The following is a 144,179-nucleotide window of genomic DNA, read 5'->3' on the forward strand; positions in this document are numbered from 1 at the left end:
AATATTATTCCGCCATAAAAAAAGAATGAAATAATGCCATTTGCAGCAACATGGATAGACCTAGAGATGATCATACTAAGTGAAGTAAGTCAGCCAGAGAAATACAAATATCACGTGGTATTGCTTATATGTGGAATCTAAAATATGATACAAAAGAACATATTTACAAAACAGAAACAGACTCACAGACATAGAAAACAAACTTACGGTTGCCAAAGAGGAAAAGGGGTAGGGATAAATTAGGAGTTTAGGATTAAAATATACACACTACTTTATATAAAATAGGTAACCAACAAGGACCTATTGTATAGCACAGGGAACTATACTCAATACTCTTTAATGACCTCTATGGGAAAATAATCTAAAAAAGAGTGGATATACGTATATGTATAACTGATTCACTTTGCTGTACAGCGGAAACTAACACAACATTGTAAATCAACTATACTCCAATAAAAATTTTTAAGAAAAGATAAAATGTTGTAAGAAGCAACTCTGTACCATATCCTTCATAGGTAATAATTTTCTGTTGTTTCTGTGTGTGTGTGTGTCTATGTGTGTAAAATATCAGTATATATCCAGCCCTATTAGTGATTTCCTTTTGCTAGTGTTTGCTGCTTCTATGCATTACTTCTGGACCTCACAGTCTAATTGATATCTTTGAAAACAGCCTATTTCTTTTTGCAGTAGGCCAGCTACAGTCTTCCATTCTCTACGTGTCCAGTTAGGTTATGAAGGTATCTTTCTTTTTTTTGAATAATATTTTTTATTGAAGTATAGTTGATTTACAATATCATGTTAGTTTCAGGTATACAGCACAGTGATTCAGTTACACCTATGTGTGTGTGTGTATGTGTGTGTATATATATGTATTCTTTTTCAGATTCTTTTCCCTTATAGGTTACTACAAAATATCAAATATAGTTCCCTGTACTATACTGTAAATCCTTGCTGGTTATCTACTTTATATATTCTAGAGTGTATATATTAGTCCCAATCTCCTAATTTATCCCTCCCTCCCCTGCTATCCCATTTGGTAACAATAAGTTTGTTTTCTATGTATGTGAGTCTCTTTCTGTTTTGTAAATAATTTCATTTGTATCTTTGTCAGAATGTCCATCCTCAAAAAGTCTACAAATAATAAAATCTGGAGAGGGTGTGGAGAAAAGGAAACCCACATATGATGTTGGTGGGAATGTAAATTGGTACATCCACTATGGAGAACAGTATGGAGGTTCCTCAAAAAACTAAAAATAGAGTTGTCATATTATCCTGCAATCCCATTCCTGGGCATGTATCCAGAGAAAACTCCAATTCAAAAAGATACAGGCACCCCAATGTTCACAGCAGCACTATTTACAATAGCCGAGACATGGAAGCAACCTAAGTGTCCATCAACAGATGAATGGGTAAAGAAGATGTGGTATATACATATACAACAGAATACTACTCAGCCATAAAAAAGAATGAAATAGTGCCATTTGCAGCAACATGGATGGACCTAGAGATTCTCATACTAAGTGAAGTAAACAAGACAGAGAAAGACAAATACCATATGACATCACTTATATGTAGGATGTAAAAAATGACTTTATCTACAAAACAGAAACAGGCTCACAGACATAGAGAACAGACTGGTGGTTGCCAAGGGAGAAGGGGTGTGGGAGGAATGGAGTGGGAGTTTGGGATTAGCAGATGCAAACTATTATATACAGAATGGATAAACAACAAGGTCCCACTATATAGCAGAGGGAGCTATATTTAATATCCTGTGATAAACCATAAAGGAAAAGAATATGTAAAAGAATATATATATATATATGTGTAGCTGAATCACTTTGCTGTACACTGGAAACTAACACAACATTGTAAATCAATTATACTTTAATAAAATAAACTTTTTTTAAATCGTTTTAATACCAAATTGTGGTGTTGACAGTTGGTTTGAGCTTGGATTTATTTGAACACAATCTACAAAATACCTACTACCCATTAGTTACTGTTCCAGCAATAGGGTTTCATTTTCTATGAATGTGTATCTATCTCTAAGCTTTCTGGTGGTCCAGCGGTTAAGACTTTGCCTTCCAATGCAGGGGATGCGGGTTTGACCCCTGGTCGGGGAGCTAAGATCCCACATGCCTCACAGCCAAAAAACCAAAACATAAAGCAGAAGCAATATTGTAACAAATTCAATAAAGACTTTATAAATGGTCCACATCAGCTTTATCTCTGAAGGTCACTTATTCAGCTGGCTGTTGATTCTTCCCACATTGGGATGCCAGACTTAGAAAGACAAAAACATTGGGTGCCCAGATAAACAATAAGGTCCTACTGTACAGCACCAGGAACTATATTAAATATCCTGTGATAAACTATAATGGAAAATATATATATGTATAACTTAATCACTTTGCTGTAGAGCAGAAATTAACACAACATTATAAATCAACTATACTTCAATAAAATTAAAATATGAAAAAAACTGGGTGCTCAATTAAATCTGATGTTCTGATAGATATCTAGTAATGTTCTGGTATAAGTATGTCTCAAATATTGCAAGAGAAATACTTTATTTAAAAAAATTATTCATTATTCATCAGAATTTCAAATTCGAGTGGGCAATCTTGTATCCGGAAATCCTATGCCACATGAACTGTGTTCCACTAACCCTACGAGAACACACATTATAACCCTTTTGGCAGAGTGGCTTCCTTTAGGGACACCAGACTGAAAAATAGATTTTCCCAGCAGGATGAACCATGAGGCATGATCTTTCCCACGAAATACCATTAAACATGCCACCTGGCTGCAGTGGTTCATTTGTAAAACTTTGAACATTTTCACAACTATTGGTTTTCGCGTGAGGTTTGTTGTAAGGGAGCCATACAGAAGGTACATGGAAGTCTACACCAAAGACCCCCAGCTCAGCTTGTGGCTCTTGAAAGACTTCTTGGGGCAAGTCATGCTGAAACATTGATTTCCATTTCCTTCCTAGTTCCCCTGACTACCACGAAAGGTGGTGTTTCTTAACCTTGTTTTTGTGTTGGAATCATTTGAGGAATTTCACAAATCTCAATATCCAGGTTATATCTCAGACCAATTATGACATAATCTCTAGGAATGGGTCTGCAGCACTTTTAAAGCTCCCTGGGTCATTGCCATATGCAGCCAAGGTTGAGCAATGGCGCTCTACCAACCCAACAAACTGCATTCCATACATTTACAAAAAATGAGGGTAGCTCTTGCTTCAATGGCCCCCTCCCCAGTTAGCGATTCACTGTACTTTCTTCAACTCTTGTTTATTTCTTCCCAACCTGCTTCTTCTATAACTTTGTTCTCTTCGGATTCTTGACTTTATTCTTTATTTTTAAAATTGGCATTTGAATGTGATTGCTCCAGGTTTTGACTTCCTGGAGTCAAAACGATCAAAGGCTTGGCTCAAGTTTACCCCTAAGGCTTTCTCTCTCCGAATACTTTGATGTTCCCTCCTAGTCAACCCATCAAGACCCCTCTGCTAGTAGGTAGCTAGGATCATGCCACCACATAAGCAGCCTACCCAGGCTCTGCGCACAAAGGGATTTTTTCATTTCTATTCTACAGGTTGGTAATATCCATTCTGTGATTGCTTCCCGAGCACTGATAAATATTCTTTCTGACTAATTGCAGGGAAGATTTAAGCCCTATGCATCCCTCTAAGGACTCCAGATCCAAGAATTCCCGGTTCGGGGGTACTCAAATTGAGCAATTAAAGCTACAAATTAAGTCAAATTTTTCATATATTATTTCTAGAAGAGAAAATTATGTTGAAAGAGATAAGTTATTGCTGTAAACAGCTTTCAGGTGGATGACAAAAGAAAAAAGAGAGAGAGAGAGAACAAAAGAAAGAGTAAAATTTCAGGCAGGTTGTCTTTTTAACACTTGATTTTGGATAACTCATAAAACACATGTCTCTCTTAAATGAATTTTACTGTATATGGATTTTTAAATGCAGTGACTAATGCTTACATTTCTGAGAATTATTCTTGGCACTGAAGCTATTTAGATACCCCCTTTAAGTCAAGAGAAACACTTACCATCATAGGCCTTCCTAAATATTGTACACAAAAACACTAAAAGGCATATCATGGTTTTTCACATAAATGCTATCTTGTTTTAAAAATCTAAAAGATCTCTTATGAATTACATTGAAATTTATTTCTCCATGGCTTTACATAAAAAAAGTTTCTCCATAGTTAAAAAATAATAATCCTTTTCTCCTGTAGGTCACTGTTTCTCCAAAGAAACTACACAAATTTAAAAAGTCCACTGCCAGTCACTTTACACACATGTATGAAAAGAAAGCAGAATGAATACAAGCTAGAAGCATGTCTATATCCTGAAATGCCATTAATCTAAGAATGGAGTGATTTTTGACTATTTATTTTCACCTGTATGGCTAAGAAAAGGTAATATTATATGTATGTTTAAACAAAACTTTCTCTATGGTGGACCGTACACACATATATATTCAAGGTTTAATTCAAGGTGTTGACATCATCCTTTACACCACTCGATACTGTCTGGATCGTGGTTTCCTCAGAGATTGTTTCAGCAACAACTAGCAAGATAACTTGGCTCGGGGCACTTATCAAGGCATAAGTATTTTAAATTCGGTTCCAACAGGGGCACTTACGCTTAAGACAAGTTATCAGTTTCCTGATCTTATTTTCTCAAAGGGATGTCCTACCCCAAGTAAAGTATAGAACCTGTCTGCTAGTTTGTGCCCTTAACTGAAGATCCATCCCTTACTACTTACTGTGCAATATGTCAGAGGTCCACCTGGGACAATGTCAAAGAGGCAAATATGAGTCTGCCCATCCAGCCAAGTCAACAGAATCAACTTTGGAAATAAAGAGACTTCCGACCTTGGCTTATCACCTGCACGCTCATTCTTTCATCCCACAAGAATTGACTGAACATCTACAGTATGTTAGTACCTGTACCATGGGCTGGGGACACTCCTCTGCCATTCTAAGCCTTACAGGTTAGCATCCTGCTGTGTCAATGTTCACTAAGTGATGAATCAAAGGTTGGTTTTTAAAATCTCAGATATCCATATACTTTGTTTAAAAGAACAAACATAATGTCAGTTACCAAGAAGCTCCCTAATACCTTAGTATATATACACTTAAAAAATTTTTAGAAACATATAAGTTTAATTAAAGACTGCAGGTAGTTAAATGGTCCCTGAAGAAACTGATTCTCTTACAAGAAAAATGAGCACCTACTGGGACTATAAAATGCAACACACATTCTACACTTTCCCACTGGAGAGGGAAAAAAAATTAACTAATGGACATTCTCAAACAAATATGGCTGGATTGATAGGAAATGGTGGCTTCAGTCAAACCCCACCCCACATAGCAGTGTGACCACTGCTTAGCTGGTCACAAACGATAGAAACCAGCTCTGGCTGCAAGGATCTTCAGTCGAATTTTGGGAATTGGCACATGAAAGAGTCTAGAGTGTTAGGGTGATGGCATTATTTGAGGAGAGCGAGAATTTGATCCTTCTTCAGAAAGTGACCTTCAGTTTAAGTGGGTTACACCCAATTCCTCTTAAAAGATAAATCTGCATATGTTTGATTAGAATGCATAGAGATTTCAAAATGTCCTGGATTGGGAAGAAGGAATTCTGGATAATGCTTACTCTTCAGACAGGCCTCACACAAGCAGAAACTTAGTAGATAATCAGGGAAATGTCAGCCAGTATTGGTTTTGAACACTGGATCATTGTCAGTCTGACCAGAAAGGATTTTCCATACTGATGCTGCCATAGTGTCCAGTCTGAGTGAATATCTCTCTTAAAATTCAAAGCTTATTTGGATGAGGTAACACTATCTTGGCAAAATGGAAATGGCAAATAGCACCACCATATTTTTCCTGGAGTAAAAGAAGTAGGTGACCCCGAACAGGGGAGACTGTCGAGAATGGCAGAACAAATGGAAACTACCAGGGGAGAAGACACAGGAAAGACAAAGATTCTGAAGACAAATCATGCAAATCGACAACTGTGTCTAGGGCTGGGGAAGAACTTCACTTGGCATCTTTCTCGGGAATTGAAAGTCATCCCAAGGTGATACGGGGTGTTATCCTGAGTTAAATTGGTTTTTCTTTTCTTGAAAATTAAATTCAGTAAATACTGTCAGTATTGAAAATTAAATTCAGTAAATACCATGCTGTCTCTTTTAATCATTTACTCCATGGCTTGAGCCAAAGATTAAGTCCCACTTAACCATTGTTCGTAACTTTAAAAAGAGCGGCATTTGTTTTTAAAACCAAAAGGTCAAGAGCTAAGCAGAGAGTTCTGAGGTGACACTCTCAAGGTGACAAGAAGTACCTCAGGCAAGCCCTGGAGTTTACTCCTAGGGGTTCCTTCTTTGTTTGAGTTTCTCACATTGCAGTTACCTAGCTATCACCAGCCATTTTTTTCTCATCGTGAAATGCCTCTGCCCCTTTAAAATTGGTATCTAAAATTGAACCAAGAAATTTCTTAGGACTGCAAGAATGCCTGGCATTTTCAAAACTATCTTTATTAAATAAGAGCATAGAAAAAGGAGAAGAAAACTGTGGAAGATTTCCTGAGTACCAACTCTGAATCGTACAGTAACTGTCCTTCATTTCCAAACGGATGATACAGTTTCCCTAGATACATACCATCTTTAGAAGCTTCTGGACCTTGCATCGCCTGCTCTCTCCATCAGACAAAAGCCATCTTCTCTCCTTCTTCAAACAACCTGCTCTGGCCTCAAGCAATTCCCAAATTCATAATATTTGACTGTAAGACACAGGCGTGATCCTACGGGGAATATTACAGGCTATGCAAGTGCCCATGTGAACTTCTGGAATCTACCTGAATGGCTTCCTCAAAAGCTATATTTAAGGAGGCTGAGCATCTAGTGTTCATGAGGGGGAAGGGAGGGGCTGTATTCCTTGGAATCCCTTCAGATAAAGACAGATATTTATACGTTGCCCTGGCTTTGCTGCTGAGGTCACAGCCCAAGCAATTTTTCATCTTTTCTGGGTTTCCTGCTGTAGAATAGACAATTAGCACAAAGGGATTGGATCCCTTATTACAATCTGAATCAGTAAAAATAAACAAGCTGGCTATATTTAGGCTTTGAATTTAAATAAGAATTAAATCCTTTATTATTTCATAATACTATTAATAACTGCTCAATAACTACCTTTTGTTCAGAAAAAAACCCTGATTATAGATGCTTCCATAGCACCTGAAGTGTCTAAAACCAATTCCACCAATTTAACAATAGAAAAAAAAAACATGTTTTCATCGACTCCAAAGGCAATTTACTTTGAAAAAAAGTTTACAGAAATAGGTTTTTTTTTTAATAGAAAACTAAAAATGGCTAAAAACAGATTTACAACCATTAGCAAAGGGAATCCCTGTTGGCCAGTGATGTCACACTTCAACACACAACAGTATATACAGTTAAGTAATCATATGCCATCATGTTTCCTGTTTCAGTCACTAGCGTTACATGAGGATATGGGAACAGTCTGCATTTCCTTTCATTATTTGCTTTATGTTCTGTGAACTTCCCCTCTTATTGTAGTATTTGCAGGGGGAAACAATGGTGTACATGAAAGCTTAGCATATTCTGCTCTTTTGCCTTATTCATCGCCTTTACACAACACAATCCTTTTGCAGATTAAATTTCAAGAGTTGGTCTCAGTCCAAAGGGAAATTGCCTTGGAGAAGTGGAAGAAAATATAACAAGATGTATTTGATTTAGATGATTTTTTAAAAACCCATTGTCGATTTAAAAACAATCTAAACATAAATACTCTGGGACATTAGTAATTTAGGAATGAGTACATGTATTTTCATCAAATTATGAGAATTATAATTTAAATAGTGTCAAGACAAGAAAAAATGTTTCCAAATTTTGTGATTTTTCAACTGTAAGCAAAACAAAAAGAGTTACCTTTTCCCTAGGTAGCACTCTGTTCTTTCAGAGTCTATGAAAGGAAATTAAAGAACAAAATTACGTTAAGAAGATCTAATGGGGTTTTCTTTTATAAACGGTAGGTAGGTTAATATGTATCATGTATTTTAATAGTAATGATTTTATCAATCATTGGTTAATTTTAGAAGCAAAGATAAAGAAAATTTTGGAAAAACTATGATAAAATAATACCAAAAAAACTATGATAATACTGTGATAAAATAAAACTACGATAAATGTAAAAGAAGTACAAAAGATTGAATGACAAAACAGATTGACAGTTTACACTGACCAATAGTACAACACCCATATGGACAGCCAGGTTGGCAGGCAGTGACATTATTTAAAAGAATACATTTTCTCTTATTGAATTTAGAAGAGCAAAAATTGAAACTTTCTCCCCCACAAAGTCTGTTTTTCTACATACTCCTCTTTATTCAAAAAAAAAAAAAAAAAAAAAAAGGCCAGATAGTGCCTGCTCAAAAGAAAACATGAATGGGAAACTCATATTCTGAATTCTTATTTTAATAAAATGTATATTAGAGACTAGTTGGTTCATGCAAGAGATGTTACTAAGCCTGTCCTTAGACTAATTTGTGCTCCTTTTATAAATGAAGCTGATTATCTGGAAAAGTTGTTAATTTTATATTTCCCCTCTTATTAGAGTGTTTTCAGGAAAACACAGTGGTATACCTGAAAGCACATCATATCACACTCTGCTTTTTACACTTATTCATAACTTTTCCACAAAAAGCTGTCTTTTAGATTAACTTTCTAGGCTTGATTTCAACCCAAAGCTAAATTATTGCAGAGAAGCAACATTCTTTCCAAGCTCAATTGCTCACTTTAGCAGGTGGATAAGGACAAAGAGGTTTCAGCGCCTATTATGCATCTTCCAACCAGCCTCTTGGATTAGATTTAAGCCTCAATGAGTTGAGGGCTGAATGCCAACAGCTTCAGGGGCCATTTTCAGGAGATAGTGGGGTCTCATGGACCAAACAGTCCTGCTCTGAAAAATGAAGTGTAGCACTAAGTTGGTAAGAAGACCCATCACCTTATTTCTGTGTAAAACTCTTGGGCATTAACTGATTCTGACAAGTTGGGATAGATTACATTGTGTTGTGATAACAACCCCAAACAACACCCATCCCCAAATAACCCCAAAAGGTTTTTGTGGTTGCTGCTTATTTGTTTGACTGGCTGTTGGTCAATAAGGCAAAAAAATATAGCCATCCCCTTAATGAGGTAATACGTTTTTTTTTAAACAATAATACAGCCTGCCACATGGATATTGCTGAAATAAACAATGGTGAGAATCTTTCCAATGGTATCAAAGGGAACACAAAGTACTACTCTTAGACCCAGATAAGTAGACCCCTACTCCAAAATTTAGAGATCCCTAATCTGGGATCCTTCCTGGTGAGACAAAGAATTAAGAGGGCTAAAGAGAAAATTAATAAATCTGAATGTTGTTTCAATAAAAAGGTTTTAAAAATTGAGACACTGTCAGCAAGATTGAAGAAGAAGAAAGAGAGGAAGCATGAATAACAATATCAGAATACAAGGGGAAAATGATGACAGATCCTATAGACACTAAAATGATAATATGGGAACACTATGACTAACTTTATGCCATTAAATGTGTAACTTAGATATAAAGGACAGATTCCTTGAAAGACAGAACTTATCACAATTGACAAATGAAGAAACAGAGCATCTAAATAAATGGAGAAATACACTATGTTCATGGGTTGAAGACTCAGTATTAATAAATGTCAACTCTCCCCAAATAAATACGTAGAGTCAATGTAATTCCAATCAAAATGCCAACTGTTTTTTTTTAAGAAAAAAATAAGTTTACTATAAAATATAAGGGAAGGCAAGAGATCTATATTAGCCCAAACAAATCTTGACTTAGAAGAACAAAATTGGAAGACTCACAAATAAGATTGATTCTAAGACTTACCATAAAGCTACAGTAATCAAGAGTATGGTATTTTTGCATGGATAGAGAAATAGATCAATGGAACAGAATAGATGCAAAACAGAACATATATGAAAATATGTTCAATTGATTTTCATCAAAGGCACCAAGGGTATTCAACAAGGAAAAGTTATTTTTCTAGAACAACTGGATGGATATATTTTTGTTTGTTTTGGATAGATGTATGTTAACAAATGGGTCTCAGCTCCTACCTAGCAACAATACAAATAATAATTTGAAATAGGTCATTGACTTAAATGTAAAAACTAAATGTATGATGCTTCATGAAGAAAACATAGTAAATTATGTGCATATCTTTTGGGGTAGGCACTATTTTCTTGAAGACACAAAACATATTTTAAATGTTTTTATGTTTATGTATGGTTTTTATGTTTAAATGTTGTTATGCTTTTAAACATGACAAAAAATATTGATACATTGGACATCATCAAAATAAAGAAAACATCTCTGTTTATAAATAGAAGACATTAGGAAAATGTAAAAACAAGCCACAGAGACACAGAAAATATCTTTAATATATACATATATACACATATCTGACAGAGGATTTGCATCCAAAATAGAAAAAGAACTACAAATCAATAGCAAAAGATAAGTAACTCAATAAACAATTGGCAAAAGACTTGAATAGTTACTTTAAAAAAGAAGATACATGTCCAAAAAAGCACATAAAGTGCTCAAGTCACCAGGGAAATACATATTAAATCCACAATAAGATATCATTTCTCACCTACTAGAATTGCTAAAACAAAATAGAAAAACACATGAACACATTAAAGTTGTGAGGATATGGAGCTAATGGCACTCTCATACAATTCCTTGTGGGAACATAAAATAGTACAATGACTTCAGAAGAATGTTTGGCAGTGCCTTATGAAACTAAAGATACAGCTACACTCTGATTCAGCAAGTTCTCTTCTTTACATTTATCCAAGAGAAATAAAAATTGGTGTATATGAAAGATGTGTACAAGTATGTTTATGTCAGCTCTAGTCATAAAAGCAAACACTAAAAACTAACAAGAGAATGGACAAATTGTGGTATGTTCATACAATGAAAACTTCTTAACAATAAAAAGAAATAAAATCGTGATTCACACACCAATATGGATGAATCTCAAAAACATTAGGTTAAGTAGAAAAAAAGGCCAGACACATAAGAGTTCATACATTATGAGTTCATGTACTTAATGCATATAAACAAGCAAAACTAAAATATGGTAGTAGAAATCAGAGTGATAGTTACCTGTCAATGGTACATTTGTCCCAGAAGAAAGCACAAGGAAACTTTCAAAGTTGATGATATATCTTGATTTAGGTGATGGTTACTCAAGTGTACACAGTTATCAAAATTTATTGAATAATATACTTGAAATCTGTACACTTCATCATTTCATTATATAAAAATTTGTCTCAAATCATATACATATCAGCTCAAGTGCACATGAAATATTCTCCAGGATAGACTTTGTGCTAAACCATATAAAAACCTCCAGAAATTTAAAAGGGTTGAAGTCATACAAAGTACATTCTCTGAACACAATGGAATGAGATTAGAAATCAATATAGAAAGAAAATTGGAAAGTTTACAAATGTTGAAATCAACATAGGTCAAAGAGCAAATCTAAAGAGAAAATTAGAAAATACTTTGAGATGAACAAAAATGAAGACCCAACATATCAAAATTTTTAGGATACAGCTGAAGTAGTATGCAGAGGAAACTTTAAGTTGTAAACATCTATGTTGCAAATCAATAATGTAAACTTGACCCTGAAAAAAGAATTGTGCACTAAGCCTAAACCAAGCAGAAGCAGAAAGCAGGAAATAATAATGACTGGAGCAGAAATTAATGAAATAGAATAAAGAAAATCAAAGAAACAAAAAGTTTTTTCTTAAACATCAAAATATTTGACAAACCTTTAGCTAGAATGAGAGAGAAAGAGAGAGAGGGAGAGAACCCAAATTACTAAAATCAAGAATGAAAGAGGGCTTCCCTGGTGGCTAAGTGGTTGAGAATCTGCCTGCCAATGCAGGGGACATGGGTTCGAGCCCTGGTCTGGGAAGATCCCACATGCCACGGAGCAACTAGGCCCATGAGCCACAACTACTGAGCCTGCGCATCTGGAGCCTGTGCTCCGCAACAAGAGAGGCCTCAATAGTGAGAGGCCCACGCACTGCGATGAAGAGTGGCTCCCGCTTGCCGCAACTAGAGAAAGCCCTCGCACAGAAACAAAGACCCAACACAGCCAAAAATAAATAAACAAATAAATTAAAAAAAAAAAAAAGAATGAAAGAGAATCGTGGCCAAGTGGAATTTATCTCAGAAAAACAAGGTTGGTATAATATGTGAAAAGCAATTAACCTCATACTCCTTATCAATAAAATAATGGACAAAAACCACCAGGTCATCTTACTAGAGGCAGAAAAAGCATTCGACAAAATCCAGTGCCCTTTCATAATAGAAACACTCCACAAACTAGGAATAGAAGGCAACTTTGTCAACCAGATAAAGGGTGTGTATGAACACAGCTAACATCATACTTAATGGTGAAAGGCTGAATCAGGAACAAGACATGGATGGTTGCCCTTACCATCCTTGCCCATACCATACTGCTATTCAACATTGTCCTGGAAATTCTAGCCTGAGAAATTAGGCCAGAAAATAAAATAAAAGCATCCAGACTGGAAAGGAAGTAGTAAAACTATCCTTATTTACAGATGACATGATCTTGCATACAGAAAGTCTTAACGAATTTATTAAAAAAAATTTAGAACTAATAAACAACGTCAGCAAGGCTGCAGGGTGTATGATCCATATGCAAGAATCAATTTTATTTCTATACGCTAGCAATGAACCACCTGAAACAAAATTAAGAAAACAATTCCATTGACAATAGCATCCAGTAGAATAAAATACTTAGGAAAAAATGTTAACAGGGCTTCCCTGGTGGCGCAGTGGTTGAGAATCTGCCTGCCAATGCAGGGGACACGGGTTCGAGCCCTGGTCTGGGAGGATCCCACATGCCGCGGAGCCACTAGGCCCGTGAGCCACAACTACTGAGCCTGCGCGTCTGAAGCCTGTGCTCCGCAACAAGAGAGGCCACGACAGTGAGAGGCCCGTGCACCGCGATGAAGAGTGGCCCCCACTCGCCGCAACTAGAGAAAGCCCACGCACAGAAACAAAGACCCAACACAGCCAAAAATAAATAAAGTGTAAAATTAAAAAAAAAAAATGTTAGCAAAAGAAGTACAAAATCTATACTCTCAAAATTACAAAACATTGTTGAAAGAAATTAAAGAAAACCTAAATAAATGGAAAGAAATCTAGCGTTTATGGATCAGAAGACTTACCATTGTTAAAAAGACAAAACTCCCCAAATTGACCTATAGGTTAAACACAACCCTTATCAAATACCAGCTCAAATTTTTACAGAAATTGACAAGCTGATCCTGCAATTAATATGGAAATGCAAAGTCCCCAGGATAGTCAAAACTATTTTGAAAAAGAATAAGGTCAGAGAACTCACACTTCCCAATTTCAAAACTTACTACAAAGCTACAGTAATCAAGACAGTGTTGTACTGGCATAAGGATAGACATATATATGGAGAGAGAATATAGAATATAATTCAGAATCCAGAGTAAACCATTACCTTTGCGGTCAATTGATTTTCCACAAGGGTGCCAATAAAATTCAATGTGAAAAGAATAGTCTTTTCAATAAATGACACTGGGACAACTGGAGAGTCTCATGCAAAAGAATGAATTTGGACCCCTTTTTCACAGAATATGGAAAAAATTAACTCAAAGTAAATCATGGGCAGAGATGTAAGAGCTAAAATAATAAATTCTTACAAGAAAATATGAGTAAATCTTCATGGTCTTGAATAAGACAAACCTTAAAAATGACACCAAAAGCACTAGTAACAAAAGGAAATGGAGGTAAATTGACTTCACCAAACCTGAAACCTTTTAGATTCAAAGGACACCAGAAAGTGAAAAGATAACCTACAGAAGGGGAGAAAATATTTGTAAATCTTATATCTGATAAGGGACTTGTATCTTGAATATATACATTTCAACTAATAATAAAAAGACAAATAACTCATTTAAAATGTGGGCAAAAATAAAAACCTGAACAGATATTTCTCCAGAAAAGATATACAAATGATCATTATCATTAGTAATTAGGGAGATGCAAATCAAAACCACACTAAGATACCACTTCCTATCCACTGCTGTTGGCTCTCAAATTGGCCCCATACATGGAGGGCAAGGATAGACCAAATAAAGAGGTAGATGACTCCAGATTGGTAGGTGGCAATTTCAATTACAAGGTAACTTACTTAAGAAGCTTATCTTGGGTGACAGCAAGAGGAGCAGATCTCTGCACCCACCCACCAGAATCATAAAAGTTTATATAGAGGCCTGAATGGAGTTTAGCAGTGTGTTCAGTCCAGACGGTTTCAATAACATCTTACTCTCTCAAGGCTGCGATTTTGAAACAACTCTTAGTGTGAGAACAATGGCTGAAATGTACATTCCAAGGACAGGGGAGTGGGTGAGGAGCATGGGATTCCCCAGGTCCACTTCTTGGGACCATATCCTCTTGATGACCTCCTCCAACAAGTACACTGGCTGTAATCAAATGGACAGATAATAACAAGTGTTGGTGAGGATGTGGAAAAACGGAAACCCTCCTCCATTACTGGCAGCAATGAAACATGGTGCAGTTCCTTTGGAGAACAGTCTGGCAGTTCTTCAGAATGTTAAACAGAGTTGGAGCCAGCAATTCTGCTTCTAGGTATATGTTACCCAAGAGTAATGAAGATCTATGTCCAAATAGAAGCATGTACATGAGTTTTTATATAAGCATTATTCATAGTAGCCAAAAGGTGGAAAAAACACAAGTGGCTAGCAAGTAATGTGAGGATAATTAACATGTGGCATAGTCATAGGATGAAATATTATTCAGCAATGAAAAGGAATGAAGTACAAATACATATCATAACACAGATGAACCTTGAAAACATCATGCTAAGTGAAAGAAGCCACTCACAAAAGACTAAATATTATATCATTCCATTTATATGAAAAGTCCAGCGTAAACACTAATATACAGACAGAAAGTAGATTAGTTGTCACCCAGGGCTGCAGAGGAGGAGGAGAATGGAGAATAGTTGGTATGTGTATAGGGTTTCTTTGAGGGATGATAAAAATACACTGAAATTAATGCACACCATTAGTGAATATACTAGAAAACATTGAAGGGTAGGCTTAAAATTGGTGAATTGTATGTAGTGTGAATTACATCTCAGTAAGAGAGTTTTACACACACGCATGCACATACATATGCACACACAAAGAGCAGAAGCAAAATTACTATTCCAAACTCAGTTAAATACAAGTTCCTTAACTGGGAGTGAAAATTTTCTCAGATAGGAGCATTTTGTAGATGTGAGTTATTCACTGTGTTACCATCTAGCACAGAAAAATCAGTTGGAAGAAAGACAATGAAGGAAAACACAACAGTGTCAGGAGGTTTGGTTTGCATTTGTGTTGAGCAATCAGTTCCACTTGGGCAAGTTGTCTAACATCTCTGGACTTCCACGACCTCACATGGAATGTGGGGTGTTCGGGCCAGAAAACTTCTGAGGTTCCCTTTCTCCAAAATTCTATGCACTTTTCATTGAATAGCTGGATTTACAGTTTCATTACCAGAATAATATCTCTCTGTTCAGCATGTCTCCTACAATATTTTTCTGTTTAATACCAAACTATCTGAAGCCTTTTTCCTGAACTGATATAGATGTGGTCTTGCTTCTAAATCTGGACAAACAGCAATCTGTTATTTGAATGCCCGTTGTGGTTATTTGCTACCTGCCAATTTTCTTGAGATGGAGAGTCTAGTTAGAAGGAAAACACCGAGGAGATAAAGTGTACAAGAAGGCTTCATTTTACAGCCACAGAGGTGTTAATTTTGGATTTAACTCTGTTTTTGAGAAATCAGTCCCAATGCTTATGACATTTGCTCAGATTTTAGAGTGTCAGAATACCAGTTGGCCAATAGCACAGATATTTGTTATTCACACTCTTCTTGACACATAATGCATTTCCAAACATAAAATAGCAACTTCCAACCATGCAGAATTAAGTGGTGGTTTCTATGCATTACTAAGAAATTGAATACTGTGTCGGTGGAAAAGAGAATGGACTTCAGATAGAGGATACTAATATTGAGTCTGAGGGAGGGATGGGGCAAACTGTTTAAAACCTTCTCACTCCAGCAAAGGTCAGTGCCTCCATAAAGTGGTAGAAGATGTACTTCAAACACTTGATTACTCATAAATGAGTCCATTATGATGTGAGTTATTGATGCTTATGGTGGAAAGTCTGGAAACTGAATTCTGAGTTTCGCATACAACCACAAAAACTTACACCAAACATTCTTGCATATTGGTTTAAAACAAGTTTATTTTAGAATTATGTCTAAACTCTTCACATTTCTTTTCTTTTCCAATTATTGAATAACAACAAGAATAGCTCATAGCATAAGAATCCTTCTTTGCCCAGATACAAGTTTCACAGTGATTATGTTTGTTTGACCTGCTAAGCATGTATTACTTCTGAAGTACAGTTCCTTTCTGAACTATCTGAATCTATGACCTGCAAGGGAGAGGTCAGGCTGTCATAAACCCTCAGAGACAGAAATACTCTGAAGTTCTCTAGGGGGGTGACAATAAAGAAGTCCTTACTAGGGAATGTGTTGGCTTTTGGGAGCCCAGGACGCTTGAAGACATCATGCTATGGGTTCTTTCTGACCCATCCTCCACTCTGAGTAAGTACACACAAATCAAACCAAGTCACAACATAAGCCCACAGAAGGCCTGGGTGGGGAAATGGCACAAGAAGGAGTCTGACGATTTAAGCAAGAAAAATAGGAGGACAGACCCACATTCTTCTTTAGACAATGTTTACGAGCTGATTGCAAAAGGCTTTCCTTCTCCACCAGGAAAAGTGCTTGGCTGAAATTTTCTCTCTCTCCCTTCTTCCCTCCCTCCCTCCCTCCCTCTCTCTCCCCTCCCTCCCTCCCACCCTGCCTCCCTCCAACCCTCCCTCTCTCCATCCCTCCCTCCCTCCCTGACTTCCTTCCTTCCTGCCTTCTTTCCTCTCTCTCATTTCTACCTTTTGTACCAACATGCAGAAAAGTCAACTTCCTCCTAAAGAACATTACAAATATTTGAAGACAAACATCGCATTTATTATGGATTGAATTGTGTCCCCACAAAATTTATATGTTAAAGTCCTAAAACCCAGTGCCTCAGAATGTGACCTTTTTGGAAATAGTGTGTTTCCAGACGTAACTAGTTGAGGTTATACTGAGGTAAGGCAGATCCCTAATCCAACATACTGGTGTATTTATGAAAAGAATGCCATGTGATGAGAAAGCTACATGTACTGGGGGAAGGTGATGTGAAAGCACAGGAAGCACATCTACAAGGAATCCCAAAGATGGCCAGCAAACCACCAGAAGAAGGTATGGGAGAGGAGGCATGGAACAGCTTCTCCTTCACAGCCCTCCGAAGGAAGCTATCCTGCTGACACCTTGATCTTGACCTCTGGCCTCCAGAATCATGAGGCACTAAGTTTCTGTTGTGTAAGCCACCCAGTCTGTGGTGGGTGACTTACAATATCCATTGTAAGTTTCTCCACTAAGAACAGTTATTAGCGGGAATACACCTTGATATGTGACTGCCCCTTGATCTTGGAAGCATTTCAAAACCACTCTTTAAGTCAGTGGAAACTAAACTCTCAAAGGTCATAAACGACAGCTAATTTTCTAAATGTGGTCCTTGCCTCATTCTGCAACTTTTACAGCACTGTGGACCTTCTCTTGATTGTTAAAAATTCAATAAATCTCCATCCGCTTTTTCACTTTGGGCTTCCTTTTCTTATTCAACAAAATGATTTTACGCTCATTTTTAAAAGCCCCATTTATTCTAATTTTAGGACTCTAACATCTTAGTGTGATGGAGTGATTCAAACTGCTTCCCTCTCAAACCCTAAACCAACCAGCAGATATTTCAGGATCTTTCTCTCAGGGCTGTCACGATCATCATCAGCAGTACCAGAACCTTCCTGAGCGTTTACTCTATGAAACATACCACAGATGCAGCACGGTTCGCTGCTTTTACGTGCATATTATTATCCTGCCTCTGTGAGAGTCTATTTTGTGCATCAACCTGACTGCTTTATGGGGTCCCCAGACATCTGTCAAACATGATTCTCCATGTGTCTGTGAGGGTGTTTCTGGATGAGATGAACATTGGAATCAGTAGACTAAGGCAGATTGCCCTCTTTGATGTGAGTGGTCCTCAGCCAATCAGGTGAACACTGAATAGAAAAAAAAGGCTAACCCCCGCCTGATAAAAGGGAATTTCCTACTGCCTGACCATCTTGAAATGGGATATTGGTCCCTTCCTGCTTTCAGACTTGAACTGAAACCTTAGCTTTTCTTGGGTCATAAGCTTGATGGCTTTTGGACTGGCACTTACACCATCAGGTTTCCAAGATTTCAGGCCTTTGGATTCAGATTGGAAGTAGACATGTGTGTGAGTGAGTGCGTGTGTGTGTGTGTGTGTGTGTGTGTGTGTGTGTACACATACATATATAGTAATAGGTCTCCTATAGTGTTATGTTATATACATTATATATATACATCCTTTTGGTTCTATTTCTCTGGAGAACCCTGACTAATACAATCTCATAACACTATGGGAGACATACTATTCTATTTACATTCTTCAGGTGAAAAAATTGAATTGGTCCAGTAACCTGTCCAAGGATGACTTAGAAAGAGGCTGAACCAAGATTCAAATGCAGGTCTGTGTGACACTATATCTTTACCCTTATATAGCCTTTTTTCCTTTCCCTGAACACACCTAAAACATGATTGCTCTTTCTGTTAGGAGTAGCATGGACTTTCCTCATAAATAGGCTCCAGTCCCTAGAAAGACCTTTATCTCCTCTATCTCTCTAACATAAATGCATCTTCCAATTCATTCATGTGTCTCCCTTCACCTGAAGAGTTTCTGGATTCATCATGGTTGCAAAAAGCAGGCAAATTGCATTGTGCGCTTTATTCTTTTTTATCCTTCCACTGGGGGTTATCAGCTTGTCTAAGGAGCACATTGGTTGCATCATTCCACAGCTCAAAGGTCCTAAAGGGACCCCCACTGCCTTACCCAGGGCTGGGGCAGGGCTCATTTTCTGATTTGCCCCCCTCTGATGGGTCAGGGCACATCCCTTACCAGCGCTTAAGTATTTTAAGTATCACTGGAGTGCGTCAACATCCATCTTCGGGAGCTTTTTCAAACTAAACTTATATACTCCAGCTAAAATTCTCATGCAGCCATTGGGCAACTGTCTTCTGAAAATGATTCCCTGGTACATTTTCTCTACTGTAATTTGCTGATCGAGGGCATGATTTCAAGATGCTGATGTAGTCACCATCTCAGCTCTGGTCTACTCTTCCAACCTTTCTGCTCTCTATTTTGCTACAGAAATTCTCCCCTCCAGTCAGACCAGCCTCCACTCTCTGAGCACACTCTGATTTCCACTCTCCATACATTTCCAGGTGCCAAACACGCAACTGGAGGGGCCTCTGGGGATATATTTATCAAAATCCAATCCATTCTCAATGTCCAGCTCAAAGCCGACTTCCTCAAAGAATCTTACTAGACGATTGGTACTGAATGCTATCCTTCTCCTCAACTCTAATTGTTCCACTGCTCGTGGGGTGGTCCGGCTGTGCCCTGGGGTAGAATTCCACATGGATGAGGCCAAGGTTGAAAGGCAGGTAAATGCCACATAGGGAAGAGACCAGGACAGGATTGGAGATGGCTGGGAAGAGACATCTGCACCAGGATCAAGTGACTGGTGCAGAGTTTATTTTTATTTTTTATAAATTTATTTATTTATTTATTTATTGGCTGCATTGGGTCTTCGTTGCTGCGCACGGGCTTTCTCTAATTGCGTTGAGCGAGGGCTACTCTTCACTGCGGTGCATGGGCTTCTCATTGTGGTGGCTTCTCTTGTTGCAGAGCACGGGCTCTAGGCGGGTGGGCTTCAGTAGTTGTGGCATGTGGGCTCAGTAGTTGTGGCTCACGGGCTTCTTTGCTCCGCAGCATGTGGGATCTTCCCGGACCAGGGCTTAAGCCCATGTCCCCTGCATTGGCAGACAGATTCTTAACCACTGCGCCACCAGGGAAGTCCCGGTGCAGAGTTTGTTTTCAGCCCTTTGCACACTGTGTTGCTCGCCCAGGGCCAGGCCCTCTAATCCACTCCACAGAAGCCCACACCACCCACTTCCTGCTGTGGTGGAAGGACCCCGTCCCTCTCCTCGTGGGATCTGACACACAGCAAGCTGGGGACGTGTCTAAGGGCCGTGGACACCTGCACTTCAGCAGAACACAGGAGAACAGAGCAGAGAAAGATATTCCCTTGCGAGGCCATCAGCCCAGCCCAGACTGAGAGGGCTCTTTAGCTCTTGGTGAAGAAGTGTTCCAGGCCACCTTATGCGGCTGAGTGAGGGTCACCTTCCCCAGTGCTCAGAGCACGTATGGTCCTTATTGTCTGAACTGGACACGTACGCTCTCTGTTCTTTAGAGCTGTTGTTCATGCACCTATGTCTTTCCTTTCTTTTTTTATTTGAAGTATACTTGATTTATAATGTGTTAGTTTCAGGTGTACAGCAAAGTGATTCGTTTATACATATCCATATTCTTTTTCAGATTCTTTTCCATTATAGGTTATTACACGATATTGAATATGTTTCCCTGTGCTATACAGTAGGTCCTTGCTGTTTATCTATTTTATTTATTTTTTTAATTAATTAATTAATTAATTAATTTATGGCTGTGTTGGGTCTTCGTTTCTGTGCGAGGGCTTTCTCTAGTTGCGGCAAGCGGGGGCCACTCTTCATCGCAGTGCGCGGGTCTTTCACTATAGCGGCCTCTCTTGTTGCGGAGCACAGGCTCCAGACGCTCTGGCTCAGTAGTTGTGGCTCACGGGCCCAGTTGCTCCGCGGCATGTGGGATCCTCCTAGACCAGGGCTCGAACCCGTGTCCCCTGCATTGGCAGGCAGATTCTCAACCACTGCACCACCAGGGAAGCCCCTATCTATTTTATATATAGTAGTGTGTACCTGTTAATCCCAATCTCCTAATTTGTCCCTCCCCCTTTCCCCTTTGGTAACCATAAATTAGCTTTGTATGTCTGTGGGTCTATTTCTGTTTTGTAAATAAGTTCATTTGTATCATTCCTATGTCTTTTCACCTCAACTACCCTGCACACCACCTGCGTAATGTAACATGACCTAGTAACCTTTATGTTTCTCAAGTGACCTTGTATATGGAGATATTCAATACATGTTTATCAATAAAAGTGCTGAGGACAGTTATTCAAGTTAAGAAAGCTAGTGCAGCCCGTAAGCTTGCTCAAGGCCTCGAGGTAAGAGGGAGATGGGCCCTTACATTTGGACATTTGATGCTACTTCAGTATTTTCACAACTATGAGCATCTGTCCCATGCTTCCTCCTCTGCCAGTGGCAGAGGTTCTAGAATCCTCTCTGCATCTAGAAACTACAGAAATGTTTTGCTTTCTTTCCCCATTAAAAAATAAATGACACAAATTTCCCTTTGCAGTTGCATAATATACTTACCCCAAATCATACAGATCACTTAATCCAATGTCTGAGTTCATCTTGTTTTTCATGAGAAACATCTCATGAAGTAATTTGACAGTTTATGACTAGGTACAAACATTTAATGTCACTTTTTGCCAGATTTTGAATGCCAAGTTGAAATTTCAAACTTAATGACAGACTTTAATTAGAACAATCTAGGGTTCACATAGTTTAAATTAAAGTGAAGTAGAAGAAGCATACCAGCTAAATTATTTTTGCTATTTCACATAGAAAATATTTTCCTAAAATCATTTTCTTATGCAGACATTTAGATTGCCTGCCTTTAAAACGTTTCAAGATTGTGTTTCTTGTAACCCAGTTTTCTAGTAACAAATCACCTTTATCAATGGTTTGCAAGGAGTTCAGGGCCTTGAGATTTAGCACTTTTATGCTCAGGAGCTGTTTTTTCTGGAACTCTCAGCCCTCCAGGGCTTAAGGCAGCATTGACCTGTTCTGACTCATTTTCACTCCGGTCTCTCCTGAATCTCGCTTGCCAACCCCCAGACTGTGCCAAACCTCAGTGAGTCTTGGGCCGAAGCATAAACTTCATCCCTTTTATGCTGAAACCACCATCTTCCCACGTGATACCTGCTTAGATGGAAAAAATTAGGGTTCACCTTACAAACCCCGATTGCAGGCTCCAATGACCTGTGACCAGAAATTACAAGATAATTTTACCCAGCACCCCTCTGAAAAGTCCCATTGAGGGGAGAACGACTGAGAATGATTTCCCAGTTTTGTTCATGCAAAAGAACCATTTAATGGAGCACCGTGGAGCTATGCGCCGGTGCTCAAGCTAGCAATGGACCGAAGGAAAACAAACTACTGAATTAAGCCTGGGTTTGAAAAGCTGTTTAGGAAAGAATTTTCTTGGCAACAGTCTTTTAATTCCGTTACGATGCACAAGTCCAACAGAAAAAGCTAGATTTCCCCCTTAGTATCTTCCTCAGTCTTGGTTGCCTTTCAGGGACCTTCCACCTAGCTGTGATCATCACTGCAGAGCTTGAGTCTTTTTGTCTCCCGTGTAACTGCTGCACTGTGCTGCCTGAAGCCTGGCGCCCAGAAAATGTTGGCAGATCTTTCAGTGATGTCTTTATAAAATAAATAAGCATTTATTGGAACAGTCTATTCATGGCAAACATTATATCGCTGGTGTAAAGAGACAATACTAGTTTCCAAATCTTTGATGATCACATACTTTGTGAACTGTTTGTTTTTTGTTTGTCACCAGCATTTAAAAAATAAAATCCAGAAGCTCTTTCCTCCATGTATCTAGCAATAAACATATTCACAAATGTCTACCACCCAAAAGAAAGCCATGGACTCATAAGTCCTCATGAGAGAACTGGGAAAAGTTTTATAAATGGGTAGAAATAACAGTCATGGAGTGTATCCTCTTTGAAAGTGGAGAAATAGAGTCCTTTATGTCCTCAGGAAGGAGCTGTTGACTTAAAATTGTGGGTAAAACTAACACTACTTGCTTTAAAACTTAAATTTGAGAGCCATTTGAGAGCCCATTTAATTATCTGGTACGTACTGGAAAAGTCTGGAAATATAATGTCACTGAGACAGCATTAGACAGTAAGTATTAGTCCCAAGGAGAGAACAAGAGGAGGGAGAGGAAGAGGGAGAGGGAGGAGGAGAAGAGGAAGAGGAGAAAATGAGGAGGAGGAGGGAGGGGAGGAGGAGAAGAAGGAGGAGACGAACAGTCTAAAATTACAGCATCATTGGCCATTTTGTGTAGGAGCAAAGAGCTTCACCAATTCATACCAGCATTGGAAGAGTATGATAAAATACTTGATGTTTATAAAGTAACCTTAGTCTATCAAAATATGTATCACAGTATCAAGTCAGTGAAATAAATAATCCATTTAGGAAGATGACAATCAATTTTCTTACATAGGTTTTGACACTTCAGGGGAGATCACTTGGCAATAATATCTTCGAATTAAGAAAACGAAATTGATGATACTGCATAATTGAGATCTCATTTACCATCGCCGTGATTCAATAAAACGCTACTACTATTTTCTCACAGATCAAGTCACTCTTTAGAACTCTCATCCATGCTGCTCCAGTCGAGAGTGGTAACAGAAGACATCTGAAATCTCCATATTTTAACATATATTCATATCGATAATAGAAACATGCATGTAATGTGTATTTGCCACTGTTCAAAGCACTTTTCTTACATGAACTCATTTAACCTTTAAAATAACCTCATGCATTAGGTCCTATCGTTTGCCTCATTTTAAAATGAGAAAAGAATGCACAGAGAGATTAAATAATTTTTCCAAAGTCACACAGCTGACCCTATAATACAGTGCTTTGAAGTTTCTGAAAATTCTCTCGCCTTCAATGGAAATTCAGTACCAGGTTTTTTGCTTTAAACCCTATGCGAATTTAAATCTAAATGTTTATAATGTGTGGCTTAGTTGGCGACTGCCTCTTGAATTGTTTAAATATGTGTTTGTTTTCTCTGAAGACAGAAATTATTCTACTCATCGATTTGTTGTATCTTTCAAGGGAGAGTGGTAAAAAATAAGACCTATCAGAAAAGAACAATAAATTAGGACATAGTAAACAATTTTTGCAAGTGATTGTTGTGCACCTACTGTGTACTGCACTTGAATTTCTTCTATCGTATCCCCACCTGGTGGTCACCTACCCACTGCGAACTTGCATTGGGTCTACATTCCAACAAAATGCCTGTATCCATCTTGATTTCTTGAAGAGTCCTAATTTACCAAAATTTCAAATGCAAATGTCTCTTACTTGAGGAACACTGGTCCTATAGATTTAAAAGTGCCAGTGTGCACTTCCAAGCTCAAGACATCAAACTTACTTAGAAATGGCCAGCGTCTTGCTAAATTCCCCTTTATTAACATGTCGTCCATGCCCAGTAAGTTTACTTGTCATTGAACAAACAAAAAAATTATTTGTTTCAGGAGCAGTTACATTCAATAGTTTGCCAAAGCCTGTATCCAAATTTGTTATTCCAGCAAATGGTGGGATGAATCTGCATTCATAAGCAAGAATGGATATTTCAGAGCTTCATGAACTGCTCTCTCCCATTGTCTAAAATGACTGTTGCCAAGTGAAAGGATATTCTCTGGCAGAGCTGTATAGAAAGCAGCCACAACATCTAGCAATGTGACTAGTATGCACAGGTGCGTGCACACACACACACACAAACACACACATATACACATGTATTTATCATAGATGTACAGTCTGGAGAGATTGCCATTGTTTAAAACCTGTCTAAAGCCCTTTTTAAATAGGGTTGTCTTCTATGTCTGTGTTATGTTTACCAAAGGGGAGAGAGGGAGGAGGGAAAAATTAGGAGTTTAGGATTAACCTATACACACTACTATATACAAAATAGATAATGAACAAAGGCCTACTGTATAGCACAGGGACCTATACTCAGTATCTTGTAGTAAGCTATAAGAGTAAGTAATTTGAAAAAATAGATATATACGTATGTATAACTGAATCACTTTGCTGTACTCCTGAAACTAACACAACATTGTAAATCAACTATACTCCAATAAAAATAAATAAATAGATAAATAAATAAATAAAAATAAGGTTGTCTATGTAGTGACGAAATTGTATAATTTCTTCAAAACAATGTCTACCTTAAAAATTTTAAAACTTGAAAAAACAAAACCAGTTGACATTAAAGAATAAAAATCTTGGGTGCAATAGGTCTGCTTGACAGAGGTTGACTTTGCCTCAGACTCCACTGCAAATTATTTCCTTAAGAAATAGCTTAAAATGTTTAAATTAAACTATTTCAGTAAGAATACCTATCACATGAGTTCTATCTCTAGAATTAGAAAACCTAATTTACAGATTAAATGATTCATAGTTTATAATAATCCAATGTATAGTCTACAGATAGAATGGTGCCTCCAGTTTTTAATAGATAGATGTACAAGAGTTTTAAACCACTTTGAAAAATAGGCTTTTGATACTCTATCTTTAAATAACTCTAAAAAAGGGGAAGTGACTGCTCTTAAGCCAGGTCCAACTGGGCAGCGTGTGAAATGCAATGAACAATCCATAATTATCCTGTGGAATTAAGACGTGGAACTGGGCAGTCAAGGTAATTCAAACCCTAGTCATCTGCATGTTACTCAACCAACTGGTTCATTGAAAGAGGAATTATGATGGGCAAAAGGAGATAAAACAGCGACTCTCAGTTTCATGAGGGGATGGGAAAGCAGGGGTTAGAAGCATACGCACAGTGTTTTTTCTCCTGGATGTGCAAAAACACAAGTCAACCTTCAGCCTGTATCTGTGAGAAACCTTCTGCCTCCAGGAAAAACAAAAGTAAATATGGGTGTGGATAACAAGATATTTCAGGAATACATTGTTCAAACCTGTCTGTTCACGGGCTGTGAGGCCACTGGTTATCTTCTAGATGTGCTTGATAACGCTTATGTCAATAATGCTTTGACCGAGAGAAAAAAATATCTTACTACTGATTTACGAGAACTGCCTTCACAAAATTATTAGGCCTTCTCAGTTCCTTAGGCTGAGAGTCAATCTTCTAATTGTATTTATAAAGGAAGGCAATGAGATCAGGCCATGAGGGGGTGGGAGATTGGATATGAAGACCTCAGGGAAGGAAGGAGAAGGGTGACATTTGATGCTGCAGACGTGTACACCATGTGTCACCCCCCTTGTTTAAGCTCTTATAGTTCATAATGCATCTACTGATTTGTTCAACTAATACATTTTGGTGCCTTCTATAGCTAGGGGACAGATGTGATAAGATACAGTTTCTGCTTGATCAGTTCCAGAATATAGAATCTCAGGACTAGAAAGCACATTCTTGCCCAATTATCCAGCTAAGATGAAGCTCTTCTACAAAATCTTTGCCAAAGTTTAGATCTTTGCCAAAATCTTTGCCACCCCAGAGTTAGCATTCATAGCTAAGATGTATTTGGTTTTGACAAATACTGCTTCTAAACCACATTTTTTCCTTGTCCTATGTATGCAGTAGATTTTATTTGTTTGTATAAAATTAAGTGCACTATCTTGCATCTATCCACATTAAGTACCAACTTGAAAAATATTGTTCCATTGCTCTAGCTTATTAAGAACTTTCTGGAGCCAGGGTATTCATTAACTCTCCCAACATTGGGTTGTTTGCACATATGACAAGCAGGTCTGCCATAATTTCACCTACCTTGTCATAAAAATGTTGACCAAAGCAGAGTCATATTCCTGAAACACAAGCTTGCCTGCCAGGGTGAACCTCTGATATCAGCCTCTGGAGTTGAGTGAGCAAGTTTCACCACCAGGTTTTTAATCGCATGCTATTTTAGTAATTGATTCATCGCCAATCAAATTGTAAATAAAGGACAGTAAGAACCCCCGCCAATTAAATTATGTTAACTTTTACAGAAAAGTAACTGTTTTGTTCCTCCCAAAATATACACCGGTCTAAATAGAGATTAATTATACTTGCTGACCTACCAAGGAGTCCCAGTTCACACCTGGGACCCTGATCACTCTGGAAGCATCCTGGTACGGACGGTAAACTCTATGTTCATGGCCCCTGAGTTATGAGCAATGGAACCAAATCTCTACAACCATGCCCTGTCTGTCCACAGTAAAATTCCTTGGTCACCTCTCAAGCTGGTTTAGGAAGGCAGTTTTCTCCCCTTCTTGTAATAACATCTGCTGAGTCCTTAGGCACCTTTGCCATCACAGAACGATACATAGGTGAAGGGCACGATCAGTCATTACTTTATTCCTAGCAGCTCACCGGGTGCCTGAAACTTATAGGCACTCAATACATATTAATCGAGTGAAAACTGAGTTAATATTTCTGTTCATCAGTGACCTAATCTGTCCAGTGTGGTTCTGTGACTTTATGAACATATTCTTAGGACGGTGAGGACATGTGGATATAAATGTGAATTCTTGCCTGTCTGGACTTTATTTGTCTCTTGGGGCATCTTATTTTGAGGGTTTTATTTGCTCTGCCCTTTCACGCTTTCAGCCTGCCACCTTGGCTTTCTAGGTAACAAACAGCATCTTACCTCTTAGCATGAGGCCTCTTTAGACTTTAATTAACTGATAGATCCCCTTGCAAATATCCTGGACATCTGCAACTGATCAGAAATGTGACTTCTGCCCCTCACAGCTGCTCTGCCCACATAAATGACTAAAGCACTCAGATTCAATGACGAGATCTATGGATGAGATTTTAGGTCAGAGACCATGGTCCTCTGTTTCTATTCACTCTTATTTGTCTGCTCAGATTTGGATAATCATTTAGCATCTCATTTTGTTTGTTTCCCATGACATTAATAAAAAAATAATCTGTACAAAAAGGGAAAAAAAAGTGTAAGTACAACTTATTCTATGAAAAATCCTATATTTGGTCTCTTTAATTATGGTCTGTGTTCAGAGGCAGTACTCAAATGTTCATCTCATGCCTTTCAAGACATTTTGTTTAATTTAATTAAAAACTCATTATTGATTTCCCTACTGTGTGTATCACATATATTTCCCTATACCTTCTGAACAATAGGAAAAGTGAAATATTCAGATGGCATAGCATTTTTCTCTGAAAGGGAAAGCCTTCTAAGATGAAATCTTGGTGCCTTGGCTAGCAGATGCCAGGAATACAACTTATTTTTAGAATAATTTTAGGCTCAGTACAGAAAACAGTTGAGTGCAATTTCATGAAGTCCTCCGGTTTCCATGGCAAATGGGGCCATTATTTCTTCTGAAACGGAAGGCTTTTACTTACACTTTCCAAATGCTTTTCATATTGTGCCAAAAACTCAAGTCACTCCAGAAACAAGTACACTAGTGGCTTATTGTTAAAAGCAGTTCTTAAGTAAAAATGTGCAGCAGGTCAAAGTGACCTTCTATTCAGGCCCGTGGAGAACACTGAATAACACACTACAGTCAAAAGGCATGCGTGCATGCAGACAGTGGGGCATATGAAGAGTTTTAATGATCCAAAGCCCTTCATTGTGTTGAGAGAGAAAAACAATAAGTTAGACATTCTCCATGAAAGCTATAATGGTTATGTCTTAAGGTACAAGATGCAAGCTCTAAACATCACTTATATGCAAATCCCTTTAATACCTAATATGCATTATGCATATTAAAACATAAAAACTATGTGATTTTGTAAAAGCTCTGCTTAATTTCATGATAGGCGATGATATTTCTTCCTTAGAGGATCCTGGAATTTTTAATATTGAATATTAAATGGATGTAGGAAACGCAGCTAATTAGACTAATAAATATCAACATGATACTTACATGGCTTACTGGGTGTTTTGCTTGTTAAAAAAAAAATGACATATTGCTCTGGGAAATCAGTTACAAATTAAGACCTCTGGATAAAAACTGGAGTTGAATTACCTTTTCCTTTCAGCACAGAATTTAGTCTACAGTGTCAATTTTATTTATTTTTTATTTTTTATATTTTTAAATTAATTTTTATTGGAGTATAGTTGATTTACAATGTGGTGTTAGTTTCTGCTGTGCAGCAAAGTGAATCAGTTATCCATATACATATATCCACTCTTTTTTAGATTCTAGTCCCATATAGGTTATTACAGAGTATTGAGTAGAGCTCCCTGTGCTATACAGTAGGTTCTCATTAGTTATCTATTTTATATATAGTAGTGTGTATATATCAATCCCAATCTCCCAATTTATCCCTCCCACCCCCCCTTCTCGCCCTTGGTAACCTAAGTTTGTTTTCTACATCTGTGACTCTATTTCTGTTTTGTAAATAGGTTCATTTGTGCCATTTTTTTAGATTCCACATATAAACGATATCATATGATATTTATCTTTCTCTGACTTACTTCACTCAGTATGACAATCTCTAGGTCCATCCATGTGGCTGCAGACGGCATTATTTCATTCTTTTTTATGGCTGAGTACTATTCCATTGTGTATATACATATATATATATGCCCACACCCATTTTCTTTTCACGAGACCATGCTGCCTCAGACGGCCACACATACCAAAAAATATTACATGTGTATAGAATTTGACTGACTAAGCTCTTTCACACACAGTAACTCAGGCAGAGTTTGCTGACTCCATGCCAGGCAACCCCACCTTGAACATGATGGACCCACTGTGAGAACAGCTCCTTTGGAAGTCTGAATTTCTCTCCCCTCACCTCACTTCTTCCTACCCCGTACTCCCCCCACTTTTTTCCAACTTTTGTGTGTGTCTGTGTGATAACATAAAATTTACTATTGTAGCCATTTTTTTTGTCATTTTGTAATTTGATTTATTAAGTTTTGCAAAGGAATTTTATTGCTTTTTTATGGATATTTAATCTTGATCTTCATATCTAGAATCCATTATAATTTTTAATACCTTTAAAATTATTAATATTAGTTTACTCAGTCCCTTACTTTATTTCCTTCTGTTTTGCTGCTTGGACATTTCGGACTTTTAAATTATTTTAGATAGTTCTTCTTCTCACTCCCAGGGGAAAACTATCTGCTCTTGTAATAATCCTCTGGCATTATTCTGATTTCTTTTAACTCAATAAGGGGTCTATTCAAAGGAAATTGAAGTTCTGCCATTGAATTCCAGAATAATTCTCCTTTTGTCATTTTATCCAATTCTTTTTTTTTAATTTAATTTTATTTATTTTTTTATACAGCAGGTCCATATTAGTAATCAATTTTATACACATCATTGTATACATGTCAATCCCAATCATCCAATTCATCACACCACCACCACCACCCCCCCGCCGCTTTCCCCCCTTGGTGTCCATACGTTTGTTCTCTACATCAGTGTCTCTATTTCTGCCCTGCAAACCAGTTCATCTGTACCATTTTTCTAGGTTCCGCATATATGCATTAATATACGATATTTGTTTTTCTCTTTCTGACTTACTTCACTCTGTATGACAGTCTCTAGATCCATCCACGTCTCTACAAATAACCCAATTTTGTTCCTTTTTTCCATTGTATATATGTGCCACATCTTCTTTATCCATTCGTCTGTCAGTGGGCATTTAGGTTGCTTCCATGACCTGGCTATTGTAAATAGTGTTGCAATGAACATTGGGGTGCATGTGTCTTTTTGAATTATGGTTTTCTCTGGGTATATGCCCAGTAGTGGGATTGCTGGATCATATGGTAATTCTATTTTTAGTTTTTTGAGGAACCTCCATACTGTTCTCCATAGTGGCTGTATCAATTTACATTCCCACCAACAGTGCAAGAGGGTTCCCTTTTCTCCACACCCTCTCCAGCATTTGTTGTTTGTAGATTTTCTGATGATGCCCATTCTAACTGGTGTGAGGTGATACCTCATTGTAGTTTTGATTTGCATTTCTCTAATAATTAGTGTTATTGAGCAGCTTTTCATGTGCTTCTTGGCCATCTGTATGTCTTCTTTGGAGAAATGTCTATTTAGGTCTTCTGCCCATTTTTGGATTGGGTTGTTTGTTTTTTTAATATTGAGCTGCATGAGCTGTTTATATATTTCAGAGATTAATCCTTTGTCTGTTGATTCATTTCCAAATATTTTCTCCCATTCTGAGGGTGGTCTTTTCATCTTGTTTATGTATTCCTTTGCTGTGCAAAAGCTTTGAAGTTTCATTAGATCCCATTTCTTTATTTTTGTTTTTATTTCCATTACTCTAGGAGGTGAATCAAAAAATATCTTGCTGTGATTTATGTCAAAGAGTGTTCTTCCTATGTTTTCCTCTAAGAGTTTTAAAGTGTCCAGTCTTACATTTAGGTCTCTAATCCATTTTGAGTTTATTTTTGTGTATGGTGTTAGGGAGTGTTCTAATTTCATTCTTTTACATGTAGCTGTCCAGTTTTCCCAGCACCACTTATTGAAGAGACTGTCTTTTCTCCATTGTATATCCTTGCCTCCTTTGTCATAGATTAGTTGACCATAGGTGCGTGGGTTTATCTCTGAGCTTTCTATCCTGTTCCACTGATTTCTGTTTCTGTTTTTGTGCCAGTACCATATTGTCTTGATTACTGTAGCTTTGTAGTATAGTCTGAAGTCAGGGAGTCTGATTCCTCCAGCTCCATTTTCTTCCCTCAAGACTGCTTTGGCTATTCGGGGTCTTTTGTGTCTCCATACAACTTTTAAGACTTTTTGTTCTACTTCTGTAAAAAATGCCATTGTTAATTTGACAGAGATTGCATTGAATCTGTAGATTGCTTTGGGTAGTATAGTCATTTTCACAATATTGATTCTTCCAATCCAAGAACATGGTATATCTCTCCATCTGTTGGTATCATCTTTAATTTCTTTCATCAGTGTCTTATAGTTTTCTGCATACAGGTCTTTTGTCTCCCTAGGTAGGTTTATTCCTAGGTATTTTATTCTTTTTGTTGCAATGGTAAATGGGAGTGTTTCCTTAATTACTCTTTCAGATTTTTCATCATTAGTGTATAGGAATGCAAGTGATTTCTGTGCATTAATTTTGTATCCTGCAACTTTACCAGATTCATTGATTAGCTCTAGTAGTTTTCTGGTGGCATCTTTAGGATTCTCTATGTATAGTATCATGTCATCTCCAAACAGTGACAGTTTTACTTCTTCTTTTCCAATTTGTGTTCCTTTTATTTCTTTTTCTTCTCTGATTGCCGTGGCTAGGACTTCCAAAACTATATTGAATAATAGTGGTGAGAGTGGACATCCTTGTATTGTTCCTGATTCTAGAGGAAATGGTTTCAGTTTTTCACCATTGAGAATGATGTTTGCTGTGGGTTTGTCTTATACAGCCTTTATTATGTTGAGGTAGGTTCCCTCTATGCCCACTTTCTGGAGAGTTTTTGTCATAAATTGGTGTTGAATTTTGTCAAAAGCTTTTTCTGCATCTATTGAGATGATCATATGGTTTTTTTTCTTCAATTTGTTAATATGGTGTATCACATTGATTGATTCACGTATATTGAAGAATCCTTGCATCACTGGGATAAATCTCACTTGATCATGGTGTATGATCCTTTTAATGTGTTGTTGGATTCTGTTTGCTAGTATTTTGTTGAGGATTTTTGCATCTCTATTCATCAGTGATATTGGTCTGTAATTTTCTTTTTTTGTAGTATCTTTGTCTGGTTTTGGTATCAGGGTGATGGTGGCCGCATAGAATGAGTTTGGGAGTGTTCCTTCCTCTGCAATTTTTTGGAAGAGTTTGAGAAGGCTGGGTGTTAGCTCTTCTCTAAATGTTTGATAGAATTCACCTGTGAAGCCATCTGGTCCTGGACTTTTGTTTGTTGGAAGATTTTTAATCACAGTTGCAATTTCATTACTTGTGATTGGTCTGTTCATATTTTCTATTTCTTCCTGGTTCAGTCTTGGAAGGTTATACCTTTCTAAGAATTTGTCCATTTCTTCCAGGTTGTCCATTTTATTGGCATAGAGTTCCTTGTAGTGGTCTCTTAGGATGCTTGGTATTTCTGCGGTGTCTTTTGTAACTTCTCCTTTTTCAGTTCTAATTTTATTGATTTAAGTCCTCTCCCTCTTTTTCTTGATGAGTCTGGCTAATGGTTTATCAATTTTGTTTATCTTCTCAAAGAACCAGCTTTTAGTTTTATTGATCTTTGCTATTGTTTTCTTTGTTTCTATTTCATTTATTTTTGCTCTGATCTTTATGATTTCTTTCCATCTGCTAACTTTGGGCTTTGTTTGTTCTTCTTTCTCTAATTCCTTTAGGTGTAAGGTTAGATTGTTTATTTGAGATTTTTCTTGCTTCTTGAGGTAGGCTTGCATAGCTATAAACTTCCCTCTTAGAACTGCTTTTGCTGCATCCCATAGGTTTTGGATCATCGTGTTTTCATTGTCATTTGTCTCTAGGTATTTTTTGATTTCCTCTTTGATTTCTTCAGTGATCTCTTGGTTATTTAGTAATGTATTGTTTAGCCACCATGTGTTTGTGTTTTTTACGTTTTTTTCCCTGTAATTCATTTCTAATCTCACAGTGTTGTGGTCAGAAAAGATGCTTGATATGATTTCCATTTTCTTAAATTTACTGAGGCTTGGTTTGTTACCTAAGATGTGATCTACCCTGGAGAATGTTCCATGTGTACTTGAGAAGAAAGTGTAATCTGCTGTTTTTGGATGGAATGTCCTATAAATATCAATTAAATCTATCTGGTCTATTGTGTATTTTAAAGCTTCTGTCTCCTTATTTATTTTCATTTTGGATGATCTGTCCATTGGTGTAAGTGAGGTGTTAAGGTCCCCCACTATTATTGTGTTACTGTCGATTTCCTCTTTTGTAGCTGTTAGCAGTTGCCTTATGTATTGAGGTGCTCCTATGTTGGGTGCATATATATTTATAATTGTTATATCTTCTTCTTGGATTGATCTCTTGATCATTACATAGTGTCCTTCCTTGTCTCTTGTAACATTCTTTATTTTAAAGTCTATTTTGTCTGATATGAGTATTGCTACTCCAGCTTTCTTTTGATTTCCATTTGCATGGAATATCTTTTCCCATCCCCTCACTTTCAGTCTGTATGTGCCCCTAGGTCTGAAGTGGGTATCTTGTAGACAGCATATAGATGGGTCTTGTTTTTGAATCCATTCAGCAAGCCTGTGTCTTTTGGTTGGAGCATTTAATCCATTCACGCTTAAGGTAATTATCATTATGTATGTTCCTATTACCATTTTCTTAATTGTTTTGGGTTTGTTTTTGTAGGTCCTTTTCTTCTCTTGTGTTTCCCACTTAGAGAAGTTCCTTTAGCATTTGTTGTAGAGCTGGTTTGGTGGTGCTGAATTCTCTTAGCTTTTGCTTGTCTGTAAAGCTTTTGATTTGTCCATCGAATCTGAATGAGATCCTTGCTGGGTAGAGTAATCTTGGTTGTAGGTTCTTCCCTTTCATCACTTTAAGTATATCATGCCACTCCCTTCTGGCTTGTAGAGTTTCTGCTGAGAAATCAGCTGTTCACCTTATGGGAGTTCCCTTGTATGTTATTTGTCATTTTTCCCTTGCGGCTTTCAATAATTTTTCTTTGTCTTTAATTTTTGCCAGTTTGATTACTATGTGTCTCGGTGTGTTTCCCTTTGGGTTTATCCTGTATGGGACTCTCTGTGCTTCCTGGACTTGGGTGGCTATTTCCTTTCTCATGTTAGGGAAGTTTTCAACTATAATCTCTTCAAATATTTTCTCAGGTTCTTTCTCTCTCTCTTCTCCTTCTGGGACCCCTATAATGCGAATGTTGTTGTGGTTAATATTGTCCCAGAGGTCTCTCAGGCTGTCTTCATTTCATTTCATTCTTTTTTATTCTGTTCTGCAGCAGTGAATACCACCATTCTGTCTTCCAGGTCACTTATCTGTTCTTCTGCCTCAGTTATTCTGCTATTGATTCCCTCTAGTGTAGTTTTCATTTCAGTTATTGTATTGTTCATCTCTGTTTGTTTGTTTTTTAATTCTTCTAGGTCTTTGTTAAACATTTCTTGCATTTTCTCGATCTTTGCCTCCATTCTTTTTCCGAGGTCCTGGATCATCTTCACTATCATTATTCTGAATTCTTTTTCTGGAAGGTTGCTATCTCCACTTCATTTAATTGTTTTTCTGGGGTTTTATCTTGTTCCTTCATCTGGTACATAGCCCTCTGCCTTTTCATCTTGTCTATCTTTCTGTGAATGTGTTTTTTGTTCCACAGGCTGCAGGATTGTAGTTCTTCTTGCTTCTGCTGTCTGCCCTCTGGTGGATGAGGCTATCTAAGAGGCTTGTGCAAGTTTCCTGATGGGAGGGACTGGTGGTGGATAAAGCTGGGTGTTGCTCTGGTGGGCAGAGCTCAGTAAAACTTTAATCCACTTTATTGTTGATGGGTGGGGCTGGGTTCCCTCCCTGTTGGTTGTTTGGCCTGAGGCAAGCCAACACTGGAGCCTACCTGGGCTCTTTGGTGGGGCTAATGGTGGACTCTGGGAGGGCTCATGCCAAGGAGTACTTCCCAGAACTTCTGCTGCCAATGTTCTTGTCCCCATGGTGAGCCACAGCCACCGCCCGCCTCTGCAGGAGCCCCTCCAACACTAGCAGGTAGGTCTGGTTCAGTTTCCCCTGGAGTCACTGCTCCTTCCCCTGGGTCCCGATGCGCACACTACTTTGTGTGTGCCCTCCAAGAGTGGAGTCTCTGTTTCCCCCAGTCCTGTCCAAGTCCTGCAATCAAATCCCACTAGCCTTCAAAGTCTGATTCTCTAGGGATTCCTCCTCCTGTTGCCGGACCCCCATGTTGGGAACCTGACATGGGGCTCAGAACCTTCACTCCAGTGGGTGGACTTCTGTGGTATAAGTGTTCTCCAGTCTGTGAATCATCCACCCAGCAGTTATGGGATTTGCTTTTACTGTGATTGCGCCCCTCCTACCATCTCACTGTGGCTTCTCCTTTGTCTTTGGATTGGGGTGTCTTTTTTGGTGAGTTCCAGTGTCTTGCTGTTGATGATTGTCCAGCAGCTAGTTGTGATTCTGATGTTCTCACAAGAGGGAGTGAGAGCACGTTCTTCTACTATGCCACCTTGGTTCCTAATCTACAATGTCAATTTTAAACTTAATGGAGCGAAATCTAAAATAATGTTAATACTAAATCATACTTTTTCACTTAATATCAATGTTTTTTAGTCATCTTTCTAACTGCCTATTTAACTATGCTGACTGCAGTATCTCCCTATGGGAAATATACAACAACTAACAGAGGACTAATATTTATATGTAACTACTATATAACTACTCAAGGAGGGACTATTCAAATATAAAGTCTTTCTTCAATATGTGGCTGGATGAACTCATTGGCACAAGCAAGAAGAGCAAGCTCTCCTGTCTGCTGACCACTGACATACAGAACCTAGATTTCAATACAGGTTGTTAGCAGTAGTTCAACCAGCTGTCAGTCCTTACCCTATATCCTAAGATTTGAAACCAACTTCCTACCTCTCCTTCAGGCTCCTATCTCTAGATCAGCGTAAGCAGCCTTATTTTCATTCTTTCAAGATTGAAAATCACATTTGTTGATAAAGTGGCCCTAAGCTTGCCTTGATCGTTTTCATTTTTGCATCAGTAGAATTATTTGGGATGTGTTTTTAAACCATGGCCCATCCAATATGGATGTGCTAGCATAGCTGGTGCTCTATGTTACAGAATATACACGAATTATAAAGAATTGGCAGTTCACTTCAAAAGCGTGATTCAGACACATACGCTGTCTACTATGGCACCCAAGATGAGCCAATAACACGAGAAGTAATGTGATTGCAATACGTAAGAAGCATATGAGCGTCAGCATCATGAAATGGTTTTACTTTTCTGATGAATGTTCTCCTCTGTGCTACACTTAACACCTCTTTCGCAAAATAATGCCATTGGGCCAAAGTACGTACTTTTAGTCACTTTGAGTAATTTGAGCAGTTTTATTTAAGAATTTAACACTTATTTTTTTAATTGGATGGTCTTGTATTTGGCTCAAAGCATTTTTCCTTACTTTCCCCAAACAAGTAACAGTAATATCTGCAGGACCTGCAAAGTTGCGCAGGATGACCTGGGCTTTGTTCCCTACCTCTAACTGGTTTAGGTCTTCCAGCCACAGAGTGGGGAGGAGAGAGACAAAGTTCTCCTTCATTTCCTTGCCTCTCTCCTTTTCTACTTCTTTAACATTCATCACTGTCTGTAATATGGTACATAGACACAATGGAATATAATTCAGCTGTAAAAAAGAATGAAATAATGTCATTTGCAGCAACATGGATGGACCTAGAGATGATCATACTAAGTGAAGTAAGTCAGACAGAGAAATAAAAATATCATATGATATTGTTTATATGTGGAATCTAAAAAAAAAAAAGACACAAATGAACTTATTTAAAAAACAGAAATAGACCCACAGACATAGAAAACAAACTTATGGTTACTGGGGGGCGGGGAATAAATTAGGAGTTTGGGATTAACAGATACATGCTACTATATATAAAATAGATAACCAATAAGGGCCTACTGTATAGCACAGGGAACTATAATCAATATCTTGTAATAACCTATAATGGAAAAGAATCTGAAAAAGAATCTATATATATATATATATATATATATATATATATATATATATATATATCTGAATCATTTTGCTGTACACCTGAAACTAACACAACATTGTAAATCAACTATACTTCAATTAAAAACAAAAAAATGCTGCCCATCTCCTTGGAGCTCAGATGTGTTTCTGCAGGTTCCTATGGGAACCTCTATGCTGCACATTTTCTTAAAATGGGAGATCTGTCTCTTGCTACCTCTTTCACCTTTTCCTTAGATCCTACCAAGAACTAAGGAGAATCAACCTGAAGTCTTTTGCTTTCTTTTGGGGGGCATACCCAATATGAATCTAGCCCAGCCTTCTCCAGCAGTGTCTTTGGGGTGCTGACTTCTTCACTGACACCTCTCTCAACAAATTTATACTAAGATGTGTGTGACTGATAACATCTTAAAAACGTACTGTTCTTCATCCTCACGAGACTATGCAAGCCAAAGGAAGACATCTTTATCTTTATTTTTTAAATTTTTTTCAGTTTTAATATTTTTTAATTGAAGTATAATTGATTTACAATGTTGTGTTAACTTCTGCCGAGTGATTCAGTTATATATATATATATATATATATATATATATATATATACACATATACTTTTTAAAATATTCTTTTCCATTATCGTTTATCATAGGATATTGAATATGGTTCCCTATGCTATATAGTAAGACCTGGTGCTTATCCCTTCTATATATAAAAGCTTACATCTGCTCACCCCAGCCTCCCACTCCATCCCTCCCTCAAACCCCTCCCCCTTGGCAACCACCAGTCTATTCTCTACGTCTGTGATTCTGAAGACATCTTTAAAAATGACACTTCGGCTGGTTGGTTCGAGGAGCTCGGTGGAGAGGGAACAGGCTTCCTGGCATCCGTGACAATGATTTCAGCCTTGCATGAGGCAAGCTTCTCCTCCCTTCCTATGTACCTGTGTCTCTAGGAGGGTTTCATCAAAACCTTTCCAACGAGCAAGACAAAAATGATAGTATGACCTGATTTATTCCACAATTTTCCTCCAGTTTCTTTTAACAACATTCTCAGTTTAGAAAAAAAATAATAATTCAGAACAGCTAGGCAAGGAAGTGTTTGATTTAGGATGCTGATTAGATAAGCATCGCATTAGGGGCACAAAATCATGAGGGTAAGAGTTTGGCTGGAAAGAAAAATAGGAAAGATTGGGATTTATGAACTGCTCTGATGGTAAAGATCCAGGGCTGGAAAGCATGACAACATATCACAATGTGCAGAAGGAGGGAGACAGTCCTATTTAGCATTTCCAAATTTCTACCTAGAAGGCACTTAGGGGAAGAAATAAATTCAAAGTGGAAAGAGGAGAGGGGCAGTTTGGTGACTTTTCTTGAAACTCATGACCTTAGCAAACTCAGTGTTTTTACCAAGATCACATGTTTATTTGGGGTGCTTGAGTAAACTAAAGGAAATTCCAAGAGGGCCAAAATTTCTATCCAACCACTCCTCAGAAACAAAGCAAAAAAAAAGTGCAACTCTCAGTCACCACAGATCAGGTAAGCATATCGAGACGTGAAGATGATGGGGCACCAGAGCTCACCTCGAAAGAAAAGGCTTAGAACAGGCAGAGCGGACAGAACTGCATAAAGCAAGCACAGTGCTCTAGAAAGTGAAGATGAATCAGATACATTGACATCCAAGAGGTGTGTAAAGGATGTCCATGAGTGGCCTAGAAGGTTCACCCATGGGGGAAGAGGCAGCAGATTGAAGATGGCCTGGAATTCTGACACTAAAAAGGGAAAAAATGATATTGGATCATTCTATGCAATGCCCTTCTAATTTAATAAATACTCTCTATATTGCAGTTTTCCCAATTTGAGAAACAAGACTGATTTTTAAAACCCTGATGGCTTTTTAAAAATCAGAATACATAGGTTTGAATATATGGAATATGTATAGAGAATTTCTAGAAGAATACATAGAAAACACATTGCCATTCACCTTAAAGATGAAATTTGGGCTGTGTGGATAACACAAGAGTATATCTTGAGTTAATGAAATGGTCAATGGGGGGACATTCCATTTTCATAAGTGATAATGCTGTTATTTGGATAAAATGAAGTTTGTAGCATTCGTTTGAAAGCCAACTTTTAATAAACCCTTGCTGACGCTGATGTTTCCTGCTTTTAGTCCTCATTCACTTCTTGCAGTTTATCCACTTGGAGCAGCTCATTAAACTTGCCAAGTTCTTTGCATTGAGACACCAGGAGAGTCCTCAAAAAACACAAGGTGCTTGCAACACTTCAGAGAGGAGGTATCATAAGACACACACATCTTGGCAAAAATGATGGACAATTTCATACCACACAGCCCAAGTATCAGCGAGTCAATCAGATGGGGGAGAAAAGTAGGAATAAAAGCCCAAATTATTTAATGACTCTACTTCAGTGGAAGAGAAGTATTAAAATCAACCAAGCAATTCACAGTCGATTCAAGATGCCATTCAGAGAGATGCCATTCAGAGAGAAGACAAACAAATTACAAAGAACTAGGGCTGCCCTAATCTTATCTCTGCTTGCTGATCTGATCACATGGAGAGTACTACTTCCTAATCAAAGAAGGCAATTAATACAGCTTCCATAGAAAGATAGAAGTATGTTCACAGCTCATGGGGTAATAAGTCACCAATAGATGATAAGCCCATATTTGCCTTCAACATTTTTAAGAAAAACTCTTACTTTAAGATCTTTTGGTTTAGCTGGAAGCAATCAGAGAAATCTTAGCCTAGGTTTCCCTTCCTCAGTTTCCTGATAGTAGCAGGAAATTTCCTCTAAATATCTTCTTTGCTTTAAAAACCCATATATATATATATATATATATATATATATATATATATATATATATATATATATATGATATCTGATTTACTAACAAATTATACTCCTTTATTCCTCATGCAGAGAAGACGTAAGAAGCACACTTGTTTTCCTAACACTCAATACTTAGAAAAATAATACTGCATATACAACTTTTCATGTGTACAAAATATAAGAAAACTTTTTTTTTAATCAGAGAGGAAATTTTGCCTAATTCTTAAGGGTCATTTGAATCCACACACCCCAATCAACAGTGAAAGGCAGGCTAGATGGCTATCCCACTGTATTTCACTCTTCCCAAAGAGAGAAAAAAAAAAACACCTCAAGTCTTAAAAGTATTGAAATAACATTAAACAGGACATATGTTGATTTTAAATTTAAGAATAAAAAAACTTACAAAGCAAAAAGAAGCAATTTCCAATTTCCAAATAGATCCTTCAGTATGTTACAATACAAACATACTAGCAATCACATATTAAAGGAAATCTACATGAAAGGGGCGTGCATACTTTTGTTAACTATCCTTGATGTTTATACCATCCTCCTCTTAAATTAAAATGGTTTGAATAATTAAAAGAATATTTCCAAAAGAGACAATATAAGATAGAATTTTAGAATTTTTTTAGAATTTCTGCTCTGTAACTTACTAACTCTGCTCTCCTGCAAATTATTTAACAAACTCTCTATGCTTCAGTTAGTTATCAATAAAATTAAGATAATAATACCTATTGTACAAGGATTTTATAAGGATTTCATAAAAAAATATGTCTGAAAACTGCTTAGCAGAGCTTCTGGTGCCTGATAAATGATGGCTAATTATTATTTTTAGTAAAATAAAAATTGGATTATTAAACATATATATTCGTAGTGCTAGCTGATTTAGCTTTGTTCAAGTTCTTATAGAGCTCAAGTGATAACATTTGATTTGGAATGCCCTGGAAGAAAGAATACTTTGGATGTTCATTGAGAGCAGAACACATTCAGAAATTAGTACAGACCCTGAATGAAGAGATTTGCAAATAGTAAAAAGCATTGGGGCTATTTTTTAGTGCCTCAGATAAATGATGTTCATAAACGAGGACATAAACTAGGATTGCCAACTGTAAGTGATCCGTGAGTGGAGTCATTAAGAAAATTGAAGAAAATATTTTTAGGAAGTATTGAAACAGAATGATTAAGGGTATAAGGTTCTTACTATTTGCATATATGAAAAAATATATGTAAACATACATACATATAAACAGATAATTTGATGATTCAAATATATATGATGGTGGATACATTTTGAAAGGAATTTATTTACTCTTTCCTTTCTCAGTGTCATAAATAAAAGTACCATCATCTTACCCCATTATTCCCAACATGAGATTAATTACACTTTTATGTTGCCAGACACAAGATGTATTACTGCTTTTGAAAACTATCAAAGATCTGAAAACTAGATTGTTCAGTGTGTTGCAAACTGCACAGAATATTTTGGATAAAACAGTTTTCTGCTATTTTTTTCATTATTTTATTAATACATTATGATTTGTTGAATATCTATTATCAATGGCATTGAACTTCTTAGAAAAAAATTCTGCCTGGACATGTACACAATCGTTATGTAATGAACACTTATTTTCATTTAACTTTTCACTTAAAATTTGACCAATAATTTTATTAAAAAGCACTGAAGTTTTCATAGCTTCTATAAGCAACCAAACTGGCAGATAATGACCTCATTGCTTTTTCTATGTTCTTTTTCTCTCCCCTTCTCTCTTTGGCCTGTGCCTGCACACACACACAAACACATCTACAAGTGTAAACACATACACACAGCTGCGTGACACTCATTGGCCGAAGAATGAAGGAATGTTGTAACCCATTACCAATCCCTTCCTGGGATTGCCTTAATATGCCTAAAATTAGAGAAAGCCAAACCAAATTCGGAACAGCCTTCTCAAAGCAAAGGTAGTCAATGACCACAGCTGGTGACTTAAGGGGGGAACAACAAATCCTGAAGCATCTCTGGGCTCCACCATAGAAGCCAGTCTGAACAGAGGCAATCTGTGGCCACCCAGGGTCATCGACTCGACCGTCGGCTCCAGTAACTGACATTGGTCAATGTCTTTTAAGCATCGCCCTTCCAGGGGCAGAAAAGCCCTGGTTATACACCCCTATCTTTTTTTTTTTTTTTTCCCTAGCTTCTCTGAAGTACAAAGACCACAAACTCATTCTCTAGGAATAATTTCATCATTCTTTTTGGGGGGAATTTTTTATAGGCAAGTATTGCTTAACTCACTTGCCTCCTGGGGTTCTGATGGACAAATTTACATGCTGTGTGAATGAATTCCCTTGCAGGGCTACAAAGAGTGAATTTGGCTCCGACAACAGCTGAGTGCTTCTATTGTCCAAAATATCTAAGCGGTGGAGGAGTCTGGAAGGCACCCACTTGGCAATATTGTTTTGAGTCGCAGGTCTCTAGGGCACCTTCCAAATATCTGGCTGGAAAAAGTGACACTGTGTATCCAAATGTCTTTCAGATGATAAACTCATTTTTCAAAGCTCTACAAAGATAAACATAGGCCACTCTGCTTAAGAGATGAACTTTAGCATTGCACATGTCCCAGGAAATTTTTGCAGACCAGTGATAATGGATATAATAGGTTGATGTATTTTTACATTAGCCAAATAATCATGTCATATCAGGAGTAGGCTGTTTCATCTTCACCTGAGTCTCATACCTGTGCTAAACTTTCACAGCCGATTGGTGATGTTTACACACCAGAAGCCATGGAAGCTACTAGTTCAGTTGAGGATGACACAGCTCCTGCTACATGGGGTCGAACAGCAAGAGAGAAGGAGGACTCACCGTCCAAAGAACACTGGGAATCAGAAAATCTGAGTTCTAGAATCTGGGACTTGCTATGTGTAACTTTAAGCCAGTTACATTTCAAGATTTCAGTTCTCCATCTTTTAAACAAGTGTGATCAATCCTGTTCTACCTACCTTACAGCATTGTTGTAAAAACTAAAGGAGATATTTGATGTGAAACCACACTGAAAATTACAAATAATCACAGAAACACCATTTAGGATAATTCACGCATGCTTGCAAAGTGAAGGCACTCATGGATTTGGCAACATTTCATTAGAGAGCCTGTCATGTCCTGGGCTGCATGTAGACTGTTGGATGGGTCTCCAGTTAGGCGATGCCAAGTTCAAAACCTCTTTGAGTGAACCCCAAATCTGCTCAGAGGCCATGTCTCAGGGCAGAAAACTGTGCCTTTTAAATATTTCCTCAAGTCTGCCACCCAACAGGAAAGCTCCATGTAATACATTTTTCATATGGTTTCATAACTTTCTTTCTGCTGTAGAAAAATACATATGTGGGATGGATAATACCCACAAGCTTGTTAGGTCGTGAGCGAATAGGATAATGGGTTAGAGAAAGGAAGGGAAAGATCAAGAAATTCCTAATATTCTTGAGGCACTAAATAAACATAAGCCATCAGAGCACTAAATATTCAAGACACTCTAAATGTGGATGAGACATGACACCCCAAATATAAAGGAAGCCTTAAATATGCAGGACACGCTACATATACATGAGCACTCAGGATTCATGAGGTCTCGACTCAGTCTTTCTTTGGTGACACTCATTCTATCCCCAGAGTCTACTGCCCCAGAAATACCGGTAAATCACATGGCGGGCTGATTGACAATCCACAGCCATTGTCCTGGCTTACTTGTCCCTGTGTCTGTCCAAGAGATCACGTGTGTGTCACTGACCCAAGGCACCTTGCTCAAACATTCAACCCCCTTATCGGCAGGAAAGTCGGCAGTGGAGCGAGAAAAGGAGCGTGTGGACGTGGCACACCCCAGGATTTAGGGGGCCCGGTCCTTCTGAAATCCTGTTTTGCACTCTGTCCTGGTAAGTGACTCCATCTCTCCCCTTCCTTCTAGCTGTATGTTTGAAACTGATGAATAAGCCATGGTCCATAAGCATTTTAAGTTCTATGGGTATTTCTGTTTTGTGACCGTTCGGATCCATTTCCTAGGGCTGTACTTAAAGGCTACCGATGCACGGAGGTCATTTCCTACACGACCCCTCTTTTCTAAAGCAGCTGCAGAGTTGGACTCTTCGGAGGAACCCTGATGGTCAGATTCCCCCTCATATATCTGTTGTCTGGCTACTGCTGCAGTGTCTCCTTGGTACTGCTTCTTCATTGACCGCATCTCTTAAACCACATCAAATCTTTGCTAACCCGAACACCTTATGTTAATTGAGCTCTATTCCACCCCCTTTATATCTGTGATTTCATTAAATTCTCATGAAAAACCTACGAGGTTGATAGTATAATTATGCTCCTCATTTTTCAGATGAGGGAGCTGAGACTCAGAGAGATGAAGTCATTTGCCCAAGGTCACACAGCTAGCAGGTGGTGAAGCTGAAATCCAATCCGAGTAGTCTTGCCCCAGATCCTTGCTTTAACCATCCTGATGAAAGCTGTCTACAGACTGCATGCCTGGCCTTTGGGTTTCACAGTCCTTTCATGCTCTTTGCCCCCTTGAACTTGTCAATGGAGCTCACATTTTTGGATTCCCTGCTCCTCAGCATATATTGGTTATAGTGTGAAAAATGAGGTTATTCCAAAAGAGAGGGTAGAGGGAAGGTGACATGCCTGCATCTAGGAGGAATGGGGTGTGGCTTTACATCAAGTTCTGAGAGATGCAGAGCAGCTAAGCTCTGGAGGAAGGTAAGGGTGGACGCAGAGTGTCCTTGGCAAGCCACTCTTTCCTCTGCCATCCTTCACGATCTGGAAGAGCCTCAGAGTGGTTCAAATGGAAACTAAACTGTAATATGCAAAGGAATCAGAGGCTTCAGGAGACATTGCTAATCCTTTCCTGCTCTTTCTAATACGGCTCCACGAGGCTCTTCCTGGCACTTAGCACACATGATCACGTTTAATCCGCGCCCTATCCTGCGAAGAAGCAATGGCTCTATTTTAGAGATTTGGAAATGGAGGCTGAGGAACACACTGTCATAGCCGCGGATCGCAAAGCTCATAAATCGTAAAAGTTGATCATGGACTTGGGTCTTGATGACAGCACAACACATGTTCTTCTCATTATATTTCATCGCTGGGAAGCCTACACTGATAAGAAATGCAAAGGGCCGCCTTGCACACTGCCCTTTCACCCCATTTGCTGAGATACTCCCTGACAATGATTCATTCCTGCCTCAGCCCTGTTTTTGGAGGGCGGGGCTGGATCAGGCTGAGACCTGAGAGGTGCAGAGACAAGCAGAATAAAGCACAGGCACAGCTTAAGGCTCGAATGTACCTTTTCTCTGAGCCTGGTCAATTTCTGTACATTGTAAATGTTCTCTGCGCCGTCTCCAAAAGCACCCACAGTCCCTGACTTTTTGGAGCAGCATATCTGGCAGTCAGCTTTCAAAAACATCTCCTAGACCACATGTGGCCCGCGTTTTCAGACATTCCGGAAATGTACTGTTTGATGTGTACATCCCCACACCTAACAGATCACTCCGGCAGTGCTGACCTACAGAGCAACTGCCCTGCGTGCCCTCTACCATCTGTGCTTACCTTTGTGCAAGAGACAAGAACATTCACAGGAGAGCAGGGGATTTCTGCCTGATTTATAGACCCCTCACCATTAGGGGGGACAAGGGGCACCGATGTGCTCTTAACACAGGGACAAATTATGCCTGTTTGTAATTTTAGTTGGTCAAAGTCATTATCACATTCTAATTCTAGTTATCAGCGAATGGGCCAGAGTTGTTTCTGTGGGTTATAAAACAAGAAAACTGTCTATAAAATGAGTAAACATTTCGTAATACTAAAATCGTACAATTCTTGTAGCTTGTACATTTCTTTAACAAATCCCTTGATGGGAACTTTCTAAGTAAAATCTAGATCGATGGACCCTAAAGTATAGGAGAGCAACCCCAGGGGACTTGGAAGTTATTGCTAAGAGGTCCAAGAATCCCTATAAATTAAAAAAAAAAAACAAAATAGGCTTTGCACATATATGTACTATACTTTTCAAGTTTATGCTCATCAAAATGCAAAGTTTCACTGAACAAAAGACAAATCCACATAGAATTGATATTGAATTCATAGAAGTTCTAATTCTTAACCATTTATTTAATTGATCGATTCTAAAAGTGCACTTCCTGTTATAGGGAAAATTCCAGGAGACAAGGCACTACAAAGGCGTCCTTGCATCCTAAGAGTCTGGGAACCATTGATCCAGCAGGACTATCTTTTTCTGGCATCGCACCCATTCGAGTCATCAACGGTGAACCTTTGACATAAATGGTCGAGATTTCTTTGTAGACACAAGTGATCTACATCTAACTCAGCCTCGGAGTTCTTTGCTTTTTTTCCTATTCTTTTATCAACATGAATCAACATTGTGAACACTTTTCCAGTAGGTTCCAGTGGAAGCCCGGAGCAAAGGTCACTTCCTCTTTGGAGGCTCCCTGACCCTGCAGGCAAAGTTGCTCTCTGTTCTCTGCCCCAATGCCCTGCCTCATAATTTCTCTATGATACCACTTATCATAAAGCACTTTTACCATCTGCTTTCATATCTACAAAAGAGAGGAAGAGGCTGAGATCGTACGCCTTGGAGAAAGGTAGCTATTGATCCAGGTGTCTTAGTGTAGGAGTGTTACAGTGTTTATCCCATAGGCTGCATTTACTAATACTAAGTCATAGGTGATAATAATAATCAATAATAATTAACTCTCCTCATGGCACTTCCTCATCATGGTCCCCATAACATGACTTAGAGAAATAAATTAATTAAATAAGCCAGTAAATTGAGAGTATAATGACACGAAACATAGAAACAGTGACCCAGGGGAAGGCCACGGGGTAGAGCTGCTGCCACTAGGAGCAGAACAAAAGGAAGGGAGCATGGGGTTAAAAAAATGGTGAGGCAAATAGGGTGAGGAGACCAGAGGTAAGTTAGAAGTGTGGTCATATTGGCTCTCATTAACTGCTTATAATATCCCTATACTGGTGTTAATGGTAATGCCAGCACCAACTTACTTACTTTTCTGAAAAACCCAATAGGATATATATTATTATTGTCCCCGTATTGTAGACAAGTGAACCTAAACACAGAGATGTTAACTAACTTGTCCCAAATCACGCTGACAGTTAGTCAGTGGCAGAGAGGGATCCGTGTCCAATGAGCCTGACATTTGAAATGTACTATGAGCCATTACAAGGGAGGACATGGATTTCTCTAACCTCCTCCATCACTCTCAACTCCTTAGATACCCCATAAGTCTGGGATGAAAGACAGATAGAGTTGAAAGGGACAGAAAATTATTCAGGGAGCATTTGTTCTGGGACAAGTCATTAAGTAGTTTTACATCCTTGTGACAACTCTATTGGGAAGGTGTTATTATTATCCCCTATTTAAAAATAAAGGAACTGAGACACAGAGGAATGTATTAATTTGCACAGTATCACACGGAAAGGAAATGATGGAGCCACTTCTGAGCAAGGACTATCTCATTTATCTTTATCACATAGCACGACGCCTGGCTTAAGAGAAGTGTTCAGTAAAGCATCTTGTAAATTAATTAGGTAATTAATTTCAAGGGCAGATGTGTCCTTTAATTATAGGCAAGACAATCAGGACAGAGAAAAAAGAGGCAGAAGGTAAGGATTTCTCTCTCCCCTCTCTCCCTGTTTCTTATCTCCTCCTTTCCTTTCTTTGAAAAATATATATTGAGCATGCACTATGTTTCAAAAAACTTCAACAAATAGTCTAATTAAGTGGGGCTCCTTAAGGCCCCATAAGTTTTTAGTAAAATGGAGACAGAAATGTACAATCACACAATTAAAATGCAAAAATGCCTTACAAGCCACCCATTCTCCTTGCTTGGTCCTGCAATAAATCTTTCTCTGCTCAAAAAAAAAGCAAAAAGCAAACAAAAAAAAAATACTGAATTATGAGTAGAAATTAGAAGGACAAAGAAGGGGGGGGCAACATTTCATGTTGAGAGGACAACACAGGTATGAGAGATGAACTTGTATGACACAGCAAAACCAAAGTTCTCCAGTATGGCCAGAAGTGAATGAGGAATGTGATAGATTTGTGGGACCATTAGGCCAGGAAGATCCTCGTGCACTAAGCTAAGGAGTCAGAGCACATGTCGAGAACTACTGAGAGCCTTTCATGCCTTTAATCAGAAGAATATAATAATAAGCAGATATGCATTTAAAAAAAAAATCTCCCTAGCAGAAACACGGAAAAAAATTATGGGAGCAGAGAGTTGGGACAGGATGTGGAGGGAGAGGGGGTGGGGACGGTCTGGAGCAGCTGGGAGAAAGCCAGCTAAGTGGGTGCTCATAGGTATAAACGTGGTTTCTTCCAAAAGGCTGTGCTAAAACAGTCATGCAAAACTCACGAAGTCATATCTTGGTATTATTTTTCCAATTTCTTTTGCATATACTTTTTTTTTTTTCCTTTTAAAGCAGAGGAGGAATCATCTGGGCACTGTTTTTCTTTAGCACTCCTTGGGGAATGCCAATCCACTCCTGGAACTTGTGTTGAGTCTTAACCAGAGAACACATCAGACAGATGACTTCTTGTTTAATCTTTCCAGACACGATTTCTCAAAAGTAGGAGCCATAAGTAATTCTGTCCCTATCTCCAGAATAATAAAGCAGGAGAAAAATCTCATTCCTAAATTTGCCATTATTATTTAATGCTGCATAAGTTTGTGATCACTCTTCCTGAACAATTTTCCTTTATTATCACTGGACTCAGCACCGTTTGAAAGGTGTCAGGAGGATGACCCATGATGAGCGCTGTTCCCCCTTTTCCACACCCCATGGTCGTTGAGCTCATTGGTCACTGTCAGCATTTGGATGGAGACCCTGTTTATGCCTAGAAGCCCTGCGTTTAATCCACTGTGTTCTGTTGCCTTAAAAATTGGCAGGTTCAATAGTGAAAAAGACATCAACTAGACAATCCAAAATATTTTTTCGTCTCTGACAGAAATCCCCCCAAACTTTTTACTCACTGTCGTTGCTGTGATATATAATGATTCTTCCAAAAATGGGAGTAACACAAGGAGCAGGCAAGGAGATGCTCTCACCGTCCCCACATGGACTTGGCATAAGCTGGTAGAACCCATTAAGCTTCATCGTAACGGAGACTGAAGGTCTAGCGTCCCTGGCCTTGTGCCACAGAGGGAAGAGTTCATCTAGGCTGCCTCTAACATCCTCTTCTAATACCATTTTTCACTACAGCGTTAGAATCGCTTGAAATTATAATTACTGGTATTTCTCCTCGCCAATAAAATCTCTCCCTTTTCCTTTCTTTCTCATGTAGAGGGAAAACTGCAAATTGCTACAGTTGAGAGAAACCGTGAGTTCCAACCATCAGTATACCTCTTTCAGGTTTTCTTAGTAACTCATTGCAAACTTTCCATCCAATGGGTTTGTTGTGCCATCTAAAGCATAAAGTTACAAGTTAGCTTCCCCATCTCCATCCTTCTCCCCGCCAGACACACACGCCCGCGTGCGTGGACACGTGCCTGCAGGGCCCTCATACACCAGATAGAAAGTAAAATTCTTTATTTGTGCCTTTGTTTTGCACAACCACAAAAGCATGCTTCGTGAGCCATTACTGGAGATCACTTAGTCTTTACTAGGTTGTAGAGGTTTTAGGGGTACTTATGTAATTTGGCTCTATTCTCTGCTTTGTAAAATAGGTGTAATCTCATTTTCTACGTCTGGAGGTTTTGCTGTGCAATGACTATTACATGGTTAAGAAAATTGATGTGACACGTTCAGTAGTTGAGTGATGAGGTCTTGGAAGAGGATTCTGTGTGTCTTGTGTTCCTGTTCTATCATGCATGGAAGACTTCTGTGATGCCTTTTTAAGTAACTCTGACACATCTTTGGGGATCTTCCCTAGCTTTTCTCCTTGCTCTTTGAGCCCCTTTATTAATCTCCTTACATAGCCAGTCTTGCTCTTTGTAGATCATTTTTCATCGGGGAAATGTTCTTTATTTCCTCTTTTCCATGGTTTTCTCATGTAGCACACTCTCAGGTGCCTATACTTTTCTCTTCTTCCTTTTAATTTAAAAAGGCACCTGAATTTCTTTGTTGAGCATAATGTCAAATGCTGAAAAAAACAAAAATTGTCAGGCACTGTTCTTATATTCCTCTACAGAATAAGTGATAACTCACTTTCTTGTATTTGGTTCACCTGAACTTGTAAAGTGAATTTCATTTTCTCATAAGCAATGATTGTATTATTTCTTTTTTTTTTTTTTAAAGATTTTATTTTGGCAGCGCTGTGCAGCTTGTGGGATCTTAGTTCCCCAACCAGGGCCCACGGCAGTGAAAGCCCGGAGTCCTAACCACTGCCAAAAAAGAAAAAGAAAAAGAAAAGAAAGAAACCTAAAATAATGTAATTCAGTTGCCTTCAAAGGTGAAAATTCTGTTAAGCCTTGAAACATGAGAACAGATTAATTATTTTTCCGTTTATAGAGTAGTGACCATGGTGTTATAAAGATGGACATTCCGTTTTGAGACATTAAAAAAAAAAAAAAAAAGAAATAATGGTATAATAAATCCAGAATTAAATTCAAAACTAAGGGTCACATATCCAAATTTTCTTAGCAATGATTACAAACACCATATTAAATAAAATGTAAAGTTTATATAACATAAAAAAAAAGATTTTATTTTGACATGGACCATTTTTTAAGTTTTTATTGAATTTGTTACAATATTGCTTCTGTTTTATGTTTTGGTTTTTTGGCCCCAAGGCATGTGGGATCTTAGCTCCCCGACCAGGGATTGAACCCGCAACCCCTGCATTGGAAGGCGAAGTCTTAACCACTAGACCACCAGGGAAGTCCCTGTATTATTTCAACGTTTTAAGTGGGACAGCTCAGGACTGATACTCTCTCTTACATGGCCTGTTTTTGTGGGGGTTTTTTCCCCGAATGCACTTTTTTTCTGAATTATTTTTGAGTTGCTCAGTGCACAGTTTTCTCATCAGCATGTAACGCTACCTAGACTAAATGTGTCTAAGATTGATATGCCAATGCTTGCTTTAAATCAGCTTCAGACTCATAACCTGGAGTGAAACACTCACATGCAAACACTCTTTTCGGGGATACCAATTACTAATGCCTTTCTCCACTTCCCTCCACGCCGGTTTCTCTCAAAAAACAGAGAGATTTAACACAAAGACCCCCTGAGGCAGAGAAGATGCCAGCTCTCAACTTCTAATAATCTTGTCTACCTCGCGATATTGGTTTGCTAGGAAAATCCCTTTCGGGTGATGCTTTTGGCAGAACAGTGACACAATAATTTGTAGCAAACAACACCCCACGTAAGAAGGGGGAACCTGCCTGAGAAACAAGTAACAAGATTAAGTAAGAACGCAGGAGTCCTTTAAAACCAAATATCTAAATGTCACCTAGAAGTGTCAGATGGAATTCAGGCAGCACAGAATTACAAGGATTTTTATGTCAGAGAGCAGCTTTCATATTTAAACAGCTCGAGGATTAATAAGATCTGGAACAAGTTGTGACTCTATTCATATAGTTTTGTACTGACAGTTCTCTCAGGCAGAGAGAGAAAGTTCCGGAAAAGGAGCCCTGAGCAGATACAACTAAATCTTAAGGCAAATGACTCCATACATTGTGATGCTTTTGGCCAATTGAAATGAAGTTTTTGTTTCGGCTACAGCTTTGAGTTTGTTCATGTTTAGAAAGAATGGTGGCAGGGTGCTAATTATTTAAATGTAACATTTTTTCTCATTCAGAGCAGTGGTTCTCAACCCAGGGTGATTTTGCACCCCTTTCCCAGGGGACGTAGGGCAAATGTTTGGAGATGCTTCTGGTTGTCACAAGTGGGATCTAGTGGGTAGAGACCAGAGATACTGCTCAACGTCCTGCAATGCACAGCACAGCCCCACAACAAAGAATTATCCAGGTCAAAATGTCAGCGCTAAGGGTCAGAACCCTCCTTTAGATCTACAGAATATGTTATTTTTAACCTTATGATAGACAAAGATGAAAACATAAGTTAATAATCAAAAACATACTCTGAAGTTTCAGATTCTGCTTCTATAAAGGTCATGAGCACTGTTTTCTATTTCTGAAACTCTTTAGCTGATGCTTACTTCAACCAGTTTGAGAAAGAAAATAGCATTTGGTGAGACACAGAGAAATTTTACAATTAGGCAGGGTTTTTCATCCATCAATCAAGTCTAAAGCAAAACTAATTTTTGAGATAAGTTTTATTTCCTTATGGATTTTTAAATAACTTATAGGTTCATCAGAATCAAAAAGTTAACAATGTACATAACTCTTGGTTTATTTCTAAAAGATAATGACACATCAATTATTCACTTGCTTTGCTCAGTCTGTAGCTCCATGATTTTGGGAGAATACAAAAGGAACAGGTGTATGTTCCTAATGGGAACTTCGAAAATAAGGCCTGAGGCATTGAAAAGAATGATTCCCAACTACCCCGTCTTCATATTTGAAAGCACTTTCTTATCTCAGTAATCAGTAATGCCCATAAATCTTTGTTTGGTGATGAAAATGTCTGTTCTCTTTTTAGTTGTTAAAATCTCTAAATTGGTTACTTGCTAACTATGGTTTTCACGTCTTCAGCTCTTAAATGGACGAAACAATGTGGGTATTGATGTTTCTAAATTATACTGTATCTGGTTTCAGAAAGGGTAACATTGCATGTTAGAAAAGGGTATTGTGTCCTGTTCAGATCAGTCACAATATGATGCCATGATATCATAAATCTCCCGAAAGGCTGGGGCCATGTGGACTTGGTCTTGGCCTCGGCCCATCCACAGTGGGGTGTTGGACGCTCAGGAAATCCCTGCTGGGGCCCGGGGTGATCTCAGAGAAATACTCGATGCGCGTGAGTCCACGTGGGCAAGGAGCGTGCTTCTATCTTATTTAGTTTTTAACATCTCGCTTTCCCAAGGCAACTTCTTCAGTTTTCTGTGTGTGTGGGGTGAGGGAATTATGTAGAGCTTCTTAAAACTCCTTCTCTGATACAATTTCCTGTCTAAAATACTTTTACAAAAGCAGACATCTGCTTAGTCCGGGGCTCCAATGAAAGCCATGTTACGGAATTCTCTGGAATGAATCCTGAGCACACGACAATGGGACAATGGAAGCAAGTGTTTTCTACTCTGTTTCTCTCTGGAAAGGCAACCGCACTTTGGGTGGCTGTAGTCAATGATGCTCTTCAGCTCCCAGGGAAGCCGAAGGTACCCTTAACCCCCATCAGTGGTAACGCGTACAGTCCTATTAAACTTTTTCCTTCCCCTTCATGTGATAACTTCCTCTGCTTCCCTCTCTACATCAAATTCCTTGCTTTTATATTAGTCAAAACCATTTATAAAAAGGGATTGACATACACACACTACTATATATAAAACAGATAACTAATAACTAATATAATAACAGATAACTAATAAGGACCTACTGCATAGCACAGGGAACTCTACTCAGTACTCTACTCTACTCTACTCAGTAATGACCTATAAGGGAAAAGAATCTAAAAAAGAGTGGATATATATGTATATGTATAAGTAAATCACTTTGCTGTACACCTGGAACTAACACAACATTGCAAGTCAACTATACCCCAATAAAAATTTAACAAAAAAGAATTAAAAAAAATAAAAAGGCCAAGTTCCCAAAGAGTCCTCCCTGAAAGTCACTGCAGGGGTGGACATCTCCTCAAAATGGCCTGAAAGGAGCACGATGGTGGTGACCACCAGGACCTCTCCAGGGTCACCTGTCTCCATCTCCCGCACCACTGACACCGGCCACTGGCAGGTCCAGGCTCACCCCACACCACGCTCGCCTTAGAAGGAGGAGTTTGTGCTGTGCCCACCGGCACCTCCGCTGGTGGCCTGGCTCACTTCCCTCTGCAGGACCCAGTGTTGGCCTGGGATTCCCCCCGGCTTTTGCTGATGCGCCCGGCTGACCAGGTGCCCCCCGGTGAGCTCCTCCCTCTGTCCCCTGGGCTTCCAGAGAAGATGCAGGATCTGTACAGCCATGTTTCCCTGGGCCTAGCCCAGGAGACGATGCACCATCACTGAATGAAGAAAATAAAGTCTGAACAAATAAACAGGTCCCTGTCGAAGCCTCAACCTCTAGAGGAAGTTACAAAATCAACCAGGGAAAGCTAACTATGAAGCAGGAAAGAGGTAAGGGTGATGTTATGGACTAAACTGTATCCCCCCCCAAATTCATATGTTGGAGCCTTAACCTCCAGTGTGACTGTATTTAGAGATGGGGCCTTCGAGGGGGTAATTAGATTAAATGAGGTCATAAGGGTGGGGCCTTGATCCAATAGGACTGGTGTCTTTATAAGAAAAGGAAGAGATACCAGGAATATGCACACACACAGAGGAAAAGCCAGGAGAAGACACACTGAGGACATGATGGTCTGTAAACCAAGACCTCAGGAGAAACCAGCCCTGCCCTGCCAACACCTTGGTCTCAGACTTCGATCCCCCAGACTGTGAGAACATAAATTAAAATGAATTTCTTTTGTTTAAGAAACTACAGCTCATGCAGTCTGTGGTCTTCCCTTACAGCAGCTTGAGCAGGCTAATCCAGGTGAGAGCAGAAGTGGTAGTTGAACACCTACTGTGTACCAACATGGCATGAGGCTCTTAACATCCAATCACCTTTTAATATCCACAGTGTCTTTAGATGATTTGTTACCAAAATAAATCATTGAAACAATTTTGTGTGGAATCCTTTACTAAGCTCATTTTCTTCTTGTGATTTGGATTTATTTAAAAGAAAATGAGGTTCTGGTTTCTACAACATAAAGTCATTGATACTCTAGACTAATGCTCATACTTTGTTGGGCAACAAATGTTCATTGAATTAAAACATAAATGCCTCCAAGGTGATAGAATAAAATCCTTAGCATTGACCGTTAGAAATCTGTATGTCTAGTCCTTTTTGTGCCAAAAGTGTGTGTTTGAGTCATCAGTAAACTAATAACTTAGATGTATCATCCTTCTTTGTCAGGCTTGTGGGATTTTGACAGAATCTTTATACGGACTCTATGAGATGCTTGTGAGAGAACTTTCATCATCCGCACTTCACACCCTATTACTAATTGTTGTTCATTTTCTGGCTTGCCCACTAGACTACACATTTTGAGAAAGTAGAGACTGTGTGGTTGAGTTTCCTCATCTCTAACGTGGAGATGCTACAAACCTTGCAGGCTTAGATGAGGTCGTGGATGTATGCAAGGCACTTAACACCACTCCTGACATGCCGTGAGGACTAGACAATGTTAGGTGCCATCGGCTCTGTTCTCATTATTATTATCATTACATCAGCCCTCACTTTTTACAACTTCGCCTAACACTGTGCCTGGGCCATGATCACACATGTTTGTGGGCTGAATGAATGAAAATCATTCAAATATGGATAAGGGATGTCAGTTCTCCCTAGATCCTAGACTCTCTAAGCACAAGGAATGTTTTTGTGTATTTCTGATCTTGTTATTCTCTAGACTAGCCCAGTGTTTGGCATTTACTGAAAGCTCAATCAACATTGCTCAGAATTCGTTGAAAGGCTGGGTGGTATATGTAGGTGAAGGAAAAACCTCTACAGAACACTGAGGGGTGGGAAATTTTCCTGAGCCAATTCCCTCCCAAATTAAGGGGAATACCTTTACTTACTGCTCTATGCAGCTTTCTAAATAAGTTACTTCTGGTTTCCTGGGAGGTTTCTGTTATAGCAATCTCAGTTCAATTTGCCTAGATTTTTACTCTGTTGACCAAAGAACAGGTACAAAGCAAACGTTAATTGGAATCTCTATCTTCTTATATTTACTTATTTATTTTAGCATGTTTCAAGAGTTATACTGATCTGAATTCAACAGATTTATGTTGATCTATTAAAGGTTTATTCTTGAACCTTTAACAGAGTGATCTTTTAAACACCTTTAGTAATTAAAAAAAAATAATTTCACAGCTTTGATGTAGTGTGTGACCAAAGACACAGTATTGACTTTAAAAATAGGTCAGCAAATTATTCAATATTATGTTACATTTATTTACATACCATCTAATAATATTTATATTCATATTTAAAGACAAATTTCATCTTTTTCCATCTAAAAATGGTACACATGCTTCCATTTACTGTTAAATAATTCTATTAAAAAATAATGTTTTTTCTCAACAAGTCAATACCAAAATTGCATATTGTATCATTTTTGGTTTGGGTACTGAATGTACACACATGCGTGCATTTTAAATAGACTGATATTTAACTATAATTATAACATCAAATGTGTTTTCATAAACTGATGCTCATAATCCTTTTTCTGAAAAAATGGGTATGTTTTTATAGTTTTGGGTGCTGTTTTTAAATTAGGGGATGGGAGTTTTCAGGCTGCTCTCTGCAAGCTCTTTTCTAAAAATAATACACAAGACATGGAAAGTCTTTATTCTCAACAAATGAAAAGACAATTTGGATATAATCATCACAACATCTTCCCTTTTCAACATTTGTTTCTGAAGGGCCTGGAGACACCCTGAGATGCCTTATAAGAATTTGGATTAGATGAATGCAAATTATTGACCCACTGATCAATTCATCCTGAGGCAAAACTGCAGAATTAGTATCATTTTTGCCCACTGCAATGCTTACTGTATTCGCCTATCAGTGTTCAACAATAAAACATGCAGAGTAAAGATTATACTCGTATACATCAGCAGCATTCAGCTGTGTGCTCCATTCATGATGATACTCATCTGGTTGCCACCGTACACCACCCGGGGAACAGCGGTTCTCAAATAACCCACTTTAGATGAAAACAAACAAAAACCCTCCAAATTATTCTTTCATTCAACTTTTTACAAAGCAGACATTGAGACTGATAGTATTACTATCTTTGATGAAGGGAAACCCTTGGGAGTTTGTGACTCATCAATTGGGAAAACCTTCGAGACCATTCTTCCTTCATCAGTCCTATGTTACAAGGACTGACAGAAGCTGACCACCATTTAACGTGGATAGAAGGAAGACAGGGAGCTGTCCTGATTCTATTTTCAAAAGGAAGAGACATAGAGATAGAGGATTATAGAGAATAAATACAGTAATAATTTTTATTCTAGAAGTTAGTCTCTTGTTTATTTCATCTTGTTTCCCAGGTGCTGTAACCACCTTACAACCCAGGTGAAGATAAATTGTTAATGATCTTTAGAAATACTACTTCCATTCTTTGTGTGTGTGTGGAGGAAAGGGGTCAGCATCATAAATGCACATACTTCATTTTTAAAGCTATAAGTTCTTGAGACTGAAATGCTAGGCTGTCTTGTAGAATCCACACGAAATAAGGACCTGAAATTAAATTCAACTCCATCTTCCACGGGACTGCTATTGGCCTCTACCTTGAAACCCACATTCTTTACGATACTCTGGCCAACTCCACTGGGTGCCCTGCACCTTCGAAATTCTATTAACATAATTTTCCTCTTTGCTTAACCCAGTTCTTCAAGGTCATTCACTGGTCCCTTTGACTAATCGAAATTTCTGACTTTTGTCTTTAATACCATTTCACTGTTTCTCCCATTCAGCCCCAAGTACATACTATTCACCATACATTTCCTCCTGGTCTTAGTTCAGTCTGGTAGGTAAGAAGGACTTTCCTTGTAGTTAATCTCACCAGCCCAAATTCTGGGTTTTTGTAGAAGTTGAAACCCACATAAATTTTTGAAGCACCATATTTCTAATCCTTATAACTGACTATAAAGTTCAGCTCCTAAAATAGCTTTTGCTTTATGCAATATGCGATGATTCAGAGGTACCCATTTATCAAAGCATATTCTTATCAGATTAATCTTCTAGTTTAGAATGCTTTCATTTTATCATGACTCTGCTCACAACAAAAGTCTCTGAATTTCAAAGTCCTCCAGCTATCAGTTCAACAAATTCAGTTAAGTTCCTTCCCCAGTAATAAGGCGGGGGTGGAGTTCTAAAAAATTACAGAAATTTAAGGATTCTGTAATTTAGCAGGGAGGGACACAGAGGTACCATAAGAGCGTTAGTTGTTTAATTATAAATTAAGACCTAAGAATGTATATTACTTATCTAAAGTGGACCCAGACAGTTAATGAAGAGTTAGGACTGAGCCCGCTAGAGCCCAGTAAACATGCCATATTCATTCCTACTCTTCTGGACTTTATTTGTTATATTTTTAAAAAATAAATTTTTGACTGAAATGATTTCATATCTATGAGCACGCGCGTGCACACACACACACACACGCCCCTACCTATTCAAATCCCTCATATCCTGATGAATGAGATCAATATCTGGGCCACAATAAAGGCCTTCCATAGGAATAAAAAGTGCCCTAGACCGGGAATCAGAGAAGGAATTGTGATCCTGTTCTTATTCTTTGCTCAATTGCCATCTGGTCATGTAAAACTAAGCAAATGACATAACCATTCTTGAACTTCAGTTGAACTTCAGCTTCCTCAACTACTGTCAAAAATCTCACTGTGAGGCTCAGGCAGTACCATCCTTTGTAGCAAGCATGACCCTCTTCAGCAGCTTGATGAACATATATGGTTAGAGCTTCCCCCCTCAATTAATTACTTACTATCTCAATGCCTCATTAACAAGAAGTATAATAGCTCCTTTTTTTTCAATTTATTTATTCATTTACTTTTATTGAAGTATAGTTAATTTACAATGTTGTGTTAGTTTCAAGTGGACAGCAAAGTGATTCAGTTATAGATGTAAATTCCTTTTCAGCTTATTTTCCACTATAAGTTATTACAAGATATTGAGTATTGTTCCCTGTGCTATACAGTAAGTCCTTGTTTATTTTATGTGTAGTAGTGTGTATATGTTAATCCCCAAGTCCTAATTTATCTCCCCCTGACCCCCTCTTTCCCCTTTGGTAACCATAAGCTTGTTTTCTATGTCAGTGAGTCTGTTTCTGTTTTGTAAATAAGTTCATTTGTATCATTTTTTAGAATCCACATATAAGTGATATCATATGATATTTGTCTTTCTCTGTTTAGCTTACGTAGTGTGATAATCTCTAGGTCCATCCATGTTGCTATAAATGGCATTATTTCATTCTTTTGTATGGCTGAGTAATATTCCATTGTATACCTATCACGTCTTCTTTACCCATTCATCTGTCAGTAGACATTTAGGTTGCTTCCATGTCTTGGCTATTGTAAATAGTACAATAGCTCCTTCTTGATATTTCCCTTCAAACCCAAGTACTCCAGAGAGTTGCCAAGTTCAGAGGTGGTCAATATTACCTCCAAATACGAGACAAAGAGAGAGCTGGAAAGTCAGGCCAGTCTACTAGCATTGTGGCTGTGATTGTTTCCACTTGATGTTGCTGTTGAACCATCACTCACAGGCCTCTGGCCCCTGGTTTCCTGATTCGAGATGCCCCTGCTAGCCTAGAACTCACTAAAAGTGTGAAGAGTGGACGTTCACACTTGGAGGCATGGACATGACACAAAAAGCAAGTACTACATGGAATTAAAAATGTGATTAAGGTTTAAAAGACCCCCAGATTTTAATGACCTTGGATCTCTGTGTTTCCCAAATTGCACTGAAAACCAGGCAGCATGTTTTGTGATTATGATGGAAGCTGTGAAGTTTAGATTCCTCTGCTATAATTATTTGATCAAGAGAACTCTAGAGTAGGTTGTGAAGTGTGGTTTTTGAAAGTTGGTGTTTATTTGAATTGAAGCTCATGTTATTAGAAAAAAAATTATACAGACAAATGTGTATATAAATACCTAATTCTTCAGAGGGCTACTCTGCAGGTAAATGAATAATGAGAATCAAGGGACATTAACCAACACTCCTAAGGAAACCATACTGGTCACTGAAAATACAGATAAGTTATTTCTTGCCAACCTCGACAAGCCTCCAATAGAGGAAAGTAAATATGACTTTCAAGTTCATTGTCCTCTTTGTCCACACTGGCAGGCCCAGCCTCTGTTTCCCAATGTTCACGGCAGCACTATTTACAATAGCCAAGGCATGGAAACAACCCAAGTGCCCATTGACAGATGAATGGATAAAGATGAGATATATATATATATCTATATATATATAGATATATATATATATAATGGAATACTACTCAACTATAAAAAAGAATGAAATAATGCCATTTGCAGCAATGTGGATGGACCTAGAGAATACTATGCTTATGAAAAAAGTCAGACAAAGAAAGACAAATACTGTATACTATCACTTACATATGGAATCTAAAAAATAATACAAATGAATGTATATGTGAAACAGAAACAGACTCACAGATGCAGAAAACAAACTTGTCATTACCAAAGGGGAGAAGGAAGGTAGGAGGAGCAGATAAGGGGTGTGAGATTAAGAGATACACACTACTATGCATAAAACAATTAAGCAACAAGGATATACGGTACAGCGCAGGGAATTATAGCTGTTATCTTGTAACTTATAATGGAGTATTATCCACAAAAACACTAAATCACTATGCTGTACACCTGAAACTAATAAAATATTGTAAATCGACTATACTTCAGTAAAAATAAAATATAAATGAATACATGAATACATTAATTAATTAATTTTAAAAGGTCTTATCTATATTTTCAGATACGTGGATGATTCCTAGATGGCCGTTGAGTAAATTTTATTGACTCTCATGTTCTGTTTCTCCCACGACAGCCAAATGAAAAATTAGGTCTCAGCATGTTGGTGTGCAGGTGGGCGCTTCAGATAACATGAATCCCAATTGAAATAAACACCCAGTGTAGAAAAGCACACTTCACAGCCTACTCCCCAGCCCACCCTCAATGAAATACCCCAATCGGACCACCTGAACAGCACGCTGCCCTGGTGAAGACCCAGCCCACTGCCCCTGTGCAGCGTGCAAACTCAGAGCCCAGGGCAGAGGAATCCCGAGTCTTTTAAGCTCCAGCTGCAGTTTCTATTCCTTGTAATCCTCACTTTCTGTGTCATTTCTGCATTCAACAATCTCTTTCTGTACCACCGCAAATGAGAAAATAAGCTTACAGCTCCAACAGAACCATATCAGAAACACATTTCAGGCTTTCCTTGCATATGGTAGCTTATTGTTACATTTTCTGGGTAAGAGCTTCGTTTATCACAGGGACGTCCAGCTGACTCAGCATGAAAGTGTCCAGATCCTTTGCCTCTGCCTTGAAGTGGAAATGCTCAGATGGGCATGAGTCGTGTTTGTGGGGAATTACATGAAGGTGAAGCCAGGAGGGAAGGATGTTCTCCTGTTTCTCATTTCAACTCAAAGGCCACATTTTCACTTATTTAGCAGGAAGCATGCAGTTTACCCTTGGCAGTGAACCAACTCTGGCAGCCCCAAGCCCCCATGGGATTCCTGCAGATAACATCAAACAGGACAAAGTAGAGGAAAAAACTAGGGTGAAACTGAATGTATCTTGGGGAGGAAAAACCCTAACCAGGATCAGAAGTTTTATGAAAATTTTAAATAATGTAAACATGGCTTGTTTGGGGGAGTTTGATAAAATCTGTACAAACTTGAGATAGATTAAAAAAAAAATCAGGCTAAGCTTAGCCAATAAAATTCACTTTTTGGTCTCCCAAACAGGCAGCTTGTTATTATTATTTTAAAATAAAAGATGGGAGGCAAAAACAAGTGTATGAGAAAGTGAAGACAGAGCTAGTCAGAGTCAACAGCAGGTAGTGGGAGAAAGGGGAAGGGGGCAGAGTCCTTTGAAAGCAAAGCCACGTCGGGAAGCCAACACAGAGGTGAGTGCTAAAGACCAGGTCAGGGGAGCAGTAAGGCAATGAGGTCTTCGGTTACACTCACTGAGAAGGCCAGACCTGTTCGGGGCAGCAGCTGCACCTACAAGGTGATTTCTGAACCCAAGCAACCTGCTCCAATGAACCAGCCTCAAACTCCTCACCTTCAAACCTTCATGTCCCATTGACGGATGCTGAAAATCTCTCTAACAGAATTTAGTCTGAGGTTACCCGATAGTAATAAGATCTAAAATGCCTCAAAGGTAACACTGTACAAGTTCATATTCAAACAAAATTAAGTATATCAAATTGAAGGTTTTCATATGATGCAGAAACCTGGAACCCAAAAGTAAGTAAAAGTTGAGAAGAAGGGGTGAAGGCCCTCATAGGCAGGAAGTTCAAATTTATGGGAGTTTGCTTATTTGGGGGAATTTAGCTAACTTGGTCTGCCAAAAATAAGAGCAAGGGTTTTCATTTTATCATTAAGGGCCCATTTAGTGAGCACCTACTATGTGCTGGGTCTCCTGCTAAAGCCTTGGGCACGCACTGAAGGACAGGAAGCGTGCATTCCCCCATCTGGTGAGAGGGACACCTGAGCACACAGCCCTGTAACCATTCAAGGCTCCAGAGTCCCATAGGTGACACGCCCTGAGTGCATGCAGGATGGGACTTCTCCAGGGAGCAGACTGTAGTTCTGTCTCCATCTTTTCTTTCTCCTCAAACTGCTGCCATCTGGTTCCCACCACCACCACTCCGTAATCCAATAAAAATGGATAGAGTCACCAAACATACACAAGTTGGTCAAAAGGTGCTCAACACTCATCCTTCTTATTCTTCAAGATCCTGGTCCAAGGCTACTTCCTAGGAGAAACCTCCCTCAGCTTCCCCTCAAGAAGCTAAGTGTGGTAACCAAGGGCTGAGCTTGGGCTTCTCCAGGTACCAGATGTGTTTTCAGGAAAAGGGCCTCAGTACAGAGACGATGCCCAGCTGGGCACAAAGACTGTGCTAACCAGAGTTGGAACAGCTGAGTTGACAACTAGTTTAGTCTTTATTTCATTCTACTATTTGCCCCTCACCGTCATTCCTCAGAAATATTCTGTGCCATTCTTCATAGCGTTGTCACTGTTTTATCGCTGACTTCTATCTTTTCTTTTCTGGATATGAGGAAACACCCAGTGGTATTATCCCCCTTCTGCAAGATACTGTCAATAGTCTTATGGGTGACCGTCCACCCAACAACCATCAAATGAACATTCATGATGCATCGGCAGCAAGGGCCCCCCACCTCTCCTCAGGAAGCATTGCCCAATTTAACCCTCCATGAAGACCCCAAAAGCTCCTACCATTAGCACCTCTTTTTACCATCATTTTTCTCCTACTCACCTCTTATCTACCTGAGAAGCAAGCAGACAGAGACAGAAATAATGAGAAGCTTAGGGAATAATTTTCACACAGAGACCAGACTACTTAATTATTCCAAATCTCATAATTTTAGCCTATATAGATGCTTTATGAACTGAGGTTTATAGGTCTTATTAGCGCATCGACTCCGGAGTAGCAGTACCGTTCCCGGACACAACGCTTTCCTCCTTAAACAGAGGAGTAGGATGTAATCAGTGTGAATAAGAGTGTTCTGAGCAGCTCAAAACTTGTCGATGTTGAAAGAGAAAATCCAGTTCTCCTCCTCCCATCTCCACCGGCCCCGGTTCTCCACACAAAGCAACACTCCATTCCCCATGTTCCTGAGCTGAGGCTTCTTCACGGAGAAAGAAGCACCAAATACAGTAGGAAGGAATTCTCCCAGCATACCTTGAATGATTTTTCAGTCTATATACGTATGATTCCAAAAAGCAATAAATATAGTCATGACTCTGTACTCCCGGGATCTTCCAAAATGCCCTGGACGTAGAAAATGTTCATTCTATGGTTGTTGATTGGATGAACACCAATAAGATTACTGATAGTATCTTGGAGAAAGGGGAAAATACTGCTGGATGTTTCCTCATATCCATAGTCTCAGGAAATAAAGAAGTAAATAATAAAAGAGGGACAACGCTATGATGAATGGTACAGAATATCACGAAGGAATGACGGTGAGGAGGAAACAGTAGAAGGAAATAAGGACTGAACTAGGTGTCACCTCAGCTGTTCTGCCTTTCATTAACTCGGTCAAGTTCAGTAACACATCTGGCCTCAGTTTCCTCATCTGTTTTAAAGGTACTGCAATTATTGGAGTTCTGCAGTCTCTGTGGTCCCTTAAATCCTGAGATGTTATGCTTCTTTTACTTCTTGGATATCAGCATGATAAGGCTTTTAAACATTTTTTTAAGAGGCTGAATGATTTCTTCAAGTGAACTTTAATGGGAAATCATCACCTAAAAAATAAATAAAAGCCAATAATGTTGAGTTTTCAGAGGAGGTCCCCATTAAAAAAGAAAAAAGAAAGCCCTCTCCTCCACACTCTGAGAAGGTGAGGAATACATTGAAGGAAAACAAACAAATATGAAGGTAAAAATAGAATTGGAGAGATTGGCTACAACTCTAAGCACCAAATGACCTTTCTAATCCTGAACCTTCAACTTGGGCAGCGCTGAACTTGGGCAGACTTCAAGTCATGGCTAGGTGGGCATGAACAGGTACTCCATATTCCCTTTGAAATTCTAATGTGATCTTTGATTTTAAAAAATAAATAAATAAAAAATAGAATCTTGGGAAACTTTGGATCCAAAATAGCCTGTAAAGTTTACAGCTTTAGTGGGACTTCCCTGGTGGCACAGTGGGTAAGAATCCACTTGCCACTGCAGGGGACACGGGTTCAATCCCTGGTCCGGGAAGATCCCACATTGCCATGGAGCAACTAAGCCCTTGTGTCACAACTACTGAGCCCGCGCACCTAGATCCCATGCTCTGCAACAAGAGAAGCCACCGCAATGAGAAGCCCATGCACCGCAACGAAGAGTAGCCCCTGCTCGCTGCAACTAGAGAAAGCCCGCACGCAGCAACGAAGACCCAACACAGCCAAAAATAAAAAAACCAAAAAACAAGTTTACAGCTTTACAACAATCCATTATCAATGCAGGTGCCCCAATGACAAATCATCGTTTCTTTTCTCCAAAGAGAACTTATTCTGTGGATCTAGTGGGAAAACTTGCTGTATGATGTTTCACACTGTGTGGGAATGCTTCTTACTATTTATAAAAATTTTCTATGTTTTTGGACTGAAGATAAAAAATTGTATTTTGCTTGAAGATGGTTCAGCAATATCGACAGAATCCAAACATAAATTTCCATGTGTTTATTTCTTGTTATAAAAGTGTTACAAAGTCATAATTTGCATATTGGGATGTCTATAAACATTTTCCTTGATGTATACAGTAATTTTTAATAAAAGGACTTTTGTAGGAGTCGAACAGTTGTAATATTCTATTAAATTTTAATTTAGTCTCAGATGGTATCAATTGTGCATCCATATAACTTTAGGAGGTAAGTAAACACCTTTCTTTTTGTGCTTGAAAGAAATTCCCACGATCATCGTATTTTATCAGTTTTTATTGACCAACCCAGATACACTGGTCTGAATGACATACCCTTAACATCCGGGATCAGATTATCTCTAATTTCCTGCATTTACATACTTGAGGAAGAGTACAGAAGTGTTTTGTTTTAAAGAGCACATTGTTGCGAATCACAAATCTTTTAAAAACTGGCTGCCCAACTGCAAATACGAACAATATGGATGAGAGGCTCAACCACATTAAGCTTCTGAATTCCTCCACTGGACAAAGAATTTTAAGCCAACAGGATATGATTAACCATTTACTAATTTTATAATCATAAAGTGACTCACGTGAGGCTGAGAGTAAGAATTTTGATAAGAGGAAAGCAAAGTGTAGTGGATGGATGTAATGACAGGAAATTTACTGATAAAATTAATAAACCACTGGCCACATGCAGTCATGATTCTGAGTCATTTGCTTATGTACCTGATATCTAACCTGAGAGTTCATTTTTTTCAGGAGTCTAAGCTTATGATTCATATTATTTAAAAAATCATAAAATAAGTGAAGAAGTGAATTTTTCCTTGTGATTGAGAAAAAAAAACCCAAGAATGTAAATTAAACTTAAAAACGGGATTAAATATTCCCTGCTACAGTTGATCACAGTTATGGCAATGTCCCCTTCAAATCAATCATGGCTGAAATCTTGCAAGAAGTGTATTGAGAAATAAAGACCATTATCCCCCTCTCTTTTTTAATAGTAGTAATATGTGTGCTTAATTTTTTTGTGTGTTCATTGAAATATCTAATAATTTGGCTGTACCCCGGCAAGACTAAGCAAAAGAAAAACAATAGCAATATCCGGAATGCCAAATGATACATCAATACAGATCCTACACATATTAAATGTAAGAAGACTATTGTTGAATAATAATTTCATGGCAGTAAGTTGAAGTTTAAATAAAAATACAAATTCCTGTATAAAACAACTTAAAATTGACACAAGAGGGCTTCCCTGGTGGCGCAGTGGTTGAGAATCTGCCTGCCAATGCAGGGGACACGAGTTCAAGCCCTGGTCTGGGAGGATCCCACATGCCGCAGAGCAACTGGGCCCGTGAGCCACAACTACTGAGCCAGAGAGTCTGGAGCCCATGCTCCGCAACAAGAGAGGCCGTGATAGTGAGAGGCCCGCGCACCGCGATGAAGCGTGGCCCCCGCTTGCTGCAACTAGAGAAAGCCCTCGCACAGAAACGAAGATCCAACACAGCCAAAAATAAAATAAATAAATAAATTAAAAATTAAAAAAAAAAAAAATTGACACAAGAACTAACAGAATATCTAGTAAAGACCATTAGCTCTTAAAATGGTAACAAGGAAGGAAATGTGGGTAAATTAAAAGAAGTAATGTTGGTAGGGGACATAGAGAGGAAATTCCTAATTTGACTGTTATGATGCAACTCTAATTGCTTATTTACAAAGATGATAGATTCTTCTTCTCTGCACCATCTCCAGTGTCTACCCCAATGCCTGACACAGAGAAGTTTTCCAATGTGGCACTTGAATGAATGACTATGTGAACGAGTGATTCAAGGTGTTAATTACTTTGAAACCAGAAGTATAAATGCAGTCCTCACACCCATGGGCCCACATGAGAGAAAAAGCCAGTGTGTGTGTGTGTGTGTGTGTGTGTGTGTGTGTATCTGCGTGCGTGTGTGCGTGCGCACAGTGGGGGGAGGGGAAGAGGAAGAGGAAATAGTGAAGGAGAAAGTGTGGTTCGGGGGAAAGATGCTGTTCACAAGTGTTGAACACACAGAGTTAAAAGGCAGTGAGAACTAAGGCTAGCGTCTGGGACCCTCCAAGCCCGTTCAGGAGAGTACTGGGATCAGACATTACGCTGTCAGAGTTCAAACAGTGAGGCGGGAAGGTTCTAGAAGCCGTGAGCGGGGAGGAAGGACTGCAGAGGAGGCCTCGATGGGGAGCACGAGGGAAGTCAGGCGCAGGCCTCAGCGAGGAAGGGAGGAGGGGCGAGGCGGGCCGAGCTGGAAGCAGAGGCACCGACCGGCTGCCGGCGCTCGGGGCAGCTTCCCGGGGCCCGCGTCCATGCCGGCACCGCCGCCTCCGGAAAGCCAGCTTTTCCTGCAGCACCTCGCGTGCAGCGGGCTCTTCTCAGGCCGGCACGATCCGGGGACAGGAAATCCCGGGGGTTGTGTTCCGAGGAGCAGAGTCTCTGCAGAGCTTCCCAGTTGAAAGAAGGGCGAATCCTTTCTTCAAAACTGGAGTAGTAGGAAAGGCGACGCAAGTACATCGAATAAACTTTAAAATACCGTCTTTTTTTTTTTTTTGAAAGTTAATAGTGTCAGTTAGTACTAGGCTTATTTGTTATAACAAAGCCTTGTTTTTTATAAATTAATTTTATTTTTATTTTTTTGGCTGTGTTGGGTCTTCGTTTCTGTGCGAGGGCTTTCTCTAGTTGCAGCAAGCGGGGGCCACTCCCCATTGCGGTGCGCGGGCCTCTCACTATCGCGGCCTCTCTTGTTGCGGAGCACAGGCTCCAGACCCGCAGGCTCAGTAGTTGTGGCTCATGGGCTTTGTTGCTCCGCGGCATGTGGGATCTTCCCAGACCAGGGCTCGAACCCGTGTCCCCTGCATTGGCAGGCAGATTCTCAACCACTGCGCCACCAGGGAAGCCCTAAAATACCGTCTTTTTAAAAGCTGTAAAATGATCTCCCATTTGTTTCCCATGAGAAGAATCAAAATCGCAAGAATAAAACCCCGAAATGCACATACAAGCAGCATATCCAAATGCACGCCAGAGCTTTTGTCACACAGAGTCAATTTCAAAGAAAGAGTCCACCAACCAAAAGTAATTTTAGAAATCGAATCATTCCTTGAGTTTCTTGAAGAACATTAAAAGAGTGCCAATGCACAGGCCGCGGCAGTGCTTCCAGACCGCTTTCCTCTCGCCTCCAATTGTTGGTCATCTGGAAGAGCTTTGCTCGGTTTTCCTCACAGACCCCCCATCAGTCCCCAGCCCCTCACCCTCCAGCTCCCCCAGAGTCTGCTCCAAGGTCCTGTCCTCACCCCGCCCTCCCATCACACTCCCACCACAGCCTCTCTAAGCCTGCCTTGCCCTCCTCACAAGCCTGCTTCCGGAATGCCCAGGAATATTCTGGAAAACATTTATCTTCTGCATACGAAGGAAAGGGTGAGCCAAAGGGATTTTTTTTCCTTTTGCTGCATATGCAAAGCACTTTCACTCAAATGTCAGTTAAGTTGGAGAATTAATGCCAAGCTGAAGAGGACTTTTGAACTACCCACAAGTCCTTCACCTAGCACAAACGACCCCGGGAACAATACACCCATTTAATGGCTCCTGTGTGTGCACATTCCTTAGCGACTGTCTGTCTTAGTAGAAAAATATATATATATGTATAAATATATATATGACTATATATAAATAATACATATAAGTATATATATTTAGAAGAGAAAGAGAGCAAATAAGTATGATGAATGGAAAAGGAACACGTGACTAATGAAAATAAAAAAAGAATTAGATAACTCCATGTCCTTGGCTAAGGTGTGCAAGTCCGTGTGTGTGCGTGTGTGTGTGTGTGTTCCAGCTAGTGTATACGTGTGTCTGTGGGGCTACTAAGTGAATGGCTGATCTTTTCACTTGGATTAGGGAAATAGAAACTCTCCTCTATTTCACTAAATTAGCTCTGAGTGACCATATGTCTTTCTTTTTCCCTGAAGATTCAATCTTGAAAAACAGAAATTTCACATGGATAAATCCATTATGCAATTTTAATTAACCTCATAAAGATATAAAATAACTCAACTAAAAGACATATCTTTAGTGACAGCCAAATTAATATTTTAAACTAAATTGAAGAATTTAGAACATTTCAGATCTTACATAATGCCTATTTTATAGCACTAAAGTCAGTAATGTCCCTACCTCATGGCAGGAGTGAATTACACATATTAACAATAGTGCATTCTCCTCCTTCAAAACAGCACGGGCTTAAACCTTACATGGAGCCATCTGAACTCACCACAGTAAAACAAAACATATTTTGCATAATAAAGCTATATTTTGCATAGTAAAATACAGTGGATTTTTTTTAGTGTTAAAAAGATGAGCTCAAGCTTTCAAGACACTGCATATAAGAAAAGGCTATACAGGAATAATATGGTTCATGATGTTTGGGGTCAGTTTTGCAAAAGTGGTGTGGCAACTACAGGCAAATCTTACAAGGGAAATACGAATATAGAGTTCTCAATATCTAGCATAGAATGGGTCTTAGAACATGATGGTAACTTCGTTGTCTCTTCTCAGATAAAGCGAAATGGTATTCAGATAATTTGGGACCCAAAATAAAGAGAATGGTTAAACAACAAGGACCTACTGTAGAGCATAGGGAACTACATTCAATATCCTGAGATAAACCATAATAGAAAAGAATATAAAAAATAATATAAATATATACATATATATACAATATGTATCTGAATCACTTTGCTGTACAGCAGAAGTGAACACAACATTGTAAATGAACTATACTTCAATTTAAAAGTTAAATAAATTAAAAAAAAAAAAAAGATGTAAGGGGATCTACTGGCCTAAACTGTAAACAGAAATGGACTCCTGGGCAAATAGAGAAGAAAGCAAAGTCAATCTTTTTTTGGTGGGGAGGAGGGGCTCTTTTATTTGCTGACCTGTTGTTTTTGTGACTCCCCTCCTCCCTCAACAAACTTCTTCCAAACTCCCAGGGGTATTACTGTTTTCATTCTACACGGGGCACCTCCACCTGGGTCTCCCTGGGAAAAGATGGTCCTCTCAATAACTCCCTATATTCCAAGACCTTTTCACTCTTCTATCCATCCAAATTTGCTATACCTCCTGGGCTTTATTTTTGCCCATTAAATATGTACTTCTGAGAACAACTTGGAGCATGCGTCTCCTCTGGATGGTCCTGGTCCAGCAGGGAGACATATTTAACAGAGGAAAACATGATGGTTATGTGCTCGACAGAAGATGCTGTAAGCAAGTGTGGGTATATTATTTGGTGAGAAGGTGGCGACCGTGAGTGCAGCTTGGACTATAAAATGTCCTTGAAACCCTGGACAAAGATTCTTGAAAACTCAGGTACTTTGGTGGCTGTCTCAACGCCATTGGGCAATAAAGTAGCGTATCTGTTACGACTCTTAGTTGCAAGCGACAGGGATGCAACTCATGTAACTAAAGTGACCAATGGCCCCTCTACTCAAGAGGAGGAGGTGGCCTCAGGCTCTCCTGGACCCATGGCACAGACAGCACCTCCCAAATGCTGCTCTGATTTAATCTCCAGGTTCTTCCCTCTTGCAGCTCCTTCATTCCCATTTTGCTTATATCGATCTCAGGGAAAGAATCTAATTGGCTACTTTGTGTCACGTAATTCATCCACAGCCCAATAAGAACAAAGTGCCATCCTGTAACTGGTCCAGGCAGAGTGGCATGTCCTTTCCTGCAGCCAGTGTTAATTATTAAGAGACATGGGTGGAGAAATCTTGGGCAACAGACAAGAGGTAAAAACAATAGCTAACACATTCCTCCACTGAAGGCATGCAGTAGATACATTGCTGGTTAGTGCTGGGTTTGGGGTTTAATCCTGCCCTTGAAAATGAAGGCAGAGAAGGCAGAAGAAGAGCATCCTTGTGAGATGGGAGGTTAGATGCACTGGGGATGCGGTTCTCGTGAATTCCTGTGTCAGATCCGCCTCTGCTATCCACTCATGCGTGTGGACATAGATGATCTCTGAACCACTTCCCAACTTGAGTATTCTCTCTATAAGGCAATAATGAGAAACAAATTTGGCAAGTGCTGGAAGAAAGGGCCAGAAGAAGAAAGAGAAACGTGTGCTATGATGGATCAGACCGCCCCTCTGCTCTCTGCACTTTTCCTCGCTGTCCATCCTTTTTCTTTTCCTCACATTAAAAAACAATACTTAAACATAACTCTGCAAGTATTTTGGCAATCCAGGGATTTTAATCTGCGGCCATGGTCAGCCTTCCCTGTCACAGCCATTTGCCCATAACATTCGCTGACATGCCGCTCACTTTTTATCCGTGCATTTTTTTCCTCCTGTTTTGAAAAAGCAAATAGAAAGAGGTTGGGGCACATGAATTCGCTTCACACGGACATGGTCATAGAGTAGAGGTTTCCACTGCAATCCAATCTGCTGTGAAGGTTGAGCATCGAATCGTATTTCTGAGATGTTTCCGGTTCTCTAAGCTCCCTCTGAGGGGCACGGGATCACCCTGGGCTTCGAGGCAGACGAGTGGCCAACTCCCCCCACTCACTAGAGGTTTTGAAGCTGCTCTAAATCTCACTGTTCTCATGACAGTCGAAACGGTGGCTCTTCTGTCACAGGGGAGGTGTAAGCCTATGAGGTAGGCATGCTGCTAGGTGCTTTACATACATTATTTCATGCTATCCTAACTGCAAAATTTTTAGATAGGTTGCATGACTAAACCAAGACGGAGGAAACCTCGACCTGCTGGTGAGTGGCAGAACCGGATCGGCCTGAGTCTACACTTGGTGCTCCTAACACACATGTCAGAACTCACTTCTCAAGTGTAGCAGGGAACAGGAGGCTGGGCTTCTCCGCGGAGGGTGTTAGGAATGCAGACATTCAGGCCTTACCCTGGACTTTACCCTGATGTTCAGTCTGAATCTGAAGATCATCCCCAGGGCATTCACCGGCAAGCTAAGATTTGAGAAACCCTACCTGTACTGGATTTCAATATAAGAGGAAGTGGATAAAGAAGGTCTGAGAAAGAGAAATTCTAGAAAAACCCTTTGAGGGCCTCAGGAAACCTAACAGTCATGATTTGGTACAATCAAATACATTCTGTTCAGCCATTGAGCTGTAGTATCACTAACTAAATGATGCTAAGTTCCTTTGAAACTTTTAATGTAACCATCAAAAAGAGCCAGCCCTCTTCTTGTAGAAAGGTATTGATCTATGCAGAAGAGAAAAAGTTTTTGAAAGGTTTGATTAAAAATGAAAGTTTTTAACAGAGAGGTAAAGAGATTGACAGTAACACCCACAGGGCTTGAATTAGTTAAAGGCTTTCACTCACTCTGTCTGTTTTTTTTTTTTTTTTTTTTAGGCGCATGTTGCTGAGAAAGAATAAAATGCAGAGAATAATGACTCTGGCAAGAGGCTCTTCTCGTTTATCGATTACCACCAGGACTGGATTTTTGGACGTGTGTCCTGGTAGACATTCAAACTGCCAAAAATGAAACTATGCATAATACACTGAGCAAAGAATGCTACCAAATTAAAAAGGCAATAAACTTAGAATCAGTAAAACTAAAGTGCTTCTTTATATAGCATACTTTGTGTGTTGCCCAGAGCAGGGCAGTGAGATGATCGCTGACTTCGGAATAAAATATAACAATCTGTCCCCACGGTGATTCATAGCCATGTACAAGCGAGCAAAAAATGCCTGGGACAACACTAGGAGTGAAAGTTTGACTCAATCTCCTATGAGGGCAGAAAAACAAGTTGCCAAATCAGGTAAAATGTTTTTCCAAATTTAATCCGCTCTACATCTGGAGTTTTTGGGTCCTTACCAGGAGGAAGCAAAGCTACTCTAGCTGGGATTAAAATCGATGACCAGCCACACTGTCTCTCTTGGTCCTAATCCCTCCTGAGTGAGGTGGGCTGTGGAGGAGGCCGCTGTAGAGGGAGGGAAGCCGGATGCTGGACAGCTGTGGACCAGCTGAAATCAAAGGGCAGCCTGAGGACCAGGAGTGGGGAGACTGGGGACCTGGTCAATTTCGAGCAGTGCTGGTTTTTTCTGGCCTGAAAAAGAGAAGGAAACAGCTGTGCGTTGAGCCTGGGTCCCTGTTTAAACCCCAGGACTGACCATAGCTCATTGGTTCCCTAATGAAATCCAGAGTGGACACTTTTATACTGAGCATGCATACTCTCTAATCTCCTGTCCAACAAGTAAAAGTTCACATCAACATCTGGCCCTGACGAGAAGCCCAATACATCATTTACAAAAACGCAGGGATACTGTGAACATTGATTCAGCCAGTAAGAGGCTGCTTAATTTATTTATTTATTTTAACATCTTTATTGGAGTATAGTTGCTTTACAATGGTGTGTTAGATTCTGCTTTATAACAAAGTGAATCAGCTATACGTATACATATATCCCCGTATCTCCTCCCTCTTGCGTCTCCCTCCCACCCTCCCTATCCTACCCTTCTAGAAGGCTGCTTTAAAATCGCTCCCTAAGCTGCAGCTTTATTTCGCATAGTCCTAACCCTCGAAAAGGAGGACTTCCATTCCTCTGTGATGATCCCAAATTTTTCTTGTCATGTGGACTTTGTTCTGCAGACAGAACAGTATTTCTCTAAAGGTTTTAATTTTATTAAGTGTGTGCTCTGCAAACACTCCATATTTAGGTTGTTTGCTTATTGTCTGTCACTTGTGAGTGGGGTAGCTGCTTGAATTGCTTAGGAGCCCCAGAGAGTGGGTCAGGAAGTGCCTTCTGGCAAACCCTGGGGCATTTAGACTTGCCTCTGTATTCGGTTTCTCACAGATCTGCAGGTCAGATGTCTGGGTTGGCTGGTATCTCGGCTCCGAGTCTCACAAGCTCAAAGTCCAAGGGTCCGCTGGGCTCCTATCTGAAGGCCCTGGAGAAGAATCTCCTTCCATGCCCATCAGGGTGTTGGCAGAATCCAGGTCCTTGCGGTAGGACTGAAGCCCCTGCTTCCTTGCTGGCTGTCAGCTTGGCCTGCTCTGAGCTCCTAGAGGCCTTTCTCCGGTCCTTACTTGTGATCCCTTCAACTCAGAGCCAGTAACGATCCCTTGGATTCTGCCCACTCTTGGAATCTCCACGATTCCTCCTTCAGCCGCATCTGTCTGCTTCCAGCTGGAGAGGGGATTCTTCTTTTAAGGGCTCATGTCACTAGATGGAATCCACCTCAGAAATTCAGGATCATTTAATGATTTTAAGGTCCGTCATCTTGATTACATCTGTGAAGTCTCCTTTGTCATGTAATATAACATACTCAGGTTCCAGGGATCAGGACATGGGCATTGGGGGCAGTGCCTACCCTAGTCTGCCTACCCTAGTCTCGGAATAAGGCCAGGTGATAACTTGCTATGCACAGCTAGTGCACCGTGAAGACCAGGGCTACCTCTGGGTACCCCTTACCTCTGGGGCTGTCTTGAAAGGAAGAAAGATCTTCCAGCAAAAGTTCGTTTTTTCTGGGTCTGTTGTATTTTTAGAACTATAAATATTTTATCTTTAAAATAGCATAATAATTGCTTGCCTTTGTGTTTAATGCCATGCATCTATGCTCTGTATAATACTATGCATCTAATACTATGTGTTTATTTGTGTGTGTGTATTCTTTTCTTACCTTAAAATAACAAATCCAGTAGTTATATTACGATTCTAGCTTTTTAGATTAAAACCCTGAAATTTAGAAAGGGTAAATAACTAATCGAAGTTTTCATTGTAAATGCATGTAGAGACAGCCCCTGAATGCAGGCAATCTGAATGCCAATATAGAGTTTACTATATCATATCAACTTGCACAGAAACATTATTCATAGAAGCCATGATATAGTGAAGTCATAAAAGATGAAGTTGTGGGAAACAATACCTCCTCATGTAGCTCGCCATGTTTTACCAACATACAAAAATTATAAGCCCCCCCCCCAAATTTGGTAAAAATGGAAATAAATGAAATAATTTTAAAATGCCTGAAATGTTTTTCCATATTGTAAAGTTCAAACAATTTTTAAAAAGAAGAAGGAGGAATTCTATACATTCTCTAAACTTTATCTGTTGAAACCATTTTCTAAGTCTGTCAGGTAAAAATTTAATACCAAGTAGGAAACTTTTTTCTTGTTTTTTTCCTTTTTTCTCTTTAAAAAAAATGTCTGCCTTAATTGACAGAGAAGGGATGTGAAATCTAGTTCATGGGTATTTCTCTGTAACTGCTCAGCTTCCAAATGTCAGATTAAAATACTGATAAATGAAGAAACCCATCTTGGCTACTCCAGAGGCCCTGAGGAAAGGAAATAGTCTCTGACACAATCTGATCAAAGGTACCCCCAAACAAGCACTTGCGCACAGAATTTGTTTTGAATGAGGTTTCTTAATTTTCAAAGATCTTTATGGTCATTAATTTTTTAAAATCTTTCCTAATGTGAAAATGTAAATTAGATGCATTTATTTTTAAGAGAGCATAAAACCTTCTTGGTTAAGTATCCAGTGAGTAGCTGATACAGGATTAGAAATTTGTTATTGACAGTAATTAGTTCTGTATAAAAGATTCCACATAAAATGTGTTGAGAGTCAAAACTCATATTGAGGGGAAAACCTAATAACACAAGAATAAGAGCATGTGATTTCCAAACCATTTTCAGGTTAAATGAAACCGCTTCCTGAAAGTCTTTCATTCCTCTGATTAATATCATAAAATAGTAAGAACCAGAGTAATATGAGCTCTAGCTAATTATAATTTTAAATAATTAAAATAAAATAAAATGTAACTAATAATAATTAGTTTAAAATAACTTTGCAGTGAAACTGGCAGGGTTTGGGATAAGGAGGAAGAAAGAAGGGTGAGGAGATTAGGAAAAGAATAGGAACAGAGCTACCTAACTCAGCACCAAACCCTCAAAGTCAGTCTGCACCTGGAAAGAAAGCACATAAAAAACAAAATGTAAAATTGTCTCTGATGACAATTTTAAGCGAAATAAATATAGAAGAAAAAAACTTTTCTTCAAACAATCCTACATGACTCAGGCAGAGAATAAATGCTGATTTGAATTCCAGTGCGTATTTCTTTTACTAAAGGATGTTGTCTGCTTAATCTATTTCAACTACTTTCTGGGGGAAAATTACAGTTCTTGGAGGTGAAAGAACAAACCTGTCTTGGGCTTTAGGTCTTTGGATTTCCACGTCAATGCTCATTCCATGGCACCAGATGAGGAGAAAACAAGTTTGATAAATGACATGGCATGCACTAAAAAACAAACAAGAAAACACTTTTATTTAAAATAAAAGAATCCAGCAGTTGTCCTGAAAATCCTTTCCCTCTAATTTCTACTCTCTTGACGGATCTCCTTTTCAATCAATGATACAAGTTTCTCAATAAAAAGCAATCAACATACATTCATTAAACATCTCCTATGACTAAAATACACTCCACATTCTTTCAGCAACACAAAAGTAGTACTGGTCCAACCCTTAACAACAAAAAAGCATCATTCTGATGACTACTGAGATTCCAGAAGACTGACAGTGTCATGCAGTCTGATATTGAATGGCATTTTCTATGACTGTTGTTGTTAAAAATATCTTTTTAAAAACTTTTACTTTATAAGAGTAATATTTTGGAATATATCAATTTTTTAAAAAAGACATAAATTGATCCTTGAACAAAACGGGGATTAATAATTTATAGTCAGCCCTCTGTATCCAAGGTTCCACTGCATTCTCGGATTCAGTTAACCACAGGCCATATAGTACTGTAGTATTTACTACTGAAACGTATTCACAGGTAAGAGGACCTGCACAATTCAAACCCACATTGTTCAAGGGTCAACTGTATTTTTTCTTTCCCCTTGAGTTCCTAAAGCCACTGTGAAAGATAAGAACCATTAACAGATTAGAGATTCTCATGTGTGCACACGTACGCATGCACGTATACATAATGCAATCCAATGTAGGTATATGTACATGTTTACTCATATATATGTACTATACGTACATAAAATATATCTATAAAATGGCTACAGATTATCTTATTGAGTAAATATTTATCATAGAAACTATCTTATCCAACTCTCATTTAACTAACCCACCAACACCCTTTCCCTTTGCAAACCACTCCAGCATCCACTACCCACCTATTGATAACTTGCCGATTGTAGGTTTGGTCTCCACTCTTCCACACCATCATCTGTCTACCGAGTTAGCTGTGTTTGTTACCAATGCAAATTGTATCTGTTAGTATAATTATGTAGTTTAATTATGTGTAATATAAACTAATCAAATATAAGTATGAAAAGAAAGAAATACATTTCTACAAAAGTAAAATTTAATGCTTTGGGAAGATTCTATTAAGATGATTACAAAAAGAAAACGAAAATAGAAGTTAAGAATGAAGTGAGACAATTGGAAAGGAGTAAAAGATTGTGGCAGAGATCTATAATCTAGGATTCTGCGTTCATTCTGTTTCACGTGTCATATTTTTCTGGTCAGGTTTAGTTATGTACATTCTGACTAAAACAACTTCTAGCCAACAGCCCTGAGATCTCCCTGACTTAAAGTCACACAACAGTGTGCCTTGCTTACATGACCTGCCCATCTTGGGTTGTAAGGGACTCTGTTCCATGCTGTCTTCACTCAGTGTCCTGGATTGTTGAAGCACCATCATAGGCAAAATGTACTTTCACCAGGTGAAAGAAAACAGGAGGAAAAATGTCAACACTGGTTGCTAAGTACTGTCCCTTAGAACTGACAAACTTCACTTCCACTCACAATACACTGGACAAAGAAAGTCACATGGACAAATTTAATGGCAATATGGACATACAATTCTTCCTTCTGCCCCAAAGGAGAGGGCAACCAATTCTGGTGAACGAAAACAATAAAGCTTGCCAAGTAAGTACAATCTGGAAGCTGTAGATAAAGCTTTAAGGATAGATTTATACAAAAGTATGTGATGTGGCTCCAGTCCATATTCAAAGGAACAGGCTCGGCCCACATCTTTTGCCACTTTCTTTACATATTTCTTGGTTAGTTAGAATTTATCCTCTAGTATCTGCTCATGGAAAATATATTGCTCATGGGAGATATATTTCATGTATTCATGTCTACATCTAAAAATACTTTTCTACTGCCTTTCTATTTAAAAGACAGTTTGGCTTAGTAGAAAATTCTTGAGTCTCTATTTTCTTGAGGACATTATAGGCAAAGTTCTAGTAACTTTCATTACCAAATATTGTAGTAGGAAACTATTTAGCTACCCTTAGTTTTCTTCTTTGTAGGTGACTTAATTTTCTGTCTGTATACTCTAAAGATTTTTAATGCTCATGAATTTATGGGGATACAGCTCATATTTGAGCATTACTTAAATTGTTTTCTCATACATAGAGCATGCTTTCAATGTATACAGTCTAGTTATCTTTTATTTGGGGACAGTTTTCTTAAATAATATCTATAAATGACCTATCCACTATTTTTTTCTTTTTGTGTCTTTGGAAATACTAATTATGCTTATGCCATATTTTAAATTCAATTTATTTAAAATTAAAAAAAAAAATTTACCAATTTCTCCCACCTTCTACACCTGGCTTCTGGCAACCACCAATCTATTCTCTGTATCTATGATGTTGTTTGTTTGTTTGTTTTTCAGATTTGACATATAAGAGAGATCATACAGTATTTGCCTTTTCATGTTTTATTTATTTTACTTAGCATGATAACGTTGAGGTCCATTCATGTTGTTACAAATGGCAAGATTTTATTCTTTTTATGGCTGTATAATATTCATATATATATATACATGCACACATATCTATCTATCTATCTATAGATATATATCACAATTTCTTTATCCACTCATCCACTGAAGGATACTTAGGTTTTTTCCACGTCTTGGCTATTGCAAATAATGCTGCAATGAACATAGGGGTGCAAATATCTTTTTGAGTTAATGTCTTCATTTTCTTTGGATAAATACCCAGAAGTACAATTGCTGGATCATATGATAGTCTTATTTTGAATTTTTTGAGGAACCTCCATACTGTTTACCACAGTGGCTGCACAAATTTACATTCCCACCAATAGTGTACAAGGATTCCCTTTTCTCCACATCCTGGCCAACATTTGCTATTTCTTATCTTTTTTATAATAGTCATTCTAACAGGTGTGGAGTGATATCTCATTTGGTTTTGATTTCCATTTCTGTGATGATTAATGATGTTGAGCATTTTTTCACATACCTCTTGGCCATCTGTACGTCTTCTTTGGAAAAATGTCTATTCAGATCCTCTGCCCATTTTTTAATTGGATTGTTTGGGTTATTTTTTTTTTTTCTCTATTGAGTTGTATGAGTTATTTATATATTTTGAATATTATCCCCTTATCAGATTGTAATCTTGGTTTTTAACTTTGGTAAGTTATTTAACTGCTTTTGTTTTATCCTTGTAAATGTGTTTAATAATGGTACCTACCTACTCCATAGGGCTGCAGTGAGAGTGAGGATAGTGTATGTAAAATGCTTACAATAGTTCCAGGCACATATAAGCACTATGTAAGTATTTGCTGATAATGTTATTTTCTTTATATCATCCACCAAGCTCTTTACTGCGTTTCCAGCAATATTACTTTTCCAGTTTGCTGCTTCCAATGTGGTCTTCATTCTTACTTATTTTGCTATTCAACGTATTTTGTGAACACTGCCAACTTACGTTTTATCTCCTTTTGTGGTCTTGCCGTTACTTCTTTCAGCTTTGCTATGAGATGTGCTTTATAGAAGTCCGTGATTCATTTTCTTTTAGTATTTTTACATAAATCACTTTTTCCCCTTCCCTTTTATTTTTGAGTGAGGTGATTTCTTCTAGAGGAAGCTATTAGCAAGAGCTTTATGTGATGGAACATCATAGGCCTCTCCAGCCCAGAGGAATGTGTGTGATTGTAAACAAATGGCAAAGTAGTTAGTGCTGTAGTTGTTTGGTAGAAGAAAATGGTGAATTCCCAATTTTGTGAGAGATTTGGAATTTTATTGTTTCCTGGAAGAACGGGTAGACCTATGAAAGTAGATATCACTGGTTAGGAGACATGGTTGATGGGGAGGGAATTGAAACAAGAGACCACACCATAAGCAAAGGTAGAAAAATGGTAAAGGATGTTGTGAGTTGAAAGAATGTGGGATGAGACCGATGACTCACTGGAAACCCACTGTGGCTCACACACCATGCATTCTCCCCACAATATACTCAAGAAATATATTAGTACCTCCAAGAATTATTTACCTTATAAAATCACAGCAATTTTTGTCAGTGATGAGAGCAGGGGAATTTTTCAGGCATCTTCCCAACTGTGTTGTTTCATGCTGGAGCAGATGTAAGTGCAGGTGAGTCTTTTCTCAGTCAAAGTCATATTTCTTATAACAGGTGATTTTTAAAAATCTTTTGATTCTCTATAAGATATTGGCACATTTAATTCAATAAAGTCTTTATTTTTAGACTTATTTGGTGTGTTATGCACTAGACAGATATTATATAGTTTTGTATCTTGAAGGTAAGGGTCTTTCATAAAATATATCATGAAGAAAAGATTACAAAACCATTTGTGACATGACCATCCTATATATTAGCATTTAGTTCACTGTAGCCATGTGTATATCAGACATAATTTTTATTAGGATGAAAAATCAATGAAGGCAAAGATTTTGTTTGTTTTATTCAGCTAGAACCTGGAAATGTGCACATAGCTTATTGACAGCACTGACAATTTCTTCATCCGAAAACTAAACACAAAATAAGTGACAATATGTGCAAATTTTGTATACATGAAATAGGTACTTTGAAAATTTGTAATAAAATTACGAATGGAATTTTAAAAGAGTCATAGTAAATTATGAAGTTGTATAAGACCATCAAGCCAACCAGTGTGACCCCAAACATATTTACTGCTCACCTAGATGGACAGCACCCAGTCATACTTTTCAAGATCAAATGAATAGTTTTGTAGAAAAATACATATATATACAGGATGGGTTTTATTCACTATTCTTCCTTTTCTGTTTCATTCCACAAATATTTACTGATTACTATTCCAAAAATATATACAAAAGAATATGCTATGGTCCCTGGTGACAAGATAATCAACTTCTAGAGGGTAAGATGAGCACATAAATAATGAATGACAATAAAAAGAGATGAGGTTAAAAATCAAGACATATATCAAGGGTTATGGGAACATGGAGAAAATCTGGGCTAACCTTGGGTAAAGGTGTCACTAGGAAGCCTGGTTTGAGTAGGGGTTTAACGATGGGTAAGAAGCCATGTGGCAGAGAAGGGCCTTCCAGGCTAAGAGATTAAATTACGTGAATTCAAAACAAAGTGAGCAGTGAAAGCAGCTCTTTTGCCCCTTTCCTGTTTGTCCATTTCTGTCCATCTCTAATCTTGAAAGAACCTAATTATAGGAATGAGATGATTAAGCAATTTAACCTAATTCCTGACATATGCTCTCCTGAATGCACACCATGCCTTGCCTAACCTGTTGATGCCTTTCCTAGATTAAAAGAAGTAAAAATGAAGAATTAAGTAGTTAAAGAATGACTAGCTCTCTACCCCCAAGAGCCCCCTTAGCAATCCTGCAGGCAGGTCACGTGGCAAGATAACAGCTGAAGAGAGAGTCAGCCAGTCTGCATTCAAGGGAGAAGGATGCAGCATCCAACCTCCTACCTCGATGATTCACTGAGATTCTCTCCCCTCCCCACCACCATTTTTTCCTTGAAAAACTGTCATGGCTGAGCAGAATCTTTGGAGTTGGTCTTGGGACACGAGTCCACCTTCTCCCCAGATTGCCGGCTTTTCTGATTAAAACATCTTTCCTTTCTCCTGACACTTGCCTCTTGATTATTGGCTTCTGAGCAGCGAGCAGCCGAACCTGAGTTTAGTCACAAGAACACTGTGCCCTAGACACAGTGAAAACTTGGGTAAGACTTGGTCATGGGATATGAAAGAGGGAGTGAGAGGAGGGTACCTCTCTGAAAACAGTGTGTCACTCAAGAAGTATTTATTTGACTAATGAGAGTTTAAAAAACAGGGAGTGTTTTTCTCACATAAAAACTGTGTTAGAGTTGGCATGTTCTGGTGTTACTTAGCCATATCATGATTTTGAGTTGGCATCTCTGTTATTCCCTTGGCCTTTGCCTTTCCCTTGTGGCTGCAATATGATTGCAGGAACTTCAAACATGGTGCCCTCAAACCATTTCATTCAAAGCTTAAATGAAAGAAGATGTGGCTCCAGTCAGAGGGGGAAAGCTCTGCCAGATGCTCTCAGGAGCTTTTTCTAAATATATTACATGACAGAAAAGGAACACATGTCCAACCCTGAACAAGTGAGATAAAGGGGTCTCTTCCAGATGTCTCATAAAATTACGTTCTGTAGACAAGAAGAAGGCAGGGAGGAATTGAGGTGGGTAATAAACAATGTCACAAGTAGTTTGAGGGACAGATTGTAAAATCCTATTTGCCATGCTAAGTAAATGGGGCTTTATCAGGTAGTGAATGAATAACCATTAAAAGATGTGGGTAGGAAATCACTATGACAAGAGAGAAGATAACTCTGTTGGTGATGGAAAAGGTAGTCTGGGCAAGAAACAGAACAGAGGATGAGAGATCTAGGAAGTGCTTGCAGTAGCTTAGGCAAGAGAAGATGAGGGCCTGAACCAGGAATCAAGGATGGAAAACATAAAGTTGTTGTGATGGTATTTTCTTGATAGTATTCAAAGTAACTGATTGGCTGGTTTTAGGGACTACAATGAAGAGGACGAAGTGTCAAAGTGAGCAAAGGGGGTTTTTTGGGGTTTTGATTTTTGTTTGTTTTTTACATTGTTGGTAACTTCCTAAGGTCATTGGTAAGAAAGGGAATGGTGTAGATAGAAGAGAGTCTCTAGCTGATAAGGCAAGAAGGTCGGGTTTTGATTCTGAGGCATATGGGGAGAATCTCAGGCAATAGGTCACCAGGTAAATTAGATATTTAGTAGTTAATGACATCGAAGTACTTTTTTTTTTTCTTTTATCCTCTGAGAGTATTTTAAACAGTAGAGAAGAGGACCAAGGGCAGAATCTGAGGGAAACACAAGCATTAGCATTTAAGTGTTAAGACAAAAGATCCAGAACAAAGGTATTCAAGATGAAAAAGCAACTGAAGGAATATACTATGAAAAAGACTAGATGAGAATTTTAAGACAAAAGATGACAGTCAATGGTATCAAACAACATAAGGGTCAACAAGGAAGAGAATTAAGAAGAGTGTAAATATACAAATTAGCAGATTCTTAGTAATATTATTGCAAGCAGACTTAATAGACTCTTGGGAGCAACACCTAGATTGCAGTAGGTTATAGTAAGACCAGAAGGTTGGAAGTAAAGGAAATTGCTACTGTTATTTCAAAAAGTTTGCAAACATGTGAATACAAAAAGCATTTTGTGAAGATGGCAGTGCCAAATGGTAATAGTTCTAAAGAAGATGTTTATGTATGTCTACAGACAGAGGGAATGCAAAATCCTAAGGATGGCATACAGGAAAAATTGAAGGAGCAGAGGTATTTGACAAATGGAGAGTCCCTGTAAATGGATTAAACTTGGGAAAAAAAGTAGGGGCACCTTAAAAATTTTAACTAGAAATTTTTTACTTAAAAATGCCTACCATGAACACACAAACCTTAAATGTAGAGTTTGCAGAGTTTTGACAAATGCATTTTTCATGTGATAATACCCCAATCAAGTTACAGAAATTTCTATCACCCCAGAAATTTTGCTCTTGTACTTTCCCCTGCCCCTGCAGAGAAAACCACAATTCTAACATGTTTTTACCATAATGGTATTCAACTTGTTCTAGAACTTCATACAGATGGAGCACGTGCATACACAGCACGTACCCATTCACATCTGGCTTCTTTGGTTCTGCACAATTATTTGAGATTTAGCCTTGGTGTTGCATGTCGTTTTTCTTTTCTAGTGCAAGGTTTTACTCCACTTTACTGTCCTACCACAGTTTGTTTACCCATGATCCTGTTGGGTTCTTCCTAATTTTTGACTATTATGAATACAGTTGATATGAACCTTTTTGTACAAGACTTCTGATTTTCATACATTTTCCTTTTTCTTCTGAAAATATCTAGGAGGAGTACAATTGCTAGATCATAAAGTAGGTGAATGTTTTTAAGAAACTGCCAGTTTTCAAAAGTCAGTGTACCCATTTACGCTTCAATGGATGAACCAGATCCTCACCAATATTTGGTGGTGTCTTTTTCAAATTTTAGCCAGTCCAGAGCTGTGTAGAGGTATCCTGTTGCAGCAGCCAAAATTTGCTCTTCAAGTAAAGATACTAGTAATGGGCTCAACAGCCTCCACTAAATGATTTTTTTTCAACCAGAAACAATACTGGGGAGAGAATATTTGGGTTGATTTTAATATTGATTTATAAAAGATAGATAATATAAATGGGATGAGAAAATTGAAAGTTCTAATGAGTGTGCAATTGAAATTATTTTCTAAGACATTAAGGGGAAATGGGACTATAAAGGATTCAGGCAGAGATGGTGGATGGGAGATTGGGGTGGTCAACAGACTGGAGTATTGACGTGGAAGAATAAGGCAAGTGAACAAGCCGAAAGATAAGAACAGTGGTTAGAAATTTCAAGCTCTCCAACAGTTCCAGGTGATGACAAAATCTAGATTTTAGAATGGAAATAGTTTGCTAAAAGAAAGAGGGAGAAAGTAATTTGACGTGAAGGAAGCCAAAGATTTATGTGGCTGAGGCATTGGCTCTGCTGTATCATGAAAGTTATGAGCAGACTATCAGATGTAAGAGCTGAAGAGTAAAGACACTGAAGAAATAGAATGTAAGCAGCTGGAGATGAAGTAATTTTCAGGAGAATCTCTCCAAGTCACCAGGCTCTCCTTTGTGCCCCCAGCATGGAAAGGAGTTTGGGCCACAGATCAACTCTTCAGAGATGCCGCCCTACATATCAAGTATGTGGGATTTTGGGAGAAAGAACAGACGTAGCTTTTACAACGGCTCTCCATACCTCTAGCAAAAGCCAAACTCTATGTTTCAGGACCCTTTTTATACTAACTGTATACAATTATTTTGCCTTCCATTCACTGGATAAAATGTGCTAAATATGAAGACTTGAATAACTTTTTAAAGTCACTGATGTGAATATTTTGCTATAATTATGAACATTTGTTAATATTTGTGACCCTGAGTAGTTAGGACTAAGTGGTGATTGCTGAGTTAATTTCAGGGTAGGTCTCTATGAAGATACTGATGGTCAACCATGATTAGACAACACTACTGCTTATTGTGGCCGGGACCAGGTTGGGTCACCCTTCAGATAATGGCATAAATTAACAGAGGAACTTCATTATTCATTAGAATCAGAAAGTCAGTTCTATTGGCAACGGCCTAAGGGGGCCAATTAGGTTGGGCTAGATAAACAACCCCATTCTCATCGGCAGTGCTTCACGCTGATCACGGCGGTAGCAACAGCAAGATAACATATTCACTGCACCTCTGGAACTTAATGGAAAAGACTCATCATCGCTCTTATTCCACTAAATGCAATTCTTGAAATGATTTTTAATTCTATCCATTTACTTGAAGTAGTTTATTGAATTGTACAAAATGAACAAGCAAAAATTAATATCTCAACTTCTTGAGAAAGGATTTGGAGCTACTTAGACATTTTACAGGAGTTTTTGTTGTTTTGACCTCCTATTTCTTTTTTTCATTCTAAAATTAAATGATGTTTTAAAATTTATCTTATTGAAGTATAGTTGATTTATAATGTGTTAATTTCTACTGTACAGCAAAGTGATTCAGTTATACATATATATATTATTTTTTGTATTTTCCATTATGGTTTATCACAGGATATTGAAAATAGTTCCTTGTGCTATACAGTAGGACCTTGTTTTTTATCCATTCTATATATAATATAAAATTAAATGATATTGATAGCACCTCTCTGAATGCTAGCCTTTATCATCAGAGGGTGGGAAGATAGAGGTAAATCAAGAATGGATATTTAACTTGTAAAATGAAAATGAAAAGGAAAATCTGAATACATTTTTATATAGTATTCCTTTTGGTGATGATTTACTATAACATAACTGAGATATGCTAATTGTTTATAAATAAACTATCTTATTTGTTTTTGACATTACATTTCTAAAAGAGAAGTTTTAGGTTTTGATCACTATCTTGACGTTTTAATTTTTAAAGAGGCCTTCAAAAACATTTTTATTTTGAAGATGATATGACTCTCTTGTTTGAATAATATAAAGTAACACCTAGTCAAGGGACCGGCCATTCTAGGTCATGACCACATTCTGTGTGCATATGAATGTTCTCTCTCACAATTTTGCTGATGGATGATAAATTAAAGAGAGACTTACATTGTCAATTAAATCAGAATTTACTGTGAATAAATCATAAAAATGGAACAAGGAAAATGACTTTTAAATTCTGAATTTGCCTTTCATATCTGGCAGGAGTTGGTTTGGGAGTAGGAACGACTGGGGATTCCCAATGTGGAAAGGTACCTGCCTAGTGTGCTATACAAGATGGTTTGGAATGCCTTTCCAATGACTATTTTAAAAATTTTTTTATTTTATATTGGAGTATAGTTGATGAACAGTGTTGTGATAGTTTCAGGTGTACAGCAAAGTGATTCAGTTATACATATACATATTGTAGACTAAATATATGTCAAGTATACCTCATTATAGCTATCTAAAAAGAGCTGTGTACAGAGGAAGGGGCAGGTTAAACATGCATCCTAGGCATTTAAAATGGCACATTTTGGGTATGGAGGTGCATATGTGGATGCCAAATGTTGGAAAATTAGTTTTAAAACTATGCTGCGCTTCATCTCTTTACCATATCAAGCCCAGATTCCATACTCCCTTTTAGATTTTACCCACCACCACTTCTTTCCAGCCCACATACACCCCACATTTTAGCCACACTATACTACTCACCATCTCCTAGGTAGATGATGTAATTTCATGCCTTTATTTTGTTCAAATCCTGCCCTCCCTTTACAACTTACTTCTCTCCAACTTCCTCTGCTATGAATAAGGCTCAGATGAACTTCCCATCCTTTCTGGTACCTTCCCAAGTCATGTTTAATTTTTTTTTAAGTTTTAGTTCCAATAGCACTTAGTACACACTAAGTTTAGAATTTGTTACAGGATATTAGGCCAAGGCAGAAATATTTTCATTCATCCTGTATGCCCAGCAACTAGCCTGGTTCATAGCAACTGCCAGGGATCCTCAAACAAGTCAGTGAATAAAATAGTAAATGAATACATAATCTTATTAAAGATTTTAATAAAAATATATTAATTTGGCAAAATAAATACGATAGGCACTTCAAAATGAGTACCTCTAAATGTCATGGCAATCGCACAAAATAGATATTATCAACCACCTTTTACAAATAAAGGAATTGGGGCTCAGAAAGATAAATGATTTTCCTAAGGCCATGGGGCCAATAAATGACAGTCAGAACTGAAAGCCAGGTTTGTTCTTGATTCAAGGTATGCACTGTGAGGGCGGCACAAGGATCTTCATCTGTGTCCTGATCCAATGGCTTTTAGATCCATGCTTGCTTCCATTAACGTACTTCTTACACAGTTTATATTCTGGAGTCAGATTTCTTCATCACCAGCTCTCAACTTTTTCTTCAAAACATTGCAAATCTGTTTTTGGAAGGAGGCACATACTCAGATATCAGCATGGTTGTCTCCTAACTCTGTCCTCAACCCATGTGCACCTGGACCTTCAGAAGACCCCACTGTTTTGAACACTTTCAAGTTACATGCATTTGTCTTCACTACTAAAATAAAGTATACTTGGAGCAAAACATGTGGAATATTCACCAGCAATTTAGGACACTAGGACAAGATGTCTACACATCCCCTAACAAGGATTATTTTTTTCTTTTTTTTAAAAAATTTCTTCATTGGAATATAATTGCTTTACAATGGTGTGTTAGTTTCTGCTGTATAACAAAGTGAATCAGCTATACATATACATATATCCCCATATCTCCTACCTCTTGTGTCTCCCTCCCACCCTCCCTATCCCACCCCTCTAGGTGGACCCCTCTATGGTTTTCTCAGGGTATATGCCCAGTAGTGGGATTGCTGGGTCGTATGGTAGTTCTATTTTTAGTTTTTTAAGGAACCTCCATACTGTTCTCCATAGTGACTGTATCAATTTACATTCCTACCAACAGTGCAAGAGGGTTCCCTTTTCTCCACACCCTCTCCAGCATTTGTTGTTTGTAGATTTTTTGATGGTGGCCATTCTGACCGGCGTGAGGTGATACCTCATTGTAGTTTTGATTTGCATTTCTCTAATGATTAGTGATGCTGAGCATTCTTTCATGTGTCTGTTGGCAATCTGTATATCTTCTTTGGAGAAATGTCTACTTAGGTCTTCTGGCCATATTTGGACTGGGTTGTTTGAGTTTTGATATTGAGCTGCATGAGCTGCTTGTAAATCTTGGAGATTAATCCTGTCAGTTGCTTCATTTGCAAATATTTTCTCCTATTCTGAGGGTTATCCTTTCGTTTTGTTTATGGTTTCCTTTGCTGTTTAAAAGCTTTGAAGTTTCATTAGGTCCCATTTGTTTATTTTTGTTTTTATTTCCATTTCTCTAGGAGGTGGGTCAAAAAGGATCTTGCTGTGATTTATGTCATAGAGTGTTCTGCCTCTGTTTTCTTCTAAGAGTTTGATAGTGTCTGGCCTTACATTTAGGTCTTTAATCCATTTTGAGTTTATTTTTGTGTATGGTGTTAGGGAGTGTTCTAATTGCATTCTTTTACATGTAGCTGTCCAGTTTTCCCAGCACCACTTATTGAAGAGGCTATCTTTTCTCCATTGTATATTCTTGCCTCCTTTATCAAAGATAAGGTGACCATAGGTGCATGGGTTTATCTCTGGGCTTTCTATCCTGTTCCATTGATCTATATTTCTGTTTTTCTGACGGTACCATATTGTCTGTAGCTTTGTAGTATAGTTTGAAGTCAGGGAGCCTGATTCCTCCAGCTCCGTTTTTCTTTCTCAAGATTGCTTTGGCTATTCAGGGTCTTTTGTGTTTCCATACAAATTGTGAAATTTTTTGTTCTAGTTCTATGAAAAATGGCATTGGTAGTTTGATAGGGATCACACTGAATCTGTAGATTGCTTTGGGTAGTATAGTCATTTTCACAATGTTGATTCTTCCAATCCAAGAACATGGTATATCTCTCCATCTGTTGGTATCATCTTTAATTTCTTTCATCAGTGTCTGATAGTTTTCTGCATACAGGTCTTTTGTCTCCTTAGGTAGGTCTATTCCTAGGTATTTTATTCGTTTTGTTGCAATGGTAAATGGGAGTGTTTCTAACAAGGGTTATTTAAAGACATGTCTGGGCTCTTACTGAGGCAACATATGTTGGGTGGTAAGGTGAAAGTGTGGTATTAGTTAGTGATGGTTACTTGAGGTTTTCACAGGAAGACGGTGACATGAAGATTATATAAGATAAATGCAGATGATCTAAAACAATCACGAAATTGCAGAACCTCTAAATGAGAGGTGTCTTCACCATCCTTCCAGTCCAACCAGAAGTCATGTTGGACTTTTTTTCTCTCCCTCATCCTCCTTCAGCAAGTCCTGCCGACACCACCTCCAAAACACACCTGGATCTGGCCTCTCCTCTGTTCCCCTGCAAACCCACCACCCACGACAAGCTGTCCTCTTGTGTCACCTGGTGAGTTCTTGGTCTCCTACTGGTGTAGACAATACCACTCATAACACCTTTCTTCCTCTATCTACCTGGAATTCACTGTCATCCTTTCAAACTACAAACCAGATTAAGCACCACCTGCTTCAACCTCCAAAGGCTTCCCATCAAGCGTGGGAGGAGATCCAAACTCTCTCCCATGTCTCACATGGTCCTCTGTGGTCTGGCCCTGCTGGCCTCTGGACCGCCTCTCCTCCTTGGGGCCTGGCAGGGTCATTTGAGCACCTGTGCAAGGGTTCCAAGAAGAGAGGCATTATTCTTGCTCATGGCAGCAGCAGTTCAGCTTTGCTTACTTCACACCCACTTGCTCTGTGCAATTGTTCCTTCGATGACCTTTTTAAGCACTTGGATTTTCTACCTCTGGTCTAGTTGGTTTTAAATTCTGCCTGGATACCGGCATTGTTATCCCTTGTTTTGCCATTAGTAGGATTCCCTTGACACTCATTCTAGACACAGGTCCATCCCAGTGTCCGGGAGCTCAGAGAAGAGGGACTCGCAAAGCCCAGAGCTCCTCTCTGGGCATCTACCCCACTCCTCAGGCTCCTCTCTGGGCATATACTCCACTCCTTGGCCAGCCCTCTTCTCAGACCCAAGTTTTCCAGACTCTGGATGCCTGTATCTGGCCTTGATTTCAGTATCCAGAGAGGAGATGTCAGGATTCCTAACTGGCAAGATTTCCTTGACAATGACTGGCCTTGAATTTCCAAGTACAATCTTCTCTAGAACTTTTAGACTCTGGACTCCACTATCTTGTTGACCTCCTCAAGATACTACTCTTCTCCTTAAAATCATTCCACTTTTTTTTGGTAATAGTTTGTGCTAATATTCTCAGATATACTTGGAACTATACTATATCTATGAGAATATTTATTTTAACTCTTAAAAGTTATTTTTATAATTAGGTGGAGACAAACTATTCTTAATATTAACATATAATTAATGTTTTTCAACAAGGGTGAGAATGAAACAGCTTATTAAAGCATACTCTATTTTATTTCCCATGGTGGAAACAAATATAACACCATATTTGTGCTGCTAAGGTAGTATTAGGTACTAGGTAATACTAAGGTAGTATTAGCTTTCAATTCCAAACTAAGAAATTGATTCATACATATTTTGTGAACTTAACTTAGACGTGAAAAAAACAACTAAGTCAATTTAAAGTTGTGTGGTTTTATTTCAAAATACGTGCATAAATATTGAATGGATTCATTCTTAGGTAATGATTTGTTTAAATATAGAAAATTCCTCCCATGATATTTTGGACTAAGGTGAAAATAAGTCTTAAAATTTTAAAAAGTAACAATCAATCCCAAAGCCAGTTACTTTCCAAAAGTCTTCCAGAAACTTGAGCTAGTCTGAAAACTTCAACAGGAATTGCTTAGAATCTATGATACTGAATAATTTAGTTTTATCTGTATTAGTTTAATCTCTTCTTCTAGTGAAACACGACTCAAAGCTCAGACTGTCTGCCATATGCAGCCTCCTAGCCAACTCATGCTTGTACGACATCTCTATTAAGATTGTAAATTCTCAGAATATAGTATCCCTTTAGGTAATTTATTCCAATACATTCACAAGTTTGATCTCAGCTGTCACTCAGAAGGACCAAGAAGATTTCCAAAATTAAAAATTAGAACCCAATTAATCTTCTGCATAATGTCAACATGTTTCATATTTCCTTTGGTGAGCCAAGAAATTTTGGAAGGTGACATCATGTCTGCGAAAATGTCACACCCGGCAGAAAAGATTCTTTGACTAATTAGAGTAGCCTTTTTAGGTGATACTGTGCAGAGAAAGTGTTGAAAATTTACAGTTGTCCAAAAAGGAATAGAGCAGTTCACTTTTCTTCCACATTACACAAGATTTGAGATCCGCTGCTCAAGAACTCACAATCTCGTGGAATCACTCTGTTTAGGGGACATAGGACACATAGATTATAGGAATGGTTATCTTTCTGCTTTCCAGCACATTACAAAAGAGATTAATAACTACAGATATAGAGCAGCAAAAATTAAATGTAGCAAATGGTTGGTATCGTTGTTGAAAACACCAGTGAATTCCCAGTCCATTGCAGTCGTAGAGACTGAGCACAGTTCAACATTTCCTCCCATGCTAATTGTTCCTGGGAGAAGACTGCAGAGACTCGTTGTTTGTATGCAGCTAAAAAAAGCAGGGGTCTCGAATCCCAGTAAAATATAATTATACATTGTGGCTTATTAAAAATTTTATTGGTTTTTGGCTACAAAATATTATGTTTATCAGAAAGATATTAAACAACATAAATATTTTGTTAAAGACTTTGCTTAATGTTCATTTCATTGCTAAAATAAGCATGAAATAAAGATGAGGGTTAATACAGGAAATCTTTTTTTCTGTTAGAACCAATTCGCTCTAGAGGAACACTGCCAAAAAAAAAAAAATGTGTTCCAATCACTAAGTCCACCTCATTCTTTTAAGGAAATACATTTTTTAAAATAACATGTGTTTGTATTTTGAAGAGCTTAAATAGTACATAAAATATATGTTGTATTTCCTTCCTTGGTTATCTCATCCTTTTATAATATAAACTGAGATTTCTTTGTGGATCCTTTGCGAATTTGTTTCCACTCATGCACAGAGTACACAAGTTGGTCCCATATTTCCAGCTGCCCACCCATCCCCTACCCTCAGTGTGCTCACAGCCCAGCTCAGCACCCTCCTTCTCAAGCCTGCTTCCCTCTCTGAACTTCTGTCACTTCTACCCCGAGCCCGCGTTCCACATCCCATCAACCTTAATTCTAATTCCGCAGTGTCTCTCTCGTACCCATCTTTCTCCTTCTTGTTTCCATACCACTTTCTTTTTTAAAAAATTTTACTGACGTATAGTTGATTTACAATCTTGTTAATTTCTTCTGTACAGCAAAGTGACTCAGTTATACATATATATATTCTTTTTCATGTTCTTTTCCATTATGGTTTGTCACTGGATATTGAATCCAGTTCCCTGTGCTATATAATAGGACTTTGTTGTTTATCCATCCTATATATAAGAGTTTGCCTCTGTTCATCTCAAACTCCCAATCCTTCCCTCCCCTCCCCGCCCCCCTTTGGCAACCGCAAGTCTGTTCTCTATGCCTGTGAGTCTGTTTCTGTTTCGTAGATAAATTCACTTGTATGATATTTTAGATTCCACATATAAGTGATATCATATGGTATTTGCCTGCTTTAATTTTCTAGTTCATGTTACCTCTTGTCTCTATTCTGAGAGTATTTTTCTAGATTGTCTCATTAACTCCTTTCCGTCCCTGTTCTAATCAATCCTACCCATCACTTCCCATTCATCTTCAACATACAAAATTGCTCCCCATTTATGTGCTCAGGAGTATTCCCTGGTGACCCATGTGCTAACAATCACGGCCCAAGTTCGCTTCCATGGCTCCTCAGGCTTTGCATAATCTAACTTCAGAGGTTATTTACCACGACTTCGCTTCATGTATTCGAAGCCACAGCTTTTCATATCCTGCTTTCCTGCCTCCGTGTGCTGGCTCCGTTGCTGTCTGCGTAAATGCATGCCCTCATCATCTGTAGGTACCCCAATTCTCCATGCCCTTCAGGCCCTGCTTAAATGCCACCTTTTCCCTTAACCTTCCAATCTTGCCTGGTTCTCTTTTCTGAACTGAAATAGCAATTGAATGGCACTACTCTGTCACTCATCATTTTCCGTCTTGTGCCATAGTCATTTCTGTATGAACTTCATCTTCTTCCCACCAGAATCTAAACTTCTTGAAAAGTAGCATCTTATTAATTTTTATGCCCCATTTGTCTTAGAAACTAAAATAGCTTATTAAACTAAAGATGGTTTGTATCACAAGGAATGATAAATTAAATATTATCTTTCATCAAGAAAGAAGTTGATTCTTCATTATTTGTCTTATTGTCAGAAATATTCAGTCATTTGAAATAAAATCACCAGTAGTGACTTACTTGATCCAGGGCAACTGTGACAAATAGAAAACCTACTGATACTTTCACATAAAACTCAGGGCACTTGGGCCTACAGAGGCTTCACTTTACTTGCCACACCAGAACATTAAGTGTTTTACAGAGCATGACCTTAAAATTACGAGGTTGATTCCACAAGCCAACTAGGAAAACTGGAATCATTTTTTAATGGGTATATAGCAAGTGATACCAAAACATCATAATTACTGTGATTTAAGAGCATTATGTGAAGGCTGAAAATATATTGAATAGAAACACTTCGCCATATGGGAAGGAAATGTACTAATATATATGGGTTTAAATAAATCACGTCATAATACAATTGAAGCGGATTTTAACAATGATTACCAATCCTCCTCTCAGCTTAGACGCTTGCTTCCTCAAAACCTCAGGAATCATCCAGCCTCTTCTGGCATATTTTTAACAGCTAGAAGCTAACAGCACTTAACAGCAACCCTTCATGGTAGTTACACAATTTGAACAGTTGTAAATGCTGCTTTTACGTATTTGAAAACTGGTCAAACTTTTGTCCCCAGTCCTATATCTCTAGAGAAAAGTACATTCTAGTGAATGCCCACTAAATTCTTCCAAAACTACGAAGGCAGTAATTGTGCTTACCCTAATTCTTGTGGAAGCGAGAAACACCATTCTTTCTTCGATGGTTATTAGATGATATCATTTCCATGCTACGCACTATCTTGGTCAATATCACCTAACACACTCTATTTTGCTTATTCATTTAGCACTTATTTATTGAGGCGTTGTACGTGCAAGCATTAGGGTTTAAGCTGAGAAGGATACAAAGACAGACAAGGTGATTTACTTGCAAAGTAGCCTTCTTTATTTCTGTGCCATTATTCCATTATATTTGCACTGGGAATCTCAGATCATTTGTTTTTATCTGGACATCTGCAAGTGTGACAGCCAACGTTGAATTATGTGGGTCTGAGAATCTCTCCAAAAACGTGCTGTTGGCCAAAAGTTCCAAGAAAAACTAATATTCTGTGTAAAATCCCAAGGAAATTTTTAAGCATGTCCTATACACTTAGACAAAGGATACGTTGCTAGGTATATGTGTGTGGCCTGTAAGAAAGCAAATACACAAAGGCTATCTTGTAATATTTGTCCTACATATGATAACGTAAAAAAAAAAAAATCTGTGCCATGTGTTCATTCCTGATTTTGATTTGGCCACCTGTACTGTGAGAGTTAGTCCAAGAGTTGGCAAAAAGAGTCAATCTGAGCATAAGAAAACATCCAAGTCTGTCTAGATTTTGCAGAGGAAGGGACTTTTTCCAAGGATCACATAATATGATATGTGTACCCACTCTTGGGGATGGAAACTAGTTATATATTCTAGCTTTTACTATTTTTTAAGCCAAAGCAGAGATGTGATGAGTCCAACTCATAAAAATTCAGGAGAATACATGTATATTTTTTAACAGATGTGATGGCCTGCTATTTCAAACAGCTGAATTAGACTAACTTGGAAGTCTAAACCTGACTGCCTCTCCGAAGCCAACCATATAAATGATTTTAATTACCCCTGCATAAGTGGAACCATAATTTGGGTGTTATCAGACTTTCAGCTGCCACCGCTAGCTTCCTGGACGCGGGTGTATGCAAGTGAGGTTTTGAACTTGAAACGTTCAGCAGCCTGATGGCTAAGGCTCTGTTCGGAGCCTATCGTGAAACAACTCGACATCCAGCGACACTGGCCTCCATTTCTCTGCCACCTCCAGTGCTAGGCATGCCCTTTGCATTCTCCCCACTACAACATCAAAGGAGGGGGCTGATAAACTCATAAAATGGTATTAATGATTTATTATCCCTCTCTGCACCTCTTGCATTTTTTTAGGGGTCAAATGTGTAAAACATTCATGTCTTGGGGTGGAATTTCAGGCATGACTGGTGAGCAGATTGCCATCTGGGACCCTTTCATGACACCCCGCAGAGAGCTCCCCACTTTGCCTACAGGTAAGGTGGCAACAGCTCTGAAAACTGTTGTCCTCTATGAGTCATAAGATAAAAACAGTTATTTTGGATGCTTAGGGTTTAAGGATGGATGACTAGACGTGTATAAAATTACTCCACGGTGTCCCTATCACGAAAATGCGCCCCTTTCCTCCCACAAAATGTACTGGATGTTGCATTCCTGGCTGACAGCACCATGGGTCTCTTCACCCTGGCTAAACACTCAGACCCTCAGTAGAACTGTGCGTTTGGGCCCACGACGGTGCTGTGGGCTCTGCATTTTTAAAAGACTCCATAGATGAATTTGATCCACACACGAGAAACTCTGTCCCACTGACATCACAGTTCTAGGTAGACGGTGGGTGGTTGATCTCACCTGTGATGGAGGCTGGGTTTCTCCAGCAGCCAAATACCCTGGTGCAGGTTAGAACCCTCTCTGAGCTAAACACACCCCCGCCATCTGGCTCACCAAACAGCTCTCCAGCCACCTTGCTATCACCACAGTTGACCATGCTGCTCGATCTTTAAAACCATAACACATACGGAAGAAATACGCTGATCTCCAAGTCTTCTAAAGCAAGAGGCTGAGAGCAACATGCAAGGGGAAGTTCTACCATTTTGAACAGTTAAAGCTGATCACAGGAAAAAGGTGAAGACAGAAATAAAGAAAATTAACATGATCTCAAGATTAGAAACTAAGCCATGTATTAATAAAAGCAAGAGATCCATTCAGAGAATAAAATAGTAACTTCCAGAGAACGGGGCTGTTGGCGTTTGTGTTGCCCCCATCCAGCTCTCTATAGAAGGATTTGGTTTGGTTTTTCCCAGCGTCTTCCCTTTCCCCTTTATAGTCTATCCTCCAGATGGAAGTCAGCAGGATCCATTCAGTATATAAACAAGCGTATGTTTCGCCTTTGCTCCATCCCTCCAATGGCTCCCTGACTCTCTCAGACTAAATGTCAGGTCTTTACAACGACCTATGAGATGCTACCTGGTCTGGCTCTGGACACCTATCTCGGGCCATCTCCCACCTCTCTCTAGAGCATGGGGTCTAGCACGCTCACCTCTCAGCTCCTAACACTGCACCAGGGCCTTTGCATTTCCTGTCCCCTCTGCCTGGAACATTCTTTGGATAGCTTCAAGACTTAGCCACTAAATTTAGGCTTCTGTTCAAATGTCACATTATCATAGGGCTTTTCTTTTTTCTTTTAAATTGAAGTATAGTTGATTTACAATGTTGTGTTAGTTTCAGGTGTACGGAAAAGTGAATCAGTTATATATGTATATATATATATATTCTTTTTCAGATTCTTTTCCCCTATAGGTTATTACAAGATACTGAGTATAGTTCCCTGGCTGTACAGTATGTCCTTGTTGTTTACCTATTTTCTATATAGTAGTGTGTATCTGTTAATCCCAAACTCCTAATTTATCTCTCCACCTCCATCATAGGGCTTTCCTTGACCATCTACTGAAGTAACACGTGAATCATCACTCCTGCCTCACCCTCCCTTTTTCTTCATAGCCCTTCACGTTGGCAGATGTATGTTTGTCTGTGTACTGTCTGACTCTCCCCCAGTAGAACTTGAGAACAGGGACCACGACTTCGTCCACTTGCTTTATCTTTAAGGTCCATGACAGAGTCCAACACATAGTAGGAGCTTAGTAAGAGTTGATTAATGACATAATGAATGAAATGGCCATTCCCATTTGCATAACTCATGCATAATTTCATTTTTTTAATCCCCTATAATGATCTTGTAAGTATCACTAACGCCAAGCTCAGAAAGTTTAGGAAATATGCCCAAGAAATAAACAAACAAATGGTGGAAGAAGTAGGCTTGCCAGCCCTACAGTCTGGGCTCTAGGCCAACCAATGCTGCTGACTAACGAAGAGACACATCGCCTGATGTTTATGCAAATTCGGATGTCTCTTGGTAAAGTTAAAACGACCTTCTGTTTATAAGTAGTATGGATAGGAACCTCCAAAGGAAGGCTGAAAACCATGTGAAATTATCTGTTGTCTCTGAACATCCGTAGACTCTTGGGTCTAACTCAGTTTACAGCCTCCCAAGTAAGAGAAATATGGCTTGAAATTAATGAGTCTTATGAGCTCACTCCTTTTGAAAGGGAAAAAATAAAACAGAGAGCAAAAGAGAATGAACGGCAGGGGAAAAAACACTTCCCCTTACCAGATACACTGAAACAGAACTGTCGAATGCAGGAAAATCTTGTAAAATGTTCCTCCAGTGCAGGCCATTGAATAGAACTGTAATAAACTCTGACCCATAAAAAGTCATGTAAACATTATAACCTGGTTTTACTAGCCCTTTAAGCACGGGGAGCAATTGATCTAAAACAGCTTGGGTCTCCTAAGTTCCCGAAGTCTTTGCCAGCATCCAGCCTCCAACATGGGTGTTCAAATGCCTCCGGCACTGAAAGCCAAAAATAGGACGGAGCTAGAAAATTGCAGCTATTTAGCTATTTGCCCAGGGCAGATGTTTGATATTTCCAATAGCAAAACATCCAAAAGGAAAGCTCCTGAGGAAAAGCTACTTTGCAGCACCTATTGCCATGGAATTACTTAATCGGCAGTGTCCGTAACCGAAATAAATATCCACGTGGACCTCAGCTGCCAAGTCCCTAATAATCATACCAAGAAAGTTTTTCATTCAGTAAAAGTAGACATATCACTGCCTCAGGACAGATCAGCTCTGACTATCTCCCTGCGGCTAAAAAGCTTTACTGTATGAAATATAAATGTGGAAACATTCAAGGGAGATTTTTACAGGTGTCAACATGAACACTCGTTCTATTACCCGTCCGTGGAATGCTAGTTTAAGCCTGCCTTGAAAATATCTCTTTTTTCTGTTTTCCTAGAATCCAAAAGAAATCAGGGAGAGCTAGCAGAAAACTAGGTAAGATGCCTGGTTAGCTGATTGTCAGATTGCTATACCTTCCTAATCTTGTTTGTAATTGCCCTTCCAAAGAACTTGGTGTCCGTGAGTCTGTCTTTGTTGAAAAGCAGGTGGTCACCCTGAGAGGAAGATGAGAGTAGTTCCAGAATGGGGGCGTTAGCTAGTTGATGAGCAGTCGGAGGGGGTTGTGTCCTCAGGAGAGCAGCTTTGCCTGGCGTTGCTGTGCGTTCCCACGGTGGTCTCGCTGGTACTCGCTGCTCTGCTGGTAGCATCACGTCACGGACGCATGGAGCGACTCAGTTCAGTCCAGTTCGGCAAACATACTTTCACTAACTGTCTATAAAGAACCAAGGACAGCACTGGACTCTCATAAGTGGTACGGGCCCTGCTCTGAAGGCGCTCCCCAAACCTAGCGGCGTCCCAGGGAGCCGCTGGGGTCTGCCTGCTACGCCGATGCCCTGGGCGTGCTGGAGCTCACATTCCTGATACAGGAAGCAAACGTGTCAAAATGTTTGCGAAGTGCTCAGAGCAAATGGCCATTAGGTAGAAAGAGTAAAGAGAAATTAGAACTGAGACGATAAATTTTAGCTTATAATTTGTGAGAGGATTCTGGAATTCTGAGAGACATCAAAGGTTTTGTTTTATGCGTGTGTTTTACATAAATAAGTGTATGAATACATTTCTTAATTGGGACAGTAACTTTCCCTAAGCAGGATTCACGGTCCAGATTTTTTTTTTTTAATTTTATTTATTTATTTATTTATTTATTTATTTATTTATTTATTTTTGGCTGTGTTGGGTCTTCGTTTCTGTGGGAGGGCTTTCTCTAGTTGCGGCGAGCCGGGGCCACTCTTCATCGCGGTGCGCGGGCCTCTCACTATCGCAGCCTCTCTTGTTGCGGAGCACAGGCTCCCGTCACGCAGGCTCAGTAGTTGTGGCTCACGGGCCTAGTTGCTCCGCGGCACGTGGGATCTTCCCAGACCAGGGCTCGAACCCGTGTCCCCTGAATTTGCAGGCAGATTCTCAACTACTGCGCCACCAGGGAAGCCCCAGATTTTTTTTTTTTTAAAGTAGTAGAAACTTGAATGCATCATGGAATTAGCAACCTGCCTTACTGGATTTGAAGGAATACCAGGAGCACCCCCTGGGGCTTAACCAGAAACAGAAAGATCCTAACTTCCACATGTATAGTCACTGTAGATCACGCAAATAGACCGATACATTTGATCTTCAAAATAACCCAGGGAAATTGGCCGATTAAAGTGCTATCTCCATTTTTAAGATATGGAAACACTGAGGGGAAGTTATTTTCACCAAGACCACAGAGGAAAGCCAGGTCCTCAAACTTACTGTTCTTTCCACTCTGGTACATGGGATGTAGGCACCCCTGCCCTCCCTTCTCTTTTCTGACCATCCTTCTAGAACGGAGGCAAATTAAGGTGGTACCAGAGAGAAGAAATTCCACCTAAAACTATGCCATGTCTTGATACCTAACCTAGCGGTCCAGCTCCACGTCCCATCCAGAATGGGCACGTGACTTCTATTCTCAAAATAAAGAAACTGTGATATATTTATCATTACATTTGGATTCTGATGCCTGCTCAATGGAAGAAAAGATTTAGGAGCATTAATAATTAAGGTCAAATAAAAAGTAATTTGTCTCGCTGTACACTGAGTGTTTGCTGCATTCAAGGCACAAGGCAAAATGCTCTCCATGAATCTCACTGAAACCTTATACGTATAAAAATCAGTTCTATGATTATACCCATTTTACAGCCCTGGGAACTGAGGCACAAAGAGGTTAAGTTACTTGCTTAGGGTCACACAGCTAGTAAGTAGTACAGACAGCAGGATATGTACCCCAGTTCTTAATCACTATACAAGTGCAAATAACAACTGCTATAGACTGAAAATTTGTTTTGTAGTCTCATCTTCAGGGTGATGGTATTCGGAGCTGGGGACTTTAGGGGGTGATTAGTGATCATGAGGGGATTAGTGCCTCTTATAAAAGGGACCCCAGAGAGTTCTCTTGCTTCTGCCAAATGAGGACACGGGAAGAAGACCAGCCATCTATGAGCTGGAAGAACCCTCACTGGACACCAAATTTGCTGGGTCCTTGATCTTGGACTTTCAGCCCCAAGAACTGTGAGAAATAAATTTCTGTTATTTATAAGCCACTCAGTCTATGGCATTTCTTTTACAGCAGCCAGAGAGAATAAGATGGAAACATACTCAAAGATTAGAGCCAGTGAATGTCAGGACATATATCAACATATTTATTCATATAAACACATTGAGCCGTCAACCTAAGAATATTTGGGAGGACCAGGATTTCAATAAATGAATGAGCCCTTTTCTCTCTACCTTGGGAAAATGGATCAGGGCATTTGGGGGCAGAGAAGGTCTCTATGCCAACTGAATCCCATGTAAGCTTCACACGAGGACGTGACAATGAAAGAAGAGGCGGAAAGTGAAAAGGAGCAGGGAAGGCGAAGAGGGAAGTGGGCAGAGAGAAACCCCTCTCCCCAGGGCAAGATTCCCAACTGTCCCAATATAATAATATATTAACAATATTCACACAGCTTCTGCAGGTGAAACGTCCTTTATGTGATGGTTCCAGAACAGCATCTGGGGTACAGCCCCAGAACAGCAACTTAGCAACTTAACCTGTCTGGGTGTAAACCTTGGGCAGAGGGAGTCGGGCTAGAGAAGGAACTTCTCGCATTTCTTCCACGGGGTTTTCTCCTTAGCAAAGGAAAACGATGCTTCTCAATACTTATACATATGTATAAGTACATATTCAGTGTATATATATATATATATATATATATATATATATATATATATAACCATGAAAAATTCTCAGAAGGGTGTTGTTTGCCTAATGGGCACCACTTAGGTTATTAAGAGAGACCTATCATTATACCTATCAAACAGAAAGAACTGATTAAGAAGCCTGGCAATAGACACCCTAAGTGTGTTTGTGACTCTGAAACATTACAAATTACCTATTGTGGTTCTCCCCTTCTCAAAGTCACAAATACATCGTATCTTAAAATGAAATACCATTCCACATTCCCAGTTTTATTTGTTTGTGTTTCTTTCTGCAAACAGATCATTAGCCTTCCAAAATAATAAGAGCCAGTGAAATGGATAAACTCATTCATGAAAACTAGTGGAGTCATTGTGGACAGAGCACAATAGCGAGTATGCGTGTGTGTGTGTGTGTGTGTGTGTGTGTGTGTGTGTGTTTCTAATGAAAATGAGGCTGGAATTCTAAAATTTTCAAGAAGCTGGACGTTGCTTAATGACAGTTATTTTATCCAGTCTTGAGGGAAGGTGACGGTGGAACACTGAATGGGTCTGCTGTGGATGGAAGCTTGACTTCTTCATGCCTTTGCCCTGGAGGAGAGAATGGGTTAGCAGAGTCCAAGAGGGAATACAGGGAAGATCGATCTGTATTACTGATCAAATGCAGTTTGGCAGATGGGTGTTTTGGCCAATGACCGCATCTGTTGCCGTTAAAAAGTCTTCAACAAATCATGTACATCAGACATTTCAGATGAGTGGCTTGAAATAAGATTTATATGAAAACACTTTGTGTTTCCAATTCATTGTGCCTCCGGTATCATTTTTCAAGTTCATCGGTTTCACAGTTGGTTGGAAAGAAAAATCTCAATCTTTCCCGAGAGTTGGCCCCAAGGATGAGGGTGCCCCCCGATTATTGAAGACAGATGGGTAGTTGTTCCATGAATTCCACCACTGTCAGCTGGAAAGTGGTGGTCATGATGGGCTCCCAGCAAGTGGGAAGAAGTGAATTTCTCTCCTTTCCTCTGGAACGTGTTCATTAACAGATTTAAGAGGGCAACTTAGCAATGGTCCTGAAAGTGAGGTGCAGAAACAGCTGGTGGCCGCCTCACCTGCCCTCTTCATGTTTGGTGACTTGCAAGGATCCAGAGATGATTGCCAGCTCTGTCTTGACTGTAAAAAGTGAGGAGAAAATAATGGCTGACACCGACTGGGTGTTTATTAGGTGGCCTACACTGTTCTGAGAGCTTTACATGGACTAATATCGAGGCATCTATTGGTCTTCCTCTTTAGAGAGAAATCAAGGTAATGCCCAAATTACCATGCTCAATTCTCTGTGTAGACAGAGAACTCGTTGTGTGAGGGTATGTGTGCACATCAGATGGTTTCAGGAAAAATTTTACGAATTCATTTCTAATTAGAGATTCATAACATTTTAGGTGTCTGTCCAGGATTAATGTGTTGAATAAAATAATAAAAAGTTTCATAGCTTACTGTAAAGTAAATGATCACCTCAATCCTAGGAAATAGCTACAGAGTAAAATAAAGAAGACTCTTGATGGAGGGATAAATTTCACACAGGAGCAAAAGACAGGGGGAATTCTAGCAGGCCTGAGGCTGGCATCCCCATCGTGCAGGGTATTTCTGGGAGAGTGGAGGAAGGCAGCAGGAAAGGCTGATGAGGTCCAATTAATTATGTAGCATCCTGAAGTCTCTGGGCTCAGCGTCTCACTTTGGATAAACAGGCAGTGACTTTTGCAAGTTGTTCCCAATCTGCCTCAGGGGCCTGAGAAGGTCCGATCTTATCACAAACCTTCCTAATTTAGGAGTAGTTACTACACACCGTGGCTGGACATTTGTGAGCACACACGCCCAGTGCCTGGGTAAACCCAGGCTGCATCTCATCCTGCAGGACGAAACCCCAGAACCCAGGGAGATGGGAGCTTTCACACCGGTCCACCCCTCCAGAGTCCTGCAGCAGCAAGGAATCTCAGGAAACAGCAGGAACCTGAACATTTGGCTTCTGCAACGGGAAAGCAGCCTGGAATTGACCCTCACGCAGTTTACTCACCCAAAGCAGCAGCCCCATAATCACCCTGCTGAAGGTAGCCTGTCTTTCCCCACATGATCCCACAGCTCGAGTCTCCAGATTGCTCCCACTCCCAGTATTCCCAGCCAAGATTCAGGTCCTTTCATCTCCCACGGATGATCTCTCTCTTAGTTTCAGCAGCTTAGCGAACCAGGTTCCTGAGACACAAGAGTGGCTTGATCAGAACCACTTTGAGTGTGTGGGGAAGGACAGAGAGATACAAAGAAAGCTCCCAAGGTTTAACTGCTTCCTCCCTGCACTGGCCTGACTCTATTATTGGGAGACCTTCAGAGGCCAAGACCGCCTGGGCTTGTCAAGAGATTCCTTTTCCATGGGGCATGCCACCACCCAGACACTAAATCAGAAGAGAGGAGAAATCCTCATAGCCATAAATCTCCGGAACAAAAAGAAGAGTTGAGAAAGCTTCATTGCATTCTGCTCCTTCAGTGGAAAAATATTATTTATAAGAAGTAAATTAGGCAGGGTAAAAGTTGAGTAAGGTATTCTCTGCTCCTTATTTTTCCTGCTTCTATGTTAACAGAAACAAATTCCTTTGATGCTTGGCAATTTCTTTCTTTTCTTTCTCTGTGTGTATGCTTTTGAGTTTTTGTTTTTACTGTGTTAAGAAGTTTTGGAAAAAAACCTCTGGAATATCAAATTTTAAGGTATAAAATCTGGCACACGAGATACCAAATGCTTTTGTTTTTAGGTGCCATAGTATGCTTCGGGAATAGGCAATCACATTCTCAGGGACAGTTCTAGAAGAAAATCTTAAACCAGGAGAATTCTTTTAAAATTTCCGTTCATTTCTTAGAGTCAGGCTGCATCGTCCCCTTCTTCATCCCCCTCCCCAGTTACCTGGAGCTCTCATGCTGGTGTTTGGATACTCAGAGCCCCCTACGTGAAGGCTGGGCGGGAAGGTGGGCGGTGCTCATTTTTCCCCACGCCCTTTCCTATTTCTCATTCTGTGACCAGACAGAAAGAGGAGGTGGTTAAGTTAATTTACGTTAGTTTAAAATTAACGAAGACGATTAATTCACACCAGGGGAATCTGTATCTACAGAAGACAGTGTCATCCCAAAGGCTGGCAATGAAATATCTTGAAGGGGGCTCGTGGAAAGGTAGCACTCCTGCACAAGCAAATCAGAGGACGCAGATGAATGCCTTTTCCAGGGTTATGTATGGTTAATTCTCCGATCATTTTATTATATATCCCAGTCCAACAAAAAAGTCACTGGGTTTTGCAGAAATCAAGCTCATAATTCTGGCAGTATGGATTAGAAGACTTTATTAACCATTCTGCATTTATAGTAACTGATTAATACCACATAAAAAGCGAATCTTTATAGAAGCAGCATCCAAGCCTTCCAGTCAAATAAGAACATTAATAACTATTTCACACCTTTTCAAATATTTCATTCCTACTCTATTGCTTCTCAAGCTATATAATTCAGCAGTAAGATACAATAGGCTCATAGAACATTTTCCATACAGATATGTCACTGACACATACTGTACCAAAATGATCATAATAAAATAGATGGCATTTTAACCTTTTATTATACACTCGGATTAAGTTTTGCTTGGCTGTCGTATAAAAGGTATTTGAAGTATTAACTGCATTTATCGTGCATTTTTCACATTAAATATTATTTCATAAGAAATAATATCACATTAGGTCAAACCAATGGTTTTTGCTCAACTGGTGTTCTATTTGGTCATGCACTGAAATATTTATAGAGCCTAATAGAAAAGGATAACATAGCAGGTCTTGAAAAACTACACTATATCGGAGATTGCATCTCTGCTAACACCTTGGGTGGGTTGGCATGAAATACAAAGTGAGCTATTAAATCTGGAAGGTTCTGAAGAAAATATGGAATGAATTCTAGGTATTCAGACTAGCTTCAAATTACTTTTAAAACTGAAGACTGAAACAATTAAGTCAGTTAAATATCATTTGTTTAAGGAACTGATGTTATGTAAATATGTCAAAAACAAAAAATTTAAGATCATAGAACTTATTTCCACTAATATAACTCACTTGCTAACTTTACTTAAAATTTTATACCAAAGAATATTGACCAAGATATTTTCCTAATATAATCTATTATATAAAATCATCTAGGTATTCTTGGAGCTGTGAGACAACAGACTCTCAAGTCTTATGGAACAGAAAGACTTTTTACAGGTCAATAATAGTGGAAAAAGTAAAGAAAACTGATAGAAAAATAGATTTATTTTTTCCAAGAATTTCCTTTCCATCTGGGGAGGTACGAAGAAGGAAAAAACATTGTCGTTTGTTTTAGGACTTAAAAAAAATTCTCAGTTTATGAGTGTAGCATAGTCATACCACTATGAAAGAAAATTTAAAATCTGTTTCTGATACCTTCTTGACTGTGCTTGGGCCTTTGGGAGGTGGGGTTTCTCCTGCTCTTCCTCTAGTCTGGTGACTAGCCCTGGAATTGTGATTATAAGAGGCAAAAGAACGGCACACTGTCCGTCACCCAGCCTGAGCTGGGAGAACAGGATGGCTTGCAAAACTTTTGAAGGAGAGAAAGCTCATTTGGGATGCCTCCCTGGTGACTCTCTTTTCTCTGGCACCAGACAGACTCACTGCTCCACACCAAGGACCCCCTGCCCTTCTCCAATTATCTGCCCCACTTCTCACACCTTCGAACTCCTAAGACCTGTCTCCTTGCTGCTAAACGCAGCTGAAGGATAAACTATAGTCAATGCATTTGTCCTGAGGGCTCAAGAAGAAACACTTGCCAGCAGTAGTGACACTTGCAGAATACGAATGGTTTTAGAACTGTACTCAGAAGAATGACACAGGCTCCGCACTGCACAATTAACAGGGTTTCCTGGAGTGTTTCTGGGATGGCAGTTCCCTTTTCCATGAGGTCAACGGCACCCGACAGAGGTGGGCTCCACACAGCCTACACAACCACGCTCAGAGAGCCCCCTACCCAGCAGTCTCCGAGGGCGGTAGGGGTAGAATAGAGACTTCTAGACTTCTCAGGTATTCGAGATTCAACCAAAAGGTGATTTTATATTTTTTACATATGGTACTTCTGCCTGAGATTTCCTTTGAGCCAACACTTCCACAATGAAAAGTTATTGCGAACCAAACACCCTCTTAAGGCCTCAGGAAGAATAGAGGGCAGAGTCGTACAGCAATGGAAACCTGGGCCTTGAAGGCAAGTCCTTCAGGGGTGCATTTTGGCTCTGGCACATGTGAGCTCTGTGGGTTCTAGGTGCCATTTCCATAGAAGCTACAAACTGCCCTCTGACTCTGAACAAAGAAATGAGTGCGAGTGCCCGAGAACAGAGACTCAGGTGCACACAATCTCCCCTGCAGGTGAGGCCTTTCCTGGGCTGGATGATGAGCTAGGCCACAGAACAGAAGGGAGAAGGTCCAGGGTGAGCCTGGGGGGTGCACCCAGCTTTGATCGTCACTGCCCTGTGCCTCGTGTAGCAAGCAGTAAACCTTTTGTTCAAGTAAATGCTGTTTGGGGCAGTTATTTTTCTTCTTGGTCAACCTGCAAAGAAGAAAATCAGCCCAAATAGTTCACAAATTAAGAAGTAGATGAAACAGGAAGCCTGGGACCTAATCCCTTAGCCAAAGGATGCGTATGAAGAAAGGAAGCTTGGGGTTTGCACAGAAATGCATTGTTCGTGCTCCCAAATGGACACATGTAATGATGAACACATAAAATATGATGTTCGATAAGAGGTCATTGTCAGGGTTGCTGTGGAAGATGGACCCAGTTTCAGAAGCAGGGGCTGTTGCCTGTTCATCTCTGAAGCCACATTATGAAGGAATTTGCCTCCTATTTCTTATTTATCCAATTAAACTGGCTGCATAGGATAAAAGTCTAGGCAGGTAGCAATGGCTGGACCTATGGAAATTGCCACACAAGGAGTGGTCGTGAGTCCAAGACTCATTACAAAAAAGACACTGCATGCATTCCAAATTGAAGACTAAGAATCATCTACTCTGTCCAACGCACACTTTTTTGAGGATCTGACACACAAACACACAATGATTGAGAGAATCCTATATATCCATAGTCAACTTTAAGTTGAATAGCAAAGGCTATTTAAAGCTAAGCACAGATTCGCTTGGTGTCCTCGGTTGAAAAAAACGATGTAAATAGTTCCAATATGGAAATTCAAGGCAAAGAGCAAGAGAGGAATTCCATGTGCCAAAGAAGGGAGAGTCAATAAAATAGCCAGCTGTCCGTTATTGATGATACCCTGGCATTAGAGCTTAGCTCTTCCTACATGCACCCTGCGAGTTTTATTCATATCGAGCATTGGTATATTATCCTCTTTTAACGACTGAACTATACTTGCCAATTTTTATTTAATCTGTGGATGACTACAACGCTCCAGTTTGTGGAATTTGGTTTTCCTTGTACTTCTTTTTGTTTTTAAATTGAAGTATAGTTGATTTACAATGTTGTGTTAGTTTCTGCTGTACAGCAGAGTGATTCAGTTATACACATATACACATGCTTTTTCATATTCTTTTCCATTACAGTTTACCACAGGATATTGAACATAGTTCCCTGGGCTATACAGTAAGACCTTGTTGTTTATCCATCCTGTATATAATAGTTTGCATCTGCTAATCCCAAACTCCCAATCCATTTCTCCCCCCATCTTCCCCACCTTGGCAACCACAAGTCTGTTCTCTATGTCTGTGAGTCTGTTTCTGTTTCGTAGATAAGTTCATTTGTGTGGTATTTTAGATTCCACATGTAAGTGATATCCTATGGTATTTCTCTTTCTCTTTCTTATTTACTTCACTTAGTATGACGATCTCTAGGTCCATCTATGTTGCTGCAAATGGCATTATTTCATTCTTTCTTATGGCTGAGTAATACTCCAATGGAATATATATATACATATATATATGAAATGTTCTTTATTCCTTCCTTTGTCGATGGACATTAAGATTGCTTCCATGTCTAGGCTATTGTAGATAGTGCTGCTATGAACACTGGGGTGCATGTATCTTTTTGAATTAGAGTTTTCTCCAGATATATGCCCAGGAATAGGATTGCTGGGTCGTAAGACAACTCCATTTTTAGTTTTTTGAGGACCCTCCATACTGTTCTCCATAGTGACTGTACCAATTTGCATTCCCACCAACAGTGTAGGAGGGTTCCCTTTTCACCACAACCTCGCCAGCATTTGTTATTTGTAAACTTTTTAATGATGGCCGTTCTGACTGGTGTGACGTTGTACCTCATTGTAGTTTTGATATTCGTGTTGCTTTTATTTCTACAACCTAATCAAGTAGATGGCTGTTGACATTTTTAAATATATATATTCATTTTATTATTTATTTATTTATTTTGGCTGCGCCGGGTCTTAGTTGCGACATGCATGCGGGATCTAGTTCCCAGACCAGAGTCAAACCCGGGCCCCCTGCATTGGGAGTGTGGAGTCTTACCCACTGGACCACCAGGGAAGTCTGGCTGTTGACATTTTTTATTTTTATTTTTTGGCTATCCCCTAAAGCTTTGAGTATTTTTGCTACCTGTAGCAGGACTATAAAATAATGTGGCTTCCAATACTGATCAGTTATTGAATAGTTCAACAATATATTAATTTTGTCAACAATATATCAATCTTAGCAAAGAAAAATAATTTTTCTGAATGTGTTTTTAGTGCCCTGTTGACAATTAGCTTTCAGAAATCTTGTTATAGTTTGTCATCAGGTCTCAGGTCGATTTTGAAATAGGTGAGTTTCCAACTCCTTTCTCTTATGAAGTTGTTTTCTCATTGTAAATTCCTTGGCTTTGACATAAGAGGACTTTGGAGCCAGAATAAATACCTTCCTGATAATGGTGTAGAGCACCATTCTCACCTGAATGGAAATTTCAGGATATTTGAGACAAAGGTCCCCAACTTTTCCAAAGGAAGTTTGAGCACAAGATTTTTAAACCCTAAAACAAGCCTCAACAAAAACAATGTATTTTTTTGTTTCCCCTACCTGGCTGTTTATTTGACTTCACTTTGCATAAATACTTGAGTCACACCGATTCTGTAGGTGTGTCACATGCCCCTTTACTCTGCCACCTCTGCAGTCACATGCCTTCTTTATTCAAGAAACCAGAATGCCCACTGTCGGCGTGTGTCTAACCTCAGAATGGTTGCACAGCAGAGGTTTGGGGGTAACTCTTTTACAAGCTCCATGCCTGTCATTCTGAAGTCGATGGCCAAAGGAGGATCCGTGAGCTTACTCACCGTGTAATTAAGTGGCAATGTCAGGGGTCAGGCAACATCATCTTCTCTAGCCAAAAACCTTTGGAACCCTCATGTGGCGATTTAGGATTGTGTTGCCTGGCCAACCACCAGGAACCCAGCTGTCTTAATGCATCCAGGCCATGCTTTGAAAATCTAATCTCTGTCTTTTTAACAACATCGCTTCATTTGTGGAGTATCACAGGTTTTCAGGACATACCTCATCAATGACATTGGTTGAAATTACCGATGCTGGCTTTCCTGTGATGTCCACAAATTGTGGCTTCCTTCATAACCTTCTAGGTGTGACTTTTACTATAACCATGATGGAGTGATTACTGAAAACACAGCAACATCATGCCGTATTTCATGTATACTTAGCAAGAGCATTTAAGCAATTAGCACGTTCTTGTTAAACCAAATGAAAAACTGGTTTTACCTAGGCACTCCATAGGAAAAGCCTTCTCCTGAGTTTCCTTGCAGATTCCCCTGAAAGGGAGATAAAGATAAAGAACTGTTGTAGTCTTATAACCTAAAAACCACAAAACCTGTCATTTGTAATCTACAAAACTATTGATAAAACAAGATGGCATCTTATCTTTGACTAATTGGCTTTCAACAGTCCACTTAGTATTTAGACTCAAGGTAGTGGCTGATAATTTGTATTAATGAGAATAAAATTATTAAGCTAAAATATAAATAGAAGACATAAAAATAAGTCAACCCAGACTCTCCAGAGTGGATCAGCCCTGTTGACACCTTGACTTAAGACTCGTGAAATTGATTTTGGACTTCTGGCTTCCAAAACTATAAGAGAATAAATTTGTATTGTTCTAAGTGACTGTGTTTGTGGTAATTTGTGACGTCAACAAAAGGAAACCAGTACACACTCTTCTGTCCAGTAAGTTATTCAAGAGAATTTGCTTTAATTTTCTACCTTGTCAACACTTGATATTTTCTGTCTTTTCCTTTTAGCCATTCTTGTGGGCATATATTTCATTGTAGCCTTAATGTGCATCTTCCTGATTAAGAACAAAATTTAGCAATGTTCATTATATATTTAATGGCCAGTTAGATTTGCTCTTTTATGCGGTGGTCATTTGTGTTTTTTACCCATTTTTATTGAGTTATCTTTTCTCATTGACTGATTTTTCTCATAGGTATGATTTGCAATTTCTGTACATTAACCTTTCTTGGATATAAAAATATGGTTGTGGATTTGGATCTGGATATTGATACAGATATAGACTCAGCTCTCATTATATAGCTAATCACTATAAATGTATGTTTTGATGAACAGATCTTAGCTTTGACATAGTCATTTTTTATCAACCTGTTCCTTAATGATTAAGAAGATTAATAGTTAATCTCCTTCCTTGAGACCATATTATATTCTGAGAGTTTTAATGATTTTATTACATTTATGCTTTTTATACAGCTGGAATTGAACTTGGTTATGTTGTGGGATGTGTCAGTTTCATCTTTCTTTATACAAATACCCAATTTTCTCATCACCATTTGTTGAAAAGCCAGTTGCCTTCTACTTCCACAGCACCACTTCTGTGTATGTACATTTTTTCCATTGACCTATTTATATAACCCTGCCTCTATACTACACTGCCTTTATTACTATAGTTTTATAATAATTCTTGATAGCTGTTAAACTGAGTCCTCCCAGTAGGTTCTTCTATTTCTTGAGTATCTTAGCTGTTCTCAGCATTTTGCAATTTTCTGTAAATTTTAGATTTAGCTTATTAAGTTCTACCAAAAACCTATTTAGATTTTCATTGGATTACATTGACTGTGTAATTCGATTTAGGAAACTTGATATCTTTAAAACACTGAGCCCAGGCAACCTATGTAGATATGGGCTATATTTCCATGTACTTAAACCGTTGTTAATGGCTGTCAATGATACTTTGTAATTTCTTTTATAAATTATTTATAAAATAATTTATACATAAATATAGAAATAATTTTTATGATAGCAACGTTCAATTCCATTGTTGGATTTATTCCTATATGATATATATTTGCTATGCTATTATAAATGGTCCTTTGTTTTAAAAATCAGTAGTATTCATTAAAATTTTACAGATATTTTAATAAAGTTCTATAACTGTATGCTTAATTTGAAACAATAAATTCCTACCATAATGCTAGAAGTGGGTTCCAGCACTGGAATCACACCAAATGCAAAGTCATGTCACTTAACCAAATGATGGATGGAGGCTGCAGAAACAGCAGCTCTTAAGGTCAAAGGCCGAAGGACTGAAAGCCAATTGCCTGTTGCATTTTATCCAAATTTGCTTTAGCATGGGGGCTCACCGTATCCTCAAAACACTGCAAAAGTTTTTGCATACCAAGTAATAAATGGACCAGTTTACATGAATCAAACAAAATAAACTCATGATTTTGAATTCCAATTTTCACACCTAGTTAAAGAAATGTAAGTTTCAAAAACAACGAGATACCATTTTTCACTTGACAATGATAAATAGTGGTGAGAGTGTAGAAAAACAAACCTCTCATACACAGTTGGAGTTTTGTAAATTGGGATAAACTTTTTAAAGAACAATTTAGCAATTCCTATCAAAATGTAATATGCTTGTATCTAATGTCCCAGCAATTCTACTATTGGAAAGTTATACCGTGGATAGAGTCCCACATATGCACAAAGAGTGTGAACAAGGATGTTCAATGCAGCTAAAATGTTCAATCCACCCAAATGACCATCAGGCAAGAGATGCATACTATTGTATATCCATGTGAAGCATGCTTACATAGTTGAGAGCAAGTTAGAAGTAAAGGAACGAATATAGTATGCTCCCATGAGTATTTTTTTAAAGATTAGATAGATAACAGATGATAGAAAAATAGCATATTAGGGTTCTCCAGAAAAAAAAGAAAAACAATAGGATGGATGGGCGGACAGATGGACAGGAATGCCTGTACATTCATGGAAATTTTCTGTAATGAAATGCTGGAAACTGTTAAGAGTTATCTAAAGTGAGACCAACTAGGGAAGATGTTGATCTGATTTTATCATTTACCCTTGTGATTTTTCTTCATATTCTTTTATGTATGTGCAGTTGGCTTTTTCTAAAAATTGAAGAATAGTTGATTTATTATGTGTTAGTTTCAGGTGTAGAGCAAAGTGATTCAGTTATACATATATATATCTTTTGTGATGTTTTAATTTTTTAACCATATGCATGGATTACTTTTTCAATCATTATTTAAAATATGAAATACCATAAAGTAAGTGAGTAACATGAAAATACACAAAATTGTTCTCAGGAATCCCATCTCCTTCTCCTCCGTCCCCTGCCACCACCCCTCAGTACTACAGCTTCTCTGTACACGTTGTTTCTAAGTTTTATAGCATTTCGACTTCCATTTTACCAACTCACTTCATATCGTTTCTGCTGCTTCATTGAAATTGCACCTCACCATGGTTCTTTACATCTTCACAAATACCGTTCCTTCTGCGGGGTATCTTCTGTTCCCTCTTATACTGGTGAACCTTCATTCATCCTTCAATACCTCCCTCACCATCTCTGTGAGGATTTCAAGGAATTAACCTTTCTTCTAGAATTCCCTATTCTTTTGCACCTAGATGTTTGTAGTAAGGGTCATTTTGGATTGTCGTTCTTGTTTGCATCTCTGTCTCTCCTATTGCAATACAGATCTTGTATTCTTCTTGGATACGTGTGCCCCAGCATCTGGCAAAATGCTTTAGTTGACTCTGGTTGAGCATTGTGATTATGTGAGCAAGCGCCTAAAAATACAAAATTCTGGAGATTCTATGGCCCAGAAATCTGGACTGTCAAAGATATTCACATATGCTGATTAGACTCCATCAATCGTAAGGTGTCTTGATTTAGTTAGTACCCAAACTTTAGGTCACCCATAAATGTTCCCAGTCCCTTTGTGCTATTTTAATCACCTATTTTCTCCCGCAATTTTATCATCCACTCACCAGCTGCCTTTGTTTCTTCCCTTCTTGAAATTATCTTTTATTGAGTATCTGCTATGTGGCAAGTCATCAGCTGGAAACCTTATGTAAACGAGCTCTAATCTTTACAGCCCTACAGGGGTGTAGTAGTGTTTCTGCAGTCTTCAGATGGAGAAGCTGAAACAGAAAGAGGTTCAGTAATTGGTCCAAGCTGCTGCTGCCAGTCGGCAAAGACAGTGGAACTAGTTCTGCCAGGGTCCAGGGTCCAGGTCTGCTCTTTCTGTTCCATCCCTCTACCTCTCCTGGGACTCTGCCCACCTCCTGCAGCACCACAGTAGCCCGCTGCTGTCAGATTTCCTCACGTGTCCATCTCTGTCTGCTTTGCGGGTTCTTTTTATGCCTCCTACTTCTAGAGGTGGAGTTTCCAAGGGTAGAATTCCCTTTAAAGTGAAACTCGTCTACCTGGCTTCAATGACTACTTTTAGGTAGAAAATTCTTGGGTCTATGTTCAAAGTAATTCATATGTATAATTCATATTCTGTTTCTAATAAGAAACTTCCAAATCTGTACTTGGGGTATCATTTCTACCTTTCTATTAGAAACACCTAGCTCAGTCTCAGCCTCAGCTCTAATGATGTTTTGGACTAGGTAATTTTTTTTGCGGGGTTGCTGTCTGTGCCTTGCAGGATATTTACCCACTAGATGCCAGCAGCACTACCTGCCTCCAGCTGTGACAAACAAAATGTTCCCAGATGTTCCAAAGTATCCCCGGGATGTATATTTGTGTGTGTGTAGAATTGTCCCACTTGTGAACCAGTGAATTCTAACGGGATAGCCTGCCAGCCTTTAAAACTCCATTGGACCTAAATTAAATTCATAGTCTTCTCCCAAACATCTCCTTGTTCACTTCTACTGATAATTTCTATCAGTAGATCTAACATTTCCTCAGTCCTTCAAGCTCTAACCCTCTACACCATCCATCACGTCCGCTTCAGTTTCCCTCCCAACCCTCTGCCCCAAACAATCGCTAAGACACAGAGCATCAACTTCAGCCCCCGAGTCTCTCCTTTCATTTCTAATTTCCCTGGTTCTGGCCTCCATTCCTCACACTGATTCAAAAATCCTTCTTATGTTCTCCCTATTTAATCCATCCTATCCAATGACGCTGGATAAAGCTTCTTCACAGCTCCGTCCGCGCTGTTATTAGAACCTTCAGCAGCTCTTGTCATGGACCCAATTAAGTATGAATTGCTCACCCTGGCATTTCAGGGCCTCCACCATATGGCGCCACCTCCCTTTCCAGCCTCATTTCACACATCTCCTCTACAAGTACCAACATGGTTGCTTATTGCTCACCCAAAATGGTCTGTGCATATGGACTGGTGTCTTTTACTCATGCTGTTACCTCGGTTGGTGAGTCCTCCTACACAATTTTCCCTTTAAAAAGCCTACTCTTCTTTCAAGGCCATTTTGAAATCCTACACTGCTCACTAAACCTCATTTTTCTGTTGACCCAACAGAATGTGTTCACTTTTCCCTCTGAGTCCCTTTAACTGTTCACACCACATCTCTTATGTCACTTACGCATCGGCGCCTGATTTCATGGTGTTATAGCATCTTCCCTGATAGACTGTAACCTTCTCGGTGGCACAGGTTTGGTCATATTTTTCATACACCCTAGAGCACCTAGCACTGCTTATGTATTTCAGATGTCCTTAATTATGTCGAGTGAGTAATAAAAGTGAATTTATTTTCTTGCTATCCTAGGTCAGCGCCTCACCTTTCTTCTACTAATTGGCCTCTCACTCGGCTTCCCAACACCTCTCCAAACCATCCTCTGCTTGCTACGCAGTAACCTTCCCAACACATGTCTGATCATGCTCACCCTGACTTAGAACGCCTCCCATTGCCTACAGGGCAGATGTAAACCCCTTTGTTTAGCACACAAAACCCTCTGGGTTCTGGCTACCTTGGTTTGTTTCGGCAGCCTTACCTGCAACCATATTCTCGTGATGTGGTGGTGAGTTTCCAGTTGCAGCGGTCAGGCTGGGTGTCTTTGCCCATGTTTCCCATCCCTTTGCTCACACTGTCCCTTCTGCCAGGAGACCCTCTGCCCAGCCGTGCCCACTTGTTACATCCACTCATCCATCACCACTGCTCAAGGAAAGCCCTTGTCTCCCAGGACAAAAATGCTCCCTTCCTTGGACACCCCCGCCTCTTCTACCTGCTTCCATCACAGCTCCTGGAGCCCTTTGCTCTCACCTCCCGCATGCTTGAACCCAACTACCGTATGATAAACACCTTGAGAAGATACTCTGCCTTTTATAGAGCTGTGCATTCCTGATGCTTAGAATAGTGCGTGATAATGCAGGAAGTTCATGAAAACTGTCTTGTTGAATGACTGACTGAATAGATGAACCCAAACCAGAAAATCAGTCCATTTTAGTTATCAGTTAGCACAGTAAGAAGCCAACGTATAAAATGCCACCAACCAGAAACTCTATGAATTCTGTAATGCCTGGGTATCTGATATCACTGAGAGGAGAGAGAATCTGAATGAGTCAACTTTTCCATTTAGTGCCACTTGTCAGTTCTACATTTGAAAAATTCTGAACTGCCTTATATATTTCCCTGGCTCGGTCAACAGGTTATTTAGAAAAGAGTTTCACTCTTCCTGTATCTGGAGGTATCATGATGAAAATAAATTTCCATGTGGGGTTTAACTAATTTATGCCACAGATACCATTAAAGAATAGCCCTCTACTGAGAAGCACCAGAAAGACTGCCTTTCCCTTTACTTGCTGCTTTGCCAACCGCTGTTTCTGCCCATCCCATTAGGGCATCTACTGAAGGCACCACTCCTCTCAGCTCCTCCTCCACATCCTAACCCCTCACCTACCGCCCGCATCCAACTGATGACTCCAGGGAGTTGTCAGGACACAGCAGAAGAGTAAATGTGCTGAATCACATACCTATCTAGACATTTCTTTATCAACAGATACTGTGCTGAGATCACTGTATTTCCGTGTGTGGAAAGAAAATATGCGGACTTCCTAAGAGCTGATTCTCTGTGTAGCAGTGGTTTTGTGAATGTATTTCTGCATCTGACCTCTGGTCCTGGGTCTTAAAATTGCCAACGGCCTGACCACCAGAGCTTCCTCTGCCATTAGCGAAAGAGAGTTCAGGTACCATCAGCAGAGATGATTTTAGGTTTATAATTTGTGGTCTAATCCTGAGACATTAGAAGGGAGAAATAGATGAGCAGGCCTCAAATTCTACAAGCCCAAGTGGAAAGGATGTTAAATCTGACATGCAAGATGTTATAATTAAAACCTTTTAAAATAGTATAGGAAAGTGAACAGACTGGAGAAAATCAAGAATCTATGAAGGAAAATAAGATGGAGAAAAATAAATAATTGAGGTTAAGGCATAAATAAAATATGGTGTGATTAACAAAATGATTTGCTTGCTAATGAAAGTAAATATCAGTTCAAAGGAAGGAGGCTGTCGAAAAGAAGAACAAAGTGGAGGACGGAAGCTGTCCCACCAGCCCCTGGTGTCCAAATGGCAGTAACCGCATGTGCTCTGCTGCAGGCTCAAGGCAAAGCGCTTTGCGTGCATTATGTCATTTAACCTTCACAATAACTTTTTAGATAGTTGGAGATATTTTACCTATTTAGAGATGAGGAACCCTAGTGACTCTGTTATCTATGAGCGCAAGGACGCTGCATACAAACACCCAAAAAATCTCACTGTCCTATGACAATAATCACATGCTAGGAGTGGGCAAGATTACGCCGATCTGGCCTGAGCCCCACACACCTTGGCTGCACCTGCTCAGGTGTATATGGCCGGATGTAGATAAGTTTGTCCCCTGGGTTTGGTGGTGGGCTAGCTGACAGCTGTTCTAAGAGGGCCTCAGCTAGATCTGGAGCAACTCAGATGGGGTCTACACACGCCATCCTTCGGCAGGCTACGTCTGGTGTGTCCTCCTTGTGGCAATGGCAGAGGACAAGATTGCAGGTAGGAAGGTGCAAGGGCTCCTTCAATTCCCTGCTGGCAAAGAAAGCCACCTGGCCAGGCCCAGAGTCGGAGTGGGAGGACATGGCAAGGTGACCTTTCCAAAGGTGTGGACAGAGGGTGGGGTGAATGGGCCCTTGATACAACCCATCTACCTGCAGAGGAGATCAATTCACTTACAAAAGGTCACCAACAGCTGGGAGCCTGGATTCTAACTAGACCTCATGCCAGTGCCTGCCTTTCCAGGGCCCCAGCACACAGAGAGTCCAAGATATATTGGGTCGTGAGAGCCTGCAGGTCAGCGGGCAAACAACGTGTCAAAGAAAGTAAGGAGAGGCTGCGATTTTAGAGTCAGGGTAGAAAGTCCAATTGGTTTAAGAGCAAAAGAAATCAGGGACTTCCCTGGCGGTCCAGCGGTTAAAACTCTGCTCTTCCACTGCAGGGGGTGTAGATTCCGTCCCTGGTTGGGGAATTAAGATCCCGCATGCCATGTGGTGAGGCCAAAAAATTTTAAAAAAAGAAAAAGAAATAAAAACCAAGGGTACGAGGGATAAAGCCCTCATGAGAGCAGCAGTTTTGAAGCTCGTGACTAAGTTTTCGAGAAGAATGAAGTCATCTGGCTAGGAGGATAAAGCATTTTATGGAAGGAATAAAAAGAGGAACAGGTAAGGGTAAAGGGTGAAAATATGAGTTTATAGCATCTACATTTCAAATGTTATTAATTTCTTGTGTCTGGATATCTTTTTAATTTATTCTTTCCAGCTTTGAGTTATAATTGACGAGTAAAATTGTAAGATATTTAAAGTGTACACAATGTGATGACTTGATATGCGTATATATTGTGAACAAATTTCCCCCCTCCTGTTGAATTAACATTGGATTTTATTTTTTATTGGGTAGGATATTCTCAAAAGTGTGCATTATGTAAATAGCTTTCCTAACACAAAATGCTACACAACAGACCTGAGATTTGCTAACAAAATGCGCCTTACAAATTAAAAAGCCCTTTAGAAATTTGGAGAATTATTCATAATAGCAGAGCCAACCATTTTTCTTGAATGAACTAGACCAGCCGGTTAACCTTCAGAGTCACTTTCTGTTTGTAGAATTCTACATGCCTTTGAAGGAAACAAGATAGCTAAGGTAAATAAATGTATTCGGCGACTACCTTCTTAAAGGTAATCCTGATTGTCCATTAGAGTGGTGTCAGGGCTGAATAAAATTAAAAGCAAACAAAGAGATCTTTCGTGCTAATTCATCTAAAATAGATCCTTCACGAAGGCACCTACATGAGGTTATTGCCACCCACGTTCAGATTCAACATAGAATAAAGTAGACAGGTAATATTTTTCATAGCTGATGAGTGACTCCAAATATAATTCTATCCTGTGGCTAACTTTGAACTTCACGTCTCATCTGACAGAACCATTTTCATTACAGGGCTCATTGGAACATCACAGTGACTTTCAGGGGCAGTCGTGTCATTGTCACCTGTCACTTTCATCTGTTGGCCCTGCCTGGCTGACTTTTTGCCTTCAAAGTCTGATGTTTCCTTATCGGGTAAGTTCGAGGCCACGCGGGAAAGTTGGGTTCTTTCTTCTTAGAGGCGACGGCTCAGGCTGGATGGCAAGGTTGCCCATTGGTGGGTGAGCACTTGGGAAGCCGTATGGACAGTAGGAGATCCAGGGTTTCTCGCGTTACCATGGTCAACGTTCACAACTAATTTGTCCACACTTATATCTGTGATATTATCATTAGGAATGATAGTAGGAATAGTAATAGTTGAGCATTTTTTTGTGTGCTGAATTTGGCATTTTACCCTCATTATCTTGTTTAATCCTCACTACAAAATTTCCAGAAGCCGTCATTATGGGTATTTTTCAAGCAAGGAAATTGATGTTTAAAAAAGGTCGAATAATTGCTCAGTTCACCAACCTAGGCGCTGGCAGAGCTAGCCTGCAATTCCTAGCTGTGGTTCTCTCTCCTGTGTGCAAGTGTCCCTTTTCTTATTCTTACACCTTAACTTGGGAAAATAAAGCACTGTGTGGAGAAGGTTCTAATCCTATGGCGTTTCCATGGTTCTGTGTTCACCCTGACAACCTTTAAAGAATCAGACAGACTCCTTGTTTAGTGGAGTCTGGGAGACCAAAGACTCAGTTCTGTGACCGTGTGATCTTAACAAGGTCACTTACCCTTGCCCAGCTGGAGTTCCCATTTCTAAGAACAAGGTTACTATCTTTGCACTGCCCACTTCTCAGGATATTTTAGGAGGACCAATGAGGATAAAGTAGGTGGGAGTATTTTGCAAACTGCAAAGCAATGCACACCGACTATTGTGATTTTTGCCTTGATTAATCTCCAACTTGGACCTTGCAACAGCTGTGTCATGTTGTATTTCCAAAAAGGATGCATAGCTGGGCATTCAGGCTAATGTTATTCCACCTTTAACTAGATTACCCTCCCGCTGACCCTCTGCTCCTTTCCCAGGCATGTTGCTGATTTATCTTTCAAAAGCAAAACAGTGTGTTCTGGCCACTTCCCTCCTTCGACTGCACTTGTCACTCTGTGCTGGCCTCTTGTGTTTTTTCTACAGGATGCGAGAAATGGGAACCAAATGCAAACACCAGCAATGAACACAGGCTTACATCTCCAGCAAGTGATTTTTTTTTTTTCCCCTCTCTCCCCCAGAGCTCAAAGGATGCAGTATTCCTCTGCTAAATTTTCCTAAGCCCTGTGCAAAGATTCACTTCTGTGATGCAGAGATTCTGAACTTAGCCAGCTGTGACTGTTCAAGTGATTGAGGTTGTAATAATTATTAGTGATAGCCCTAGGATGTCATGGAGGGGCGCTGCAAAATCTGTTTATGTAAAGCTACCTTGTTGAGAAACTGTCTTTAATCTCATCCAAACTGGGCTAGAAGCTTCCCCTACCTCTAGGGAGGGACATGGCTCTAGGCAGCCTCAGTAGCTGTCCCGATTAACCCAAGACTGTCCGGTTTTTAGCACTGAAAGTCTCACATCCCAGAACACCCCTCAGCCCTGAGCACAGTGGACAGCGGTGACCCCAGCACTGGTGCACTGGCCCTTTGCCCCTCTGCGTTTCACAAGCTCCAAGGACGGTGAATAACTTTCACCTCTCGGTTACCTTCATGAAGTCTTTTCTTTTAAAGAGCGTTAAAAAATAAAAACTCAATATTTTTGCCCTTTCTCAAAAGACTGTCCCCCAGATGCCGTGGCTGCGCTCACACCGACGGAACAAGCCCCAGAGCTCTGGCCTGTTAGCTCCTGAGTCACTCTGGGTCTTAGTTGCAGATTTTGTAGTCAAACCCCTTGATAAACGATCGGCTGGTTTTCATGGGCGTAGCTCTCCCAGAAGAATAAAGCAAGAATGTTTGTCATCCATAAAGCACAGCTGCAAGAAGCGCGTGGGAGTGATAATTGGATGACACCCAGGGAAGGGAGAAAACATTTAAAAAAAAAAAAAAAAAAAGCTTTTCAGGGAGGATGAGGTGTCTGGTGGAAGGCGAGCCAGCGGCGCGCGGGGGACGGGCCCAACGTGCTCCCTGGCCCTGGACCACCCTGGCGGCGCGCAGCCTCCGCGCCAGCAGCTGGGATTTCGCCGGCCGGCGGCCCGGGCAGGTCCCAGCAGCATCCCGGGCCCGGGCCACACCCTCCGCTGGCCAGCGCCCCGCGCGCTACTGGCTTTGGCAGCTGGAGGTAGCCGGAGGGGGACTGCATTTCTGTTTGCAAGTGGGCCGCCTTGCTCGACGAGGCCAGCCGCCTTTAACCCCGCAAGAGGGCCCTTTGACAGTCGGCCTTTGATACTCTGGAGGGCCCGGCGCGCCCCGCGACAGGCAGCTGTCAGACCTGCGCCTCTGGCAGAAAGACGGGGGAACAGGGATCGCCCTGAAAGAAACAGCTCACACGTTTGATCCTCGTATCCGCGTCCTTCCTGCTCTCAGATTCCTCTCCACAATGGGAGAACTTAGGAGAGTCGGTAAACAAAGCAGCATTGATTCGCAGCTCATCGGAGCCCCGTCGGGTCCTCTCTTTAATCACTGCTCGAGGAAAATCCCAAAGGCTTCAAAACCATCCCACTAGTTTCTAAGCTTTTTATGTAATAGCCCAGACCATCAAAGTTCACGGCAAAGAGCACTGTACTTTCAAATGGTGTAAGGTGTGTGCGTGTGTGTGCGTGTGAATAGCGTGGGCTATTCTTTACAAATTGGTCAAGGATGCTAAAGGCCAGACTTTAAGGATGAAGAGTTCTATCACCTTAACTCTGGAATAAGGCATAAGGCAAAATCTGGAAGCAACATTTGTCTATGCTTTAACAGACAATTTAAACAAGTGGCACAGGGGCTTAGAGAGCAGGAGTCATGATATTAAAGGAAGAAAACGGGGAGGATATTTGAGTGCGTTCTGCTAAGTTATCCTTTCTAAAGAAGAGAGAACACGCTCTCTTCTTTAGAAGAGGGGAGGAGGGACATTTCTGCCCCCACTGAGGCACTGGGCTTCAACCATGGACAGCCAGATCCTGGGAGGTTGCTGCATCTTCCAGCAGAGCATAGAAAAGAGCTGCAACAAGGAGGGGGAAGACAGTCTGTGCAGCTCATGGAAGATTCTGGAGACCCCAGGGCACATGCCCTGCTGCAGGAGCACAAAGGCTAACCAAGGTTCAATACAATCTTCTCACAGCCTGAGGTATATTATTGTCCCCAGACCAAGGTTTCTCAAGGCTGGCACTCTTGTCATTTAGGACTGCATCTGTCAGAGACAGTCTCCACTCCGGCTGCTTTAGCCCCGTACCATAGACTGTGGGCTGAAACAACACACATTTGTCTCTCACGGTTCTGGAGACTGAAGTTCAAGCTCAAGGTGCCGACAGGTTTGCTCCTGGTGAGGGCCTGCTTCCAGATTTACAGACAGCCGTCTTCTTGCTGTGTCCTCACGTAACAGAGAGAGGTCCTCTCTCTTGTGTCTTTGTGTAAGGCACTAATCTTATTCGTGAGGGCTCCACCCTCACGACCTGATTAATAACTCCCAAAGGCCCTGTCTACAAATACCGTTACACTGGGATGTAAACTTCAACACAGGAACTGGGGCTGGGGGACAGATTCTGTCCATAACAGGGTCCTCCAGAGAAAGCAAACCTGTAGGAGATATGTAGATAGATGTAGATAGACGGGTAATATATAGTTATAGTATATATATAATATATATATTACTAGGAAATATACGTATTTTCCCCCAGTAATCCCACTAGGTTCCCACTCTGGGAAGCCTGTTTTTGCTCTTAAGAACTTCAGCTGCTTGGATGGCTTTCATGCACATGATGGAGCGTAACCGGCTTCCAAGTCAACTGTTTACTGGTTGTAGATGTCAACCACATGGACAACATACCTTCACAGCAGCACCTAGAATAGTGCTTGATTCAGTGATTGGGTTCTGTAGCCTAGCCAAGTCGATACATACAACAGATCATCACTGAGGCCAACTGGTAATTCTTTGTCCAGGGAGGCTGCCCTGTGCTTTGTAGGATGTTTAGCAGAATTCCTGACTTCTCATTAGATACCAGTCAGCACAACCTCCTCTAGTTCTGACAAACAAAAACGCCTCCAGGTATTAGGGAAAGTCCTGAAAGTACCACTTTTCTAGGCCCTGAGGCAAAGACCTTGGTTTCGTGTGTCCACCACCAACCCACAAACAGCTCCATGTTCTCCACAGTTAGAGGTAGAGAGCCCAAAGGGTCATGCTTGTATTCCCTGAATCTCATCTTTTCACTCAGATGCTATTTTAACACATTGAAGTTTAAGGAGTTTCATTAATATTCTTATAAGTCTACAGTGGGCAGGACATCTAAACCTTCAGGTGGGAGCAGTCTTACAATAAGTAGAAAATGATGAGTTCTATATTCAGGTGCTGTCTTGTACTCTCTTACCAGAATGAATGACTTTTCTCCTGAAACATGGAATTAAAAATGAAATAATAATGTAACCAGATATGAAATTTATCCCAGAAGTCTCGGTTCACGTGTTCAAACTGGCACTAAACTTGAAAGAGGGTCTCTCCTCCGGAAATTCTGGATGAGCTTAATATCACAAGTTTGATATTCCATTGAACAGAATATTTTTACTTACTGAAGATGTAAAAATAGCTTTGAGCTTGATATAGATGAAGGCAATTTGACAAACATTCACTTATCCTAAATTATAGATCTTTTTCCTTTTTCGGTGCATTGCTATTAACAGATTTTTATATGTACCCTTGTAATATATTTAAAAAAAGAAAAACAGACCATGTCCTGTGCTCTTGCAACCATCTGGTATGAAATAACACGTGGATGGCAAACTGCTATTTTAAGCACTGAATGCATTATCTATAACCAGGCATGATTATCTCCTGCATTGTTAATATCCTGCTGTGCTGGTATAATTCCAGTATTTTCTTGGTTATGTACAACTGTATAGTATCTTACAAGCAGCCCACATACATTAAAAAGAAAAAAAAGTAGACTTCTTTAATAGTATTTTAACCACAAAGTTCTGGATTGGGACATGAATACCCCCAAAAGGTTAATAACCCCCCGTTTGTAACTAACACATACATACTTGTTTAGTTGCTTCAACAAGGCAAGGAAAAACATCTGATTTGGAACTTTGACCCAAAAAGCATCATGGCAGGATATGGAAATTTCTCCTTGGCATTCTTTTTTGCCCATTAAAAAAATATAACTTTTTTACTGGGCTCTTAAATGGGAGGCATCTTCGGTCTGATTTACAGTGTGGTCAGCTGAGAACCAGCCGCTGAATGTGTTTATTGTAAAGTGCCCAAGACATTGGCATTGTTCGTCCAATAAAGTGTTCCTTTTGCTAATTAAGTTTTAAGGTGCCTGCGCAGACCCATGCAGAAGCACTATTTGGGGTTCAAGGAAGTATTCTGCGTTTTCTTCTAACCCACCTAGAGGTTAACATGAGGCTATTTCCCCAGGACAGAGGGGGTGATGACAACTTCTATCTTCTTCCAAATGTTTAAAGAGAAATGGATCTCACTGGCGAGAGAAGGAACAGCCAAGACGTTGAATGATTTTTTTTTTCATCCTTCATCTTAATCCTCTCTGTGTGGCCCTTTTCATCCTGCCTTAAGACAGAAATGAAAGTGATTTATGTATCTTTAGACACCGAGTCAAACACAAATACATGCTCTGAAGCAGTTAACTAGTATCAACTCTCCCAGGTTAGAGGTTAATCTTACACACTCAATGATAAAACAAAACAATAAGATAAAAGCAATATTCTTCATAGGAACATGTCACAAATTAATAATTCATTTTGAGCCTTGGCGTTACATAGCCCTGTATTATTTGACTGGGGAAGTCAGAAAAGACTTCCCACCGTCTCCAGTAGGAGACAGCCCCAACTACTCTCAGAGAATTTGCATTCTAACAAATTACACTTTCCATTAAATTTAAGTGCAAACATTTAACCTTATGCCCCTCCCACTGTGCCCCCCCCCCAAAAAAAAACAGGTTTTGGCTCATTCTGCATGAAGGTACGCATTTTTCCCCTTAAGAAAGCAAAACACCCTTTGTGATGTGTTTGTAAAGCCATCATAGCTTGATGGTGAAAGGAGAACATATTGGGTTCGTGGCTTCCCATAGTCATTCCCATGTATCTCTCACAAGAACCATGCAGAGTAGATATAAACATTTCCACTGCCAGTAGAGAAACTGGGGCTTGTCAAAGAGTGGACCATTAACAAGAGGAAAGATTTAAAAACAGATCTTATGATCAAACCCGTCATCTTGCCAGGCGTTAAGTATGCTCTACAGCTCATTAAGATGTTTGAATAATAAGCTCTGGACAGTTTTACCCTCACGGCCCCAGTATTCTCCCAATTCTGGGCCAGAGGACATTGAAGGTTGCTCTACCTAACACAGATTATGGTATTAAGTATCGAATATTCAATGTCTCAAATGATGGGAGACAATGGTAGCTTGGAAAGAGACATACAGAAGGGACCATGTGATTTAAAGTGTCTTTCCACAAGGAGCCTGAGAAATGTGAACCCATTTCTGGTCAATAGACCTAATCTGGCATTTTTTTTTAAGCCGATATCCCACTCTGAGCTGTTCCACAGAATATAGTGAATGTTTACCTGGACACGGGTTTATTGAGACGAGTCATTGAATTACAAAGCGTACAGACTAAAGAAAATCAAAGTTGCCACCATACCCATTCAACTGCAACCTCTCTCTCTCATTCATGCACATGTGCTAAACCAACAATTTCATACCTGTCCTATGTGAAAGCCTTAATCATACACGTGAGCACAACCACGAGTGCTGGAAACTTCTCTGTTCTGCTCCTTGCTGGGTTTCTACCACTCAACCAGTTCCCGGCATTTAACGCAAATCCAGTAAATATTTACCAAATGAGTGAATTAACAATGGATTAATATGTGAATAAGTCATTTTATGGAGATTCAAGATGCTTCCTATTATGACTTTTAAACATATGTTTAAAAGAATCGATAGTTTGAAAAGAATTGATCATTTGAAAATCTCAGACAAGTGTACTTAAGATTTATCACTGGCTAGAGGAGAGCCTAAAACAAATTAGACTTATTAAATGAATGAGAGGATAAATGGAAATACATGGAAAGGATTATTCATAACATGAGTTCTCCCAAGTGGGTTGCACCATAGACCCAGACCTACCTTGTAAATGAAGAGTTGGCTAAAGTAAAAAGCAAAGATAAGAAAAGCCTTGTAGTCCTGACAATTCTCCCACTGCTGCTTGGCCATCACCTACTGTGTCATACATAACTGGCTTAAGAGACATGGAAGGGGGGAAGTTCTAATTATGGAGAAGGTAATGATGCAAAAACTAATAACTCCAGAGCCTTTTGCATTGTGTGGCTTCCATTTTGTGGTTTTAATAAAGAGAATGTGACATTCATCACAGCCACATCCAAATCCTTTCAAGATGATAGAATCGTAACACAACTTGACATGAAAGAATTTTGTTAAGCCAGCCCATGTACATGTTCTCCTGCCAGACTCCTGGCCTCACCCTTCCCCACCATGGATTTCGTCTTTTTTAAGCTATGTCAACCATCTCATTGCATTTATGGCTCTTAAGTATACAGTTCTCTGACTTTCTTCGTTTCCTCCCAATACTTTATTACTACCCAGCCAATTTTCTCTATGTATCATCTTCCAACTATTTCATGTTTCCTGTGTGTCTTGCCAACATCCTAGCGGGTAAATATCCTAAGCCTGTACCCCTTCCACAAACTTCTACAAGTTATATTCCTTTCGTAAGGTTTTAAGTGATAATGAAGTCGTTAATTCTGCAAAAGAAGCAATTTTCTCCATTGCTTCTTTTTCTCTTAATGGCTCTGCCTCTAAGCTCAAATTTCCCAAGTTGCCTCATAAGTATTCATTTTCCCAAGATTGCCTTATTATGTGAGGGATCACTACTGAAAGAACAGTGAACTTTCCCTCTGGCTCTGTGCGCCCACTCAAGACTGAGTAAGAAGTGGGATTCAACAAAACCAGGAGATATTCAATTTACCCCGAACTTCTTGGCAAAGGAGAAATTGTCTGAGACTAGCGAGGGTATAGAATTCCTCCCTGAGGACCTTTAGAGTTGGGGGGAAAAAAACAAAATATCTGGAATAATTTATGTGGACTGCAGTAGAGCAGCAAAAACTTTGGGATGCCATCTCTATTCTCACATCTTTCCGAAGCAGAATTGCACAAGACAGGGCATTCTTACTACATAACACCCACTGTTGATGCAGGGCTCAAACACACTCTTACGTAAAACATTCAGTCTGCCTGGAAACTGAATGGGAGATAAATAACCTTATGTTTCCTGAAATCTGATATTTCCTATAATGACAAATATTTTATGAAGTAACATTTTCAGAGCTCTAGATTTGAGTTTCCTGCTTCTTTTCTGGTTCTTCGTTCCCATAGACTCACCCCTGCCTAAAAGGCATCCTGACAGCTGAAGCTTCCAGAGCCAAATGACACCCTGATTCAGGAAATATATAAAAACATACACCGTTTAATGTTAAATTAGAAAGCATTTTTGTCCTTTACAACCATGTGTTCTAAATCTTGAAGTCTTAATGAATTCTGAAAGTTAGTATACTGAGATGCTGAATTACACTCTTTAGGAAGAGCTAAATACAAGCTTTGGAAAGCCTCCGCGCTGGCTAATATATTTGACTTATTTAATTGCAACACACGGCAGCTGCCTAGATCATAAGAGCCATGGAAGGTCAGGAAACAACACTAAATTCAGTGTCCAGGGATAAACACAAGCCATTGGGGTGGAAAAAAATGTGTAGAGTACGGGACTGAAGGAGGGAAGCTGTGGTCATGGACGTCCCCAGTGTAACAAGGTACAGAACCCCTTGCAAAACTGTATTTCAGTTTTAAAGAGACATCCTCGGAGGTCACATAGTCCAACTTCCTGCTCGTTCACAGACCAACCAAACCAAAAACCAAGCTAAGGCAGGGATGCCCTCCCCACCTCCTTCCCAGTGTCGCAGAGCTAATTTCATGGCAGACTTAGGATGGGAACATGCATCTTTGGAATTCTAATCCAGAACTCATTCAGTTGCTCTGTGATGCCTCTTAGAAGTGAGAAAGGTCTCCTTGGGAGGGAGAAAAAGATTTCCATGGCTTATTTGAAATACAAAGTGTGTAGTGTGGAATCGAGCACTTATAATTCAGTTCTGAAAATCCCTCTGTCTACAAGCATATTCCCAGGTCACATCAGAAGAACTGAGGACTATCTCTTTTACTGGTTTCCTGCAAAGGAACCAGTTTGGGGCTTTATTTATAAACACTGAATTCCCTCTGTAAGCTACAGCCTTTCTCTCTCAGTATCGCTAGTCATGAAAAACATGGTCTTAATCCTTAAGCTATGAATTAACCTGGCACGGCAACTCACTTGTTTTTTATGGCTGAAAAAAAGGCAGCTAAATTTTTATTGTCTTAATGGTTCTAAAATGCCAGACAGTGCGAAATAGCATAAAATGTAATTTTGTAGATTTTCCTCTCATCCTGTGGTAGATACTTCAGTACTCCAGTCAGACACATTTAAAAGGTGCTTCTTTATGGCTTGTTTCAGCTATTTTCATTTTGGGTTACAAGTTAGAACCCCATACACACATGGCATATGCTTGGTTAATTATAATTCCTTGGTCCATAATCTCAAAATAATTTTCTAATATCAGTCAGAAGCTACTAAATGCACAACTAAGGAGGGTGGTGGGAAAAGGGAAGAAAATTGTTTGTCTTTCCATTCAAAGAAAAGCAGGGATTTGAAGGGAAAGTCAGGTTTGTTCAGGTAAAATGCACAGAACAGCAAAGTTTATCCTCTCTAGGTGTACAGCGGTAAGAATTTTTACAAGTACACAGTAGTGTAACCATCACCACAATTAAGATATAGAAGAGTTCCATCACCCCAGAAAGTTCTCTCATATCTCTTTGGAACTTACCCCTCTACACAGCCTCAGGTCTTGGTAAACACTGATCTGCTTCCTGGCCTCATAGATCTGCCTTTTCCAGAATGTCATATAAATGAAGTCACACAGTACTTAGCCTTTTAAGCATGCGTGGTATCAGAAGAAATGGGGACCTTTGACAAAACTCTGGGAATCACAGTTGTCAAAGAAAGGAGACTCTGAAAAGGAAACTAAACAGTAGTGGGCAGATAGGTAGAGTGCAAACAGGGAGAAAATGTTATCATTTAAACAAAGGGAAGTGGACATTTCAAGAAGAATGGAAGGAACAGAGATTGTGTTAGAGACAGAGATAAAGTAGTGGGAAAGGGAGAGAGAGGGAGAAAGAGCAAGGGGAAGGGGAGGGGGAGGGGAAGAAGGGGAGGGAGGCGGAGGGAGAGGGAAGGGCAAATCTCTATTTCCCAATTTAGGCAAATCTTTCAAGAGTTATGCTTCTCCCCTTTCTCTGAACAGCCATGACATGTTCCCTGTCTTTATTATGGTTCCCAGGTACCCTCAACTAAATTATAGACTTTTGATTAATTTCAACATCTGGCCATTGACACTCACTAACAGCTATGTGAATGGGAGGCTGCATGACTCATCTGCTCAATTAGACTATAAGGTCCTGATGGCAAGATTTTTAAAACTTCGCCTTTGTATCCAGTGTAGTGCCTAGCACAGGTCCCGGTAAAGGAATTCTTAGCAATACCTGTCACCTGTCTGAATAAATGAATAGATCAATTAAAAATGCAGACAAAAAGTCTATTTTAAAAAGCAACTCTGCACCAGATTTTCAGAGCCCATTTCATTATAAATTTATTTAGAAGATGGATAAAGAAGTTGTGGTATATATGTATAATGGAATAATATTTAGCCATAAAAAATGAGGAAATCCTACCATCTGTGCACAACAGGGATGTACCTTGAAGGCATTATGCTAAGTGAAATAAGTCATATAGAGAAAGACAAATACTGTATGATCTCGCTTATATGTGGAATCTAAAGCAAAAGCAAAAAATCTCATCGAAGAAGAGCAGACTTGTTGTTGCCAGAGGTGGGGTATGCGGGGAAGGGGGAACTGGACAAAGGTGGTTATAAAAGGTGCAAACTTCCGGTCATAAGATAAATAAATGCTAGGGATGTAACGTACAGTTAACACTGCCGAATGATATATAGGAGAATTGCTAAGAGAGTGCATCCTAAGACTTCTCATCACAAGGAGAATTTTCTTTCTTTCCTCTTTTTTTGTATTGTATCTGTATGAGATGATCGGTGTTAGCTGAACCTATTGTGGTAATCACCTCATAATATACATAAATCAAACTATCCTTCTGTACACCTTAATACACAGTGATGTAGGTTAATTATTTCTCAATAAAACCGGGGGCAAAAGGATTTCTTGAATTCTCCTCTGTGTATAATCTTTCCTCTCTTGGTCATTTTCTGTCTCAGGTAAACAATTAAGTAACTTCCAAATTAGTACACAGTAGAAAGGGATAAATATCAGACATAGATAAATACACCTCTGAGAAAATTGAATCATTATGGTTTGTGGACTATGAAATTAGGTACCACCACCAGGCATATGCCACAGAGGTTCATGCAATGCTCCTTCAATACGGCGTCATTAACTTCCAAAACTCAGTGAATGGAGCTCACTGCAGATGGCTATTTGTTTTGTTGTTCTCCGATTACCTTGTATTATTGATGCATTCATAAAAGTGATGCCACTGACCTACCGTCAGTTGGCCAGGCACTAGAGGCTTTAACCCATAGATAGCTGCATGTCATGAGATTGGAGTGACGCATCTACAAGCCGAGGGACACCAAAATTGATAGTAACCGCTGGGACGAGACAAGGAAGGATCCTCCATTACAGACTTCAAAGAGAACAGGACCTTGCCGACACCTTGATTTCAGATTTCTAGCCTCCAGAATTGTGAGAGAATATGTTTCTGTTGTGCTAAGCCACCGAGTTTACGGTACTTTGCTATGGCAGACCTAAGAAACTAAGAGAATTCACCATGAAAAAGTACTAAAATCAAGATGTGAACAATTACACTGTGAATGCACCATTGAAGTAACAACTAGTACAATTGTAGCAATGATAATATCTATCACATATCAAAGAAAAGTGCCTTACCTTTTAGACAAGAAGAAAAATATCCCATGAAAAGGATGGCACATATCTTGGCAGGAGGCAACAAATAGGCTTCCCAAGTATGTAGGATAAGTAGCAAAGACTCAGGTGACATTAATCATGACACTGAATCTCGAGGGGACCACGTCTCCTTATTGCTAAGATGAGGTCAACAAAAGTCCTTTTGTTTATTTCATGACGATTTTTTTAAACATAGATATTTTAAAGGTCAAATGAGGAACTGTTCTGAGGAAAGGGCCAGTAGTAAACTGTCAGGTCCTATGCAGATATAAACTGCTATTATTAATAGCCAAAAGGTTGGGTTTTGTTCTTTAATAGCATTGAAATATTCAATAGAATAATTCCAGGGAAGTTGTTCGGAAATAATAGCTCTGTAACTCTTGTGTAATAAATTGTTCAGCCTGGAGCAAACTAAGTACAAATGGATTTCAGCAATCAAAGTAAGAGAAAATATTTACAATTAAATCAGTTTACTTCTACAAGCAACAATAGGTTTCACAAATAGAATCTACACGATGGAGCAAACATGTGACATGGTAAGATCAAGCAAAGGGAATGTCATGTTAGAATTGCGTACACATGCAAAGCATATACAAATATGTAGATATACATACACATATGGTATTATGCATGTAGTATAATCATATATAGCATATGTCTCTTTTCTTCGGGTAGTATCTAAAAACCAGGAAATATCATGGATCTCAACAGTCATTGTGAAGAAAATACAATGCGGCATCTCATATCTAGGGTAAAATGTCATAATGATTTTTTTTTCATTTTTAATGACATTTTAATGACATTGTTTTCTTTCTAATTTTACAAGCAAGACATATTCACTGCATACAACCAGAAATATATAAAAGCATAAAGTAAAAAATAATAATCGCCCATAATCCGAACCCCCTCTTCCCACGCATAACCACCATTAACATTTTAATGCATTTCCTCCCAGTGCTTCCATTTTTAAAAACATGATTGAAGCATAATTGACCTACAACACTATTTTATATGCAGGTACCCAACATAGTGACTGGTATTTCAATGTTACAAAATGATCAGGATAAGCCTATTTAGCATTACCGTACAAAGATATTCCAATATAACCGACTATATTCCCCATTCTGAACATGTTCTCCCCATGACTTTATTTTGTGACTGAAAGTTTGTACCTCTTAATCTTCCTCACCTATTTCTCTCATCCCTCCACTGCCCTCCCCTCTGGATACCACCTATTTGTTCTCTGTATCTATGAATCTGTTTTTTGTGTTTGTTCATTTGTTTTTTAGATTCCACATCTGAGTGAAATCAAATGGTATGTCTTTGACTTATTTCACTAAGCATAATATTCTCTAGGTCCATCCATGTTGTCACAAATGGCAAAATTTCATTTTTTATGGCTGAGAAATATTCCATTGTATGTATGTGTGTGTGTGTGTGTGTGTGTGTGTGCGTGTAAATATGTGTATGTATATATATATATATATTTTTTATTCTTTCATCTATTGATGGGCACTTGTTTTTTGTATCCATTCAGCTACTGTCTTCTTATTGGAGCATTTAGTCCAGTTAAAGTAATTGATAAGTACGTACTTACTGCCATTCTGTTAATTGTTTTGGAGTTGTTTTTGTAGTTCTTTGTTGCTCCTTTCTTTGCTCTCTTCCCTTGTGATTTGACTATCATTAGTGTTATGTTTGGATTCCCTTCTCTTTTCGGTGTATCTGTTACAGATTTTTGACTTCTGGTTACCATGAGGTTTACATATAGCAACCTATACGTATATATAAAATAGGTAATTATTTTAAGTTGCTGATCTCTTAAATTCTAAGGCATTTTAACAATCTTACATTTTTACTCCCCCCCCACCCATGGCTAATGTTTTTGACACTTCACATCCTTGTGTTTAGGGTATCCCTTAACTACATATTGTGCATATAATTTTTTTCTTTTAACCTTCCTACTAGCTTTATACATGGTTGATCTACAACCTTTATTGTATATTTGCCTTTACCAATGAAATTTTTCCTTTGGTAATTTTCATTTTTCTAGTCACGGACTTTTCTTTTTCCGCTTAAAGAAGTCCCTTTAACATTTCTTGTAAACTGAACTCTCAGCTTTTGCCTGTCTGTAAAACTCTGTCTCATCTTCAAATCTTGCTGGGTAGAGTATTGTGGTTGTAGGTTTCTCCCTTTCATCACTTTAAATATATTATAGCACACCCTCTAGCTTGAAAAGTTTCTGCTAGTTCTTTATATCTTTTGACCTTTTGGTAAATTTGTGTTCATCCATTCCTCTCCCAAGTTCATTGGGCATCTTTATCATTACCTTGACCTCTTTATTGGGTAGATTGCTTATCTCCATGTAGCTCAGTTTTAAGGTTTTATCTTATTTCTTTATTTGGAACATAGTCTTCTTTTGCCTCATTTTGCCTGATTCTGTTTTTATTTGTATGTATTAGGTAGGTTGGTTAAGTGGCTTTATGTAGAAGATGTCCTATGGGGCCCAGGAGCACACCCCTCTCTTTTCACCAGAGGTTTATGCTCTAGGGGTGCCTCCCATGTGGGCTGCGTGTACCCTTCTGGTTCTATCTAGTTCAGAGTCTGCTGGCCAATGGTGGGTGGGGCTGGGTCCCAGGGCTGGTACAATCCTGCAGGTGGGCAGGGTCCAGGGGGTCTTAGGGCTAGTGTCTACCTGCTGGTGGGCAGGCCCCAATCCAGCGGATTCCCTGGACTGGGTCCCGAGACTGCTGGTTCCGGACTGCCGGTAGATATGGCTGGTTGCTGGTCTGGAAGGTCCCAGGGCTGGTGCCAACTAGCTGGTGGGCAGGGACCTGGCACTGGAGGGCTAGAGGGAGGACTCCATAACTGCACTTGCCAGTACCAGTGTCCTTGTGGTAGAAGGAGCTCCCCAGTGACTGCCACCAGCGTCTACATCTACAGAATGAGTCCCAGCTGCCTCTTGCCTCTCTGGGAAGCTCTCCAAGATCAGCAAGTGGATCTGACCCAGGCTCCTTTCAAATGACTGCTTCTGCCCTGGGTCTCAGAGCATGTGAGATTTTGCATGCATCCTTTAAGAGTCTATTCCCACGGCCCTTTTCCTCTCCCAAATGCAACCCCCACTGGCCTTCAAAGCCAGACATTCTCAGGGCTCAAATTCCTGGTGTGGGACCCCCAGTCTGGGATGCCGGATGTGGGGCTCAGATCCCTCACTGCAATTGTGATGATCCTCCCACTCGTGGATCAACTACCTGGGGTATGGGTCTTAACTATACCATGTCTCTGCACGTCCTACCTGTTTCACTGTGGTTCCCTCTTTATATATCCAGCTGTAGATCTTTTTGCTAGTCTTCAGGTCATTGCCATTGATAGTTGCTCTGTAAATAGTTGTCATTTTGATATACACATGGGAGGTGAGCTCAGGGTCTTCCTACTTTGCCATCTTGGCCACCCCCCCACATGCATTCTTTGGCCCACCAACCACACTCATCATTTCACACATTTTAGATGCCTGATAAATATTTTTTTATATTATAAGTATCTTTAAGAACTGGGCTTTGGCATTCCAAAGTAATCCACAACCCTCCTACTCCCAAGAAAACAATATAGTTTCTCAACACTTGTTGCATACCTTGCATACTGGCATATTAAATCAGTTTGCCATGTCTTCAAAAATTTTAAGAACTAGATTGGCAGTGGAATCTGGGACTCAAGATCTCTCAAAAGAAAATCTAATTCAATCAGGACTTATTAATACATATTTTAAAGCATTGTGTGAATCATAAAAATGAAAGAAAAGATAAACCTCTTAGGTAGCCTCATCCACCAGAGGGCAGACAGCAGAAGCAAGAAGAACTACAATCCTGCAGGCTGTGTAACAAAAACCACATCCACAGAAAGATAGACAAGATGAAAAGGCAGAGGGCTATGTACCAGATGAAGGAACAAGATAAAACCCCAGAAAAACAACTGAATGAAGTGGAGATAGGCAACCTTCCAGAAAAAGAATTCAGAATAATGATAGTGAAGATGATCCAGGACCTCGGAAAAAGAATGGGGGCAAAGATCGAGAAAATGCAAGAAATGTTTAACAAAGACCTAGAAGAATTAAAGAACAAACACCTAGAAGAATTAAAGAACAAACACCTAGAAGAATTAAAGAACAAACAAAAAGAGATGAACAATACAGTAACTGAAATGAAAAATACACTAGAAGGAATCAATAGCAGAATAACTGAGGCAGAAGAACAGATATGTGACCTGGAAGACAGAATGGTGGAATTCACTGCTGTGGAATAGAATAAAGAAAAAAGAATGAAAAGAAATGAAGACAGCCTAAGAGACCACTGAGACAACATTAAACGCAAAAACATTAGCATTATAGGGGTCCCAGAAGGAGAAGACAGACAGAAAGAACCCATGAAAATATTTGAAGAGTTTATAGTTGAAAACTTCCCTAACATGGGAAAGGAAACAGCCACCCAAGTCCAGGAATGGCAGAGAGTCCCAGGCAGGATAAACCCAAGGAGAAACACGCCGAGACACACAGTAATCAAATTGACAAAAATTAAAGACAAAGAAAAATTATTGAAAGCAGCAAGGGAAAAACGACAAATAACATACAAGGGAACTCCCATGAGGTTAACAGCTGATCTCTCAGCAGAGACTCTACAAGCCAGAAGGGAGTGACAGGACATATTTAAAGTGATGAAAGGGAAGAACCTACAGCCAAGATTACTCTACCCGGCAAGGGTCTCATTCAGATTTGATGGAGAAATCAAAAGCTTTACAGACAATCAAAAGCTAAGAGAATTCAGCACCACCAAACCAGCTCTACAACAAACACTAAAGGAACTTCTCTAAGTGGGAAACACAAGAGAAGAAAAGGACCTACAAAAACAAAACCCTAACAATTAAGAAAATGGTCATAGGAACATACATATCAATAATTACCTTAAACATGAATGGATTAAATGCTCCAACCAAAAGACACAGGCTTGCTGAATGGATACAAAAACAAGACCCATATATACGCTGTCTACAAGAGACCCACTTCAGACCTAGGGACACATACAGACTGAAAGCGAGGGAATGGAAAAAGATATTCCATGCAAATGGAAATCAAAAGAAAGCTGGAGTAGCAGTACTCATATCAGATAAAATAGACTTTAAAATAGAGAATGTTACAAGAGACAAGGAAGCACACTACATAATGATCAAGGGATCAATCCAAGAAGAAGATATAACAATTATAAATATATATGCACCCAACATAGGAGCACCTCAATACATAAGGCAACTGTTAACAGTTACAAAAGAGGAAATTGACAGTAACATAATAATAGTGGGGGACTTTAACATCTCACTTACACCAATGGACAGATCATCCAAACAGAAAATTAATAAGGAAACAGAAGCTTTAAATGACACAATAGACCAGATGGATTTAATTGATATTTATAGGACATTCCATCCAAAAACACCAGATTACACTTTCTTCTCAAGTGCACATGGAACATTCTCCAGGATAGATCACATCTTGGGTCACAAATCAAGGCTCAGTAAATTTAAGAAAATTGAAATCATATCAAGCAGCTTTTCTGACCACAATGCTATGAGATTAGAAATCAATTACAGGGAAAAAAATGTAAAAAACACAAATACATGGAGACTAAACAATACATTATTAAATAACCAAGAGATCACTGAAGAAATCAAAGAGGAAATCAAAAAATACCTAGAGACAAATGACAATGAAAACACGATGATCCAAAACCTATGGGATGCAGCAAAAGCAGTTCTAAGAGGGAAGTTTATAGCTATACAATCCTACCTCAAGTAACAAGAAATATCTCAAATAAACAATGTAACATTACACATATAGGAACAAACAAAGAAGAACAAACAAAACCCAAGTTAGTAGAAGGAAAGAAATCATAAAGATCAGAGCAGAAATAAATGAAATAGAAACAAAACAATAGCAAAGATCAATAAAACTAAAAGCTGGTTCTTTGAGAAGATAAACAAAATTGATAAACCATTAGCCAGACTCATCAAGAAAAAGAGGGAGAGGACTGAAACCAATAAAATCAGAAATGAAAAAGGAGAAGTTACAATGTACACCGCAGAAATACAAAGCAGCCTAAGAGACTACTACAACACTATGCCAATAAAATGGACAACCTGGAAGAAATGGACAAATTCTTAGAAAGGTATAACCTCCCAAGACTGAAACAGGAAGAAATAGAAAATATGAACAGACCAATCACAAGTAATGAAATTGAAACTGTGATTAAAAATCTTCCAACAAACAAAAGTCCAGGACCAGATGGCTTCATAAGTGAATTCTATCAAACATTTAGAGAAGAGCTAACACACGTCCTACTCAAACTCTTCCAAAAAATTGCAAAGAAAGGAACACTCCCAAACTCATTCTATGAGGCCACCATCACCCTGATACAAAAACCAGGCAAAAATACTACAGTAAAAGAAAATTACAGACCAATATCACTGGTGAATATAGATGCAAAGATCCTCGACAAAATACTAGCAAACAGAATCTAACAACACATTAAAAGGATCATACACCATGATCAAATGGGATTTATCCCAGGGATGCAAGGATTCTTCAATATACGTAAATCAATCAATGTGATACACCATATTAACAAACTGAAGAATAAAAACCATATGATCATCTCAGTAGATGCAGAAAAAACCTTTGACAAAATTCAACACTCATTTATGATAAAAACTCCCCGGAAAGTGGGCATAGAGGGAACCTACCTCAACATAATAAAGGCCATATATGACAAACCCACAGCAAACATCATTCTCAATGGTGAAAACTGAAAGCATTTCCTCTAAGATTAGGAACAAGACAAGGATGTTAACTCTCTCCCCTATTATTCAACATAGTTTTGGAAGTCCTAGCCACGGGGATCAGAGAAGAAAAAGAAATAAAAGGAATACAAATTGAAAAAGAAGAAATAAAACTGTCACTGTTTGCAGATGACATGATACTATACATAGAGAATCCTAAAGATGCCACCAGAAAACTACTAGAGCTAATCAATGAATTCTGTAAAGTTGCAGGATACAAAATTAATGCACAGAAATCTCTTGTATTCCTACACACTAATGATGAAAAATCTGAAAGAGAAATTAAAGAAACGCTCCCATTTACCACTGCAACAAAAAGAATGAAATACCTAGGAATAAACCTACCTAAGGAGACAAAAGACCTGTATGCAGAAAACTATAAAACACTAATGAAAGAAATTAAAGATGATACCAGCAGATGGAGATGCCATGTTCTTGGGTTGGAAGAATCAATATTGTGAAAATGACTATGCTACCCAAAGCAATCTACAGATTCAATGCAATCCCTACCAAATTACCAATGGCATTTTTTACAGAACTAGAATAAAAAATCTTAAAATTTGTATGGAGACACAAAAGGCCCTGAATAGCCAAAGCATTCTTGAGGGAAAAAAAAGGAGCTGGAGGAAGCAGACTCCCTGACCGCAGACTATACTACAGAGCTACAGTAATCAAGACAATATGATACTGGCACAAAAACAGAAACATAGATCAATGGAACAGGATAGAAAGCTCAGAGGTAAACCCACGTACCTATGGTCAACTAATCTATGACAAAGGAGGCAAGGATATACAATGGAGAAAAGACAGTCTCTTCAGTAAATGGTGCTGGGAAAACTGGGCAGCTCCATGTAAAAGAATGCAATTAGAATACTCGCTAACACCATACACAAAAATAAACTCAAAATGGATTACAGATCTAAATGTAAGACTGGACACTATAAAACTCTTAGAGGAAAACATAGGAAGAACCCTCTTTGACATAAATCACAGCAAGATCTTTTTTGATCCACCTCCTAGTGTAATGGAAATAAAAACAAAAATAAACAAATGGGACCTAATGAAACTTCAAAGCTTTTGCACAGCAAAGGAAACCATAAACAAGACGAAAAGACAACCCTCAGAATGGGAGAAAATATTTGGAAATGAATCAATGGACAAAGGATTAATCTCCAAAAATATATAAACAGCTCATGCAGCTCAATATTAAAAAAACAAACAACCCAATCCAAAAATGGACAGAAGACCTAAATAGACATTTCTCCAAAGAAGACATACAGATGGCCAAGAAACACATGAAAAGCTGCTCAACATCACTAATTATTAGAGAAATGCAAATCAAAACTACTATGTGGTATCACCTCACACCAGTCAGAATGGCCATCATCAAAAAAATCTACAAACATAAATGCTGGAGAGGGTGTGGAGAAAAGGGAACCCTCTTGTACTGTTGGTGGGAATGTCAATTGATACAGCCACTATGGAGAACAGTATGGAGGTTCCTTAGAAAACTAAAAATAGAATTACCATATGACCCTGCAATCCCACTACTGGGCATATACCCAGAGAAAACCATAATTCAGAAAGACACTTGCACCCCAATGTTCATTGCAGCACTATTTACAATAGCCAGGTCATGGAAGCAACCTCAATGCCCATCGACAGACGAATGGATAAAGAAGATGTGTTACGTATATACAATGGAATATTACTCAGCCACAAAAAGAAATGAAATTTGGTCATTTGTAGAGACATGGATGGATGTAGAGATTGTCATACAGAGGGAAGTAAGTCAGAAAGAGAAAAACAAATATCGTATATTAACGCATATATGTGGAACCTAGAAAAATAGTACAGATGAACTGGTAACCAGTTTGCAGGGCAGAAATAGAGACACAGATGTAGAGAACAAACATATGGACACCAAGGGGGGAAAGTGGGGTGGGGAGGGTGAGATGAATTGGGAGATTGGGATTGACATGTATACACTAATATGTATAAAATGGATAACTAATAAGAACCTGCTGTATAAAAAAATAAAATAAAATTCAAAAAAAAATGAAAGAATAATATAAACACATATATATTTTTCATTATAGTGAACATCACAGTCAACCATCTCCTGGATACTGAATAATGTCCAACACGCTCCCTAACCTGGCCTCAGTCTCAGATTCCCCCTCAAAAACTGTGCTCCTTTTTATTCTGAGCCCACATCATCACACTGGTCCAGTTCACACTAACAAAAGCCCACCCTTCAGAAAGGGCAGATGTGACATAAAAACTTTCCCCTCCCCTGCAAATCCTGTCCTCCACATATCTTCCCACCATTCACTGCCACCCACTCACATAAGCTATTCAGACTTGCGACTCTCTCATCTATAGAAGCAAATTCTCTCTTGAAGGTCATGAGTATCTCCCTCCCTTCTGTGATGCGTGTCATTCCTAACACCCACTCTTTTACTCCCAGTTTTTCCATCTGCTCTAATCATCTTTTCCCAGGCTCCTTGCCTGGCTTCTCTTCCTACAACTTTTCTCTGAAGGTAAAATTCTACAGCATCTGTCTTCGGCTCTCTTCTCTCATACTCAGTGCCTCAGACTCTCTCCTTCCGTAGTCTTGACCTCTACCTTTAATTGAAGAGCCACACACCCGATTGTGAGATTATTTTCAAAAGGATGTGTATTGCCTTTTTGGTCATTACTTTCAAATATTTCAGTATAAATAGTGTTGTGTGTCTCCATGCATAGAAGTTAATTTTGATCAATTTGGGTTTCTTTGTTAACATTTGAAATATATTAATCAGTAATCCATAATGTATGTAGTAGCTACAGCAAATGCTTTAAATACAATTATCTAAGTTACACAGGCTTAGTTGTATAAATTATGCCAGAAATAATTTTTCACTGGTGAAATGAATAGTAGTCACGAAAGATTTCATAGAGCCCACTGCCTTTACACGAGGGTAAGATACAGGAATCCAGCAGGGTGATAGCTTTATGCAGTCTCATGCCTGGAGCTATTTTTAGCCATATTTTAAACCTCCAACCCCTCTTCCATCTTCTGTCCCCTGTGCCCACCCACCACATTCCCCCTACTCACCTCATCCTCCTCCTGGTCCCCCCCTCCACTACAAAGAGAGGACTTTTTCTGATCTGCCTAGCAGTTTGGTGAACACTGCCAGGTTACCATCACATTCATCTCAGAATTATCCTTTCATGCCAAGTGCTTGTCAGAATGTGTAAGACAGAATAGAGATGCTTCTGCACTGATAAATATCTCCATGACATGTTTGTGTGTGTGTGTGTGTGTGTGTGTGTGTGTTTTCCTGCTCACTAGTAATGTCTTCCCTTTAGGACGATTTCTGTCTGATAACTGTTTTAATCATCACTATCCATACTATAGTAAGATAAACACATCACAAGGGTGTGGTAGAGACAGGCTGTTGTCACGAATACGTGTAGCCCCCCACCAGCTACAAGTCAAATTTCCGGGAGTCCCCCGACCATTGTTGAATGACAGAAGTCGGAGGTCAGCTCACAGATGCAATTGGAAGTTCACCGATATTGAACTCATATAGTTGAGATCACCCAATTTTCCTTTTCTATCCCTCCCAACTGCCTGACTCTCCAGCTTTTGTATTTTCTTCCCCTCCCACTCTGGAGGCATTGCCTTCCTACTCTCTCCTCCATCTCTACGTCATAGATTAATTCTGTCTTGGTACTACCTTTCCCATTAGGTGCCACTATCCATTCTTGTGATGGGTTGAATTGTATCCCCCGGAGCGGTAGGTTGAAGTTCTAATCTCATACCTGTGAATGTGACCTTATTTGCAAACAGGTCATTGCAGATGTGATCCAGTTAAGACGAGGCCATTAGAGTGAGCTCTAATCCCACATGATTGCAGTTCTTGTAAGAGGAGAGACAACCATGTTAACACAGAAGCATAGATTGGAGCTTGGATGCTGTAAGCCAAGGAATGCTTGGTGCTCCCAGCAGCTGGAAGAAGCAAGGAAGGATCCTCTCCTGGAGGTTTTGGAGGGAACAAGGCTCTGGCTGACATTTCAGAACTGTGAGAAAATACATTTGTTGTTTTAAGCCACCCAGTGTGTACTTTGTTCTGGCAGCCCTAGGAAACTGATACGATTTCCCGACATCACTGATGCTGTTTAGCCTGCAGCATAAATTGGTGCTCAGCACTTGCTTATCAAATGACTAAGGCTCTGATCCCATTCACCTCCTCCTCATCCTCGGTATTGAAATGAGACTAATCGACTCTCGTTGTCATTCTCTTGCTCAAAATCCTTGACAATTATCACCTAACTTTAGAACAGAGTCAAAAATCTTGAGCTTGGGTCTCTGAGGACCAAGAGCTTGCTCTCCAACTGCATCTCTTACTACACTACCTTGGACCCTTCCCTGAAGACTGGAGTCTCCCCACCCTTCCCCCTCAAGCCCTCCGCTTTCCGGGATTCTACCCTGCACTGTCCCTCACCTGCACTGCCCTTTCTCCCATCTCCACCAGTCAGATCCAGTTCACATGCCATTGCTCCAGTGATGGCTTTTAGAATCTACTCTCCCAAATAAGACTTTTCATCTCTCTGCTTCATAACACCGTATGTATACATATTTGTATCTCTATTTTAACACTTAATATGCTCTGTGTGATAGTAAATTGTAAACATTTTCCATCTCCTCAACTGGATTCCAAACTCCTTAAGGGTTTTCATTTTTGCACACTCTGCCTTATCTTGCATAGAAACTGGCATAACACGTAATACTGGTTAGATTGAATTGGGAAAAAAACAAATTGTGGGTTGTCTCAGTAAGATTCAATAGCCACATGTTAATAAAACAGCATCCATCCTCTTTATCAAAAGGTACCCATTGACATTTGCCCATTCGGGTCAAGTCTTTAACCAGTTAGTAAGCAAGCAATATATTATGCATCAGAGAGAAACAATAATTATGAAACTCTTCGTC

The sequence above is a fragment of the Balaenoptera ricei genome, chromosome 18, assembly GCF_028023285.1.
Source record: "Balaenoptera ricei isolate mBalRic1 chromosome 18, mBalRic1.hap2, whole genome shotgun sequence".
Taxonomy (NCBI): domain Eukaryota; kingdom Metazoa; phylum Chordata; class Mammalia; order Artiodactyla; family Balaenopteridae; genus Balaenoptera; species Balaenoptera ricei.